Source organism: Hippocampus guttulatus, chromosome 17, assembly GCF_054856545.1.
Source record: "Hippocampus guttulatus isolate MCC_2025c chromosome 17, RoL_Hgut_1.0, whole genome shotgun sequence".
Taxonomy (NCBI): Eukaryota; Metazoa; Chordata; class Actinopteri; order Syngnathiformes; family Syngnathidae; genus Hippocampus; species Hippocampus guttulatus.
Genome location: NC_141277.1, coordinates 9,497,548 through 9,636,171, shown reverse-complemented (window position 1 = coordinate 9,636,171; position 138,624 = coordinate 9,497,548). Strand labels below are relative to the sequence as shown.

Here is a 138,624-nt window from a genome sequence, read left to right as displayed (position 1 = left end):
TCATCTCTGAGACCGTACACGGACGACTACTTCGTATGATGTCGATCAATGCGTACAGGTAGCGAGCTGTGTTTTACGTGTATGTACTGTATGCTTTTGAGTATGTTCCAGGGGATGTCCCACACGGTGTGGGAACATGTCTGAGGTCTGTACAGGAAAGACATTGGGAGCAGCGGGAGTGTTGTGACAGAGGGAGACAGATCGGGCGTAGGGTGGGGTTGTTGGGGGGGGGGGTCTTTCAGGGAAAGGAGGAAACCAAAGGAGAACACCCTCGACTTTTTCATTCTCCAAACAAAACCCCTCCCTCTGTCCCTTAGCCGCCCTCCTCCCCCTCCTCTCAGCCAAACAAGTGCAAAATGTCCCTCCACAACAATAAGTGCACTGCAGCGTAGCACACCAACAAATAGTGCGTCACTAACGAGTGACGACAAACATTCCTGCCTGTCTGTGTTTGCATGTGAGCCGCTCATTCCCGCCACTTTGTCTTCTTCAGATGACAGTTTGTTATGGCGGGGGGGGGGGGGGGGGGGGGTCCTGTTGAATGCCTTTGCAGATGCTTTTCCAGAATGTCATGTAACTGATCTCAAAGAAAGAAAGTAGACACATTTTGTGGTTAAGGGCCTCAAGTGGGTAACAAATATTTGATTTTTTTCTTCTTTTTTCCTCATTATGGTTGAGTCTCATGAAATGTTGCAATCCTGAAATGTTTTGTTGATTCTAACCACAGACTGGAATTTATTATCCATGTATCTAACTTGTTTTGAAAGTGTTTCATGGTATGGAAGATGACCTGAGTCCGGCTGACCGGGATGTGAATCCGTGGCGCTGGCTGCGACTGCGGAAACGCTGCTGCAGAGCGCGAGGGAAGACTCTGCTTGTTTTTAGAGTCAAGTGCCACTTCCCATTCTCTCAAGGGGGTGATTCATCCCTCAAGCAAAAGAGAGAATCACCACAAAGAGAGGAGAAAGACAGCAACGTATTTGCTGATGTGCAGTGCCACTTTTCAACAGGTATTCCTGAGCGGAAGCAACTTTGTATTATGCAAGAGCCCGAATGTGTTATTACTGGCTGCAACAACCCCCGGCAGTCTCCTGAGTAACACAGAAGTGAGACATTTTGTCGGCACAGCTAATTTGATGTTATGTACGATCTGCTTTCTTACAATGACTACACAATGGTAATTACATAAAAAGAAACCACTGCATCTGTTCCACCACCCGATGCTTTGTAATTAATGGAATGACAAATCAAACCACAATAGTGCCCTCTGTTGCTGGAATTATCATCTGTACAAAGTACTAACGATAGGTTTGAACCAAAATTACCCGCAGGCCGTCGAGCTGAAATGGTGGACAAACAGAACCGAAACATTCGGGAAACTTGACATTGAGTCAGCATTTATACAACAACAAATCACGTTAACCCTCCCGCGCACACAAATTTCTATTGATGTATGTTGTAGTACCACGACTGACCTGTGAGAGGCAGCACAGTGCCAAAGGTCATCCAGAAAATACAAAGAAGGAAGAGAAGTCACAAAAGAAATCGATGAAGCTAGGCTATCTGTTAGCTTATGCAGTGGCTACATTGGCAGGGCGTCATGGCAAACTTGTTGTCTTTTTAAAAAAAATTATTGCTGTAAATGACTCGTGGGAATCATTATATAAACACTCAACACAAGTACTTATTCTTCAGTTTGTGTCCATTGTGAGCTCATCTCAATGTTAACCACACACTTTAGGATTTGCAATCTGTCATGTTAGAATTTTTTTCAGTGTAGATCAGGGAGGAAAAAAGCACTCTTAAGATACTCCACATACTGGATAATTGCTCTGGACAGCCGCCAATTGGGACCATTTTGATGGAAAGCGGGGAATAGGAATTAAAATTGGTCAGATTTTTGGTATGTGTACCAGAGTTTAACAAAGGACAGGGTTAAAAAACAAAGTAATGTTCACTCTCCTAGCATCCATCCATCCATTATGCAATCTGCTTATCGTCATGAGGGTCCCAGGTGTTTCTATAGCCTTTTTTTCCCAAATCTTTTACTTTGCTTTTGCAAATGTGGTAATTAGGTGTAGTAAAAACAGGATCAGAACCTACCTTTCTGGATCAACTGGTCCTTGACAAACATCAAAGTTATACAGGAAACCACTTTGTCTTGCACGCCCCCGCAGTTCAATGCTTTTGTTTATATACTCCCATTTCTGAGGCTTTCCTGGCATGTCGACTTTTAGCTGACGTTTTCACTTGAATCAACTACAAGTTCCTCAGGCACAGTACATTGATGTATTTTTGTCATGTATAACTCCTTTAAATATTAATTTCTATTTCGTGAGGAGATCAATTGTCTCAGTGGTAAGACTATGTTGGGCAATAAGCTTCTTGCCCACCCTCTCCTATTCGATTCACCAGGAAATACATTATTTTACTTGTGTTTCTTGAAAAAGGTGAGCTGGGAGTTGTCGTTGATCGAAAGGCAGCCAACACTCACTCACATTCACAACCCTTGACAATTCTAGCTCTTCAAATAGTGTGGGAGGAAGCCACAGGATGAGCCTGAGCCGAGATTCAAACTTTGACCTGTCGAAGGTGAGGCAGTCGCTAACGTCCACGTCTTAATACTGCCTTACCACATTCGATGTAATTCCAAATGTTTCACTGGCTCCACAGAATCTAATCACAGTATGCTGTGCAATCCGTATGTCGGCAAATTGTGAAAGACGTGTTTTAGGAAGAATTAGCACATGTGATGCTGACACAGTTCCTGTGAATGAGAGCCGTACAAAACAACAGGACTCAGTTTGGATACCGACAATGGCTGATTCATATCCATTTACTTGATGACTAAAATAAAATCTCAACCCCTGACCCTGTTTATGTGTGTGTTTTCTTTCCTGAACCTGTGACCCCTAATTAGTTCAACAGTGGCTCTTTCTTAAATCCCCCCCTGGCCCCGTGTGTATTTGAAGGGGCGGCGTTTTAGAGGAAAAAAACTAGGGGATGGTCGTTAGCACTATATGGAATTGAATTCATATTGTAATCTAATGATGTTGCATAAAGTCACATCAAAATAATTCCTTCTCGAAGTGTGTTCATTTGAAATGATAGTTGATCTCAGGTTATTTCAAATGATGCTAAAGTGTTTCTGAGCAATAAAACATCCTAAATATCTTATTTGGGACATTTTCCAGGGAGTCTCCATTTAATGTGTTTTCCAGACCACCCCCCCCCCCCCCCCGCATGTCCTCTCAAATTAGCTGGAAGCGGTTTTGTCCCAGGAATACAAAAGAGCCACCCAGTCTATAAAAATAGCTTTTAGTGAGTGAATTGTACACTGGGAAAATTGTATCACCCTTCATAATCCACTTTGATGGTGCATGGGAAAAAAATCAGAAGAGGGCTTTTGCAACAGAAGCCTAGACATTTGCTTCTGTTAGACGACGTAATTTTTAACGCATTTCCGGTCATTAAATCTCAAACAAGTGGCTTTTTGGGCCAGGACAGAACAAATAACCTACTCAAACATCACTCTTTTTTGGATGGAAGAAACAGCCCAGTGGAAAAACTTGCCTAGTGTGAAAGTCAATGTGATGCCCCATGCATGTCCTTTCTGTTTTGTTCGCCAGAGCTCTTGTTGTGACTACAGACAGAAGCGATGATTCAGACAAAGTTTCAGTTGAAAGATGTTAACTAAAGCACCGAGCAGCGGGTCAGATGGTGTGAGGGTGAGTCAAACCAGCAGCTGGTCCCAAATGTTTTTAGGAACTGACCTCAGGGACGGAGAGGTGAGAGGCGTAGAAACCAGAGCATAACAATCCTCAAAGTCCTGAACGTTTGACGGGACTACGAGTAGGAGTCCGCATGGTTTGTATTGTGAATTTCATATGAAATATGACAGTATTTGCAAATCAGGGCTTGGGCTTTATATTGTTATTTTTTTTTCTACATACTCCCGCTTACTCCCACATTCCAAAGCATAGATGTTAGATTTAATGAAGACGCTAAATTGTCAGTAGGTGTGAATGTGAGTGTGAATTGTTGTTTGTTTATACACGCACCGTGAGTGACAGGTACCCAGTCCAAGGCGTACTCCGCCTCTAGCCCAAAGTCAAAAACCCCAAATGGATGCAGACAGAAACGATTACGCATTGACTTTGTGCTTATAACACTGAACTTGGAAACAGGTGTTGATCTTTATTCCCTGTAGAGGATCACAAGCAGCCATTGGTTGCATGTGAATGCATATTCTGAGCACAATGCAATCAAAAACCACCACCATTTTGGATTCAAAATATGGAGGACCCCCTGGCTTGTGTCTATACCCGCTTCCATTTCAGAGTCTTCAGATTGATTTATATATGATACATATAAGATGGTGGATCGGGATTTCGTACCGTGATGCACCTTGGTGTCACAAACAGAGTCAGGGGTGTGGGGGGAGCAATTATTTTAAAGAAAATGAATGCATTTTCACTCATGGAAGCAGCATTTCATATGTGTGTAAGTGGTGTAGTTGACACATCACGTCCACCCTCAAGATTTTAATTTTGCTAAGACAGTTTCACTGAGGAATAATGTATGTGCTGATGATGAGAAGCCAATGCCAATGTGTGCATCCAACAAAACTCAGTGAAGCTTTTGCCTGTAGCATTTCAGACAGTTAATCGCTTGAAAGTGGCTCTGAATATCCACCATCTCACCCAAGTCATGGGCAGACAAAAAAAAGAGAAAAACGGGTGAATGTGTGGTTTTTAAGTAAATGAGCTGAGTTGTGTTGTCACAATTTGGCAAAATTCAGAAAGGTCAGCTCAAAAACAAGATTTACTTGATTTATTTTCACACTTTATGAGTGGACGGGCACAATAGGGATAATGACGTATATACAGGACAAAGCACATTCCTTGTATATTCTTAGTGCGCAACTGCAAAAAAAAAAAAAAAAAGATAAATTCTGTACACATTCAGTAACCAAAGCTGAAAGTTTTCCTTCAGGTAAAAAATTCCAAGATGCTTCAAGCTTTATGTTGCAGGAGGGAAATATATCAAGTATCTGAGAAGTTCCCCCAAACATGACGCCTCACGCAGGCAAAAAAAAAAAAAAAACGCTGAACAAAGCGCACAGTGTAGGAATCTATCTGCTCACTCTCCTACCTCTTTCTGACCTCCTTCTGCTCTTTTTTCCCCCGTCTGAAATATAGGCCTTTTCTTTCTTTCCGCTCTTATGCAACCATTTCATAAATAGAAAATCGTTGTGTCACTCAATTACAGTATTTATGCTGGAAATGCTCTGGCCAAGGTTTACACAAGAGCCCACGCATGATTTCATCCATATTCCATGACGTTTTTAGTTTTTTTTTCTCTCTTTGCAGAGTGATTCATTCATTTCTTCTGCACAGGTGGGCTTTTTCTTGTTGTTGTTTATTTTTTCTTTAGCAGCTCAGCAAAAAATGTATGGAGGTTTTGTCAGAGGGGTCAATGCGTGGGCTTTTAAAGGTTTCGTCAGTCATCCATTTTCTATAGTCTTTTACCTTATTAGGGTCTGGTGTCCATCCCATGTGATTTTTGCCAAGACGTTTCCGATACTAGAGTGCTAGAAGGGGCCGGCGGACTCAGCTCACTTCAGAATAAACAGAGGTTTTGGCACATACAATTCTTCTTCGTCTTCAAAAAAAAAAAAAGGCTTCACGCTCTTTAATGCCACTCCCAGTACTCCCACTCACACTAAACGTAAAACAAAGAATTAGACTTTGTGTATTTGAAACAACCACCCAATTTGCTGTACGTCCACCAAGCATTAAAAGAACTACATATGTTTGTCTTAAGTCCCTCAAGCTGAATGCTAAAAAATAAAATTAAATTAAAAAAATAAAAACCCAAAACAATGCCAAACACCATCGACAGGCTAACAGTTAGCATGTATGTGGCAGCATTTCAGTGCATGATGCAATGGACATTTAAACAAAAAAAGGGCATTAACACATGTAGACAGACAATATCACAATAGTCATAGGCATATCTTCTTTATCCTCTTTGAGAAAAAAACAATATCATGTAGCTCAGTAGCTATGTTGCCCCGTTGCTAAAACATGCATTTTTGTTTTTAAATACACTATTGAGGATTGCTTTTTTCCTTGATTAAAATAATTGTTTTTTTTAAGGTGATGCTGGAACAGATTAATAGCATCTATGGTCATTTCAACAGGAAAATATTTTTTGAAACACAACTATTTTGAGTTACAATGCACGAAAATCGTATCTCAATGAGCCACTGTATTTCACATTCCCTTTTATGCACGTACGCAGGGTCCGTGCATTCACCCGCCGGTTTCACCATGTTTGGTGTGTTTGTTTGTCCCGGCTTTGGCGCTTCCTTGTTTTCATCACAGCTGCATGTCCCGCCCCCAAACACACTGTTACTTTGTGACTGGCCCAACCCCACCAGTGGTGCTGCTGGGAGAAAAATCAGCAGGTTCGGGACAAGATGGATTCTCTGGGTTTTTGTGAACTCACAAATACCGTGAGAATTCAGCTTGCAGGCAAGGTTACGGGTTACATGCTTGACTCTGCATTCAGTAGCGCAGCTACTCGAAACGGGGGTCCTTGAATGACCCCATCTTCAAAGATGAGGAAGGAAGGATGGCCAATGTAAAGAGGAAAGGAAGCGGCACATTATTTCTCCAAGAGGGCGGCAGACGACTGCCCCGTTCCTCGCAGCCAGGTCCACTTTGTATTTCGAGCACTTTAACAAGCAGCTTTGTCCTTCCAGCTGTGCATTGTTTTTTTGTTGGTTTAGCTGCTGCATTAAAATAGGCCTTGGTGCGTCATCCGCTTGGTCTCATCCTCAGCCTGGTGCTTCCTGTATTCGCTACAAGCTATGATTGTGTTTTTAGACGCAGCTGGCGCCAATGCACCAAAACATTTCAACATGCTGCTTGACGTTTAAGAGCAAACAATCAATCAGAATTCATGATAAGCAGAAATAAGTGCAAGTATCCATCTCTTTCTATCGAGAAAAGACCGACAGTGACTTTCCTCAAATTGGAAAACGCAAAGTTATGTTCGCCATTCAGGAAGTAATTGTCAGTCAGACAAAGTAACAAACCTTCAAAAAGCCAAATATTAGGACACGTCTGTTTAATCTCATAGCACTTAATAAAAACCCGACAACATGAGGCGGTTGCTCCTTTAAACACCTCTTAAAAGATTGTTCATTTATTTTTATTGCTAAAAAAGCAAAATGATTGCCATGCCGCTTCAGAATTCCCCTTCCAAATGGGTTTCCAATGCTGAGAAAAGGCTTATTCAGAAAAGGGGAAAATGGAAATGAAAAGCCATTGTTTTTAGTGTGTTGTCTTTGCAGCCTTTAAGGACAAGACGTTAATCCTCTCAGTGTGGGAGCCTCACTCATTAAAACACACTAGCGTGCCCGTCATCACACCGGCTGAACTGTGACCCATTTTGGGTGTGACCTCTCCGTTTAAGAAAGCAGGCGGCACACTCTATTATTCAACATCATGGGAACTCAAGCTGGAAGGTGGTGAAAAAAAAGCTCTCCTCTCATGCGCGAGCTGAGCGGAATGTGAAGAAGAAAAGTGTTCTTTCAGAGCTTTTAATGGGACATCCTCCTTCAAGCTCAAACTTAACATGTGTAGTTATAGGTCAGGTACTGGAGGACTCCCCTTTTCCACTTTCCCTTTATCAGCTACTGGCTATTGTGGTTTGTACAAATACTTTTGGTGCATTTCAATCCTCCAGCAAGTTCAGTATATTTTCCTCATGTCGGTTAGAGGCTGAACAAACGCTATTAGGTGACATGAAAAATGTTGCTTCTTTACAAACTCATTGCTTCCCAACCTTAACAAAAGTAAATACTTGCTCCATAATGCAATACTTTCACTCCTGATGATGCACCATTTGTGTCTAGTGTTGGAATGGGTGTAATCAGTCAGTTAGAGAACATATTATGGAAACTTTTTATTTTTTATTTTTTGTAAATGAACAGTTGGCTTTTTTGGAGTGCCTACCCGCAAATCAAGAGTGATCTTAAACAACTTTTGTTAAATTGTGAGTTTCACAATGTGTCTGGAAGCAAATTGCATGCAATAATTCAATGGGAATTTTTTGTCTGGTGTGCGTGCCTTCGTCAACAGGGGGCAATATAACACATACAGAAATACTACATGTTGATTTGACGAAACAGAACACTGTCACAAAGTGCAGTATAAGTTGTTAAAATAAAAAAATATAGGATAAAAAATATATATATTCCTGGGAGTATTATTATATTGGCTGTCTTCACGATAAGCGACTGTTTCTATTAGCCTGTCTATGGCATTTCACATTTTGTTAGCATTAGGCGAGTAAACTTTCATGAAGCAAAGTTAGGTTAAACACACCATCTGTACTTTATTTTGATGTTTACTTTTAAAGTGGCAAACCACCAACCACAACTACAAATGAAGTGCTTACCTGGCCTCTTTTTTTAAAGATTTGCTCTCTAGCTGCCAAACCGCTGCTTGTTGTCAAGCTCGCTGGCGCCATCTAGTGCTTGTGTCTCATACCATTGCTCGTCAAGAAAAGCAGAGGCAGATGGGTCGCTTGCAAATCGCGCTCCAACTGTGGCATTTGTGGTCGGGGAGGTGCGCATGTGCCGAATACACACGCGGTTGTTTATGATGTGCTGCCTTCCCAAGAGAAAATTCTCCAATCGTGTTGTCGTTGACTCTTTCATGCAACTACTTTCGGGTTGAGTGAACGCTGGCACGTTTTGGCTGCCGCTGCTCAACCCGTATTGTTTTTGTTTTTTGTTATTGTAAAGTGTCCTTGGGTGTCTTGAAAGGCGCTTATAAATAAAATCTATTATTATTATTATTATTATTATTATAAGGTAGCCAAAATATGAAACTCTCGGGATGATGCAGTGCACATCCACACCACAGAAATCTATAACTTCAATCATAAACCTTATTGTTCAATGAATAATACTCTGGTGGGCTCTTGTTAGATTTTGCGGGTGTACCTAATGTTGTGGCTGGTGTACAGAATTATTCAGTGTTTATTTTTACTCGCAGTTCTTTGGCAGAATGGCGAGGTGGTTGGAGGCTCTCCCAGTTATCAATGGGTGGGACTGATCCATTGAAGGCCAATTGCAGATTTGTATGCTTAATGTAAGTGTTGCTCATTTCCAGAAAAAGTCAGCAAACGGTAACATGTTTTTTTTAACGTTGTAGATTTGCAATATAAATTGAACTTTAAAAAAAATATCTATTAAGAAAAGAAAGCGTATCAGTCAATGTTGCACACATGGATGCTGGAATGCTTGGAAGTGTATAAAATCACCAATACCCTTGTTTTTCACGATTAATGTGGCCCAGAAGGTGAAAAGATGAAAACCGCGAGGTAGGACTCCTCCCCTCCCTCGTTTATGTGGGTACCAGCATGTTAAGACAAAGATTCCAACAGTACCCATATGTACTTATTTTTAATTCTAAAACCTCATACAGTACATCAACAGTGCCTTGTGAGAGAAGAGAAAAGTCTGTATTGGTGACGTAGAAGGCAGCTGAGTGACCATTGATGAAAAAAAGAAACCTTGGTCCTCTTTCAACTAATAAGACAAGATGATCTCTAGGTGTGAGTGTGCACGTGCATGGTTGTTCGTCTCTGTGTGCCCTGCGATTGGCTGGCAACTGGTTCAGGGTGTCCCCCGCCTCCTGCCCGAAGACGGCTGGGATAGGCTCCAGCACCCCCCGCGACCCTAGTGAGGATCAAGCGGTTCGGAAAATGAATGAAAAAATGAATGAAAAAAAAAGACAAGATGAATGTCAGAGTGCTACCCATCACTATCACCCCACGTGGTCATATGTGGCACTACATCTGCTGTCAGGAGGAGGATCTATGTGGCAGGGTGACACCCAGTCACAGGTAGTGGTTTTTTTTTCTCCCAGGCACTAATCCAAATCCATCAGACTGACAAGAGGCTGCCACTTGCTGTAAATAACATGCAAAGATATCAGTGATGGGCTGCACTACAAAGAAGGAATATGTTATTTTAAACTAAGTGGGAACAATGGGAAGGATCACGGCTCAGCTGCTTCTGCTCCTGCTAATTTCCACAGGACAAGTTTATGCAGGTAAGGTGTTAGGGAAGCGTCATGTCTGGCTGACCTTTACTAAGTTTTGGATTGTGAAAGTATGGAAAACATTGCATGTTTCTTGTATTTTTTGGCCTTTTGCAATTCACATTCCTATGATTCCAGTGCATCTACAACATCAAATGCCATTGTAATCCGAAACACGTCATGAACAAGTTGCCCTTGCTGCTTCCATTCATTTTACGACTGGGACCATAACCAAAACGTGGATGCACTGGAGTTGTGCGTGCGTGTGCATGGGTACATTCCTAATACGGTAATCCATATCATAAAAGCAGATTAGCCAGAGACAGACAGACAGGAGTTTTATCAGCTTTATGATAAGCACGCTTGTCTCTGTTATGCTCTCTGCATTACTGATTATCATTTTTATATCGTTATTTTTATTTGCTGATTGGCCTGGAGAAATCATGTTTTTCCATCCCAAAATGAAGAATGGAGGGTGCTTTTTCAACAGCACCCGGTTAGCATATTTGCATCACAGAAAATTGTGCCATGGCAACCAATTAGTTCATCATGCATCTTGTTCAAAGTCAGTTGAGAAAGGCTCCAGGTAACCCACAACCACAGTGAGGACGAGCAGTAGAGAATAAGGATGAATGGATGTCAAGTCAGCCATGGAAATATAAAAGTAAATATGTACTGAATGTGAATTTTATTTTCCAGAAGCAAGAGAAACATTTACCAAATTATTTTTGTCCTTCTTTCTGAGCTTCTCCACACATTTTTAATTGAATTTACAGTAATTTCAGCCAATTCTAAAGCCACTCACACTTCCCCGACCCGCGTTCACAATGTCTAATGGACAGCTCTGCGCTGATGATAACACTTTGGGTCAAAATCAATTTTATCCAAGACCGCATTAGGTTTTTTTTTTTTTTAACAAACGTGTTAATGTTAAACACATTGGCAAACCAAAATGAGTAAATATTTTAGTTGTTATGCTATTATGTGTTATGCTTTTATGGGATCCAAACATATCACTATCAACATTCTGTTTTATTCGGGTTGTACAATGCCGTGATGGAAAACGACACAGCATCAAACTGAGATGTTTCTAATATTTTGGTCAAGTCATGAAATAGCTGTCAGTATGATGGAGTACATTTCTACACTGCAAGTGCAAAAATGAACATATTGTTAGTGTACTGTATATAGTGTTCAAGTTAAGCTTCTCGGTTTCTCCATCTCATCTTTAAACCTATTAATGAGTCCAATTCAGGCCACAACCTCTGTCTGCTAATGGTCCAACCTCTCATTTGGGTCAACAGTGAAGTCTAATTAGCGTCAGAAAATATTTGGATGGCCCACACCAGAGTGCATTAGCTGCCATTATTGAATTTGGATTGCAGGTGCAAAGTGCAGAGTACACACAACATTGACAGGCCAGTCAATAGAGGATGGTGTCAGCAGTCGACACAGGCCATTAGCACAGTTTTTTGTTTTTTAATTACTTGGTACTCAAATAACTAACAATGGTGTGTTGGCCAGAGTCGTATTCATTTATGTATGTAACTGGAGCAGAAGTTTTGAAGAACTCTCGAGAACAGGGTTACAAGTTATCAGATAGTTATTCGCAGAGCACCTTCTTCATTACTGTACATTTACAAATGAATTCATTTCTGGTAAACTATATTGTAAGAGTTATGACCCCCCCCCAAAAAAAAACCCTGCAATGAATTCAAAATAAGTAACTGAACCCCCTGTCACATCATTCCAGTGTCTTTCTATGGCAACAGCTCCATCCGTCTGCAGACAGTGGAAACATCTTTTCAAACCTCGCTCCGCCTCCAGTTTAAAACATCTCATCAGCAAGGCCTGTTGTTTCTGGCAGCGGGGCCCAGTGACTTCTTGCTGTTGGAACTGACCTCTGGATGCCTCCAGGTGATTTACTGTGGTTCTGATTCGTCCACTCTGTGTTGACATTTACTATCCTGAAGCTATGCGAAGAGGTGAGCTGCGCTCGGCTTGGTGTCAGATTGCTGCTTCACTCACTTTTTTTTTTCGGGAGCATGATCGCTTATGAGCAACAGGGGTGGGGTGGGGGGGGGGGGGGGGGTAAAAAAACCCAAAATGTCAAATCTCGATTCATGCATGATTCAATGTGGCAAACAGTGTTGTTGAGTTCAATTCCCTCTGAGTGACAGACGAACATGGGTGTAATCAGTCTATCGCCCAAAGTCAGTTGGAACATTCTCCCGCTCCCTGTCGTCCTGAACAGGTTATGGGGCATTCTAAATGGATAGAGGCATGCATTCTTTTTCTTTCCAAGTACATAATTGGGAAAGGCATCAATGTCAACAAATGCGAGGAAAAAAAACTCCTCTCTGAAGAAAAATGTATTGAGTTCCTCCATGCATCATCCCACATCGAAATCATTCAATATATTTTTTGCATAAACCTTATAATGAATTGCGATGAAAACAGAACCTTTCCAGCATTACTGTAGTAAAAACAAACTCCCAGTACAGGATTTAAAGAAAAAAAAATCAAATTATGTAATTCTTAAATTATATCCACTACATTTTAATCTATGAAATCTCTGCCCTTGTAATGTACAGCTTTTTATGATAAGTGTACGGGCAGCGCCCTGGTGTTGTGGGTACCATGTCGACCTCACAGTAAAGAGGTTCTGGGTTCCAATTCAACTTAATGAGCGCTATAAATGTTTGATACAAAGTACGCGAGGTGCTAGGATGTGTTTAAACTCAATAACTCGTTGTCATATGATGTCCAGTCACACTGTATTTTTACTGTACATGTGTAAAGTGACATTATTTGTCTCGAGCCAAAATCAGTTTCGACAATGTCTCCTCTCTCCCTCTCACTGACAGTCCTTTTTCCCCACCACTGTTCCCTTAAGGTACGCGTGGACCTCGGCTCTGGTGAGCGAACCCTGCGCTCAGAAGGGGGCGCCAGCCTCAGTGATCTGATGTGGCACTCTGTCGACGTCACTCACAACCATCATCGTGTCTCAATGACCGTGGACAGAAGTTCTCACACGAGAGTCCAAATGCCAGGAACGGATGTGGAGCTCAATGTGGACACCCTTTTTGTCGGCGGCGCACTGGGACTCAATCATCCTCAAATTGTTAACGGCTCCAGTGGATTCAGAGGTTGCTTAGATGAAGCTGTTTTCAATGAACTCAATCTTCTGTCCAGTTTGAGGCCTTATGCCAACTACGAAAGCATCCATGAGGTGTCTCTGGGGTGCAGTCATCTGTTTTCTGCAACAGAACACGATGCCGTCCACTTTTTCAGCTCCAAAGCATTCATCGCTCTGCCACCATGGGAGTCCGAACAGGAAGTTGTGTTTGAATGTGAGCTGCACCCGTCTGGGAACGAAGATGACGGTTTAGTTCTGTATAGTGCTGCTCTTCAGGGAGGTGTTGTATTAGAGATAAGAGGTGGTCACCTGGTCGCAATAGTTGGAAGTGGAGAGGGGAGTAAGACCGAGTTGTACTCGGATATAAAACTCCACAGCAACCACACGTGGTATCCGATCCGACTGCACGTACTACCCCACGCCGTACAACTTAAGATAGGTGAAGAGTTTCTACAGGCCAGTCTAAGTCCAGCATTGCACCTCCTGCAACTCCGAGGGCCTCTCTTTCTGGGGGGATTAGAAGACCAAACCTGGAGTGACGCAAGTCGAGCTGGACTTGGAAAGCCGATTGGCCGCGGAGGTTCTTTTAGAGGCTGCCTCCGAGAAATTAAAGTCAACGCTCAAAGAACCGGCCTCCCTCATGTGATCATCTCCAGGGACATCACTGCGGGCTGTGCGATGGGCCAAACATCGGATGCCGTGTCCGACACCAGAGCAAGGCATTATGCTGAGTTAGATACTCTGAAGGCACGAGAGATAAGTGGTACAAATGACTCCAACGTCCTGTTGTTGAGAAGCCTCGAGGTAGCAGAAGGAAGCTGGGCACCGTTGGAACCCAAGCATATAAATGTACTTACCGGTAACTTTTTCTGCCTTTCACTAAGATATTAATCATATTATCATTCAGTAAAATAATCTGTCTAATCATCCAGGTGAATTTGGATTTCGCACAATTGGGCTTGCATCCATCTGAGTTCATGTTCCGTGTTGAGGAACAGGCAGTTCATGGCCACCTGCAGCTTGACCCCAGTCCTGAAGGTCTCAAAGGGGGAGCTGTCCCAGTCCAGGGAAAGGAGACAGACCTGATTTTTAGCATGCTTGACCTCTGGCTGGGCCGAGTGATATACGTTCACAGCGGCTCCGAGGTTCTGCATGACAACTTTTTGTTCTCCATCTTCTCAAGCCACAAGAAGGAACTTCCTGTGCATCTGCGGAAGCATCAACTCTACCAGTTTGACATCAGCATCAGTCCGGTTAATGATGCGCCCATGCTCAGCCTGCCGCAGGGAAATGTTTTTATTCTTCTTCAAAATACCACTAGGCAGGTAAGTTATGGATCAATTCCTGGACATTAAATACAATGTTGAAAAATTTCATTCCTGAAAGGACATGTTGATTTGATCAAACTCGAAAGACTGAAGTGTTCCTCGACAATGTCACCAGCTAACAAGAGACTTGCTGAACGTATCAGACCCTGATAGCAGTAAAGCTGACTTGGTCTTCAGCTCCATGGGAAACTTCGACGAGGCCGGACATCTTGAACACAAAGATCACCCCGGCAGGTTGGTTGGATGATTAGTGAGGCTTTTCATATCTGGATTGCCAGTCTAGCACAAAAATCGAGTAACATGATCGCATCATTCCTCCAGGGCTATTAAAGTCTTCTCCCTGCATGATCTGGAAGAGGGTAAGATTAGCTTTGTCCACACTGGGGTCTTGACCTCCAGAATGGCACTTAGGGTCAGCGATGGTCAGAAGGTAAGTGTTGTAATCACTACAAGACAACGAATCATTGAGATTGGATGCTTTTTCGAATTGATTATGCATCACGGTTGTTGTGTCTCTTTCCTTTTTCAGTTCAGCACTACGGTCGTTTTGAGGATTCTTGCCGTGGAGCTTGAGCACAAGCTAGTGAACAACACCGGACTGGAAATTAAGCAGGGCGAAGCGTCACTCATCACCATCAATCATCTTGCAGTGCAAGTTAATGTTGCTGATCAGCCTTTGGAAATTCTGTATAATATCACAGAGCTGCCTCAATATGGGGAGATCCAAAGTTTACACTCAAGTGGCGAATGGAAAACAACAACATCCTTCTCTCAGAAACTTCTAGAAAAAGAACAGATCAGGTACCTCAGTACTTACCGTGGCCTCCAGACACAGAATATCACGGACCAATTCCGATGCAAAGTCAGCATTGGTTCTTTGGCAACAGAGAAACTTGAGTTTGCCATTGTGATACGATGGATTCATTTTAAGGTCACAAGAAGCAAGATGGAAGTCAACGGTGTACTGAAAGCGGTTGTTACTCCCGAAGACTTTCATGTGATCACCAAGGGTGTCAAATTGAATGAGAGTGACGTCTATTTCAGACTTCTAACAGAACCCAAGAAAGGGCAGTTATTTCTCATTGATAAACTTCTAAAAAAGAATTCGACTTTCAGCCAGAAGAATATCACAGATGGCTTAGTGACGTATGAATTGTTCGCGAAGCTGCTCAATGACACGAGAGACATTTGTAGCTTTCAGGCATTTTCTACGCTGGCCAACTCACCAAGCCATGACTTCAGAATTCACATCAGAGCCGAGTCAACTGACTTCACCATCGTGAATAAAGGCCTTTCAGTCGTGGAAGGTGGAAGTAAAGTCATTACGAAAAGTATTCTCTTCATTAACACAGTGAGTAACCGCGAGGTCCACTACAGCATTACGGCGCATCCAAGGCACGGCCAGATAAGAAGGACCAACCTCTCCAACTTAACCTCCATCGACAACAAAATTCTAGCTTTCACCAATCAGGATATCATTGAGGAAAAGGTGATGTATGTTCATGATGACAGCGAGACCAAGCAGGATTCCTTCGCTTTTCAAATTGTGGTTTACAAACCAACCAGACTCAACGGCAGAAAGGAGGAAAGAAACACAGTGGAACACACCGTAAACGTCTCCATCCAACTCATCAATGATCAGCGACCCGTCAGGGTTGTTGATAAAGTTTTCCATGTGGCCCGAGATGGCCAGAGATTGGTGACTTTGAATGACCTTTGTTACCGGGACGATGACTCGGACTTTGAGGATGACTGGTTGGTGTACACTCGGAGGGGGATTCCGATGGGGGAGCTGGTCTTGGCCGGCGCACCCAATCACAAACTCTACGAGTTCACACAGCGAGATCTAAAGCAGGTTGTTTGAATATTGTTGATTACAGTATATGGATACTTACCAATGTAAAGATTTTCTAAACTGTGTGTGTGTGTGTGTGTGTATTTTAATGCTCACCTGTACCATTTTTTTTTCCGTTTCTTTTGATCCCACAGAAAAATGTGCTGTTTGTACACAGTGGAGTCAGCTTTGGTCGTTTTGTCTTTTTTGTGTCAGATGGGAAACATTATGTTTCTACCTTAATGGAGGTAAAGTGTTTTTATTTGTTTAAGCTCAAGACCCAAATCAGTCATATGAATCACCCGCTGTCCTGAATTTACCAACGTAAATATGCTGCCATAACATGAAGAACACGGTCCATATGAATTACAATGAAAAAGAATCAAGACCCCCTACCCCCCTCCCCCAAAAACATTTTTGCTGGTGATATAGATCAGTTAAATCACACATCATATTTTATTCTGATAGTTGCTGATCTATAAACCCCAAGTTAGGTATATTATTTATTTGTACAAAAAATATCCTTCCCTGCTGCAGGTGAAGGCGCAGGATCCTTACCTTGAAGTCCAGAACAACACAGGTCTCATGGTCCAGCAGGGTGGCAAAACAACTCTTACCTCATATAACCTCAGCGTTTCCAGCAACCTGGACATCCGAGATCCGCAGCAAATCACGTTTGAGGTCTTCCTTCCGCCCAAACATGGAGTCCTCCGTTTTAAGGATGGCGAAGCTGCAGCAGTGCCAGGTGCCGTTTCATCATTCAGCCAAGAAGATCTGGAGATTAAGTTCTTGGTATATCACCATGATGGCAGCCATGAGTCAGCCGATGGTTTTAATATCACTGCAAGAGCAAGGGAGAAAAGCGGAGATGGAAGGCCAGATGATTGGCGGAGGGAGGTCCATCTGGACATTGGAGTGCAGATAAAAATCTACCTCGAAAGTCATCAGAGGCCACCAAAAGTCCTCAACAATCATCCAGTGGTGGTTGCGGAGGGACAGGATGTTTCCTTAAACAAGGACAATTTAGAGGTAAACCAGTGGGTCTTGGAATGGCAAGAAAACTTATTTTTCAGATTAACTGTTTCCCTTCAGGTGTTTCATGAGGATAGCCGGCCTTCAGAGATAATCTTCACCATCCAAAATCCTCCAACCCTCGGCTTCATCGAAAGGTTTTCCCCTGAGAAAAAGCGTCGGGCAAAAAATGGTGGACGGCAGCATCTCTTCCAGGTGCGCATAATTATTAACCTTAACCTTAATCAAAGCTTGAGACAGAAGTGGAATAAAACCCTATAACAGCTCTACTCAACAGCTACTAACAAAACTTGTTTTAAATTTGACGCTCCGTAGGCGCTTAAAGTTTGACTTCACCATCTTCCGTCAGACAATGAGATTGGTGAGTTAAAGCTCTCTAATTTGACTTGTTCTCCTGGAAATCAGGCATTCAGATGGCAGCCAACAACCTCTTTCACCCAGGAGGACATCAACAAGGGTTTGGTTATCTACCGGCAGAGGGCTACGGGAAGCAGCAGCAATGACTCTGTTCTGTTGGAAGCCACCAATGGGCTAACCAAGGTTGGACCCATTAGACTGGAAATTGATATTATTCCCAGACTGCTGCCACTAAAGGTAACAGTTATACAAAATGGAAGATGCTTCAAGGCTTGGCCAAGCAAGGGCACAATACTCAAGTCATGGTCAATTCTGTAGGTGTCTGACCTGACCTTGGATGAGGGGTCGTCCCTGCCGCTGACGACTGACATCATCATGGTAGACAGTCATCACTTCTCAGTGATGAATTTCCTCTATCAGATTGTTGTTCCTCCACGACACGGTCACTTGGAGCACATTCGGATCCCAGGAATGCCCATCACTGCATTCACACAAACTGAGGTGCACGCAATTCTCCCTCTAAGTCGAACATTTACAATCCATCTCGTTTCATTTAAATGGGGCTTGTGCTTAATTGAAATTAAAAAATTTTCAGAGACTATCGATACTTGTGTTCTTACCACTCTCAGTGTGCTGCGCGTTGGTAGAAAATAGAAGTACAAGACGGAATTGAAGAAACTTGGTGTTGACTAGGCACATAAAGATTTATTGTAATTGTAGCAATCGCAAATATTGAACATATTCAACATTGACAATTGTTGGTAACTGTTTTATGAACAGATCAGGAAGGAGAAATAACTCTTAACGTAGCCTACACCACTGCCTAACTAATCAAGATAATCTTTTAGAGCAGTGGTTCTTAACCTTGTGAGAGGCACCCAACCCAACCGGCTCATATGCGCATCCACCGAAACCTTTGAGCCAGGTATGTCTTAACCTCCTTGGCAGAGGCTCCGTCGAACCCCTGAGATTGATTCACTGAACCCCTGGGGTTCGATCGAATCCAGGTTAAGAACCAATGTTTTAGCGGCATCCGATAATCGGGCCTTTTGTTCAAATGGAAGAGCGATCCTTCCATTCGGACAGATTATCCATGTAACCCGTTTTAGGGTTATTTTTGTCTAACATCACCGATTTGGATTTTCCAGGTGGAACGTGAGTACATTTCCTATATCCACGATGGCAGTGACACAGTGAGAGACAACTTCACCATCATGGCTAACCAGACAGGGAACCAGAAGCACAGTCTTCCCTGCGTTGTCCATATCAATGTCATGCCTGTTAATGATGAGACACCTGTTGTTACAAGGAACCAAGGTCTGAAGGTAGGATATACTGTAACAACCACAAAAGAATATCTACTTTTCAAGGAGTATGAGATCCTGCCCAATATACGTCCTTATGAACCCAAATTCTTTATGTGACTCCAACAAGAAACTTGCGCCCAGACACAATCGGGGTTTTTTTTTCTTTCTGTTCATACGCAATCACGAGTTCACCAAGGATAACCCAGTCCGAATCGGAATGTGGTCGAAGCGAGAATGGAAACAATTGAAAGCAGAACTGATCAAATGGGAACACCGAACAGGGTTCACGGTATTCCACCATACATCCCAAATGATTTCTCCTTGTAAATCCTCGTATTTTTCTTCTCAGGTTTGGGTGGGTTCTGTGACAGAAATCTCCGTGGACGATCTAAGCGCGGAGGATGCCGACACTCCGCCCAAGTTGCTCGAGTTCATCGTCACACCACCCAGTAATGGCTACTTCGCTCTCAGGAGTTTCCCCTCCAAACACATCCTGAACTTCACGCAGAGTCATATTGAAAATGGCCAGCTGGTCTTTGTGCACAGTGGTGAGACTCCCAAAAATTCAAGGGATGGCTCAACTAAATTTCTTGTCGTGATGCTGTGGCACTCTCTTTTCTTGCTGATTTTAGGTGCTTTGTCCGGAGGTTTCCACTTCCAAGTTAATGATGGAGTGAATTTTGCCCCTCGCCAGATCTTCAGCACTACGGCTCATTCTCTCGTGCTTACGCTAGAAAGGAACCACCCACTTGAGGTGTACCCAGGTATATCAACTCTTGATTACAATACAACATTTGAAATATCTTATGATGGGGGAAAGATGACTTGAGCCTGTTCGAGTGACAAAAGATGACATTTGGGAGATTCAACTCTTCATTGTATTTACAGATCGATGTAAAGTTCTCTGAATCATAGTCTACCCATCCATCCATCCATCAATCCATTTTCCGATCCGCATATCCTCATAAGGGTCACGGGGGGTGCTGGAGCCTATACAAGCCATCTTCGGGCAGTAGGCGGGGGACACCCTTAACCGGTTGCCAGCCAATCGTAGGGCACACAGAGACGAACAACCGTCCGCGCTCACACTCACACCTTGGGACAATTTAGAGTGTTCAATCAGCCCGACATGCATGTTTTTGGAATGTGGGAGGAAACCGGAGTACCCACAGAAAAGCTACGCAGGCCCGGGGAGAACATGCAAACTCCACACAGGGAGGCCAAACTTCTTCAGATTTTTCAACCTATTTTAAGTAACAACTCAATAGAAGAATTTGAGGCTGCTGAAGTCAAAGAATGAATTGATGTTAGTTATCGGTCTGCCTAGAGTGCTACATCCTATTGAATCATGTTTACATTTTCTTTATTACTTTTGTCTGAAACTCACTGCCTCTTATTTTTATTTTTTCATTTCACAGGTTCAGTGACCCCAATTTCTCAGCAAGAGCTGCAGGTAGTGACCAACGACTCGATTGACGTTGCAAAAAAACACACCGTGGAGTTTACAGTGACCGTTCCTCCGAAACATGGCCGCTTGCTCCGTCACATGCCTGACAACTCTACTCAGAACATTTCGAGATTCACACAGAGCATGGTGATCACCGTTCATGAGTTTGAATCCGGAACAAGGTTTCATTTTAATGTGTCAATCTGGTCAATTCAAGTTGTCATTTTATGCTTCAGGTGAATTCGGGGGTTATATTGTATGATCAGAACAAGCCAGATTCAGCGGGATGGTTGGCTGCGGACACATTTTCTTTCACTGTGTCTTCTCCTCCTGCCTCCCTCCCACCAACCACCTTCACAATCTTGATCTCCTACCAAGCAAACAACCGTCACAATCACCATGACACCAGACTCGCCAACAATGCAGGTAAGCGCTGTCTAAAATAGCCGCTAGTTACTCCGACCAACAACTTTATACTCAATTGCAAGTATACTTTTCTTATTTTCTTGTTTTTTTTGCGCTGATTCCTAATCTGCTCTCATTTTTTTCTTTCTTTTTTTTAATCTCGCACATTAGGTTTTCATAATAACAACAATAACAAGATGGATTTTTCTCTCAAACGTCATTGCTGTAAATTATAACGCATGGTCAAATCTGTTTGGCTCAAACATAAACAAAACCTGAAAATATCTCAAAAACCTGACACACTAGAAAAAAAAGGAAAGACATTTTTAAATAAGTGCAAAAATATGTTTAGGGACACATAAAGCCATCTCTGATTTTTTTTAAAAAAAGCCTTTGTCCAGCGTTACTGAATTCCTAATATAATTGTTTATTTACATTAATTTATATCACAAATATTTGTATGAAAACCACTTCTAAGCCATGAATATAAAAACAATCAAATTAAAAACCAGTATGATAGTAACACGATTGTAGCAAGCAGAATTGTAAATTTCATTTAAATGACTTTTAACTTTAACGTGTCTCTCAGGTGCTGTGGTGTCAGAGGGTGGCAGGGTTACAATTGACCAATCGAAACTGGATGCCTCTAATCTCCTGGAGAAAGTGCCCAAGCCCCTCCAGAAAAACCATCAGGTTGTTTACCGTGTTATTTCCTTGCCACAACACGGAGCTTTGTCAATCCAAGGACGCAACCTCACCAGGTTCCTTATTTCATTCCTTCTTCAGTTTGAAGGCATCTGTTTCATTTGTGTACCGTAATTCCGGTGTCTACATATTTTTTTCCTTTCAGAGACCAACCGGATTTCTCTCAGATCACTCTGAACAAGTCTGGCATCGCATACATCCACGATGACTCTGAGACCACGAGTGACAGCTTCACTTTTCAGGCCTGGGTGGCCCCTCTGGATGCTTCCTCGTCTTTATCTCCGTCTCACTTGTCCGCTTTTCCCTCGGATTCCTCCTCGTTGCCATTCTATTCGGCCTCGTCCTCCCTTTTGCCGGTCGACTTGCTGCCTCCTCACCACGTCAAGGACAGCCTGACTGTGATGGAGACTTTTAACATCACAGTGACGCCGGTCAATGACCGGCCGCCATTGCTTCGGAACGGATCCCCGAGTATGAAAGTTGTAGTTGGGGAAAGAGTAGTTCTTGGACCAGAGAGTTTGCAGGTGGGATCATTTTTGCGTTGTTTGATACAAAATAAAATGAGTTGCATTCGCTGTATATTTTTTTCTTCTTCAACAACAGGTTGAAGATCATGACACCCCTCCAGAGGAGCTGCATTACCTTGTGATCAGCGAGCCCAACAACGGCTACCTGACGCTGGGCGAAAGACCGGAACCTGTAACGTCTTTTACGCAGTATGATGTCAACCACGGCCGGCTGCATTTTATACAGCAGGTAAAAAAAAAAAGTCAACTTTCTGTCTTAAGTGCCCATATATGTGCTTTAGAAAGTCAATATTGTTTTCTTCAAAAACACGGTCTCCGGGTGTTTGGACAAATGTCTGTAAAATGCTTTTATCAAAATACCTCACTCTGAAAATGGCTCAAAGGCTTCACCGGGATTATCTTCCAAGTCGTGGGTTCAGAAACTCTGTGAAGGTGGGCAGTTATTTCGTAAGATAGACTCACACTGTTACGTAACACTTGGACAGAAGTGCAGAACGGCTTCCACATGAACACATTTTCAAAAAAAAAAGAGGAAAGTTGAATTTATTTCTGCTTGCGCATCCCTTTACAGCACAGGTGTCAAACTCAAGGCCCGGGGCCAGATCTGGCCCGCCACATCATTCTATGAGGCCCGCCGAAACAATTGATGTGCATCAAACGTCATGTTTCTTGCTAAATACCAACAATGTAAATGGTCTTCACTTACAATGCTTTCAATCCCTCTTTTAAAAGAAATTTTAAAACGAATTTAACATTATTACTGGTCCCTGATTTCAAAACTAGTCCTTCATTGAATTGTTGCGCGTTTGTAATCTGAGACAACCATACATTTATTTGACTTAACACTGAACTTCAGTCAGAATGGCCCTCCAAAGGAAACGCTAACTACAATGTGGCCCACGACAAAAATGAGTTTGACACCCCTGCTTTACAGTGATCTAACTTTTCGCATCCAAGCAAATTAAAAACTTCATTTTTCATTTGTCCTATTTAACGTAATGCTTCTATCCTTGCTTTTAATTGATTGTCTTCTGTCTTTCTTTTTTCTTTTTGGCTTGCTTTCACCAGGGTGAGCCATCAACTGGTGTTTTCTACTTTAACGTCACTGACGGACATCATCGTCCACTCTACAAACTGTTCAGTTTGGAGGTGATTAAGCCCTCCGTTTCCATCGTGAACAACACTGGCCTATCATTGGTTCAAGGCAGGACCGCAGTGATCCTGACGACCGACCAGCTGGCTGCACAAACAAACAGTCGCACCGAAGCCAACATCACTTATACGGTCACCACACACCCTCGTCACGGACGCATCGCAATCAACGACCAGGAAGTCATGACCTTCTTCCATGAGGATCTCCAATATGGCCGCGTTGTCTATCACATGACTGATCTTAGCGAGTCGGAGGACAGCTTTCAGATCTCCGTGTCGGCCTCGGCGACGGGTGTCGAGTATGGAAACGTGAGCGCCCAGACGGTGAGGGTAGTAGTGCGACCTCTCATCTATCTGCGAGAACCAGTGAGAGTCCCCAGTGGCATCGCCGTGAAACTGGGGAAATCCATGATGGATGCTTCCGAACTGGCGAGAATCAGCAGAGTCAATCCGGTCTTTGAGGTTCTGTCCCCACCGAAACATGGGAAACTAGTTAAGGTATGGCTTCTTCTGAGCATATTGTTGTCACTTTGCATACTTGCACCACTTAGTATTCATTCATTCATTCATTTTCCAATCCGCTTATCCTCACGAGGGCCGCGGGGGGTGCTAGAGCCTATCCCAGCTGTCTTTGGGCAGTCGGCGGAGGACACCCTGAACCATTTGCCAGCCAATCACAGGCCACACATAGACGAACAACCATCCGCACTCACGCTCACACCTAGGGACAATTTGGAGTGTTCAATCAGCCTACCACACATTCTTTGGAATGTGGGAGGAAACCAGAGTACCCGGAGAAAACCCACACAGGCCCGAGGAGAATATGCAAACTCCACACAAGGAGGCCGGAGCTGGAATTGAACCCGGTACCTCTGCACTGTGATGTCAACACGCTAACCACTGGACCACTGGGCCGCCCCAGATATTACATTTCTAATTTTGGTATAGATTTTGGCAAGGAACATTAATTAAATACCCAAGATTTGCACATAAAATAAGCCTGAGCTGGTCCCAGCCTGTAATAAAAGCCACTCTCTTTGCTGTGCCTCCATGTACGCAGATGTCATATGACCCCAACGGAGCCCCAGAAGTCCTAAAGTTGTTTACTTTCCGTGACGTGGTTCAAGGACGAGTTGCCATTGAGGAGACACTGAGCGACAACGACGGTTCACTCCCGAAGAACAAATCCGTGCTCGTGACGTCACGAGGCCACGCCCCTGCCACGCCTCTCAATGATTCGTTCGTCTTCATGTTGAAAGCGGGAAACGTCCAGCCAGCCAAAGGTGAGCTTCACTTCACCATTTTACCCCACCACCAAATGCGTCATGGCCTGCCTAGCTCGAAAAAAGCTGATGGTGTGAGTAGTGAACATAAGATGACGCGCCTGCCCACACGGAACAAGACCACAACAGCAGGGGGGATAGGAGGGGCGGGGAAGGGAGCCCCCACGTCCGGCAGGGCAGAAGGGGATTCACACCCTCACATACTGACACCCAAGAACCACAATAAGACACACCATAGACAGAGACTTCACCACCGCACAGCAAATCACAAGCGGGGTGGGACTCATGGCAGCCGGTCAGGGAGTGATGTGGATGAACCAATGTGGCGACGCGGATCCCCAGCGCAGACTCGCCCTCCCTCTGAGCCAGAACACGGTCCAGCAAAGCCTCCTGACACCCGTCCTGTTCACGTGGAGGTCCTCCCTCGACCCGCCTCAGACCCTCTGCTCATCATCCTGCCGCTGCTGGCCTGTTTGTTCCTCATCGTCATCCTCGTGGTGTTAATTCTGGTGTTTCGACACAGAAAGGAAAAGCTGGCCAGGATGCGTCTTCTTCAGGAGCTGGCCGCGTTGCACTTACCCACCGAGGGTAGCCCATACTTGGGCCGGCCGGAGCAAAGCGTGGCCGTGCCGTCCGTGGTGGTCACCCCGCTTGGTGCTGCCAGTTGTCCCGCCTCACCTCGGGTACCAGAAGGCCCCAGGAGGCGGAGTCTGGCCCCTGGCATGACCTTCTGGGGGCCATTTGATGCTGAAGCTACAAGCGGTGATGAGAATATGAGAGGTTGTGAAAGTAATGAAAGAGAGAGAGTTTTTGGCAGAAATTCATTACCGCTCATCTCTGTGGAATTCAAGACCTCTTGCAGATCTAAATCTCCCACTCCAATGCTGAAAGACGACCAGTATTGGGTTTGATTGAAGTATGGTGTTCCCTTGTGTACTTGCGATTGATATTCGCAAATTAACCTATTTGCTGAATTTGGCGAGGAATTTTTCCTCTTGAGCTTAAAAACTCACCTATTTGCTGTTTCTGCGGTCAGATCAAAGACTTGTCTAATATACAAGTACAGTACTACTTTGGCGCCATCATGACTTCTTGCTGCCAAAGAACTTTAAGTAAAGGGAGGAGCTTCATTGTCAGGCCATAGCACTGCTGAATAGAAAAGTAGTGATCCCCATCATCTTGTGGGCCCTATCAACAATTACAATCCTTTGTGGGAAAGTGTCAATTTACTATTCGTGGCAGTGCTCCATCCCCATCCCCCGTGGAAAATGAAGCAACAGGTTACTGGGAATCAAAACAAACTGTGCCTTCGAGGTGTACACTTTGCACTGTTGAATAAGACACATGTAATTTATGCATGTTTTCAAGATGTGTATCCATTCTGTTTGCTTTAAAAACATTCATTTTCCTCTCATGCCATGTAACCCAAATCTTACAAACAGCTCTTAGTATGATGTGGTGCAGTGATCTACAGTTGCACGCTACAACCGCAATAATAAACAAAATATTCATTTTGTATTTGTTCTTGAGCATATTTTAATTGTATATTGTATTTGTTTTGTTGTATTGGTTCATCCATCTGAACAGGTTATCCTATCGAGGGTCAGTTTAAAAATATCCATCCATCCATTTTCTAATCCGATTATCCTCACAACGGTCGACGAAGACGAACAACCAACCACACTCACACTCACACCTAGGGACAACTTCGAGTGTTCAATCAGCCTGCCATGCATGTTTTGGAACTTGGGAGGAAACCGGAGTACTCGGAGAAAACCCACGCAGGCATGAGGAGAACATGCAAACTCCACACAGGAAGGCCGGAGCCAACCCTGAACGTCTGTACTGTGAGGCCGACGTGCTAACCAGTCGCCCACTGTGCCACCCCAGTAGAAATATATCCAGATGAAATATATTCTCTACATTGCTTTTTTTTGCCATAATAGTCCTAATAAGATTTAGTGATGTAAATCCAAACTTATTTTTTGTCTCACCTAAATTTACTTTCTGCAGAAAAGCTTTTTGGTTGTACTTTATTGTTTGACAAGCTCTCATGTTGACCTCCCTTGCTAATTCAATGGGGTTTTCTTTTTTGTCAATGCACGTTGAAATGTTCACGTTCTTTCCTTATTTAATGCTCACGTCTGTTACCATACACTATAACAAATTTTTTTAAATAAAAATGGGCATGCTCATTTTATATCAAATGAGTCTACGCTCTTTTTTTTTCTTGAGCTGTTCAAAAAACATGACTATTTAGTCAGTGTCCATTCGACTCAATATATTTTGTAAAACCTGCAGAGCGTTTATCCTGCAGTGCTGGGCATGGCCCAAGTGGACGGCATTGCTGGGTGGCGATGTGCCTCACATTTTAAAATAATAAGAATAAAAAAATGCTCTGTGAAATGGTTTTCTGTTTTGTAACGCTTTGACTGGTGTTAGTATGGGGAAATTGCGCTCCCTTGTGGAGATACGTAACAGTGCTGCCGAGTGTTGTTGGAGGTCTTCGTAAATCATGATAAGTGTAAGTTAAGGGGAAATGGAGGGGCGGGGGTGTGTCATAGCCACCAGGTAGGCAATTTTAAAAGCAAACGAGAAGAAGAAAAGATCACAGGGTGCAGATGTGAAGACAACAGGGTCCCATTCAAGGTAGGACCGCTGAAAAAAGTGAATAAAATATCCACTCTTGAGATGGTGGCGGGCGTTATGCACACTGTAGCGATTGTTCACTTTAAAATGATATTCAAATGGGACGATGGAAAACTGTTTTTACTTGCTTGTGTCTCTGCAGCGTCTGCCCAATCAGGTGTGAAATTACTCAACTAAATCATTTTTTTGTGAGCTGACGATGCCAGGAAACGTGTCTGTTGGCAAGACATTTAAATTTTGGCCACGATGTGATGTCACAGGGGAGTGTTTGTGTTTGGCAATGTGTAAGCGCTACGAATTGACTAGTTTAATTTTAGCGTTTTGGTGATGAAGCACTGTCTCCACTAGTAAAAAATACGGTGGATGCTTTCCATCTCTTTATGGGAAGACGCACATTTGCTCTGGCACACTTGCATGAGCACACCCTGTAGTTGAGAGCAGGGCGGGGTGATCAGGGCAAATGTGATTTATTTCTTACACAAGGCAGCTCAATGTGCTTTACAGCGGTTGCTATTTGCATGAAAGGGGAGGTTAAAAAAGGATTGCTTTACAATAATGTGTTTGATGCACCCCCACTTGTCTAAGTACGGTATTGTTTGGGAATGTCACATGACCAAACTCAGAAAAAAGGTGAAGCGTGATTGGTCATTACTTGAGCACGGGGCAACTGTGATGTCATTTTCAGTCGACAGCAAGTGTCAAAATAGCCACCCACTGAGAAGGAAGGAAACTGATTTAGCATCTTAATTTATATTCCACGCTATTTCCATGATCTTGCTCGAAAATTGGAAGTTAACAGAAACGTTTTTTTCTGCGTATAAATACAGTTTTGTAATTTACCATTTACTAGGGCTGTCAAACAGCATTCATATGTTACAGATACATTTGACAAATTTATTTTTGTCCTGACAAGCCTCTGTTGGCTTGTGTAAATATTTTAAATTAGTCAGAAAAAAAACCCATCTCAGAAGCCAGACATTATAAATACCTACAGGAGGAAAAAAATAAAATAAAGAGCATCAGCAATAGCTTGATGAAAGAACGGTTTATTCTTCGGCGCAGGAAAATCAAAAGGAAGCACAGAGGCAGGGCGAAATTATAAAGGGTAACCTGACCGCCACACTTTGAATGCTGGTGTCACATATCAGCCACTGGAGACACAGTGTGAGATTTTTACTTTGAATTCAGAACACAGTTATAACTTATAACACCCCCCCCCCCCCCCCAAAAAAAATATTTTAGCGAGAAACAGAAAATGACGAGACAAAGACACAATTGAACTATGTCCTATATCCATTTATTTATGGAAATACTGTCCTGTTGTAATACAATGAACAAATATGCACCCCATGAACAATGACAATTGCCCTTTAACAAATATCACTGGGTTCATGAACAGGCACGGTAAAACAAACCTGAAATGTCAATACAGCGTTCAACGGAAAGAATGTCAGAGGCATCAACAATGGTATCAGTTATTTAGAAGAACACACTGAATGTTTGACTGGATGCTTGCAGTATAAAGTTGAAACAAAATGGCAGATGTGGTTTCAAACTTTCTTTAATACTCTTGCCACCCCGACCTTACTGGTGTGAGTAAAAGACAAATAGTATCATTCGACCTCAACCTCGCACAGTTTATCAGCTTTCTCAAACAAGCAGTCAGTCTTAGCATGCTTTGTTTCAGTCAAAGGAAGTCAAATGATATCACTGGCCAATGGCACATCTCCAAAATGTCTTTTTTTCTGGAAAACATGCCGAATGCATTTTTTTTCACTGAACAGCGATGTTACGCAACAGAGATTTGAATGATGGCAGATCACTTGACATGATTTCCATCCATCCATTTATTCTCACTAGCATTTATCCAGTTCAAGGTTGCGGGAAGCTGGAGGGGGAATTTAACCCAGACTTCCTGCGCAGAAGTCAAAACATGAAATCACAAGACCACTACAGCAGCGGGTATAGGTGATTTCCACCATAACATTTTTTTTTATCGTTCAAGAAGGATGGTATATGTGAAGCATCTTACCATTGCATAATGACTCAAACGTCAACAACGAAAAGATGCAAAAACAAAAATCATGGAGTGACACATTTATATTTCTCCATCTAAGTCGGGCTACTTATTGGTCCGTGGAAGCAGAAAATGTCTGCCTGGATAATCAACGTGCCATTTCCTCCACGTTTCATGGAAATGGCGTCCTGCAGTACGTTCACCTTTGCACTCCATATAAAGAAAAAAGATTTCGTCTTTTCATGCTTAAAGGGGAAGCCAAGCCCTAAATTTTCCTTACAATAATAAGTTACATCCAGATGAGTGGAAGTGCAGAGAACATACTACTGTGAATACAATTTTTGGGGTGGTTTTCCCTTTAAAATATCCAGTTTGAAGGATAATGCAGATAGCAGCCGAGCGCTTGCAGCCGCCACTGTAAAAACATTGCAAATCCCGCTGAGTTTTCAAATGCGTATGGATCATTCAAAAAAAATAAAAATCCTTGCCACGTTCTTGTTCCTCACATATCCACAGTCATATTTGTTTTTCATTACGGTCCAGGATTCATGATTTCAAGCCCTTACATGTATTTTGAGGATATGGACTCCAAAACTGAAACTTATCAGTCATTCGTCTGTTCGTCAGTCTATTACAACTTAAACGTTTTATTCCCCTTCCACTCCCAAATTCTTTTCATATCCTACTGCTCGCTGTCATACCTCTGGAGCGCGTCCTCCAGCTTGGATGTGATTTTCTGGAAGAAGCCAATCTGCTGCCTGAGGTGGTGCTGCATCTGCGCTCGGAAGTCTCGTACGCGCGTGCGGTGAAAGTGCTGGATCTCGGCCAGCGTGGCGCACGAGATGATGTTGCAGCGGTCGTGGAGCTCGCCCTCCTGCGCAGGACAGTCCTTCACTTTGGTCAGCGCACCTTAAGACAAGATGGAGAAGGGTGTTCCTTTTTATCCCTTGGTGCAACGGCCAGAAACTTTGATTTGGTTAAGACAATAATTGACGTCACTGTTTTCATGTGGACTGAATCTACGAGGAAATGAAAAAATATGTGCTTGGCTTTAAAAGAAGAGAGAGACGGAAGGATACATTTGAAGGAAAAACTCATAAACTGGCATTTCAAACAATAGTGGAAACATATGAATCAAACAGAATTATTTATTTCGAAATTAGCGGTTTCTGTTCAAGGAGCTAGCTTCACAACAGTTGGCCAAAAATTAAGTTTGCCCTGAAATATGTTCTGTCCAGAAGTTTGGCAACAGGAAAATAGGGAGCTAGCTTAGCGGGAGCTAGCTCAGCATAAGCTAGCCGTGAAGCAACTCAATCTGCTCAACCTTGTCTACCATCCAGTTTACAAGTCAACTTTTTTCGTCTGGAGGCGTAACAACTGGAAGACATTAAATATAGTAGCACTGTTACAAAAAGAAAAGACCTGTTCCCAGTCAATAGCTAGCAAGAGCTTTCAGTTCCGCATCGTAACACCAGCTAGCCAATAGCCATGAAGCAGCTCCACTCTAGCTAGAAACGAGCTGTTTTTACAACAGCACCAAAAAAAAAAAAAAGAAAAGAAAAGCAAAAGAGTTGCACCCTAGACGTACTTCCTTACCCTGTGCTGAGTAATGCCTTAAAGTGTCTAGTGACTCAATTCTTACGGGGGGGAAGTACAATATTTTTGGCAGACGTGAAGGATGGAAAACAGAAGAGGAACTGTGGAGCTGAGTGCGAACTAGAAGAAATCACAAGCGAGCTCATAGCTCAGTTTGCATGCTGACCTTTGTGACCTGGTGTTGTAAGTGGAAGAGCGGATGATCATTTTCCACACACGCAAACGATATCTATACAAGTAAATGGAAATAACTTGGACTTTGCACCCTTGGCTGCCACACCGATTACCAGCCGGTCAGCTGAACGGTGTTCTTTGTACCGTCGGCTGGTGGGAAAGGACTATCTCTTCGCTTTAAATTAGAGTAGCAGGAGGAAGAAGGAAAGAAGAGAGAAAAAAAGTGGGAGGAGGAGGAGGGGAAAACTAATCCAGAGACTCTTCTATTTTGCATTCCTGCAGTCCCAGGGCAACATTGGACAAGAGGCCCAGGAATCTGGCCTCATTCAAATCAGATGTTAGGCTTTGGACCTGTGGATTGATGTTACATTTAGGTCTATAAAGTTTGACATGCTGCATGTTGTGATGTATTCTCAATATTGCTCAGCAAGACCAGAGATCCTAATATCACAGATATGTTATTTGCAAAGCAAATATTTCATTCTTTTTTTTTTTTTTAATCATGATAAAACCCATCCGTCATTCGTTGGAACTCGGTGGTCGGAAAAAGTGAAGACTTTTCAGTTGTGTAGATGAGCTCATCAACGCTCCGCAGTGGATGTTGCTCAAAAACACCAAAAAGGAGAAATGTCTGATTTTCATCCAATTGCCACTTTTGGTCGATGAATCAACATGATGACATCAATTGTCTTTAAATGCAGCTTCCGAATTGGGACACCACTCTCGAAAGTTCTGAACCACAGCGGATGGCCTTAGATGCTTCTTCGCCTTTGAATGTCAACTAGTTTGTCGAGGCGATCACCACAACCCCACAAGACAGGACTGCAGCGTTATCAACCCCAACTTACAAACTGTTTTAATTTACAACCAAGCTTTCAAAGTTCAAAACAGTTGTTACACGGACAATACGCTGCTCCCTTAACTCAAGTCTGTATTATCTGCCGATTATTGTTTTACATTGGCAAACATCTGCGCTCTTCTGAGTAATCTTCCGTCTGAATTGTCGAGTTGGATAAACGTACGCTCGTTTGTCTACTTGGCAGCATAGACGGCAGGAATAACAAGAGTGCACATTCCTGGACTTAAATGAGGTCAACATCTGTAATCGGCTGTTGAACGTTTTAGGAGAAAGTATAAGAAAATGTGTTATCCGCCACAAAGGCTAGGAAGCATTATCAGTCGCAGGAGACTGCTGGCGTTCAGGGTGCAATTGTATCTAGCGGAGAGCGCTCAGTGCGCTATAGAAAGAGGGCCTCTAGGTTTGGCAAACGTCAGGACTTTGCATGCCAGTGGAGGCTCCCGCCTCCCATACGGCAGGGAACCGACAAGCTAACTCCTGTTTGTTGTGCTTGTCGTGTGTTTTCAAGAGACTCCCTTCAGGCTCTTTCAAGTATCCAGGATATATATACTTAAAGAAAAAAAAAACTTTTCTCAATGTGGGTATCAGTTTTCTCCTCACACTGACTTTGCAATTCCATCAAGTGAAAACAGATGACGCGCTTGGTTAGGGGTCGCAGGGTTTGTGAGTGTTGCGTATAAATTGTTTCATAGACGAATAATGAAGGTGAAGGGCCAGATGGCGCTCAGCTCATTACAGTACCATTCATTTCTATTTTGGTTCCGTTACAAGAGTCATTTGTACTGCGATTATTTTACAGACTCTTAGGATGAACAAGAATTTGGTCTGACCACTGGGGCCCCGAACAAATTTAGTTTCGGGTAACCATGTGATACAAATCGAGTGCCTAACATAGAGGACTTCATCTCAACAGATTTGCCAGAAAACATGAAGTTTCAATCTTGTCATCCCGGCATACTACAAGCACAAAAAAAGCACAAAACATTGGGAAAAAAATGTGGCAACAATGAAAGTCTAGCAAATATAATTTTTGGATTGATGTCAGATTGGAATTATGAAGATTTCCACCACTTGCGAGTTTAATCAACACCCAAAGTCCAAAAATTATTCTTGTGTTCACCGAGTCAATTTCAAAGGAGACGTATTTAATCATGCCGAGCACTGTTTGTTGACTTAAAGACTTGCAGGGCTTGTTTCAGTTGTTTTATATTACGGATTGCAAGGTCATATCATTTTCAAGACCGGACTGCTGAGTCTCGACAGCCACCTCCACGGGAAGAATACAATGTGATGTTTTGTGGGTTCACCAAAAGATCAGTGTGTGGTTAACATGAACAATAAAATAATATCAAAGAACGTCACCTTTAAAAAAAAAAAAAATTCGGGTAAACCGCATATCACACAGTCATATCAGTTCAATTGAATATGTCGTTATGTGGTAAGTAAATATCCGACCCGACCATCGCACTTTTTAGAACCCGTTCTTTGCGCTACCAGCCATATTAGAAGGAGCTTGTGGTTGACAAGAGAATGCGATATTCAAGAAGTGTCATTTAACAAACACGATGAGTCACAAAAAAGCGAGAAATGTCTTCAAAGCCGCCTGCCGCGCAGCCTTGTGCTGGAAGAGCAAGTGATGACCCGAGCTAAACTAGACCATCTGGGGGAACTTGGTGTGTTCTATTCAGAATCCAACATCGAAAATTGTTTTTTTTTCTAACCTTTCTGCACATGGATGATGTCAGGAAAGTTGGCCAGGTGTCCTCTGTAGAGATCCAGCAGATCGGAAATGGGGTCCAGGTCCTGGCGCGGTTGATCTGCAAAATAATCCCCTATGGCCTCGTAGGCGTCACCGGTATAAGAGATGGCTTTATTCAGACCGCCTGAGTAGGCCTGCTGGTCCAGCTCAAACGCCTGCGCGAGAAGTTTGAAGGATTGTCCGACCTTGTGGTATTCCTTCTTGAATCCTGACATCTGCTTGCGCGCAAAGTCATTGATGGTGGTGTTGACGACCACAATGTTCTCATCCATCCTTTTGGTGAAGGATTTGAAGCCTTCGATCTTGCTCTCCACTTCCTGAAGATCGAGCGGAACGGTGGGCGTGCTTGATGGGAAGAGAGCGATTTTGGTTTTAGGACTCGCGCTATATTCTTACTCGCATCTTTTGGACGCAGTATTGTCAGGAATTTGTTGTGAATTGCCAAAAGCAACATATAACTAAAGCAGATGCTAACACAAGAGTGCTATGTCAAGCTAGCAGCAAAGCTCTTCATACCTGATTGTGAGGAAGAAATTAGCCCCGACCAGCTCATCCCTCTCTGCCTTCCTCTTGCCCTGTTTCCAGGCCTTTTCGTCTGTCCCGCACGTGAGGAAATGCTGGAAGACGTCGCAGCGGGCCAGCACAGGGTGGCTGGTCATGTGGTTCATCCACCAAATAAGGCCTTTCCTTCGCTTGGAGATGAAGTCTTCCTCAAAGCGGCCGGTGGCCTGCTTCTCCGGCAGGTGTGGCACCGAGATGACCGGGAAACGCTCCACCAGCCGAGCGTACAGCCAGTCGAAGTGTTTGTACCTGTAAGGGAGGAGGAAAATGTCGGGTGTGAGTAATCATAAGGGCATAATGACAGATTTTTTTTTTTTTTTTTTTTACTCATCTCACTTTGGTCAAATACGTTTGAGCCATTGAGGTACTGTGCATAAAATGATTGTTAAACCAAAATGCTAAACGCTGTACAGTATTTTGAAATCATTATTTTAGCTCGAATGCGAGGCAGATGTGCTAACCACCCACGGTGACCGTCGTATTTCTATTCAAACTTCTGTCATTGTCTAAATAACATCGGGATCATTATGTAACATAATTTATTTAAACCGCTGACAATCTGACTGATAAATTCTGACTTTAAATTTTTTTTTTTTTTGCAAAGGACAGAGATTACCGGGGAATGTTTGTGACATATGCGTGTGGAGTTCCACCAAAATTCACTGGGAAAATCTGGCTGTGAATTCCTGGAAAAAAAAGTCCAGTTGCTATCTGATTACAGTTCACACAAGTGCCAGGTCTTTTTTGAGAAGTTTGTTAATGACCTTTATTCCACGCAGCCCTTTTGGGATATTAAAACAGTAAAATAGTAGGACATACAGTTCTAGCACAAGCCCTGCCACTTTGTTGAGGGATGACCCATTCGGCAAAGGAAGCGCCTTTCAAATTTTGGTGATGTTAAGATAAATAGCACCAGGAGTCTGGCTTCAAGGCAATCAGCGTAATAACACTTGTCAACAAGGAAGTACCCTGCAAACTGTCAGATCGACAATTTTTGACTAGCCCGACTTCGAAGTAAGAAAAATAGCAGGGAAGCTGGAAGAATAGTGATGTAAACCTGTCATAGATGAAGTCATGGTCACAAATGTAAAACCCCACGATAGACTGAAGCCGCAATAACCAAACCGCAAAGTAGCAAGGGAAGACTGTTAGTTCGGTGAAGAAAAAAAAAAGACAAAGAAACAATGGAGAAAAGTGCACTGGGGAATTTGAGAGGAAGCACGCTATTCCTGAGGCCACACTTGGCTCTGCCTTTGCCATTTGCTGGGAACAACAAGGGGACTAGGCCACAATAAACCACATAAACTTCATCGGTTAAATGGTGAGAGGAAGTGGAGAGAAAAAAAAAGAAGAGTTTCCTACCTGCGGTTGACTTGAACATTGGTGTGAGTTGGTGTCAAGCCATAGGACATGTAGCTCTTCATGCCTTTGAACTTAGTCTGCTTGGTTGGGTCATCAATGGTGCACGTAAAGGGGTACGGATCATCCTGCCATTCGGGTCCATGCTTGCCCATCACCACGCAGATCCTGTCCCCATCTTTGACAAAAGCAGCCGCCTCCCCGAGAAGGAAGGCCTCTCCTCCAGACTTAACGAAAGTGGAGAACCGGTTCAGGTTCCTCCCCACCGTGGCTGAGCTCTTGGCTTGAGGTTGCAGGGAGCTACTGCGCCTGGCCGGCAGCGTGGTGGTCACCGGGTACAAGGAAGCGGGTGAGGTGCCCAGACTCCTCGGGGCCTCGGTGGCCGGGGAACTGTCATCCCAGTCGTCGTCCCAGTCGTCATCGCTCCCCTGGCTGGTGTGGAAGCTGCCCCCACCGCTGCCAACACTCCCAGCCTCAGGTCCTCGCTGGGAATAGGAGGCATGGGTGGGGGTCCCAACTTTGGGGGGAGAGAACCCGTTGTTGTTGTTGGAGCTGATGCGGTCCCTGATGATCTCCACATAGGAGGCTGGGATGAGGCCGACGTCCCCTCTGCTGTTCTTGCCCTCCAACCAACCCTCCAGCTCCTCCTCGCTGAACAGACTCACCAGCTCGTTCTCGCTAATGGAGATCTCCCCTGGGTTCTCCGAATGGAAGTCGTACAACACCCTGGCCTTCAGCGCCATTCTTACACCAAGGTTCCTTCTCTATCTTTGAACTGCTCAACAACCACCGAACATTCCCAACAGCGGGATCTTGGGGGAAACCCGATTGAGTTTGCGACGCAGACAAAAACCTTTCTGTAATCCGTGCGTTGAACCGGGAAGGGGGGGGGGGGGGGAGAGTAGAGCAGAAACCTTATCAGATATCCGACAACTCCCTCGTAAGATCTAAGCAGCTCCTGCTTTAAAGATCATTCGCTTTCCACGCGCAACTTCATCCACACGACGAACGAAAAAAAAAACAGACTGACGTCCGATTGACGTCTTGAAAAACGCTGACAGACCCACGGTAGCTGTGAGGCTGCTTAATTTTACCGAACGACCCAAAAAAAAAAAGGGCTGAAGGGCTTCACTTTCTTCCCCCCCCTCCTCTCTCCGGGATGCTTGTAAGTTAAAGACACCAAGTCCCAACACGTAGAAGAACGGAGGGGGCGGAGCATGCTGCAAGTTTGGTCAAGCCACACAACTCACCGAGGCAAGGCAGCTTTCTTTACTTATTTAGCGCATTTCAAAAACAACAAATTACAACATTTAAAGGCTAAATAATGTAAAAATCGATATCTATCTGTCTGTCTAAAATGTATTTTGAGGCAATACCGTCAGTCAAACGTGCCAAGAATACGCCCATGATTACATTGTAATATTGTGTAAAGCAAAGTTACCCAACCGGGGGTACGCGTACCCCTTGGGGGGAAGTGAGCACATTGGAGGGGGGGCCTTTTAAGAATGGAAACATTTATTTCAAAGATCAATAACCTGTGGCACAGTCGTGCCAAAATCACAACAGCCGTGTGTCAGCTCAAGTGTCTCATTAAAGCTTTGATGACTGATGAAAAGAAAGTTTTTCGTTCCTGATATTTAAAGTTTAAATGCCTATTTAAAAGGGGACCTTCTCAAAAGAGCTCCATTTTTTGTGGAAAATGTTTGAAGAGTTATGCATAACAAAGGCAGTTATTTTATTTACTTTGATGCCTTTTCTAATTTATATTACTTATTTCCAAGGCAGATTTTTTACTTTTATGTTTCATCTGATTAAAAAGGGGGAACACCTAAAAATTAAATGGCCAAACCAGGAATCGAGCTAAAAAATAATTTTAAAAATCACTTGGTTTTTGTTCTTCTTTTCGAGATTCATCAACATGTTTGAGTGAGAGTTGTACTCATGGTTTGACGAAAACATTCAGGGGTGCACAAGCGTAAAAAAGTAGGGAACCACTGATGTACAGTATGGCACAGCACAGGAAATCACATTGCATATGTAATGACAAGGTCAGGAAGCTAGAGGCCAGCATCACATTACACACTCATTTAAAGAGGGCAACTGGGAGACATCTATCTATCTATCTATCTATCTAGATGGTGTGTGTGTGTGTGTGTGTGTGTTTTGAAGCAAGAGCAAGTACACTGCGGAAGTGGTCGTGAAAGGCAACGTCATGAACCGTTCTTCTAATTTACCAAGGGCACTTGAACGCACCAGTCTTGCGTACAGCGTTCCGCACCATCTGAGAAAATAGTGGTGGTAATTTGACTCGCGGGTCACTTCGGTAAAATGACTTTAAAATGGCAAGCTGCGAAGCTGAACCGAGTTTGTTAAAGTTTGGAGTTTCTAGTTCGAGCGAGAGGACCTTACTGCATACAGACTGAGCAGCGAAAAGGGACTTACCTGGGCGAGAGACAGCGGAAACCCCCCGCCGCGCACCTCTATTCACCTGCATTATGTCAAAACTCCCTGGCAACGCAGGTGTGCCGCTGCTCGGGGACAAGTCGCTGGACTTCTACCGGGACCCGGTGCTCTTCTGCCGGGAGAAGATGGAAAAACACGGCAGCCGGGTGTTTCAAAGCCGCCTGCTAAATCGACCCACCGCTTTCGTGTGCTCGGCGTGGGCCATGAAGGAGCTTCTGTGCGGTACGTGTACCTGTACCTGCGTGCCACTCTAATGCAAAAATAACACAATGCAGTAGTTTCGGAGTGTATTCAAGCTTTATTATTTATTTTTATTTTGTCACACACTTGCACCCATTTTTGGGTCTCCTATCTTGACGTTCTTAGATCAAAAGAGCACGAATACGCTTATTGCCATTCCTAATACTCTACACTCACAGATTAGCGTGATCCGTCATGGGAGAGACTCGTGATGGTGCCGCAGCTGATTCCATAGGAACTGTACTTCGCCTGTACATGTGTGCAATAATGATTTGTTGTTTGTTTCAGAGAAGTCCAACGTGTTTCTGAAGGATCCCACTGATGTGATGACCAATATGTACGGCGACACCATTGTTACCACTAATGGTAAAAATACTGTTTCTCCAGGCGCGCACAAACTAAGCCTAACCACAAACACTTGCACGCATGGAGCCACTCATCTTGCATCATCTAACAGCGCTCATAAGATGCCCACCTGTGCCTTGGAAGTTTGAATAAGTCACCATTCAATCAAATTAAGACTCTATGACATTGTTCTATGACTTGCGAAACAACAATTAACACATCAATATTTGCATCTTTGCAGGTGAGGAGGCTTGTCTTCTGCGTCTGTCTTTCACCAGCTTGTTTACAGGAGGTTGCTTAGAATCATCAAGTGGTTACATCACCAGGTCTGTAAAGACGTGTCACTCGACCCTAACAGCAGTTTTCAACTGATTGGTTTTAAAGTGTGGGAGAGCAGCTGATTTGGGGATAGGGGGGAAGAAAAACAAAGTGTAGATATTTGTCATTTATCTCTGGCAAAAATGAGCGCAGGACAGTTATAATGAGTGAAATTATGAATTCAGTCGGTAAAAAGAGTGCAATTTGCAACATGTGGCTTCCTCTTTTAGACTTTAGGGTGAACAGTAGACTTTAAAAACAGGAAGTCCACGTAATACAGTAAAGATACAGTTTCACTCAAAATGATCAGTAATATGCATTTCCAAAATATTGTAATTTGTAATGACTCAACAAAACTATTCAAACAGTACCACACAACACATTTTACGAGTGGTCACTTTCAAATGAACAATCTGCTCATGTCATTTATACGTTTTGCGTGCAAGTGTACCGTGGAAAAGTGATTTGAGTGTGTTTGAGACGGGCCTTTTCTTTCCCCTTTTTTTTCCAGTGTGTGTGAAAACCGTCTCGAGGATCTCGCCCACAGGTAATACATATTTCTGATTGAATGCATATCAAATGCAGCACAGCCAACCAGGGAATAAAAACGATTGATGGGGCTCACATAATACGGCTGACCCTCGTAGACCTGAACGGCGTCTGATTTGCGCACACACAGCAAATCAGCTTCCATCTTCTTGCCCTGATGTGCTCAGCTACAGTGTACAGATGTTTACTTTCACCTCGCCATGCTTGTGAAATTGAATTCATAAAAGCACAAGATGGAGGAGGAATCCTAAATTAAGGTTAGTTTGCGTGTCACAACATTGGTGGGTATTCTAAGATTGATTACAAGATCACAAAAGATGAAACAGCGTTGCTTATTTGAACTTCCTTCACTCACACTAGTGGTAAAATTCTTCCTCGGTCTTGACAAACTTTTTGTTGTTATAATTTCCAATATTCATGACTCAAACAATGCTTGATTTGTGCGTTTGTGTGCAGCGGTGGGCCACGTTGTGTGTACACTGCATTTAAGCAGCTGGGGACAGAGTTGGTTTTGGGTCTTTTTCTTAACGTACATGCGGACAAGGAGTCTGAACTTTTCCAGAAAATCGCACAGCTCTGCACTCAGCATTGGCATGGTAAGGATATTTCTACCCGGCTCGTTTTGACATACAGCACAGATGAAATTTCCTCTCTCTTAAACAGACAACAAGACAATAAGAGGAGCCGCTGCGGGTGCCCGCGCCACCATCAAAAGAACACTTAACATAAAATGACAAAATAATCGAATTGAGCCCGATTCTTAGTCAGCCTTTTCAAATTTCAATCAAGACAGTAGATAAAAAAATTGGGGGCGGGGGGGCATGTTTGAAGCAGTGGCGGTGTACAGGAAGAAACGAAAAACACCTTATCACGCGATGGTTACCATCATTTTTCTTTTTCGATTTACATGTAGGTTGTTTTGCATAATTGATGTGTCTAAATGAACTCCTCAAAATGATTTATTTAGTCATTTCCTAGTTACGTTTCTGACTTCCTGTTAGCTTTCCTTTTTCTGCTGTATGGCACAGCAGATCCAAAGTGCAGTTTACTGGATGTAACTTTTTTGCCGGGCACAATCCTTCCACCAAAACCGCGAAAATGAAAGAATTCCACAACGCTTCGCCTGTTAGCTAAAATGTGATTTGAGTTTTATATTGAATCACACAAATTTACTGCCAGTTTGATATATCGCATTTGGAAGAGAAACCAAATTTGAAAAATAACTCGGCACTGTAGTTGTCCTGCAGGTGAGCAGCCAAACGGGTGTGAGTTTTCCGCTATCCAGAAGACTAACTGTATAAAAATGTTATTTGCCTGTTGACTTTTACGCTAAATTGCTCCATCCACATAATCTTTCAAGTTGATTACAAAGAACTTTCAACTGACTCGACGTTTTGCTGCAGGCCTCATCTCTGCTCCAGTCAATGTAAAGGTGCCTTTGTGGTCATCTGGTTTTTCCGTGGCATCGGAGGCCAGAGACCAGCTGATGCAAATCATCAAAGAGAAACTGGAGAACGAAGCAGAGGGGTGTGTATGATGCGTCACAAACAAGTCAAGTCAATTTTGCCCGAATGTGGCCTGTCACAGTTGCTCTCACCCCTCCGTCTCCAGTTTCGTGGGCTCCCTGCGCTCTCTGCCACTGCCCGGTTCAAGCTGTGCTTCCCAGCATCTCCTGCTGTTCATCTCGGCCCTCATCCCCAAAGCTCTGGCGTCACTACTCACCTCGTTCACTGTGGCTCTAAGTGGGAGTCAAAAGGTACAGTACGTTGACAAAACAAAACAAAAAAAATGCCGGTGTGAGATGGAGAAAGTGGCCAAGTCTCCAAAAAGACTATCATGCAATTTGTCTTGATGTAGGTTTGTTTAGGAATTTTTGTACAGTATTATAAATGCTGGCGGCACTGTGGCTCGACTGGTTAACACGTCCGCCTTACAATGCAGAGGTTCGATTCCGGCTCCTGCTTTCCTGTGTGGAGTTTGCATGTTATTCCCATGCCTGCGTGGGTTTTCTCCATGTACTCCAGTTTCCTCCCACATTCCAAAAACATGCAAGGCAGGCTAATGGAACACTCTAAATCGTCCCTAGGTGTGAGTGTTAGCGCAGATGGTTGTTCGTCTATGTGTGCCTTGCGATTGGCTGGCAACCAGTTCAGGGTGTGCCCCGCCTACTAACCGAAGGCACCTGAACAGACTCCAGCACACCCGCGTCCCTCGTGAGGATAATTGGATTAAAAAGTGGATCGATGGATTAAAAATGCTATTATGAACCCTGATTCCACCAAGCAATACAGTTTGATTCAGTTACCGGTACTCAAAAGTTAGTGTTTCATTTTTGTCAAGGGTTAGACCATCTGATAAGTGCAGTTTCAGGGTGGAGCTGGACAGCCTACCGTGAGATGATAAGTCAACAGATAATGTTCTCTTGCAATGAAGGCAGGAAAGAGGAAGAAAAAAATACATGAACAGCCACATACCAAGAAGAACGAACATGTAATTTTGGATGTCGGCCATTGTTATTGATTGTTTAATGCAGGGGTGTCAAACTCATTTTTGTCGCGGGCCACATTGTAGTCACAGTTTCCCTTGGAGGGCCATTATCACTGTGATACCGTATAAATGTTTAATCACCTTCTCATATTATTAAATATACAGTACACAATTAATAGCTAACTATTTGGCATGCGTCATGAAAGTTTGCCCGGTTGATTTGCTTTCGTGGGCCTCATAAAATGATGTGACGGGCCAGATCTGGCCCCCGGGCCTTGTGTTTGACACTGTGGTTTAATGCATCACTCTTAAATTCATTGCACTGTGTTGCCGTGCTACAATGTCATGCCGTCAAGTCATTTTACCCGCGCATCCAACAGCGACACACAAACCTTAGCCAAATGCAAAATACTAATCCATGAACACTTTTTTTAAAAGCCTTCTTTCTAAACACGATCCAAAACCTTCACTTGTTCAGGAGGAAACTCGTCGACGAGCTTTAACGGATGCTGATTATCTGCAAGGAGTCCTACTGGAAGTTCAGAGACTCTGGCCTCCCTTCATTGGTGGACGCAGGATCGCAGAAAGGGTAAGAACCACATACAGACGCCTTGATGTTTGGATTAAGGGAATATTTTATAAAGTGGGGAAAGTAGGAGTTCCTCCTCTTTGCAAAACTCATTGGCTTATCTTTAAACTGCGCGTCCACGTCAAACAACACTAATATTTGCATGTCAAGGTTGGACACGTGGACACTGTTAGAACAAGTTGTTGGCAAACACGTCCGACAGAGCTCATCCGTCAAATTTTGTGTCGGTTATTTTACAGCGCAAAAATCATTTAATTCCAACATTGGTCCATGCTGCTGCTTTCCATGCAGATATGCCGCAATACCCAGCGCCGGTCACGTTACCATGCCCAGATTAATTGTTATTGCACACTTGAATGGCTGGAAGGCAGTCGACTAGGGTAGACAAGAAATGAAGAAAGCCATTTTGCTGCCCCTTTCATTATTTGTCCTCCTCGGTAGTCAGGTGGTGTGCTTCTCTGTATGTTGTGCTGCTTTCCTGCAGATGGCGACATACTGCAGTAAATGCAGGAGCTGTCACCTCTCAAGGAAATAACGAGATCTGCACACTGAAAGAGGAAGGAAGAATTGCTAAAAAATAATAATAATAATAATAAAAATGTCATTTTACAGTACATTTGAAACATTTTCACATCCATGTTTTGGGAATTAATAGACTGCTAGCGTGTTGGGCAAAATACAGAGGAAGGTTGCTTGGCGACTCTGACAAAATGTGGGAGGTTTGTTCTGTTCATATAGCCTATATTTTGGTCGCTATCCTATTTTGATATTTTTTTTATAAATGAGCATACATTATATTGCAATATTTCCTCTAAGGTCCAACTGGTGATTTGTTTGGATTTTGGAGCAATTTGAAATGGAAATCGAAATTATTATTTTTTTTTTATGGGGGGGGGTGGTAATATACTTACACATACACTACTTTAAGGCTCATACAAGTGTAAAAATAAATCAACTACTGCTGCTTATGTGACGATGGAATCACAATAAAAACGCTGAAATGACCTCAAATGCTGTAAATTGTCACAGAAGCAATACAATAACGGAACCATTGTCAAGTAAAGTACCGTATTGGCCCGAATATAAGACGTGTGTTTTTTGCATTGAAATAAGACTGAAAAAGTGGGGGTCGTCTTATGTTCGTGGTCGAGACATTATACCCATTCACGACGCTAGATGGCGCCAGATATCAATGAAGCGAATGCCACGAAAAATAAAAACAAAAATTGCAGTAGCACGAAGAAGAGAATATAGAATATAGAAAAAATAGCGGTAAGAAGGAAAAGAGAAGAAAATCATAGAAGAGATAACCGAAAATGGAGAAACGTAGCGACAATCTGGAGAAAAGTGGGTCGAAGATCGGCCAGGCTAACCGGCAGCTGAGGAGAAGTTATGATGTCATTTACATTTCAAAAACCAGAAGCCGTTCATTTATGAATGTGATTGCACTTTAGATTTGAATGAGGCAAAATAACATGCTTTTTCTCTCAAATATATTGCTATAATCATTACTTTCAGATGTACTGTAATTATTTTCTGTATAAAAAATTAATTTGGTGTTCAAAAAGTCTTTTTTCAAACTTGAGTCTTGAAAAAGAGAGGGTCGTCTTATAATCAGGGCCGTCTTATATTCGGGCCAATACAGTATAAAAGCATCTTAACACGCTACCTGTAATCAGTCGGCACGTGCGGTGACACTGGAGTCGTTTTAGAGTGGAATCCGTTGAATAATGTTATGCATGATGTGGTTGGAGCGCTTGCGGGGTTTTTTTGTGCTTTGGAGGCGCAGTCTTCTGGAAAATGCCGTTTTCATTTTGCAATCTAACCTGTGTCGTACTATGTTCTCTTAATGTGCAAGTACATTAGTACGTTCTATAAATGCTCCTTGACACCCGCACTCAGCCAACATAATCCAGTCTTTGAAGATCATTTCCATTTTAGTTAAGAGTCACGCAAGCATCACCTTGTCCGCATGCATATTTTTTATTTTGGCTACCTCATCGTGCGGGGTTTACGCAACAGTCCAATCCGAGGCATTGATCCATCCGTGTGATTGATCGGGTCCGCTCCCCACCGGATGGAAGTCAGACAGCTTGCTGGTGGGGCCGTGAAGCCGAGTGGAAAGTCATTTGTCACTTCTGGGAAATGCTTCGGTACACTTTGATTGCTGGCGACCTCTGTGGAACACAAACCCGTGACGTAAAAAGGGTTCGGGGATCTTTTTGGAGACGAGAAACACTCGCACAAGTATATACGATGTGTTCTAAAGCTTGTGGAAATCTTAACAAACCAATGAAACAAACACAGAATGAATTTGTTTTGCTGGAACCTAAAACAGACATAATTTGGGATGAATAAAACAGTTGAGTTTGTCCACATCCTTTGTATTTAGAAAATCTCAAAGCACTTCACATCTTTGCATACTGCAGTTTGCAATATCAAAAATGTAGTTAACACAGAGTAATATTTTAGGGCATAGGTGTCAAAGTCAAGGCCCGGGGGCCAGATCTGGCCCGCCACATCATATTATGTGGCCCGTGAAAGCAAATCAAGCATGTCAACTCCCATGATGCTTGCTCAAGTCTGAACCAAAATGTCAAATTGTCATATGTAATGCACAATAACAGTCCTTATTCTTCTGATTTTAGAAATGAGTTATTCATCAATTTGTTGTGTGCTGCGTATATGTGGAGGTGATTAAACATTTACTGTATATGGTTTTCCAAAATTCATAACGGCCCACCAACGGAAATCATTACTACAATGTGGCGCGCGACAAAAACGAGTTTGGCACCCCTGTTTTATGGGGTTGCGGATTGAATACCCTAAAAAAATAAAAAAATAAAATAAGCGCAAGACCGCTCAGTACCTCAAGGACATTTCTCAACAAGTAGAAACGCGTAAACGGGGTGAAATTAGGAGCTGGTGTCATGTGTGGGCACAGATGGCTAAACGACAGTTAGTATTCGCCGTCACGCGGAAAAAAAAAGTAGAAGCTCCGTCAGCTGGAACTAAAATATGTGAGGTTTTGCAAACTTTGAAAGAGTGCTTGTGTGTGTGGAGGGAGGGGGAGGGGGGGGGGTGAATGAATCCACAAGGGCAGTCACGTCACAGCGCGAACAAGGAGAACGAAAGAGATTTGGAGCAGATTTTCCACTCCAGCAGAGAGGCCGGCCGGGGTAGAAATGAGAAAGGGGCAATAAGAAAAAACAGTGATGATGTTGGGTGGCAGTCCATTAGTGAAGCGACTAATGGATGCCGTGAAAAGGCCAATTTAGAGGCCAACGCAACCGGGTGAGTAGACTTTTTGCCCCAAGGTGACTTTTTTTTTCCACTAGAGTCCAGTGGATAAAAAAAAAGGGCCTCCGGAAAAGCTTGTTGAAAATGGGAATTCAATTATCCAGCAAAGTCTCCCATTTCCGTCCTATCATTTGATGTCATGTTGTCAGGAGCCCCATCGGTGTGATCGTGTGTGTGCAGGACACGAGCCTTGCAGGTTTTCATGTCCCAAAGGGATACGGCGCGATCTATATCAGTCACGCTGTCCACAGGGACCCGCGGGTGTTTGAGCAGCCTGACAGCTTTGTGCCGGAAAGATGGAGCGCAAGGTTAGTCACACAGACCACATTCAACATATTTTTATGAAGAAAGTACATGCCAGCATTGAAGACGGGGGGCGGGGGGGGGGGGGGGGGCATCCATCTGAACTCTGATCTGGCCGGTTTATCCGTTCATTCTCGCCGGCTGCCGTGCCTCGTTTCATTCATTCATTAACACCCATTCACCTGTTCGGTTTCATTCATACTCCTTCATTCAGCCGCGGAAAGGGGGCAGGGGGGGGGGGGGCAAGAAGCTATGAATGTGTCTATGCCGGAAACTGTTGCCATGGTAGCGGGTCACCTGATGCTGTGTCTGCCAATAAGGTTGCCCCAGTCTGTGTGACTGCGCGCTCACGGGGTTGGGAGGGGCGGGGGGTGGATGAAGGGGGGGGGGGGGTCGATTTCTGGTTTCTCTCCCATAATGCCTTGTGGAATGGGATGGGATACAGAAAATGAGTCAGAGCAGATCCTATCTCATTTTTCTTCCTTTTGTGATCACGACTCGGCTCGCAAATGGGGTAATTCCTGTAAAACGTTCTCTATTAATGCGGGGTTTCCCCGCTTATCGGTTCATAAAGCTCCACTGAACAATCCAATTCGAATGTGAATGTTCAAGGGTGAAACCCGTTTGTGTGTTTGGACATTTCATCGGGATCTTGCGTAGGTTTGAAATGTAACGCGCTTAGATCGCGTTTAGAATGTATTCATTTCCGAGCAACGGCTTCTTCCGCAGGAAAAAAACCAAACAAATAATGAATACAGCTGCCATGGCAACGCATGCCACCTCAAGCCCGTTTTTTTTTACCAATGGGGATTTCCCCGTGCGTGTGAGTGTTTTATCCTCGAAGATGTATCCTTTCGCGTCATTTTTCTCAATGTGTCAAACCACCCGTGAGGACGGTGGATGATGTCTGGCGACGCTATGCATCACGTCATGCACTTCAAAGTCCGCTGAAAGCCACTTCGAGGCACCTACAGCCAACCAATTTTTTGAAAATATTTAGCGCTTCGTTTTGAGGGACACTGTCAGAGTCATTCACTCAAAACGGACCCCGACTGACGTATTTCTCCTTCCAACGGTCTTCCGGTCTAGTTTGCTCTCCTCCCACTGCGCTCCATCGCTGCTTGTCCATCTGTCAGTCGTCCTGGGGGACCGTGTTTTCCTTGTCTGCCCTCGATAGTTTCCAGGCTCCTTTTTCTTGTCACCTGCCCGTCGGCTTGAACGACTGCAGTCCTCTTGCATAACAGGCCCGCCCACTATCACGACAGTAGAAGCCAATCGGCGTTTTTGTGTGTTTCGTACCATGCGTGCGCGTATTGTGTGTCCTTGTAGGTATCATCCGCTCGCGTACGTGTGCTTTTCCACTCTGAAGCAAATAGTAGAGTCGGCGCATTATCGTCCTATCGGGTTGGACGCCCACACAGACTGTGGACAAAGATACACGCGAGTCGGAAATGCTGCCGCACGCAGATAAGGAAACCGAGCTACTGCGGCTCGTAATCTTCTTTCGATCTTGCGGCAGGAAGTTTCTTCTGCGCAAGTCGTGACATGCCTCGATTTAATTTGACCCTTTCAGGGACAGCGGTTGCTACAGTGGACAGCTCATCATGTTAGCGGGTTACAGGTCATCATTATTGGTGCATGTACAGCGGGATTCAAAAGTGAAAGAACTGCATTGATTATGGAACCTCATCGCCATACAAGATTCGACAAAGACGTGTTCCTTTTCAGCGCTCAACTCGCTCAAGGCAACCGAGCGTCTGGAGATTTTTTTTTTTCCTCTCTCAAAAGAAGGAATTGATGTGCCCCAAGGTTTTCAACGGCGCTCAATTTCCACCAAATTTATCCAAGGCTACCATTGTAGGCAAGTCAAGGAGTAGACGCGATGGAAAATGTCCGTCTCTCTTTCATTTCCTCCCGTTTCCTTTTCTTGGGAAAAAAAAAACGTACTCTTGTCTGAGAGTTGGCTAGCGCCCATCCCTGCTTCTTCGCGATCAACCTTCTGGTGCATTAAACTGTTCTTGAGGGCTGCCGCAATGAACACTTAGGCTGGCTCACACACAGGACCCGCTAATGCTTCCTGTTTGCCTTTAATCAGAGCTCAGGTTTCAGGATGCATTAGGAGTGATCGGGCTGCGGGGTGCGGTCTGGTATTAGCACGCTGCTGGCAAAGACGCTCTTGGCATCTGTTTAGTTCCAACGTAGTGTTCCAAAAGTGAACAGTCTAAAGTTGCACTTGAGAAGTGGGACCCGGTGTCACCATTTGACGGTTCTCGTTCAGCGCGCCCGCTGCTAGGACGTTGCTTTTAGGCGCATCGGATCACACGCGAGATGGCTGATCGTGGAGTGGAAACATCCTGTAAACAATTACTTGAGAAAAAATGTGAAACCTGATAACACGATAAGCCGTCCACTGTCGTAACCGCTGTCCCCGAAAGGGTTAAAGTCATACTTGAACCATCACAATTACTATGCGACGCAGTCTTCATTTTGTAACGAACAATCTCACAGCATAAAGTGATCGCTGTTCTACCCACGGTAATGAACACGATTCTGATGTGGGCACTCGTGTCGAGCAAAGCATTGAATTCCTTGTCCTCTCGGCACATATTTGACATTTTTGTGCAATCAAATTTTTGCATAGGAACGCAGAGCACAAGCACTTCCTTTGTACCTTCGGCAGTGGATCTCGAAACTGCATTGGCATGAAACTCACCGACTTCTTCCTCAAGGTGAGCAAGAACCCAAAATATACATTTGAATGTGTGAGGCAGAGTCTCGAGAACATTGAAAAGGGCCGAAAAACAAAATTGATGTTGAATTGCGAGCGTTCGGTTCATGTGAATGATGCGATGACATCATTGGGGAACGCAGTAGCATGGCTGAAATAGTCTAGCGGGGCAAGCTGCAAAGAATGAACTTGCAAAAGAATGATTGCCTTTTCATTACCCACGCCAGTGTAAGGGAGAAAACACTCAAATATTTTCGGTCAAAGTTCAACTAAGAAATGGGAGAGGGGGGGTTTGAATTGTATTGTTGGAGTATTGGTTGATAAATATGTTGCAATGCGCAATCACTATGAATTATTAAATAGTGGCCGAATATTGATTTTGAATATCTTGATTTTCCAAAGCAAAGAGACTGTTAATTAACTGTTCATTTCTTTTATTTGCACTCCCTGGTCATTTAAATTGTGGTTGAACACGTTTGATTTACAGTTGTCGACCCTGGCCGTAATCTGGGCAAATTAGGAGTGAAAAAAACAAAACACGGATCCGTCAGTGGGGCCTTTGCTGACTTTAATTCCAAGGGGGGATTTGCAAATTCGGCCTAATTATTGGGTTGTGTGAAACCCTCCTTTGTTTGTTTTTCATGAATTCAGCGCTTGTGTCTCACTGTTTGGTTGTGGCAATAGAACAGACAGAATCCTTCCATGCGCACACGCGAGGGCGTGACCAGTGTGAAAAGTAGACCGCGGGGATCTAGGTCATAGATGTGACTCATCGCCTTCCCCATCCTCCATTCCATCACTTCTTTCGCACCACCTCCCATTCGTCTTCCCCTGTTGTGTTCATCCTGCCCCTCCCCTCAATCGGGATAATCTTCATTCATAAATCAGAGGGTGGTTGGCCAACGGTCATGTGATGGGACCTTAACCAATAGGGAAGAGTGCCAATGATGTCAGCAGCCTTGATACTCAGCGTGCACGTTGTGCAAAGAATAAAACGGGATAAGGCGGGGGGAGGGGGCTCTTGTGACGTGGAGCAGAGAGCAACACTGTCAATTTATTGAATGAAAGTGTGACTGCTTGCAATCTTATTCAAATGACGTAAACGTAGAAAATAAATATGTGGAGAAAAAAAATGTCACATGTTCTGGTTTGTTGTGGTGCAGGAAGCATGCATGTACCTCTTAAAGCACTATGACTGGTGTCTGGACCCGCCATCACAACACCTGGACTACAAATGGCTGCCTGTGTCTCGGCCTGCCAATCCCCCAACTGTTTCCTTCACTCGTTTTGGAGGTGGCCAGAGCTGATGGGAACCCGCACCACGTAGAGACGTGCAAAATTTGTGTTAAGTGTGTGCAAAAGGCCGTTTTCTCTCTCTGTGACCATCCGTAGGATAACGCGGTGAAAGCATTGTTTACTGATACGTCGCATTATTGAACTGATTCACTCCCAAAGACGTTATTAAACGTCTTTTCAGACTTGGTCTAGAATTGGCTGGTACTGAATGAGTTAATAAGAAGGTTGCAAAAATAAAACTGGAGTTTGCCTCCTTGAGATTGTCACCTTTGTGGAATAGCGTGCCTTGTTCAATGTTTTTGCAGGGAGCGTATGTGTTCACAGAAAGCTCGCAAGCGCGCACACATTGAGGTAAGCCCTCAGATTCCATCAGTGACTGCAAAAGTGTCAACCCCCCCATGCTCCAACCCCTCCCAATATCTCTCTGTGCACCACCTAGCAACCAGCGCTGCTTAGCAACAGTTCGTCACTCCGACACTGACTTCCTTTTAGTATCCTCACACACACACACACACACACTCATCTGGTTATTTGCAGAAACGGATTATTTGTATCTCATGAATCAGCATTTCAGCGGGACCAGCTCTCATACTGACAGTTAGAAAATAATTGTTTGTGAACTAAGAATCCAGAATGAATGTTCTTTGTCCAATATTGTTTTGGTCATGTGACATGTCTTTCACCATGATGTGGACTTAATTTGTGTTGACACTTTTTTTTTTTTTTTTTTTTTTGGTATCGTGTTTGGTTATTTAAATATCACTCAAATTTCTCAATTGTGCTGGTCTTGTTTTTGGTTGGGAGAGTAGAATAGACTGCTTGAAATAAAAGACATATTTTTGTATTTAATGAGGTCAGTTTGGGAATGTCACATTGATCTGTGCCCGACAAATACGTTTTTGTCCCAACTGTCCTTCGCATGAACACACGCACGCCGTGCAGACGTGAATACTTGGCACACACGCACGCAAACACACACGCGTGCTTGCAGATGTCCGTCACACTGCATCTGGCACAGAATGAAGTTGTTGTCAAGAGGATGACTCACTGGCCTTCATCCACCAGCCACGTCTCCCGACAACAATTGACGACAACAGGCCGCAGCCACTCTTCTTCTTGCCTCTTGCTTTCCTTGGTGCTTTTTCCTTCATGTTCAATATTAAAACGGGGCGAGCGCAATGGCAGAAAAAGCATTCAGCGCGCCGCACCGTCATCAGAGGTGCTGCAAGTGTAACTTTGCCGAAATCCCCTCATGATGCCTTCAGTTAGATTTTGGCGTGTGGGGAATCGTGGATGGACACAATATTTGCAATTTGTTTGAAAAGTGCTGGAATTTTGGGATCACGTGGGAATGGTTAGTATTCCTGTCGCAAAAAAATAAAATACAAAATGTGCCAGAGTGATCATTTGCTTATTAAATATGAGATGTGCATGAATAGGGAAACAATTTGCAATTTCAAATTATTTGTAGTTATGATCTGCCCGCTTGGCCATCACTGGCTGGTTCATTGTGTGCACAATTTTAAAAAAAACGTATACTTTATACTTCTACTAATTGTGTTTACTTTTTTTTCTGTTTTTAATAAATGTTTGTAGAAAAATCTGATTTTTATTTTTCACTAATGAAGGCTTCGGTGAATGTGCAGATGAACTGGTTGGGTTTGAAACCTCTAACAAGATTAAGAACCACTGCATTATGGTGATGTTGAGTTGAGGAGTTTCATTGACTTTGTAGACAAAAAAAATGTGCTTTGCAGCAATCAAGTGGTACATGCAGGCATTTAGAAATCTTTTTGCAGGGGCATCAACTACTCACATACTTGATAAACATTTAACATTTTTATTTTCTGCTTTGCTGGGTTTTTTTGGGGCGGGGTTTGCCTTTTTGCTTTGTGTCACAAGCCGTCATTTGAGTAAAATCAGCAGGAAAGACATTAACTCCACCATTTACGACTGAGAAAGTGGAAAACTCAAACTAAATTTGTCATCCACACTTTCTCATGCCTCAGACCGTTTTGTCTATATAGCAACGGGAACCGTGAAACGGACTCTAATCCCCCGAGAAACACACACACACACACTCAGTGCTTACTTACTCGCAAGTGTGTTTGCGTGTCCTCAGACGGGGAGGAAGGAAACATCATTAGTCACTGAGGTGCCATCAAGTTGTGTTTAATTGTCTCATTTATCTTCCTGCGCCGCACAAGCAAACTCTCCTGCAACTGCTCTCGTCGGTTCCCTGCGCTTAGATCGCGACATTCATTTGACTGCCAAACAGGCTTCTCACCTTCATTTATTTACAAGCTAAAAATATATATATAGTTGTGATCATGTACATGCCTTATACATGACGATGACATCTCATTGATAACTCACATGGTGGAAATGAATGGAAAATGCAAATTAAGCCCTTCATAAAACACCAAAAAAACCCCACATTTTTTCATAAAAAAAGACAACAGCAAAATGTCCTCCAATTCTGGAATGGCCCAACGATCTACCTGGGACGATCTGTTGATATCCGATAAAAGAACGGCGCAAAGATTTTTGATGCTCAGTTTTAAATTCATCCAGCTCCGGCCTCCCTGTGTGGAGTTTGCATGTTCTCCCTGGGCCTGCGTGGGTTTTCTCCGAGTACTCCGGTTTCCTCCCACATTCCAAAAACATGCATGGCAGGCTGATTGAACACTCTAAATTGTCCTTAGGTGTGAGTGTGGGCGTGAATGGTTGTTCGTCTCTGTGTGCCCTGCGATTGGCTGGCAACCAATTCGGGGTGTCCCCCGCCTACTGCCCGAAGACAGCCGGGATAGGCTCCAGCACCCCCCGTGACCCTAATGAGGATGAAGCGGTTCGGAAGATGAATGAATGAATGAATGAGTTTTAAATTCACGGGTCTTCAAATACACTGAGATTTGACTTGCATGCTCTTTAAAGCTAATGCTTGTTGTGTGTCTCTTTCATCTCTCATAGGTCTCCTTTTCGTCAACAGTCCATGCTCCCCTTTCAACATCATGAAGACATTTTTGACCTTCCACACTGCCGGCTCATGCGTCTGTCATGGGAGGGCAACAGGGAAAGACAGATGGAGATGGCGAGGTAAGAATTATTCAAAGAAAGTCTCGGCCTGTATGTTAGCATTTTAGAATCTTCACTTAAATCGGTGCGATTATGTAAAACGTTGTTTTGAGCTATGTCTCCAGTGTTGTTTTTTTTTCCATGCTCAAAAAGTGTAATGGGCAGGTGAGCTTTTTTTAAATTATGACTCATGCATAGGGAGGTTGACCAGATGCAGTAAGAAAGAAAACTGGCAGTGTGTGAGTACTCGGAGCCATCTGATGTAAAACAGGGTTGAGGATGCCGCCTTTGAAATTAATGATGCTTTTAATACATTTTTTAAAAAAAAGTAATAAAACCGGATTAATTGAGATCTTCAAAGCAATTATATGTACCAGCCAACATTTACAAGTCAATTCACCATCACATACGCAGCAAACATTCCACCAAAGCTACCAAATGTATTTAATGTAAAAGTGACAAGGTTTTTTTTTTTTTTGCTTCTGACTTTTTATATCCTAATTGGAATCGGTGAAGGCAAATTCAGTTCACACTGTGCTGTGCATTTTTGGAGCGCACGGCACCACATGGTGAACCAGACCCCACACTTAAAGACAGAAATGCCAGCTAGGAGAGCCGCGAGGAGATCCGGTGACCCAGAGGGTCCGAAACCCTTCAAATCCGTATGGATGAGCTCCTGCCATAACCACAAGAAAGTAAGAAATTCGGGCTGTCAATGGTTTTTTTTTTTCCCTCCTCCTCACATTGGAATGTCTTGAGGATTTGAATATTCAGTTGCTGTAACCAGCATTATGTACTCCGAGTAGTTTTAGTTGGAAATCCGTCCGTTCGTCCGTCTGTCCATGCGGTATCTGTCAATGTCGCATGTATTTATTTATTTTTTAGTCGGTGGTCTCAGTCAGTCAGTCAGTGGTGGGCCCTTAAAAATGGCCATCACATTCCCCACCTCTTGGGGCACCCCTACCACAAAGTACATGCGAATGGACACAAATCAGCTTTGTTAGCATTAACTTTGCAGGTTTGCAATCTTCTGGGTGCTGCTCCAGTTTTTTTTTTTTTGGCAAGTTTTACTGGTGTAATTTTTGTGACAGGCTCTCGGAATAATTCATGCGAATGCTGAGGTCGAGCCCATAAACAGCAAGTGCTGGTTAGTAGGACGCATCTAATATAGATGATACTGGACTTTCAGTCCTACAAATGAGAATCCAACCCTGAAATGGCACATTGCCACTCTGCCTTTAATTTAACTCATTCACTCCCAAAGACGTTTTTAAACGTCTTTTCAGACTAGAATTGGCTGGTACTGAATGAGTTTTAATGGCCGTTCTGTCAGCACCTCAGTTTATTAATAAGGGAGTAAAAGTGTCTCAATCCCAGTCATCTTACTCACCGGTTCAACTCTAATGAGGATAAGCGGTACAGAAAATGGATGGACGGATATAGTGAGTGAAGTAGCTTTCTTTTTTTTTTTCCATTGCCTCATTTTCATTTTCGCTCCAGGGCGGCAATTCAGCATCATTTGAGATGACTTTATTTTTTGTACAGGTTTGAAAGAATAGCTTCTCTTTTTTTTTTTTGACACGTAAGCAGGAAGTGTGTGAGGAAGATGAACGTTGCGGCACATTTCATGATATCTCCGGAGAAGTGTTGAGGTTGCGGCGGAGTGTGATCGCTCTTCGGGGCTTGTGTTGTTGCTGTGCGCCTTGAAGCAAGCACACGGGAGGGTGGCGAGTGGGCGTGAGGAAGCGAGCACATTTTTCACTTGAGTGTTGTGTAAGTTCTTACTGCTTGTCGGGCTACTGGGCAATTGACTCATAGCGACACTTCACACAGAGGAAATCCAATCACTTCAATGTGACCGTGTCTCATTAACAAGGACACTCCACTTCCTCTTGTCCCCCTAGCCCGCCTTCATGCCCCTCCTCACCCACTTCATCAGTGTTCTTTGAATCATTGTTTTGTTTTTGTTTGGGTTTTTTTTTTTTTTTTCCTGAGGAGGAAGAACAGAAAAGAAAAGTCAGCATGAGTTCAAACCTGTTCACTGTTTTGTGTGTGTGCAGACGTGCTCGTGTTATGGGCGAAATTAGCTGTGAATGTTATGCGTTCGTATCCAGGTTAACCGTTTTGGGCAGTGTCAGACAGAATAAGTCAGAGTAGTGCTATCTGTGTGTGCATGTGGTCACCTTCGACTACACTAGAAGGGTATCAGTGGAATGACCTTTTATGTGTGTTTGCTGTGTGGCTCCATGGCTGACATGTTGTTGGGTTTATATTACTTATTAACCGGCACAACAGCGACAAACACAATATAGACCTTAGATTAAAAAAAAAAAAAACACGCTCAAGTCATCATTATGAACCCACCAGCATCTTCGGATGTTTCCATTGCGATGATCAAGCTTGAAGGTATTTACTGCTTCTTTTGTCTCTCTGATCACCAGGCCAAGTGACTGTTAAGCAACTTTTTTTTTTTTATTGCACTTGTTATTCTACCATGGAGTCACTGACCATGTCACAGAGAGACTATGGATCTGTTCCCGCGATGACTCTCTTTCATTTCCGCTACTCAATTTGCCCTCTCACTCGCCCTCTCCTTTACTCTCTTGCAACATTCCTTGACTCGTTGCTCTCACCGCATCTCTTCCTCTTACTATTCAGTGTAACGCAGATGCAGCATGCTATTACACGTTGACACGTGAACAACAGAAGCGCTGCGATTGCAGCAATACCCACTCAGGGTTTAATCATTGGGATTATGGGATTAGCAAGTATAGCACAGATTTAGTGTATATACATACATGCGCCATCATACAAATCTGTGTTCTTGTTGATGGGATGTGTTGTAGAGAACCCGAATAGAATCTGTCCACCTCCAACCTTTTGACGTATGATTAATGGACAATTTAAGAATCGAATCTAGGATAGGTTATTCACAAGGCTGTCGAACTTTCCAAAATTGTTCTGTTTTATATTTAGATTCTATTTTGGGATGCAAAATCTGTACTCAAAACATAGTGTTTAAACATGTGTTGTACATAAAAGAGAGAAACCTCTAACCTAAGCACAATCTATTTCAGGACACCGATTGATCCCAAAAAAATCTTCATTATTGTGACCAGCATTTTCACATGGAACATTTTGACATCCATATAAGTGAAAACGTTGATGTCGAGGTGGGCAATATGAGGAGAAAAAGTACAGTTTGTATTTGGAAGGTGACTCACATCCCGTAATGATTAAACACCGTACATCAGTGTACATTCCGTTCTATTATTGCAATAGTCTACTTAGTCATAATGCACTGAGCACCCAAGATAGAGGTACGCTTGCCACATTCATACATTCCAAAAGTTTCATATGTGGTTGAGGGTCATGTACATTTTTTTTCCTCGTTGCCCTCACTTGGATAAAAGGTGAGAAAATCGGTCATCCCGGAGGGGCTCAAGAGTTAAGCCGCTTCTCCTCCTCGTTGAAAGGAGCCAGATGAGGTGGCTCGGGCATCAGATTAGGCTGCCTCGTGGGCGCCTCCGTGGTGAGTCGTGACCCACCGGTACGACGCCCAGGGGATGACCCAGGACACGCCGGAGAGATTGTGTCTCCCGGCTAGCCCGAAAACACTTTGGGATCCCCCGGGGAGAGCTGGAAGAAGCGGCTGGGGAAAGGGAAACCTGGGTTTCCCTGCTAAAACTGTTGCCCTCGCGACCCGACCTCGGATAAATGGTAGAAAATAGATGGAAGATCATTACACTGCAATACTGCAATCCCAAAATGTATGACATTTTTGTGCAGTGTTCCACATGAAACAGTAAGTCAATTACAGTGCCGGGTCAATGTACAATTACAACTCATTACTGAGCGTCGATTGTAAATCGGCAAACAAAACGGCGGCGTGCATGATTTCATGACCTCTATGGTGTCTATTATTAGATCAAAACGGGATGAGGCCCATTATCATCTTTTCACGGCAAATCATCAACAAGCGATTCACTTGTAAAATGTGGGCTGTTGCCTGTCGAACAATATGGAGCATTATGTAACAATTACATAACAAAAAAAGTTGGCTGCATTCACAGTTATTTGTGAAAGAAAGCCCAGAGGCGGTCGAGTTTAATCAAAGGACTTGAGGAACATGACTGCGTGCTTAATTAAGCTCATATTTTTTTTCACTCTCTTATATGTCACTAAAGTATTAGAAAACAACTCTTTGGACAGAGTGATGCATGACAGTTCCTCACTGACCGTGACATTTCATCTGAGAATTATTATCATTGAGGAAGCAGACATTTTGAGAGGGCTTTTGGGTCGGGGATTGTGGGTATTGACATGTACAGATCCAAGTAGATACTCATTAAAAGTGTACGTAATTACTTACTCGGTGAAGGAATGCTGACTACAGAAGTGTCACGTTTCCGGGGGCTTGCATGCTCATCGCACATAAAAATGTGTCATGCGTAAGGTAAATATCTACCATGACTGCAATCATGACCTTTCAATACTCTTCATCATATCACAAGTTGCATATTTTGCTAGTGATTGTACTACCGCTCTCATTGTTGGTCAAATATTTTCCCGTGCTTGTAGCATTTGTCCAGCCATGTGCCCGTACTGCAGAAAGTCTTTTCGCACTGCACTTAGTAGGGTGTGCACGGCACGCCATCAACCGATCTCTTCATTGGAGTATATAAGTATATTATATATATATAAGAATATATTGCACTTTTATTGAACTGTGGACAGTTCTTTCTGAAACATTTATTTTGTGCAATGAAACACTTTGTTTTTTTTTCTTCCCCCCAATTTTGCTGCTGTAGACTGCAAATTTCCCCAGTGTGGGACAAATAAAGTTTATCTTATCTTATCTTATTGTGTATGCAGCCTGTCACGTTGCGAGGTGCAAAGTGTCTGTTTGCCGTCATGGCATAGCACCTTTAAATGTGTTATCTTAAAATATATATATATACACATTGTGGTGTTTTTTGTTGTTTTTCTTTTACAGTGTAGTCGACTCATCACCGAATCAGCTCAGTTCCATGGCCCAAGTAACTCAAATGGTTGCAACCGTCCACGTTTCATTAAAAAAATATTGTGTCGTTTTGCATCATCTGACAAATACGCTCAAAAGCAGTGCAGCATTCTTGTTCCTTGAATGTGGTATTTTTGTTTTTATTTTTTCTGTACAATCCGACTAACTATCAACGTCAGGCAGTTGTTTCCATGCTACGCAAAGATAGGTGCTCTGCCAAGCTAGTCCCGGTGGAAAAGCCTGGCGACGCTAGAAACACTCAATAACACAAGCTACCGGAACGTTGCATCACTGTGCTCGCATGTGACAATACAACGTGCAGTTGTAGAGCACAGAAAGAGAGAAAGGTTGAGGGAATGGAAAATAAATGTCCTAACAGTGACGTGTGCCGATATGAAACAACCCCCTCCCCAATTAAGAGGCTGTATTGACGGATGACGGCATGCGTGCGGGCTACGGACGTGAGGGGATGAATGGCTTGATGGGGGAGAGATGGGGGGGGGCAGGCAGAGGGAGGGGTGACATCGGCAAAGAATCTCCCCTGGACCAATGGGCACGAATCTGCCTTGCTGCTGTCTCCGCCCCCTCCCACCTCTCCCTTGTTGCTACGGCAGCTGCACCATCCCGCCTGTGTTTTGAGTCGGTAGTAATGCGGCGTGGTGCGTTGGTGTGTTAAAGCAAGCTCCAATCCAGCACACGTGATCGCCATTTACTATGCCGTCTGCCTGCCCTTCCCTGCTCTTCATCATCCTTTTCCCTTTTCCATAAACCGTAAACTGCATCTCCAGTTAATGCGCTATACAAGGTCAATCACAATCCAATTGGGCTGCATAAACAGGATTTCAGGGAGGGTTTATGGGCTATCACACTGACACGGCCTTGCAATTTCTCAGTACTTTAAAAGTGACTTATGCTCCCCTGACGTTAGCAATTCGCATCATCTCCAGGGTATTTGAAAGTGCCACAACAGTCAGTCATTTAGCATTGGTGGTGGAATTAAAAAGCTGGCCTCCCAAAATATAAAGCATCGTCAAAATGCTCAAAGAATCATGCGTGAACCTGACTAAAGAACATCTCCACCAAGGACATCTTACATTTATTTCACTGCAAATCTAAAACTATCTACAGTGAGAACTGATGTCAATTGGCCCTGACTTTGTTAAAAAAAAAAAAATAATAATAATAATAAATGCCTTCCGAGTTGAAACTGTTGCCATGCATAAGGACAACATGGAACCGTGGTTTTACACACAATGACAACTTAAAATGTTGTTTGTATAAATAGTTTTGATGCAATTGATTAATAAAGATAGTCGAAATAATATTTTCATTCAATTACTCAACATCCCACTTTGTCATATCTGGTTTAGCCTTTGCTGGGGAACCCCCCCCCCCCCCCCAAAAAAAAGCCGTTAGATGTTTTAAATAAAGAAGTATGACCGTATGGGTATTTGCATGAAAAAAAGTCCATTAATTTAAAAATGCAGCTTCCGATAACGATGTTTTCACTCATATATGTTGGAATTTCACTTGTGTGTGTGTGTGTGTGTGTGTGTGTGTGTGTGTGTGTGTGTCATCTGCTGCAGTATTTGGTCTTGTCACCATGGAAATGAGATCAACATGCAAATACCTGAGCACACTCAACGAAGATAGAAGATGCAAATTGCTTCTCTGCTTTTAGAACCACACACACACACACACACACACACACACACAAAAACGTGTCCATACACCAAAGCACTCCTGCCTTCTGTAGTGCGCACAACTACAATGCGATGTTGTGTAGCTGAATGGGAAATTGTAATGCTGGAGTATTATTTGTCAAGGTCTCGTGAGAACGATTGCACTTTTTTACCCCCCAAGGGATGGAAAGAAAATAAAATGGACAAATAAATTGGGACCTAATTTTGGAAGTTTCAGTGTGTTCATTTTTATGTTTGTAAACATTTTGCTACAATTGGCTGGCAACCAGTTCAGGGGTTTCCCCCGCCTACTCCCCAAAGACAGCTGGGATAGGCTCCAGCATGCCCACGAGACCTCGTGAGAATTAACGGATTAGAAAATGGATGAATGGAAAATGAACACACATGCAAGTCTTGTCCTACGCACTGAGAGATTAAATAAAAATTATTTGGAATTGTGAAAAATTAAAGTTTCGGGTCATTGTGCTTTTTAGACACGATTTGAATGACTGGCCCATCGATCACAGTCTGCAACAACTGATCACTTTGATGGGCTGTTAGCAGGCAAATCAGTGCATGAGATCGGAGTAGATTATGAGCAAATAAAATGCTATGATCCAGTAAATTAAACTCAGCAAAATGTTATTTTTTTCCTTTGACTTGTTCCTACCTAATAATGAGTGTGATCGGGTTTGTTCTGCAGATGTGTGAATCCTGACTGTGGATGGTATGACAGACAGAATGGTGCAAGCACGACCACCCCTGGCCACCCCTCACAAAAATCTTGGCCACGCCCCTGTTTCACGTTCGTGTGACGTTGCACGTTGGGTGTTATTGGTCTATGTGAATCTTTCGGTCACTCATTGCGAAAGTGAGCACTCCTTTTTTTTTTCCAAGTCAAGTGTTGTCCACATGACAAGCCGTCGAAGTGCAATTTTCCCCCATCGAGTGCGTTGTTGCTTTTTTGTGAATGGACAGCAGAGGAGGAAGGAGGCGCGAGACTACCTGGCCTGTGATTGGCCGAAACGGATGACGCCACCTCCGCCGTGACGCCATGCTCCTCATTCATAAAGGAAAAAAAAAGGGAAACAGTCGAAACAATCGTGAAGAGAAAGCCAGAGTGACAGGAAGAGGGGGTCGCGGTAACAATGAGCTCCACGGGAAGCGAGATGCGCGCTTAGAGGAGCAGCGCTGCGGTGCTGCGGGTGGGCGGCAATCCACGCGGGATTCCAAAGGCGAGCCGAGCCGAGCAGCCACAGCCAAGTCGGCAGACCAGCAAGCAGCGCAGCAGTCCCGAGAACACCCGACCCCGCAATGGAGGATCTTTGCGAGATGGACTGCCCGGTACTCAAGCGGCTTCTGAAGGAGGACGGCTCCCGGTGCCTGCTGCTCGACTGCCGGTCCTTCCTCGCCTACAGCGCGGGGCACATCCGCGGGGCCGTCAACGCCCGCTGCAACACCATCGTGCGCCGCAGGGCCAAGGGCTCCGTGCTGAGTCTGGATCAGGTACTGGCCGGGGACGACGAGGTACGGGCCCGCCTGCGCTCCGGGATGTACTCGGCCGTCGTGTTGTACGACGAGAGGACGCCCGACGTCGACGTGGTGAAGGAGGACAGCACAGTCAGCCTGGTGCTCCACGCGCTGTGCGGGGACTCCACGGCCACCCGCATTTACTTTCTCAAAGGTGAGAACAACTGCACCATTTTCGCTTCCCTCAAATCCGGTGTCAATCAAACACTCGAATTTTCTATCGCCATTGTTATTAATATATAAAGGACCATTATTATCCAACGATCACCAACGACCGATTGAAATGTGAACATTTGAATGGAACCATTTTGGTTGAGACGCAACATGAAAAGAAAGAGCTCTCCGTGGTGGAACGCAATTCACAAGCACCTTGTGAAACGAATACTAAGCGGGACTCAAAACTGAGCACGATTATTTTGAGGATACGATCGAGGTTCCAAATGAGCCTCCTGCTCGTTTTTGAATCGATACTGGCGATTTCAAACATCCCTCCGTCAGAGTTATATCTTTTTGAGTCAGCATTGTAATTTCTAAACGTAAAGGTGAATTGAATTTAAAAAAAAAATAGATGAACAAATACCTGTTTCCTGATTGCATTTGCTTTCAATCGCCACATTTTGAAATTGCGCCGTCTTGATGGGCCTGATTCGATCAATAATACAGTGTACGCTCTGATATCAGTCCCTTAAAATGAAAATGGAGGATTTTCCGTGAAGAATTGATCGACACAGACACGTGTGTCTGATTTGATACCTTCCCGAGTTTGATTTTCGTCAAATAACATTGTAAAATCTTCACATTCACCTTGAAGATAAGTCAATAATATGTGGTGTACCTCATTCACGTTGAAGCTACGATTGTGCCTCTGCTACTGGATTTCACTCTTTTTTTTTTTTTAAAGACACGCGCACACACACATACACACGAACATATAGCCACTTGACTACTCGCAGAGTGCATGAGGTCATGCTCTTGCATTGATGCTACACAAAGCCAGAACGACTTCCAGCGCACTCCCATGATCACTTCCGAGACAGGATGCTTCGGGTAAACGACAGAAGGGAAGCACCGACTTTGAAAATCGCCACTTGATTTAATGGAACTTAGTGTCCACCCAACACGGATGTTTAGACCGTGATGTCTTTGTGCGTGCGTGCGTGAGACACGGATGCCTTAGACCACGGGAGGAAACGATGCTCTCAATCCGTGCGTGGTTTGTAAAAATGACATTTCTTCCACCATTTTAGGTGGTTACGACCGGTTCTTCTCCGAGTACCCCGAGTTTTGTTTAAAGACAAAATCCCTGCCTCCAGTCACAAGCCAGTCCAGCGTCGACTCGTCCTGCGGGACGCCGCACAACGACCAGGTAAGAGCCCAAAAGACGATACTTTGCACTAGGCAACGGTCTAAATAATAACTGAAGGCTCAGCTTTCAGAATACATGTACTGTAACGACAACGGATAGGCCCAGGCAGCACAAATTAATTAATTTGCCACTTATTTGAGTTTCACCAACACAGCCGCAGTCATCGCTAAACCTTTATTGAATGGTCCAAACAGATAAATGCAAAATGGGAACACTCAGAAGCAACACTTGAAATGCTTGGCCGTGTTGCTCCCGAGGCCACGCCCCCTTTCAAGTCACCTCGTACAGGTACACAAATTGTTGTTGTGACGTACATTCATCTTTCCAATCTACAGTAATGACACTTCATAAAAGCTGCGCAAATATCTCCAATGTCTCCAAGAGCTACCAGAGATGACAATGTCCCGCATTTCGGCTTCCTTCGTTCCTATCGTTATTCATATAAATAAATGATATGTACGTGTTCAACTTTTGTGTGACGGCACCAACCAAAAAGTGCAAATTCTGGTTCAACCCGTTGTTCTGCTCTTTATCGCAGCATTCTAGAGGTGCAATGATTCATCAGCAATTCATCGATGATCAAATTAATCAAGAATTATCTTGACCATTGATTAATCGCGTTGCCACAGAGCTTGATGTCACGATGTCCAAATCCTCCGAATCTCGGCCTCTCAGCAGTACATATTGTCAGATTTCGGTCATCCTCCATGAAAGCAGACTGATGATCTTTGTGTTGAATCAAAATCAGGTATTTTCAGACATCCGCTTTTATTTTGGGAACACAACTATCAACATTTTTTGCACATTTTCTGTCATGATACGGCTCAAACCTGCAAGTGAATCGTAATTTATGTTTGTGCAATTGTCAATTTGGAACAAATGTCCTATTTTGGAAAAAGGGATGGAAATTAAACCTTTTTTTTTTGTAATCCAATTAGTTGATTCGTCGACAATGTAATCCAGAGATGAACTGAAGTGGTTCGTTGCAACCCTGAAGCTGTTTTGCTCGTTTCGTTTTTGTTCTGATGAGTCACTCGCCCCCGCCCCCCACCCCCATACCGGGAAAAAAATCACCCAAATAATTCATTTCGCCGCTGCCGTGTGACATTAAGGATTCCAAAAGACATTAATAGCACCGACCCGTCCTTCGACAAATAACCCATTTAAGTGGCAGTTGAATTCAAACACAACCGCAGATGTTGTCTATTTGACTTGCTCAAGGGCATCTCAACCGCTGTTTGCTTTCCCACATTCATTCCAAGAGAATTTGCCCATGCCGCGTCGCCACATCAAGTGCGCAGAGCCTCGGAGCTGTCGGAAGACGTCGTCAAGCGCCGAGGGCGTTTGTCTCATGACAGCACGGGCCCGGCTCCACTTCACCACTTATCCTCCTCGCCCCCCCCCGTCACTTCCTGTCAACCCGCTGGCCTTGTTTTGTTTGTCCGTGTCCATTTCATGCGCCTCTCGCAGTCACATGCGGGGCCCGGCTTCATTTCCCCCTGGAACACGAGCGGAGACAATTGGGCCTCTGTGCCGTTTTGAAGAAAAGAGATAGTCATGGCCGCGCTGTCAGGTGGGCACTGGAAGGCGTCTCGGAGCTTCCGGTGGCGGCGTACAAACAGGATGAGCTAGTTAAGCGTGCACCCCCCCCCCCCCTCCCACCCCCCTCCTACCTCCTCCTCGCATTACATCTCTTAGCAGTATTGATCACTTCCTGAATCTGACAGCGGTGACATAAACTAACACAAGCCTCGTCAATAGGAACCACTGATGCAATGATTAAGGGGTGGGGGCTCTTCCACTGCCACATAGTGGCGTTAAAATTGTAACCACGATTGCTATTGAATTTCTATGGAGACTAGGAAGACTGTACTCTACTGTATTTTTTTTAACCCTTTAATGCCTGACCCATCAAGGAATAGCCAGAAAAATCTGATTTTTGCCATATTATTTTGTTTTAGATATTTGTTGTATCGCATTTATAAGCATTATGTAGATTACATCACGAACTGAAATTTTGGGGAAAATCATATTTTAGACCTGCAGTATCAAATTTGATACAGATGATTTAATGTACTATAAAGAATGAGTTACATAATGAAACTGCATGTATCAAATATGATACGAATGGCATTATAGGGTTAAATAAATATGCTACTGCACACGTAAGGCAAGCCCAGTGATTCCTGACAAGAAGAGAACCTCAGGGGTGCCTCATGAAATGATCCAATTATACCTCACTCGTCCAAAATTATTAGTTATCACTTCCAAAGAAGTCTTTGTTATCAATCTATGCCAGTGACGACAGTGACAGAGTGAACAATGAAATGCTCCTCCAGATAGCCTCAACTTGTTATATGGCCGAAAGGTTCCATTTTTTTTTCCCCACAAGGTCAATTTAAAAAGGGAAACCCCTATGCTGGGTCTATTCATTAAAACTTATTCAGTACCAGCCAATTCTGGACCAAGCCTGAAAAGACGTTGAAAAACGTCTTTGGGAGTGAATGAGTTAAACACAAGGGGAAATACTTGTGTTATACTCACATTTGTTGCTAGGTTGAATCTGGGGTTTTGGGGAGCTGCATATAAAATTCCATTTAAAAATGAAATTAAAAAAATGTATGACTTTTTAAATGACTATGATTGCCTTTCTGAGCTGATGGGCTGGCAGAAATCACATAATTATGCCGTCTTATAGTGTGATGTATGGCGTCCTTTATGACTCATGCTGATGTTAACAAATGCGGTTCCTTGCCCTACAAAGTGCTACGGGCCGTATCGGACGTGAAGTAGGACACCCATTTAATCGAATGGGCATGCGCTGTATGTTTTAAGAGGAATGTTCTATTCTGTGTGCTTTCGCGGTGGAGCACGAGGGATTTTCATTCGATAAAAAACCCAGCAAAACCCCAAATAAGCGCTGTCATTGATTTAGACCTTTTCTTTTTTTAGATATATATTTTTAAATCCCAACTGAGTTTAACAGTTAACATTTCATTGAAGCGGCACGCACATCCATAATAAGCGGAAATGACTTTCACATGCTCCGACCATATGATTACACATTTTGCTCAATGCGTCATTGATAAGCCCCGTCGACATTTCCTCTCTGCTCCCTCACAGCAATCAATCACACACACACACCCAGTGACCCTTTACATGACTTGTCCAACTCCTGGCACTAATGCGATTATCCGAATACATAAGTGGAGTCACCCTTGCACTTGCAGTGACATCGCCAAAGTTCGACACAAGCGAATTCTTTGTATTCGGGCTCTTTTCCGCAATACGGGCGTGTTGCCTATGCTTTAGTTCGAGTTTAACCTTGAAAAAGAAACGAGCTTCAAATTCACTTGCATGCACTCATTTATAATGACAGGAGCTTCTCATTATCTTAATGCTATTTGCGTGATTTTGGTTGGCCAGCCAGGACATGTCACATGGTGTATTAGCGTTAGCAGCGGAGCTTGTGTTGCTGAGATTTCTTCAGTTTCTGCCCATGTTTTTTTTCTTTTGTTCTTTTTTTGAAACAAAAAAAATACAATCCAGCAAAACAAAACAAAAAAATCCAGCAAAAACATTGCTAAACGCTCGATATGCGTTTAATATGTAAAACAGCGGGCAAATGAAAAGTTGAGATCAGAGCATCCAGAGTACGCTCTTATCCCGACAACATGACGAAGCCATTTGACTGTTTTGTTGAATTAATCGTCTCGATCCTTTTGATTCCAGGGTGGACCCGTCGAGATCCTCCCGTTTCTCTATCTGGGCAGCGCTCTACACGCCTCCAAAAAGGAAGTCCTCGATGCAATCGGCATCTCGGCGCTGCTCAATGTGTCGTCTGACTGCCCCAACCATTTTGAGGGCGCGTACCAATATAAATGTATCCCTGTGGAGGACAACCATAAAGAGGACATCAGCTGCTGGTTTCTGGAGGCCATCGAGTTCATCGGTGAGTTTGTTTTTTGACAATCTTGCAGGGCACAAATACACAAATGACCATATATGTATATCCATCCATCCATTTTCTAATCCGCTCCTCCTCATGAGGGTTGCGGGGAGTGCCGAAGCCTATCCCAGCTGTCTTCACCCTGAACCGGTTGCCAGCCAATCACAGGGCACACAGAGATGAACAATCATCCGCGCTCACACTCACACCTAGGGACAATTTAGACTCGTGTTCAATCAGCCTGCCATGCACGTTTTTGGAATGTGGGATGAAACCGGAGTACCCGGAGAAAACCCACACAGGCACAAGGAGAATATGCAAACTCCACCCAGGCAGGCCAGAGCCAGGATTGAAACCTGCACCTCTGCACTGTGAGGCCGATGCACTAACCAGTTGACCACTGATCATCAGTATCCCAGTAATTTGGGATAGTAAAAGCCGTAGATAAAGTGTGCATATAGTGCGAGTAGGAGATGATGTCAGATCAGACGTTTACATGTGGCAAAGTGTCGCAGTCACGCTTCAGCAGCACCTCCCGCTTTCTTGCCCAAAATCCAAAACCAAATCAAAAGGCATGGTTAAAAAACAAAACAAAACATATGGTTGCATTGCTTTCATCCGATTGAGCTTCGCGCACATCTTCAACGTCGTGATGCTTTACAGATTTGCGCTCTGCGCTGTGCCGTGTGTGTAGGTGCTGGTATGTGTCATAGTTAGCTGCTGTGGGAGCAGATCGTGACTCATCCACACCGTTACCGGGTGAACAGACACTCTGTTACCTGACATCAGTGCATGAGTCGAAAGTGAACCATAACAAACAAACAAACAAATGTCTTCTCAGTGTTATGTCATTCAGAAAAAAGTCATAATAAATTGAGGAGAAGGCCTGAATGTGTCATATATTATGATAAAAATGTATTATTAGTATTAGTAATTCAATTTAGTCATTAGTAATGACCATTTATTTTTGTATTCATGCTTCTCCATTTGAATGTTACAAATAATTGGTGCACAAGTAATCAGCAGAGGGGAAATAAAGCAATTATTAAATTTGTCTTTTAATTTAGTGCAGGCAGTCTCACATGCTGCAGGATATTTACTTGAGCGTCCAAGCAGTGACGCCGTCGGGGGAAATGGAATTTTCTGCAAATATTTTAATCGGGCTAGTTAGCCAAATGAGGTTATTGGTGGCGACCAAGTGAGAGCGAGCGTGTGCGCAGAGGAGGAGAGACGAGGGAGGAAGTGGAAAGCACTCAAATGTCTCCGCTTACTCAATGTGTTTTTCGATTCCGGTTTGACCAATAAACAGCCACACCGAGTACTAATATAGCGGTGAAATAGAATCAAGCAGTTGTGTTATAATAAAATGTTAGTTTTGTGCTATTATAGGGAAAAAAACACATTTGCTACTTGCTATTTATTTATTTATTTACTTACTTGTGGGTGTTTGTTATTTGAAACCAAACATGTTTGATAGTCCTGAGTACTTGGCCACACTGTTGTAACTTTCATTTTGTCCCAGTGTGCTGTAATTGGACTTTTTAAAACCACTGGATTTATTTACCTTCTCTTGTATCATGTTTCAATTTAATCCAATGCTATTTTTCTTTGTGTGTGGTTTCAGACGCGGTGCGCGACTCGGGCGGTCGCGTCCTGGTCCACTGCCAGGCTGGCATCTCCCGTTCAGCCACCATCTGCCTGGCCTACCTGATGAAGAGGAAGCGTGTGCGTCTGGACGAGGCCTTTGAGTTCGTGCGAAGGCGCCGCTCCATCATCTCGCCCAACTTCAGCTTTATGGGCCAGCTGTTGCAATTCGAATCACAGCTGCTCGCCACCTCATGCGCCGCTGAGGCCGCCGCCACCGCCAGCCCGCTGCTAGCGCCCAAGACTTCGTCGGGAGTGGCCTCGGCCGCAGCCACACCCACCTCGCCCTTCATCTTCAACTTCCCCGTGTCGGTGGTGAACGCCACCTACCTGCACCACAGCCCCCTCACCACGTCGCCGGGCTGCTGATGGCCCGCCATGACGCTCCAAACGCTTCCTGGCTCACAAACCAGCTTCTTCCAATAAGTGACCCAAAAAATACAACTTGACTTTCAACCAGGTTCGTGTGTCGGACTTGAGGTGACACTCACACTATTGACACACACATTAACAATGAACTCATGACTAACAAGTGAACATGCTCGGCATGAAGGCAGGCTCTGTTGCCATTTGGGTTGCAAAGGGCTGGAAAATTTCTGGTAAATTTCCATGGGAAGTTAAACCAGGGAGTTTTGAAGACACGTTTCAAGACATTTCGCCTGGGATATAAGGGAATTGAGGGTAACTTAACATAAGCGTTTCATATTCAGGAATGCCATGGTTGGCAAGTATTTCTCCATGAAATGTTTGCCTTCCATGATCATACAAACATGTTCTGTTTCAAAGAAGAGGAAAACAAATAACTGATAAATGGTAGTCCAAATATGTTAAAATGACATCTCAATTCAACAACTTCAAATGATTACCTTGTGAAAGGGCAAACAGGGTGGGCTCTCAGATTGAGCCTTGAGGAATACCGCATATACTGTAGACAGACTAATAGGTCCCACAAGCATAGAAAAACCCCACAGTGAAGATGCAAAGACGGAATGGATGTTTATCTATGTGTGTCCCGTGATGAGATGGTGACCAGTCTATGGTGTAGACCAGGGGTGCCCATTACGTCGATTGTGATCGACCGGTAGATCGCGGACTGGTCCCAAGTCGATTGCGAGGGTTGTAGAGAAAGAAAACACAAGCAAACAACCATATGTGTGTCTTTGTGCATGTTAATAATATATTTTTTGTGTTAATGTACACTGCGCCCAAATCATTCTATCAGTCTCATTTTCACAAAAAGTATTTAAAAAATAAAATAAAATAAAATAAAGCAGATAAATCTTTAACCTACGGTGGCGCGTGAACTATGTCACCGGAAGTTCTTAGCGCTCAGTGGTCTGCAATTGCAGCTTGTGATCAGAGCTGTTCCGCTATATCTTTTATCATTTTCATTATTTTCATTCAGTTTGTTTCGTGGCAAAGAATAGACTCTTGAGGGCAGAGGGAAGGACTTTAAAATGGTACGTGTGAGCTACGATAGTTAACAGGCTGCAAAAGTGCGTTGCATGCCTCTGTGTCAGGCTGTTGTTCATCATGGCGTGCGTACGTCTGTGCGTGCGCGGTAACGGGGCGATCGTGGGAGGTTGCTTGATCGAAAAGTCGATCTTTGGTCCAAAAAGTTTGGGCACCCCTGGACTGTAGACTGACTAAGACCCTGTGAAAAGATTGAGCAAAAGGGCTGCTCAACATACAAATTTAAAAAAAAAAAGAAAAAAAATGTTTGGCATATTCATTTTCATCTTCGCTTCCATCAGTCAGCTCGTTTTAGTGAATCCTATGATCAAATACATTGATGTTGCCGACCTTCAATTTCCTAAATTCCCATGGAAAGTTTCCAACTTTCAGAATTCCCGGAGTTTTGCACCCCGAGTTGCCATGGAGACAACAGCTCTTGAAGCCGACGAGATGGATGCAGGAAGGAAGCAGGAATTTTAAGCACTCGCTCCTTCCTCCTTTGGCACTCCTCCTGCTGCCACACAAAAGACATGGACGTCTGTGCGTGTGTGTGTGTGGGGGGGTGGCGGGGGAGGGAGGATCCAAAGCAGGCACTCCTCAGTGGCAGGTGCTTGACCATAGTTTCCTGTCCATCCCCTCCTCACTCACACACTCACACACACACGCTTCCACAGGCCTTCCTCTCATCTCCTTTCATGTTCCTCCTCTTCTTCTCATCTTCACCGCCTCCTCCTCTCAGATGTTTGTCTCTTTCCCCTGACCGTGCGGCATGAGCAAAACCAAGAAAATAAGACACCGGTATTATACCAGGAACTCAATAGGAGCATAATAAGATCATGTGGTGTCACAAAAAAAATTGTTCTTCCAATTTTCCGCCATTTAACAGGGAGATAAACTCAGGTTAATTTGTTCTTTTATTCGTCCTTTTTCAACTGCCGTTGCTCCTTATGTGGAAGGCCTGTTGTTTTGACTTCACACACACACACACACACAAAGTGGCAATGTACAGTTTCCTGTTTTTCAGAGATTGCGACACCTATTTCTGTAGCACTTTGAAGTGATGCAATACCCTCTTTGTGATTGCTGATTGATCTGCTCATCACGGAGACAGTAGACGGGCTTTTTTGAGGGGTGGGAGTGGGTGGAGAGTGAGAACCAATCAGTCGAGAGGAAAAAAAAAACACGGCAATACTTTTGAGTTGATCTCTTTCTACGCTCTTGATGTCTGCCCAATGCACTTGAAGCATGACATGGCAAAAGAAGACCTAAACGTTTGTACAGAGAAGACAGTGAAAAGGACAAGAACTTCCCTTCAGTTATACTGTGTGGAATGAATGAACTGTGCATTTATTTATTACAGAACAACCACTGTTGAATAAAACTTGTTCTTAATTAAACTGTATATTTTCTTGAGCAAAAAAAAAGACCTAATTTGAAACCTAAGCCCAATTTAAAACCTTTGAAATCACAACCCTAGTTTTAAAATCCTATCTTGAGACCTGTTTAAAGCCCTACTTTGAAACACAAATTTTACTTGAACTCCCAGCCCCACTTTGAAACCCTAAACCTTGTTTGAAACAATAATTTGAAATCCTAAACCTACTTTACAGCCCTAACCTCAGGTTGTCACCCTTACTTGAATTCCAAACATCAATTTACAAGGCAGACCCTATATTCCAGCCCTACTTTGAAACCCTTATCCGATTGTGAAACCCTATCAGAACCGATCTTTACACTCCTGACATAACTTCCAAATTGGAGAACAGTCAAGTGTAAAAAAGACGACATAGTATAGTAAGGCGTTTTTAGCCCGAATAAAATGACAAAATATAGTAAGGCGTTTTTAGCCCGAAAAAAACGACATAGTATAGTAAGGCGTTTTTAGCCTGAAAAAAAGGACCATGAATAGTAAGGCGTTTTTAGCCCCAAAAAAAACGACCATGTATAGTAAGGCGTTTTTAGCCCGAAAAAAACGACCATGTATAGTAAGCCGTTTTTAGCTCGAAAAAAACGACATAGATATAGTAAGGCGTTTTCAGCCCGAAAAAAACGACATAGTATAGTAAGGTGTTTTTAGCCGAAAAAAACGACATAGTATTGTAAGGCGTTTTTAGGGCGAAAAAAACAACATAGTATAGTAAGGCGTTTTTAGCCCGAAAAAAAACGACCATGTAAAGTAAGGCGTTTTTAGCCCGAAAAAACGACAGTATAGTAAAGCGTTTTTAGCCCGAAACAAACGACATAGTATAGTAAGGCGTTTTTATCCGAAAAAAACGACATAGTAAAGGAAGGGGGTTTTTAGCCGAAAAAAACGACATAGTATAGTAAGGCGTTTTTAGCCCGAAAAAAATGACATAGCATAGTAAGGCGTTTTTAGGCCGAAAAAAACGACATAGTATAGTAAGGCGTTTTTAGCCCGAAAAAAACGACATAGTATAGTAAGGCATTTTTATGCCGAAAAAAATGACATAGTATAGTAAGGCGTTTTTAGCCCGAAAAAAACGACATAATATAGTAAGGCGTTTTTAGCCCGAAAAAAACTACATAGTATAGTAAGGCGTTTTAGCCCGAAAAAACGACATAGTATAGTAAGGCGTTTTTAGCTGAAAAAAACGACATAATATAGTAAGGCATTTTAGCCCGAAAAAAAAACATAGTATAGTAAGGTGTTTTTAGCCCGAAAAAAAAACGACCATGTGTAGTAAGGCGTTTTTAGCCGCAAAAAAACGACCATGTATAGTAAGGCGTTTTTAGCCCGAAAAAAACGACATAGTATAGTAAGTCGTTTTTAGCCCAAATGAAACGACATAATATTGTAAGGCGTTTTTAGCCCGAAAAAACCTACATAGTATAGTAAGGCGTTTTTAGCCGAAAAAAACGACAGTATAGTAAGGCGTTTTTAGCTAAAAAAAACGACATAATATAGTAAGGCGTTTTTAGCCTGAAAAAAACGACATAGTATAGTAAGGCGTTTTTAGCCGAAAAAAACGACATAGTATAGTAAGGTGTTTTTAGCCCGAAAAAAAAACGACCATGTGTAGTAAGGCGTTTTTAGCCGCAAAAAAACGACCATGTATAGTAAGGCGTTTTTAGCCCGAAAAAAACGACATAGTATAGTAAGTCGTTTTTAGCCCAAATGAAACGACATAATATTGTAAGGCGTTTTTAGCCCGAAAAAACCTACATAGTATAGTAAGGCGTTTTTAGCCGAAAAAAACGACAGTATAGTAAGGCGTTTTTAGCTAAAAAAAACGACATAATATAGTAAGGCGTTTTTAGCCTGAAAAAAACGACATAGTATAGTAAGGCGTTTTTAGCCGAAAAAAACGACATAGTATAATAAGGCGTTTTTAGCCCGAAAAAAGCGACATAGTATAGTAAGGCGTTTTTAGCCCGAAAAAAACAACATAGTTTAGTCAGGCGTTTTTAGCCGAGAAAAACGACATAGTGTAGTAAGGCGTTTTTAGCCCGAAAAAAACCCACCCTATATAGTAAGGCGTTTTTAGCCCGAAAAAAAACGACCATGGATAGTAAGGCGTTTTTAGCCGAAAAAAACGACATAGTATAGTAAGGCGTTTTTAGCCTGAAAAAAACGACATAGTATTGTAAAGCATGGTCGCTTTTTTTTTGGCCAAAAACACCTTACTACACATGGTCGTTTTTTTCAGCTCAAAAAGGCCTGACTATACATGGTTGTTTTTTTCGGCCCAAAACGCCTTACTATAAGAGGTCTTTTTTTTTTCGGCCCAAAACTCTGACGATACATGTTGGGGTTTTTTTTGAGTGAAAGCGCCTTCCTATAAATGGTCTTTTTTTTCCGGCTAAAAACGCCTTACTATACATGGCCTTTTTTTCGAGTGAAAATGCCTTACTATAAATGGTCATTTTTTTCGGCTAAAAACACCTTACTATACATGGTCGTTTTTTTGGGCCAGAAACGCCTTACTACACGTGGTCGTTTTTTTCGGCCCAAAACATCTTACTCGGCATGGTCGTTTTTTTTTGGCCCAAAACGCCTTATGATACATAGTCATTTATTTCGGCTAAAAACGCCTTACATTACATGGTCTTTTTTTTAGGCTCGCAATGGCTTACAAAACATGGTTGTTTTTTTCGGCCCAAAACGCCTTACTACACATTGTCGTTTTTTTCGGCCAAAAACTCCTTAGTATAACAGGTCGTTTTTTTTTATTTTGGCCAAGAACACCTTACTATACATGGTCGTTTTTTTCGGCCCAAAACGCCTTACAATACATGGTTGTTGTTTTTTTTTGGCCCAAAACGGCTGCCAAAATATACATGGTCGCTTTTTTTCAGCCCAAAACACCTTACTATACATGGTCTTTTTTTTCCGGCTAAAAACGCCTTACATTACATGGTCGTTTTTTTTCGGCCCAAAACGCCTGACGATACATGTTCGTTTTTTTTCGGCTAAAATCGCCTTACTATATATACATGGTCGTTTTTTTTTAGGCGAAAAATGCCTTCCTTTACATGATCGTTTTGTTTTGGCTAAAAACGCCTTACTATACATTGTCGTTTTTTTCTGCCAAAAACTCCTTAGTATAACAGGTCGTTTTTTTTTTTTGGCCAAGAACGCCTTACTATATATACATGGTTGTTTTTTTTCAGCCCAAAACGCCTTACTATACATGGTCATTTTTTTCGGCTAAAAACGCCTTACTAATTAATGTACATGGTCGGTTTTTTTAGGCTCAAAACGGCTGACTATACATGGTCGTTTTTTTTTCAGCTAAAAACGCTTGACTATACATGGTCGCTTTTTTTTGGCCAAAAACGCCTTCCTACACATGGTCGTTTTTTAGGCTCAAAACGGCTGACATACATGTTCGTTTTTTTCAGCTAAAAACGGCTTCCTATAAGTGGTCGTTTTTTTCGGCCCAAAACGCCTGACGATATATGTTCGTTTTTTTTGGGCTAAAAACGCCTTACATTACATGGTCGTTTTTTTTAGGCTCAAAACGGCTGACTATACATGTTCGTTTTTTTCAGCTAAAAACGCCTTACTATATATACATAGTCGTTTTTTTTCGAGTGAAAGCGCCTTGCTATAAATGGTCATTTTTTTCTGCACAAAACGCCGTACTATACATGGTCATTTTTTCGAGTGAAAACGCCTTACTATACATTATCGTTTTTTTCGGCCAAAAACTCCTTAGTCGTTTTTTTTTGGGCCAAGTACGCCTTACTATACATGGTCATTTTTTTCGGCCCAAAACGTCCTACTACACATGGTCTTTTTTTTCGGCTAAAAACGCCTTACTATCCATGGTCGTGTTTTTCGGCCCAAAACACCTGACGATACATGTTCGTTTTTTTTCGAGTGAAAGCGCCTTCCTATTAATGGTCTTTTTTTTCGGCTAAAAACGCCTTCGTATACATGGTTGTTTTTTTTGGCCCAAAACGCCTTACAAAATATACATGGTCGCTTTTTTTCAGCCCAAAACGCCTTACTATATATACATGGTTGTTTTTTTTGGCTAAAAACGCCTTACATTACATGGTCGTTTTTTTTCAGCTAAAAACGCCTGACTACACATGGTCGTTTTTTTCAGCCCAAAACGCCTTACTATATATACATGGTTGTTTTTTTTGGCTAAAAACGCCTTACATTACATGGTCGTTTTTTTCAGCTAAAAACGGCTGACTATACATGGTCGTTTTTTTGGGCCAAAAACACCTTACTACACATGATCGTTTTTTTCAGCCCAAAACGCCTTACTATACATGGTCGCTTTTTTTAGGCGAAAAATGCCTTCCTTTACATGATCGTTTTTTTTCGGCCCAAAACGCCTCATGATACATGGTCATTTATTTCGGCTAAAAACGCCTTACATTACATGGTCGTTTTTTTTAGGCTCAAAACGGCTTACAAAACATGGTCGTTTTTTTCGGCTAAAAACGCCTGACTATGCCTGGTCGTTTTTTTCAGCCAAAAACGCCTTACTACACATGGGCGTTTTTTTCGGCCATAAACCCCTTACTATAATAGGTCATTTGTTTTGGCCGAAAAAGCCTGACTATACATGGTCGTTTTTTTTGGGCTAAAAACGCCTTGCTATACATGGCCGTTTTTTTCGGCCCAAAACGCCTTACATGGTCATTTATCTTCGCAACTGTTTCACGCAATTTCAATACCCGCCCGGAATCACATTTGTACAAATAGTACTATAAGCGAATAACCGGTTTCGGTTTATAATAACAAAATTTCACATACAGTAATTCAACTCACTTTAACGTGTACTGTTCTATTTATGCATTCTGAGCGCCCTCCGGTGGAAACTTTGTGAATGACATCCATTCTTCACAAGGCACCGCTTCGACAACATCGTAAGGTCGTTGGCACATTTGAGCCTCAGTGATATCCTCTTTCAGGTCTGTGACAGCAAATGTTTTCTAGTCATAGGAAAAGAATAAATAAGTGAAATGCAATGAAAATTTTGAGGACTCGCAATCCAAAACCAAGTTGAGTTCTTTAATTCTGTTTTTTTCTGTACAACAACGTGTGTGGACAGAAGTGATGTACAACCAGTTGTACAACAGCAAGTAAAACAAACACTACCAATGAGGAAAACCACATTTTCACCATTTTTTTTCTCCGTTCAACAGTTCAAAATGGATAATACAAGTTTAACTCACAAACTATTTTCACTCCGTATGTCATTTGATATTTAGATGCATCCCTAAAATGGACATGCAGGTTTTTGTTGAATTGTGAGAGCATTTTCAAATATGCGACATTAAACTTCCATCACATTTCTACATTTTTGATTGATATGTCTGTGGCAGGGTTTCTGATAGCGGCCATTTTAATGATATGGCAAACTAATCTGCCGCGTTTGCATGATTAAAAAAAAATCCATAGGTGGCAGTTAGGGTGTGTAAAAGTGTGTGTGTTGAGTATACAACGTAAAAAAAGTATCAACATGAGGCACAAATATTTGTTAGATTTTTTTAGCTGCCTGTTTCACAAGAATTGTGGAAGTCTAACAATGAAAGTGCTAACCGTGTTGGCATTTTCCAACATGGCAAATTGTTTTAATTTACAGACATAAACTTTTCGTCTTTTATCTGCTTGCATGTCACTGGATTGACAAAAAGTACTAGTGCCACCTCTGGCTTATTAGTACGCCCTTATATGGAGTATCAAGGATATCAGACAAATGAGCTTTCCATCCAGAACGGGAAAACAATGGGGGGTGTGGGGGATAATCGAAACAAACTGGTCATATACAGTATTCTTAAATGCAAACAGCGTATCTTCAACTCCCGACAAGGTGAGGAAAAGAAGCAGCAGTTACAAATGCGCCACGAGAAAGCAATTGTAAACACCAACGTGGACCCACCAGTAGGGGGCGGGTGGCTCTCAGAAATAAGATAAGAAAATGACAAGAATGCAGCTTTTGTAACGACATGTAACAAAATTTTCGACGCTTATCAGCGCTTCACTGCTCACAAATTCACCTAATTGTGTTTTCCTATTTCTATCCTGAGCGATCTGGTGCTCCATTCACCCATGTGCGTGTGTGTTGTTTGTGCCCTTTCGAACAGGCCCAAAGAATGCCACAAGGTGGCGCCAAAGCTCTGGCTAAATAGAACTAGCACTTCATCCGTGCTGAAAAACGGCTGAAATCGCTGGAGCTACCTTTTTGAGCAGCTGTCTATATTATATCGCCCCCAGGCGGCCAAGGCACACCAGGAGAGCAAGCGCCACAAGGTGATGAAATGTAACCACAAAAAAAATCAAATGCGGTAAGAACGTTAATTCTTGTCATTTCGATAAGTTTTAAAAAGTACAATATGAGAGAGGACAATTGTTCTCATTGAAATTACATTCATTTTTGTTGGGTCTTTTGGGGGGAGGCTGGAACGGATTCATGGCATTTCCATTCGGTTCAATGGGGGAAACAATGATTAATGATACACATGTATGAGTTACAAACATGATGACAGAGCAAACTGAACTTGCATCACAAGGCAACACTTTTATGTTCAAGTAATACATCTTGGCAGAGAGACAATATGTGTGCATTGGGGAGGGAGCAAAATTTAACCTGGGTTGTTTGTGGCCGTATACGTGTGGACACGCACTTTCAGTGGATCACATCATTTGTCAGCCATTTCATGGGAAGCTGAATGATGAAAGATAAATCTGAAATGTTATTGAAGTACACTTACATTTTAAACTAATCACACAGGCCAAACACTTTTACTTGACTAAAATGAATCCTTAAAAGTATTTGCCTCAGGGCTCAAACCGCTATCGGCGAGGGATTGCTGCAGATGATGAGAGGGCCTTTCTCTTAACACGGACCTGGTGGCGCTGCTTTGAGTAATATCACATCCATCCATCCCCATATCTCTGTTTAGAAAGCAACAGGTGACTTGAGTTTGTTTAGCGTCCTGCTGTAAAACGTCTCATGGTCACGTCGGGAGAGTTTGTTAAAGTCTTGCACAGATGCTGCCAGCTCCAAATGTTCTGCTGTGAACAAAGCAATGCTCATTTTGTCTCCATGTAGTTCTTCTTCGGATGGGGACGAAGCAGCGCATGATGGTCCTCGCGATACGGTGTGTCATTCATCTGTAAAATAAAACGCTTCCTCGCTCTGTTCAGTAACAGAGTCCAAATCAAATGGCCACTTTGGGGTCAACACTTTGGGCAATGTCGCCTCGTGTCGCTGGGTGGCCCATGCCCATTGGTCCGATCGGCCACTCTGAGTTGGGCTGAGCGGCTTCCAAAAAAGGCTGCTCGCTCGCTGGGCATCCTCTCGACTTTGAGATCCTATTTGCAACGTGCAGCGTGCGTTAAGACTTCTGCTCGGCTGGGGCGCTGGGCGTGGCCACGCTTTCTGGTTTGACAATCTGGTACGTGATCAAGTATTCTGGGTAAGCCTGGACAACAACACAGACAAAATCAATTTTTTTTTTTGGTAGAGTCCAAGTCTTGAAATATATATACCTATGAGGACCAGCTATCTGATTTTGTGGATGATTACTTTTGCAGGTTAATTTGCATATTTGCAGTTTTTTTGTCTTATTGATGACCCATTATTCACTGCAAAGTGTTGCTCTGGTCCCAACTTGATACCAAGAAACTATGATGAAGTAAAAAGATGAGTTCAATTTAGTAAGGCCACAGCCTTGTTGGATTTCAGATCCAATGCACAGCGATGAGCTACTGCCATGCTAATTTCTGCCCTATAAGGTGCTTTGGAGTACAAGGCGCACCTTCAATGAATAGCCTATTTTATTCCTGTTTTCACATATGGGGCGCACCGCATGATAAGACGCATGGAATAGAAGCCACAACAGTGGCTGTGGTTCCGTTATGCATCCACTCGATGGAGCAACGCTAAAGGGAATACAATACAATACAGCTTCATTTATATAGAGCTTTCACAACCGCTGCAGTTGTAAGGAGACGCTTCACAGAACATTTCAAATACTATGTCCAAGAAATCTGAATAGTGATCCATATATAAGGCGCAATGGATTATATAATTTTTCTTTAGAGAAAATCGAATGCTTTTAGGTGTGCCTTATTGTGCGGGAAAATACGGTAGAATTTCCATGCTGGACAACCCTCAGCCAAATTGTGCTTCATAAGCCCCCCCAAAAATCTGAACAGTGTCACTTGAAGCATTACAAACCATTAAGCTGTGCATGTACACACCTGCTCTCCTCTGTAGATGACGTACTCCGCATAGGCCAGCCCATTGACACTGGGCCGCCCAATGACCGAGTGATGTCCGGGGGGCGCGTGGGCCATCTTCATGGCACTAAATTGAAGAAAGGACTTCCCCAGCGTCACTCTGCAGAACAACATCTGCCTGAAAGGCAACACACAGGCCAAGTGCGGTATTAGTACGCACAATAGAAAAGTCCACCTTGTCTTGTGGCAGAGGAAGGAGAGGGAGATTTTCTTTACCTGTGACAAATGTAGCAGGAGCGGTCTTTGTGGGTGGGACAACCCGTGCCTCCGCCTATCCCGTAAACGTACTGGTTGCTTTTGGAGGAGTTCTCTGCAAAGTAGATGCCGGCGCCGAACATGCCGCCGATGTAGGCGTGGCGCTCGTCAAAGCCTTTGTGGATGATGGCGTTGATGAAGGGAGAACCTGGCAGGGGCAAGGAAAAGGGCGAGATGACGCTGTGAGGATCCACCTGACGCCTGAAAGGCAATTCAACCAAGGACGGCACCACAGTTTACTCGTGGCGAGCGTGTCTGAGGCTTGGGGATTGAATTGCAGCTATGGGTCTCACTAATAATTATTCCGGCCATGTTGCTTATTGATTCCCCCCCCCCCCCCCACTTCGAAGTTGGGGAACAGTCCACTGGCCCCCACGCTTCGTACCTGTGTGATTACTAGGGTGCCAGAAATTGGCATGTTGCAGTTCATTTCATTCCTTTACCATGAAAAAGCATGCGCTCGTTGTGGTGGTTGTGATTTTCATCAACGATCTCCTTCTGTCTGTGCGAGTATCTCTCCCGTAACTTCTTGTTCACCACCTTCTGAATCTGCACGCACGAGCAGGAATGAGAGTGTTAGCGTGGATTTTCCTGGAAGGGCGCCGCGCTTTGAAGTTGTTAATTGCAGTCAGCTAATGAAGGCGTCACCTTGATGATGTTGTACTGGCTGAAGACGCCGCCGGCGTTGCCGCCATCACGGTGCTCTCTGATGGTGCTCTGCAGCTGAGGACACAATGAGGAGAAGACAATGAGAATGCTTTTTTTTTTTAACATATTAAAAAGGAGGATACATGGGGACAAAAAAAAACATGCTCATGAAATTAAGATATCCTTTATTTGTCCCATACTGGGGAAATTGACAGCCTACATCAGCAAGAATGTGGGTAGAAATGCAAACGCTTTTCTTTGTTTCTGAGCCCCCTTGTGTTTTCCTTTGGGGGACGGGCTGAAATGTCACTTGCATTTCGAATGAAAAGGCCAACACTGAACATTGAAGAGTTCCTTTCAAAAGACTGACAAGTGAAGGGGCTGGAGTCAATTGATAAAAACAAAAAGAAAAACTTATTGTACGCACGCACGCACGCACGCGCGCACACACACACTGTGCAAAAAACCCTGACGATTTTGGTTGCAATGTGGGAGTGGTGCGTTATCTTGCGAGCATTCTAGTATGACTGGGACCAAAGCAAGGTCCAAAATGGTTGAAAGACTTTGTATAACTCGTCTCCCGAGTTATTCGCCACAATAAAAATGACAAGAAGTTATTTGCAATTGCAATTTATCGTTGCCACAGAAGCTACAAATTAGCCTACCTTCTATTAGCATTACTACCGGTCTCTTTGTATTTTCTGGAGATTCTGCCCCCCCACAGGTCAGTCTTGGTATTACGGGAGACAGCGCATTTGGCAAAGAAAACTCACAATTGCTGATGAAGATACAGTGTCATCAGCTACTGAAAAAATGCGTAGTGTGAGGTTGAGCTGCATTCGTATGTTCCAAATTGTTGTCTGTGTGCTTACTTCTTCCTCCACCGACTGGAACTCCTTGTCGTCGGGGGCCAGGTCGACAAGCACGGTGCCTTGGCTGGAGCAGTGGAACGTCAGGTACGGGTTGGCACCTGCAAACGCGGCGTAGGGCCGTTTAAAATGCCTCCAGCTTTTGTAAATGCGAGATTTTTTTTTCTCCCAATTGTAATGTAATATTAAGTGGCTTATTGCATAATTGGAATCATTGTTTCGGGTTGTTTTGTTGTTCTTTCTTCAATCACCGACATCGAGTTGTACTGTATTTAATTCTGTTGCATTGTCGGCCTGATATTTGTTACACGTCTTAAGCGCCGACAGGCAAATGAGCACCTGAATGTTTTTTGTTGTTGGTTTTTTTTCCCCTCACCTTGCTGACCTCCCAGCAGCCGCTCGATGCCCTTGATGAGTTTGTGTCTGTGCCCGTAAGCGTTGATCCCGATCTCCTTTAGCTCCTCGTGGCCCATGTCTGCCAGCACGTCCAGCGAGATCTGCTCGGACAGCACAAAAGAAATCTTGAAATCCAACATGATTTGCACATGTAGAATGCTACACAGACACCCAAATAAGTATCAATGTATGGTAAAATGCCACAATGAAATTCAACAGTTTGAATATGGATACACAAATATTGCCTTTTTTTTTTTCAAAAACACATCCAGGAAAATTGTGCAAGAAGAATCCTTTATCTTCTTTATCTACTGTTTTTTCTTCTCATAATGACGACAATGAAGTCAGGTAGAATGAAAGGTATGATTGTATGACTTCAAGAAAACTCGGGAGATGTATTCTCTTGTCACTTTTATGCATTTTAATTTTTTTTAAACATATGCTGTACCCTTGTTTTATTTTATTTTTTTTTAAATATTCTGTACCCTTGTTAATGATAGGCTCCGAGCTATGATCCGACAAACATGTGGCTACGCAGCGGCAAGAACTCATCTACAAGCGAGTGGGTAGATCGGGCAATTGGGAGTCTGAATGCGGAGACAATGGCTGACGAATTTTCATGGGAGTCAGTTCAGCGCGGCGTGCGGGGAAGGTTAATGAATGCACGGCGCTCATGGAGCCAACGATCAAAGCCAGAGCGGTGAAGTTGGCAAGTTTGTTCAGCGGGAAGAGCAGCGGGCGGCGAGTGAACTCTCCAATTTAAATTGCAACCTTAATCTACTCTGATCGGGGTCGCTGTCATCGATGTTTGCCGGGGGGCGTGAAGCAGCTGAATGCACTGGAGAAAAACTGAAGAAGTCATTTGGATGCGGAGGCGGCAGACAGCAGTCTCAGGAAAATCTCTCTCTTTCTCCCTCCCTCCCTAAAATCCGACGCGCCTAATATAAAGTGACTGTAACGCTCTGTATATTCCCCATTGAGTTGTTTCCCTGTTAGTGTACCTATGCCATAGAGTGGTGATTATTCGCAGGAACCAATTGTAACCGAGAAGGGAGGTTGCCCAACACGAATTGACATGTGCATTCGCCTACTTCGTGAGCTCCGCGCAGTCATTACGAAACGAAGATAATACCAAAAGCATAGTCAACTGCTGACTAAACGAAGGAAGGAGGAGACGAGAATGACTTCGAAGGATATTTGATCGGCAAGCTCTGCAGAAGCCTGATATCGATCCTGTTCGTGTGAATCCGGTGTGTTGAAACAGGGAGAAATGGAAAACATGCAGGACAGTGGGACCACCGGGACCGGAGTTTGACACTTATGGTGTAAACAATTGATCTATTTTCCCCATGTCAATCAACGACGACAAGAATCAGTGTGATGTAAAAGCATATGAAACGATCAGATATACAGTGTGAGTGGTTGTTTATGCTGCAAAATATATATTTTTTCTCTCCAAACACAGACAACGCTCTCCTCCATCTCACCACTCAGAATACCAATGCAGACCTGCTGCCCTTCAGGGGAATTAGGAGAAATACAGAGGCTGCATATGGCATCCACTCCCAATTTTGGTGCTTGGACTTTAGCCAGCAGTCGCTTTCAATTCGTCTTTCTGCCTCACTCTCTTTTTTCTTCCTCAGTTTGTCTGCTTCCTTCTCACTCCTTCGTCTCCCTGCTTACCTTGTCTTCAAATTCTTACTATGGATCCGCTTTTCTCTTCGCTTTTGCACTCAATTCTGCCGACCGACTCTTCACATTATCTTTCGGGAAGCCAAGTTAGCTTTACCTGTTCTCGCTGGAAAACGTCTCTGAGGTGCTCCAGTCCCAAACTTTTTAAGAACTGGTTGATGGTCATATCCAGTAGAGCTGGAAAAGGTCGAGAGAGACGTCAGAAAGATGATGGATACATTCAAAAGCCCCCCCCCCCCCCAAACTTCGGCCCACGCGTGCTTCTGTATTCGTACTCTCTGCTTCCTTCCTGTCCGAGCCGCATGCGCCGTCCGCCGCCCCGGCGGCGCCACCCACCGCGATGTCCCCGAGGGGCGCCGTCAGGTTGTCCATGCTGCTGGCGGCCGATAGGCAAGAAGATGGTGACGGCGAGGGAGAGATGACCACGCCCCCTGTGGCGCCCGCCGTCACCACACTGGCGCTCACCTGGAGGTGGGAATCGCAGGATTTGGGTTGAGGAAATCCCAAAATGTGAAGTACGTTTTTCCCTTTTGAGAAGACAAAACTACGTGCCCTGTTTTCACCTCTTCTAAACGTGAAGAAAAACTACATTGAGTGCAACACACTCAATAGCACAGGTGGAAATCAGCTGACATTTGCGGGGGCTTCACGAGCTAACAAGATGTCAAGTACGAGTTACGTCATGAACCCTGGGCCGGAGATTCACAACGAACAGGGTTCTTGCTTTGTCAAAGTACAGTTTCCAGATCCTGGCGTGGAGTGTTGACAAGGAAAAAAAAAATGCACCGACAGATGTGATCTTTTGCCAATGGCTGCGTTCTGTCAAATGATAGTTCAAGATCAACATGGCTCTTGTTTTGTAAGTTGTCCATCCCCGATCAAAGATAACACTCACCACTGTGGCCTGTGGTTTCAGACAGCTGGGCAGCGCATCTGGAGGCATGGCATCGATCAGCAACGCTCTGATGTCATCGGCCTGTAACAGAAAGATTTAGTTGATGGTAAATTTACAATGAACAAACAGTTCATGACACATATACAGTATATACTGTGTGTGATATATATATATATATATATATATACACACACACACTGTATATATTTAAAAAAAAGATTTATTACTGCATTTTACAGTACTGGTAATAAAATACACAATATCTGTTTGGCCACCTTTCCATCCAGTCACACCGTTCCGCTTGTGCTTTATGGCTGATCGCATCTTGAGTTGTATGAATCGTGTGACGTCATTGCCCACCGAGCTCTGCGAGAGCTTTGTGCATCTTTTTTCATCTCTTTAATTTCTGCATTGCTTGTTTTCACGACGGGCGCGGGTGGGCTAGAACCTATCACAGATGACTTTGAACATAAAATTGTGATGATGACCGTTTTTCTTTTCCTTTTTACAATTTTACTTCCCTTCACTTTTGTTAATTTATTATTGTATTGTATATTTTATATGTTCAATAAACAAACAAACTTTGGGTGAGTGACAGACAATGCGTGTTCCCTTTTAATGTGGGCCAGGCGATCTAGCAGAACATCTTCAAAGAGATGCTGCGGCGTTCGTTTGCTTCATACAGTGCACGAGAAGAGGCGAAAGTTGGAATGGGACAACTCTCCACCGTTTGACAATGATGATGTGCTTGCTTGCTTTTGCCTTAAGCATCTGACAGTTGCTGGCCATGAACGATCATCATGCTGCAGCAATCTCCCTATTCACCCAACCAGGTTCTGTGTAATATTTTTCCCAATCTCACAGACGTCACCAAGGGGTCAGCTTTTGTAGATGAGGACGCCATCGAGATGGCTGTGACAACGGAGTTGCAAAAAGTCATGGAAGAACTCTTCCATGAAGATTGAGAAAGCCCTTTCGACTCCAGGAGATTTACTTCGAAGGACAAACCTTGAACCTTGATTTGAATTTCATCTTTTGTGACATCACTCCTTTCTGGCTCACCAACACGTATCACTAAAGTCAGTAAGCTGACAGAAGCGTGCCAAAAGATGGCACGGTATGGATCGCAAAATGGTACGGGGCTCAAGAAAGTTTCGTACTGTTGCCAAGTCCAGCGGCGTCTGTCCTTCTTGGTTCTTCATGGTGGGATCGGCTCCATGGGCCAAAAGCAGAGCGCAGAGTTGCGTCCGCCCCTTCTGCGCTGCCTCGTGGAGTGGCGTGAATGCCCATTTGTCGGTGGCGTTGACGCAGGTGTGGTACTTGATGAGAAGGGCGGCTATGTCCACATGCTAGATGTGATCCCGATGGAGAAGACAGAAAAGACAGATGTGGAATAGAAGCAGCCGATAGGGAGTGAAATAGATGGAAGTCGAAGGGAATACGCTGGTGCCTGGACCTACTCTCTTCATTCATTCCGCGACCCTGCACGTAACTAAGAAAAATATCGCCTCAAATCATCTTTCGCCAACTGCCAACTCATCTCGCTTGCTGGTGCCACTCTGCGCTCAGGAGTCTTGTTGCCAAATGCACAATGTAGCCTCCCGCTGAGAAAGCAGCAGGAGTTGCTAAATCGAGTGTTTGTGGGTCTCTTTGAGAACACACAGACATCCGACCGTTCATTCAACATGTGCTTCAAGACTCATTTTATCAGAACAATGGCGCTGAGGACTCCAGGAAGAAAAATGATGATAATTATTTTGTTCCCTTTCGACGCTTTGTGCTGTGAAGAATTGAAAAGACTTTGTGGGCACACGTGTTGTTGGAGCTCTTACCCCATATGAAGCGGCATTGTGCAAAGGTATCAGACCGCCTTTGTCCTGTGCATTCACGTCAGCTCCGTGCTCCAGCAGATACTCTGCCACCTCTAGGTTGTTGTAGCCAGCTAGACGGGGAAGTGGGAAGACAGAAAAAAAAGAAAAACGTCAGACGTTAACATGAAGTCAGCCATTCGGAAACAAGAGAAAACATGTCAGCTGCGCCACAGACACGTGAAGAGAAACAAACTAAAAGTGCAGCGGCTGTGAAATGCACTCTATCAACAAAGTTAGATGGTATCGTATTGATATAAATCTGCAAATTTAGCGCACAATCGGGCAAGCAGATTTTAGAACAATCCAGCCGGATTATTTGGAGAACAATCTGAAAAAGTACGCATTTCGATGTCTGACTCTGGCTACTCGTCATATGAGGCGTACATCTGTGACATCATGTCACTACATGACAGCTTGCAATAATAACAACAACAACAACAACAACAACTACGACAGGAAGTTGAGCTACACCCACACAGACCTCCACTATCTGGAACGTCATGGAAATGGGTGTTGAGAACACATTCAGAGAAAGATTCTCCAATCCCAGTAGGATCACATTTCATTTTACACACAGTATATGTTGCAGTTCGACCGCTGTAAATCACAATACACCAGCCGGCTCTGCATATATGGACTGCTTTACAGGTTTACGCGGGTCATCGTGAAAACCATCCTTTTCGTCACGACGGGAGCGTGCATGGCAAATGTTCTTGTGCCCATAAGACGCTGAAAAAAAGTGGCGTCTCTCAAGATAACTTGGAGATTCCGCATTGATTATCTATGTGCGTCCCTGAGAGCGTGCAGCCTTTCTGGTAATAGGTTTATGCGCGCCCAAAAGGACACCGCTATCACTCCCTTTGAGCACACTTACTAGCCACATTAGCCACAACCTGCAATGGTTTCCAATATGAGGGATGTGCCAGAAAATCTACCATGACAAAGAATAATATGAAATTTTGAGACCGCCATGCCAGTTTTTGATTCAGCTACCTCCCCTTTTCAGACTTCCGTTTGTACTTGGTCATACTGAGGTTGTTTTGAATATTTTAGTAACTTTTTGTCATGGCCAGAACATTATTGAAGAGATTTTAACCGTGGGAATGAGCAACTGTTCACAGATGAAAATCGATACTTTGAGCCATGCGAACTACACTCAACTCCTCATCTGGCCATCAACATTGTCAAAACACAGATTGGATTCAAGGCTGACTAAATTGATAGTTACCGGCAAGGTGCAGAGGAGTGGAGTTTCGTCCCTGCGTGTCCCGACAGTTGATGTTGTCTGGGCTGCATAGCTTCTGCACTCTAGCCAGGCAGCCCTTCTTGGCGGCATCCAGCAAGGCCGCATCGCCTCTCAGGAGGTCCTGGATGTCTGTGTCGCCGTCCTTCACCAGATCCAGGGGTGTGTTTCCATCTCGGTTCTTTTTGCTGGGGTCTGCGCCATGCTGTGGACAGAATACAAAAACTCAATGAAAAGAAAAATGGATGCCTACATTGGGCTAGGGATAACATGAGGGTTGAGAATTATCCACAAGAGACAGCAAACATTTCTTTCACTCAAATGTCTCTGCATGTGACGCTTTGAATGTACTATTTTTATGTACACTTTGAAATCTGCTCATTAAATCTGATGTTATAGGACTGCTCCCTTGGGGATGCGCGTCTGGCCGTAAAATGTTAGTATATGAATACATTTTTGTTTTTTTTAAAAATCTGTGTTACAATGTTTTCGCTCCACTTTCCGCGGTTGCTTTTATGCTAATTTAGCACTCACAGATATTGATTCTTGGTCCAGGGAATACAGGAAAAGGCGAATATAAAAAGCAGGGAAGCAATCATAGATGTAACGCTTGAGGGTGGCTGAGAAGAAAAACGTCCAAGATTCATTCTACAGAGGTTAAAAAAAAATAAGTAACCAGTTGTTTCGTGACGAGATGGCAACAAACGATTCGATAAATGGCTTAATATCATAATTCTGGAACCTTTCCAGGTTTTACACAACTGTGAGATGCCCTGAATGTATTTTGGCATTTTCCTTACAGAGTACTTGTGGTGATGCAAGCGAATGAAAGCGGCTTTATTTTGTTCACAACTTGTATACAAAAAAAGAATGGGCAAAATCATAACAAATGCTAGAGACAAGAGAAAACCTACTGCTGAACTCAGAGAGAGAACATCCAGAGTCAAGCGGATTAACATAGCAGCCTTGGTAGTGTGACTGTGTGTGCGCGCGCGTGTGTGTGTGTACTCTGGTGCTTAATGGAAATGAGGCAGCTGATGTCATTTAAAAAGTAGAATTCATGTGGTAAACTGCCACCACACTGGACCAGAAAGCGAACATAATCTTATCAGCATAAGTGAGGACTTGTCCCCTAAGAAAATACAAAAATGTGACATTTATCACTGAGACTCCTTTTAGAGATAATTTTTTTTCTTTTACTGGTTATTTGAATATCTTTTGTTATCCCTTTCAATCCCGTATTGAATGGCATTACATTAGATGCTTAAAGGCTATCGATGTTGCGGATCGTCTTTCTGTTCTGCTTGCTTTTCACCAAGCGCTTCAAGTTCAAGGACAAATGAAGTGTCCAAAACAACAAGTCTTGAGGCACAACATTTCCTGTTGTGACACGGAATGTATGCCCATGTAAGCCCCGCCTCCATCCCACTGCTTGAATTCCTTTGCTCTAATAGTTTGTGCAGCTCCATATGGCAGCATTGAAGCGGCGATGTACGCTTGTCTGGAGCTCATTCCGAAAGCAACAAAACAAAAAAAACATTCAAATGAGGAACTGTAACACTTGTTTGCATTACTCATTTAGACTGATGTGAGAGCCGGGGCATCACACAACCGACGAGGATCAGCGAGCAGAAGCAAAACAGTGTGCCATTTGAAATAACATTCTCATGATTCATATTCTTTTTAATTGATGAAATGTCAGAAAACGCACAAATCAACCCCCCGGCGGTGCAAAATAAACTGTGACGCGTCAAACTGCGTTTTCTTGTTTTGATTCACGACTTTGAAAGGTTTGAAAAGCACGACTCGAGGTTATCTTTTTGTAAAATGTGTTTGTTCTGCCAACACATAAGATAGAGCTGAGCCAGAAAGAGTGTTAATATAGGAATGGTCAGTTTGCTTTTAATGTACCTTGAGAAGCAGTTTACAGATCTCATATTTGCCCTTGGCAGCAGCTTCGTGCAGCGGCGAGAACTTCCACAGGTCGGCCACATTGACCGAGGCGCCGTGTCTGACCAGCAGCTCGGCTACCTCGTAGTGACCGTACGAGCAGGCGTTATGGAGGGGAACTAGACCGCTGGGGGGGGGGGGGAAGAGAGGCATTATTGAGCTCCTGCCTATTTGCAGCGATGATCTCATCGGTGGCAATGGCTGCAACGGTGTCAGCGATGTTTATATTTAGGATTTAGTGTCGAACCCTTTGTCCTTGGCGTGAACGTCGGCCCCGTGGTGTAACAGGTACTCCACCACCTGCACTCTGTTGTAGCCGGCCGCAAAATGAAGAGGTGTGGAGTGCCGCCCCTCCAGATCTCTGCAGTTCACATTCTGAGCCGTGCACAGTGACTGCAGGGAAAAAGGCAAGTGGGACATAGGTTGGGTTTTTTTTTTCCACCTGTGCAACAAATTATTATTATTTTTTCTTTTAAAACAAGGTTTTAAGAGCTGGATGGTTCAGTGCAGCACCCCCTGACTTCGGACACTGGGGACTGTTGGTTCAAAACCCGGTCTGCGTGGACAGTTGCAAGCAGTCGGGCAAGACTGACAATTTTGTGGCTGGGTTGCGTCAGGAAGGGCATGCAGTGTAAAAACTGTGCCAAACATATCATGCGAGTAACTCGCTGTGGTGACGGCTGACTAAAAGGACGAAGCCAAAAGTCAAACAGCAATTTGTCATGAACACAAGAAATGTTGATGGGATAATCACCCTAATCCTAATACCGAGGCGTACAACAGCAAATGAGACATTTTAAGATACCTAAGCAATCTAATTTTACATCAAAGTAAAGAGGACAAATTGAAAAAACGAATTAACTGAAGCAGACAAACGAAAACAAATCACTTTGTGCCACAGACAAGATGGAAATGGTTTCCATTGAATTCAATATTATGAGAAGGCATCAAAATTTTACACTCAGATTGAAGCATAAATTAAAGGACAGCGTCATCAAAAAGATGGGTGTCCCGCTGTTTACGGAAAGTAACTTTTTCACATCTGATTCTATCTGAAAAGAAAACGTCTTGCTGGCAATCTTCATCAATCCGACAACACTAACGCTCGCCGGCGGTGGTTTTCCAGCTGATAAGATGGAAAGACACAAATTGAAAATAAAGCCATGGAAATTTGATTCGACTGATATTTTGTTTGAGATGAAAATGATGGTCGGTCTTTGGCGAAAAATCAGCACTTCAGCCAAAATCATAACTTTGGGCTTTGACAGACCAAAATACATGCTAAGAAATTAAATGACAAAAAAAAGATCGGCAACGACACGACACACAAGCACATTACCTTGACGGTGTCCAGGTCTCCAGCTTTAGCAGCTTCTAGAAGTCTGTAGTCCACGTCTGAGTTTCTGACTGGCACGTTTTCTACAAAGATGAACAGAAGACAAATGATTTGCATACACTTGTAAACCTTGTGACAGAAGAATAACAAGTCATGGCCTTCCGGCTTTTCTCCTACTGGAATTGGGAATGGCAAGTCAACCAAAACACAATAATGGCAGCATACCATTGAGTATCTGTTGAACAGCCTCATTCCCCATCTGAGCAGCAGTGAAGCCCTGCAGCGACACCAGCGAGGCGTCTGCCCCGTATCCCAGCAACAGCCGGCAGGTCTGCAGATGGCCCGCCAGCGACGCACGGTGTAATGCTGTCTGACCCAGCGTGTCAAGAGCGTTCACCTGCCAAAAACCTCGGAGTTATGATTCTCGAGAAACCTTGATCAGCATACTAAAGAGCACTAAAACAACAAAATGTTTGTTGGATATTGTGTGCGCCGGTTACCAGGATTAGACATGAAATAGTCAACATAGCCAACACTTTCTAAGGGCCGTGCCTGAAACGGCCAACTCTGTAGTCTTGGTGAATGACAAAGCTAGCAGCCGCCCTTAAAGAATTCTCATGCTGCAGGCATGCAACCAAACAACAAAATAAACCCAATTCTAATATTAATTTTAAGTGGATTGAGATTTGCAAAAGTCAAAAGACCTTTACCAACTCTATAAAAGGTGCAAGTTAATGGAATACAAGTGTCACATGAACAGACCTTGGCGCCATGTTTCTGCAGCACCTCCATGATGTCATTATGAGCGCGCTCTGCAGCCACGTGGAGAGGTGTCATGAAACTACGAGAAAAGTAAGAGGGAGGGACAAAAATCAAAAATGGGTTTAATGCTGTTGTCGGAGCAATAATCATATTCAAATTGAAATGATCGGAGATGTATCCTGCCTTTCTTTCATTCCTCAAATAAAAAAAAAGAGCTCCCAAATACCTTAGTAGAATGACCTGTCCACGGATGAAGATTTGCACCACGATTAAGGTGCTTGAGGTTGTTCGAGCCACAGGTTCTAACGTACATTTCTGCCACTGCTTTGTGAGCTCATCCTATTTCCTCTACGCTCACAAACATATTCCAGTTGCAATGCCATTTGCATTCAGGTAGCTATTGGACACCACGGACCTGGTGGCTGACTCCTTACTTTTGGTTAAGTCTGTATTTTTGTTTTTCTTCTCAGCATCATCATCAACATCAAATAATTTGTGCAATTGTGCTGCACTTACTCTTTATTCTTCTCATTGACATTGGCTCCCTTTCTCAGCAACAACTCTGTCACCTGTTTCCTCTTGGGGTGTGGCGATGCTACTGCACAATGCTAAAAAAAATAAAATAATAAATAACACACACACACACGTGAACATCCCGGCAGTGCTATTAAGATCAGCGGGTGCAGTGCAATCGCTGCGGGTCTTACCAGCGCCGTCTCGTGTGTGTGAGGGTGTTTGAAGTTGATGATCTCCAGCGCCAGGCTCCTCTTCGCCTTGGCTATGTCGGCTTCCCGAGCGGCTTGAAGCAGTGAGTGGCCCTTAAACTCATCTACACAGAACACAGAAGATGTCAGCAGAAATAAAAACTGCGAAGGTAACTGCGAGCAACTAGTTTCTTGCGATGAACACTGCGCAGAGTGCTGCAAAATTGAGAAACGCCACATAATAAGCCTGTCATGGGCAGCATTTTTCACAGCCCCACTTTGTTCAGCGGTGCTGTTGAACGGTCTGCGGCTGGATGGATGTAAGGCTTGAGGAGCCGACGATGAGAAGAAAGGAGCGTTAGCGCGGAGCGCCGATGCGGATTTGGAACTTGGAGTTTGAAGCGGATTACGTGGGACAGGAGAAGTGAACTAATCTTTTTGTCAATGGACGCTACAGCTTCAATTTGCTTTCCTTACTTAGCTTGTAGCAGACGTGTGCACATTTTCAGCATGACGTCTCTGACCCACTGGTGAAAGGACACTTTGATCCTCTCCTCTTTCATCTATAACTGCTTCAGACAACAACGTGTATGCAGAAAAGTGGTGAAGATTGCACGACTGTCTGTGTCCTATGTGTTGTGTTATTTTTGTTATTTTGACTTCAAAATGGCGCCGCGAGAGTGGCTGCTTATCCAGCAGCTCCTATATTTTGGTGTTGTACTTCTTCCTTTCATAACTTTGCTGCTGTGAATTGGGGATTTCTCCATTGCGAGACTAATAAAGGTTTTTCGTAATAACAGAATATCTCGAGGTGGTGGTGGTTGTGGTGTGTGGGGTGGGTCGGTAAACAGAGCTCAAGCAAAGCTACAACACTGTATTTTTACATTGCAATGATCCTACACGGTATCAAGGTTTCACAAATATGAATTCCAAGTTTTGTGTGCCAGCCAGCAGCAAGAGCGGAAACAAGCAGTCATCCCCAAGGCTCCAAAAACATTACAACTTACTATTGAGCATAAAAATTCCATCAGAGTTAAGCTTAGATAAACCCACACAACCAATCAAAAAAAAAAGAAAGAAAGAAAACACATCACATTTTAAGGTGTCTCTGAGCTCTTGTATGTTGACCGAAAATGGCCAGAGCAGTCTCATAATTAAATCCTCGCCAGTACTCAGTCCTTATTGGTCAGAACAAATGCAAACAAAGTTGTCCACTCACATGAGAGCCTCTCCTTGAGCTCAGGGGTGGGTGCCATGTCCACGGAGCTCTTGCTGTGACAGTTGAGCAGGGTGGGGTCGGCACCGTGGCTCAGAAGCAGGGAGCAGACCTCAATGCGGTTTTTGGATGCCGCCTCGTGCAGCGGGGTGAACTGCCACAGGTCCATGGCGTTCACGCAGGCCCCGTGCTGCAAGGAAACAGACGGGTTTGAAGAATGCGACCTGTGAGTTTGTGTGAATCATGTCTAAGACTATAAATCGGGACGCCTTGGGAGCCTTCTCCATCGAATGAATGTTCATGTCACCTTCAGCAGCAGCTCGGTAACTTCATAGTGTCCATAGGAGCAGGCGTTATGAAGCGGCACGAGACCACTGAAACACATAAATGGAAAATACCGGATACTGTAATGTATTTATAATCTGATGACTCTGGAGAAGCGTGACAAAATCATGTGAGCAATAACACACCGATTCTGCCATACAATTTATTAAATGAAACGAACCGCTGAGACACGGTGTGTAAGTGATACGCGGACTTTCAAAATGTGTGTGACGAAATCACTCAGCCAAGTAAATAGCGCAATGGGCGACACATTTTGCGGAAAATCAGATGAATAATCAAAAGTAGCAGGGCTTATTTTTATTATGGGCTTTTCGGCTCCATGACTTGAAGCAGAGTTAACTAAATGTGTCTGCGGAATAACGCCAAGTCTTAAAATTAACGTTGTCTGACCATTAGCATTAAAGAGTTTGTGCAACGTTTGTGCAAGCTCTGAAGTCACACAAATACTGATACGAGTGCTTAACAACCCCCATGAGATGTGTCATGGATGGTCCAATAATAAAAAAAAAAACTAACAAACAGTAAAATCGAAGTTGCTATGAAAATGACAATCTATTCACTTTATTGCTAATAAAATAATAGAATATAAGCTAGTGTACCATGTGCATGACGTGGACAGTTTCAAGTATTTTTATTTTATTTATTTTGAATAATTTGTTGCTTTAAATAGATTTGGCATGCTGTGGCTCAAACAACAAACTTGGAGGAAGTAAAAAATGGAAAATGGCAAAAAACGTAATAATAATAAATAAATAAATACATCGGCTTAATTAATTATTTTTTGAGCGTTTCCTTCCATTTTAATATCATGAGTACATCTACACTGCTTTGTTGGATTTGTACAACATACCCCTTGTCCTTGGCGTGAACGTCTGCTCCGTGCTGTAGTAACAGCTGAACTATCCTCACCCTGTTGTATCCTGCTGCTAGGTGGAGTGGAGTGGACTGGGAGGGGGGGGGGGGGGGGGGGGGGGAGACACAAAGAGGGCAAAGGTGAGCGGGAGGAGGCTGCTTGAGACACGTAAGGATATAAAGAAGAGGCAAATGTTAACTGGCGCGTGACGGCTTAGGGTCCTGGTTTCAAGAGCGTTGCTCAGCCAGGTGTTTTCTCATGGCGAATGTCTGCAGTTGGGGAAGTTAGTGTTCCGTGCCCGAACCAGACTGCGGTGATAAAGAATAGACTTCCGCCATAAAAAAAATTATGAAAAGCTGGGCTAAGAAATGCTTTAAGAGGGCATACAGATGAGACACTTCACCTTGTTGTGCATTGTCTCACTAAAGGCCATTCTTGCCCAAAGCTGGACAATTACGGCAAAAAAAAAAAAAATCAAGGATTCATTCAAATTAAAAAGTGATGACATAAAAATACATTTCACAGCTGCGCTCAAACTAAGATCTTGAGTGACATGTCAATTATTCACTACACTTTGCTTCTGTGATGAAAAGTATGACTCTTATCTTGAAAACCCCACACAGATAAACTCATATCTCAAAGAACTATTGGATTTTTACTCACACATTGTCTAAAAATAAAGGTGCCATTAAAATGACTAGATGAGGGCTACGCACCAACACTGGATGGTAAATTCTGCCATTTTGGTTTTGTTTTGATAGAACCTGGTCCACTGCGATTGGCTGGCAACCGGTTCAGGGTGTCCCCCGCCTACTGCCAGAGGACAACTGGGATAGGCTCCAGCACCCCGCGACCCTTGTGAGGATAAGCGGATCGGAAAATGGATGGATGCAACCTGGTCCAAGTGGGCATTTGCATTTTAATGACAAATATTTATAGGAAATCTTGTAACCTGCATCTGTTTTGTATATGAAGCCCGTGAGGCAGAGTTGAGGCCAAGGCTTTTATGTACAAGATGTGACACAAGCATTCGTAAGGAGCAGGACATGTGAGTCATCATCCTCATTGTAAATGCAGCGTCATTTGCGTGCGTGCGAGTGCGCGCGTGGGTGGGTGCGTGCCTTCCTGCCCGTGTCCTTATTGGCACACTAAGCTCGTACAAATGTGTGTAAAGATTGAATCAGATTCGGAGTGGGTACATCTTTCCGTGTTATCTCCCAGTAACACGGATGTACTGTTGCATCACGGCAATGTCAGAATGAGGAGTTGAAGTCAATCTTGTCTTGCGCATGTTTTCAATGAATGTGGATGAGCTGCCTTGTAGTCCCGTAGTCTATATTTTGATTTTCTCCACAGCAACAAGCTTTTATACTTGTGCTTGGCAAAGGCAAATTGCAGAGCAGGATTGGGACTGTATGTGTGTGTTTCATTTATATATAAGCCAAACAAACATTTCAGCCACTACAACAATGAAGCTGGCAAGGTTAAGGTCAGCTCAAGCTGTTTACACATGATGAGACCGCATTATTTGCTCTCATCTTGCAATAACAGATGTAACATTCAGAGAGGGATTTGTGAAACACGTGGACAGAAAATAAAAGATGCCAGGAAAATCTGGAATAGGAGATGAGAGGAAGGAACCCTGTCTGAATGTCTATTAGGTTTGAACAGATATTTTGAATAGCGACAGATCACATTTCCCTACTGGCACTTTCTTTTTGGGCTTGCTATGTGGCGGGGAGAAAGGCTTCAAATGCAGACTGTGAACAAAGGCAATCAAAAGGACACCTTCTCTGGGCTGGTTTTAATCATCTAAAAGCTTTTGTGCAAGCAGTCATGGGTGGAGGAAGGCGAGCACATACCGTGAGAGAATTTACGGCAGCAGGGGAAACGACGTGAACGGTAAGCATCAGGCCAAGCGGAAAACACTCCTTTCTTTTTCAGCCTTTCTGTGTGAAACTATCAATTTCAAGTCCTTCTCAACAGAAACGTGCATGCAGACGTGATGACTCACACCAGCATTGAAAAAGAAGTTGAAGAATTCCAAGAGAGTGACTGAAAATGGCAGTTACCCAAAATATGAAAGACAAAACAGTGTCACTTCCTGCTTTGTTGTGCCACCGCATTGTTCTTCCTCTCCCTTGCCATTGGCTCTGTTAAATGCACCTGTCAACACGTTCTCAGGACAACAATGACTGCTTGCTTAGCTGTCAGCACTTGCCCAAACAATGCGATGTGATAATATCTTGGAGAGAGAATAATCGTTGGCTCACTTGGGTTCTTGCGTCGAAGTAGGATTACAATACATCATCGTGTGTGATGTCAAGCAACAATTCCAGGAGGTAAAACAAACCCATCTGATTATCCCCCCCCCCCCCCAAATGAATACTTGATATCCATTTTGTGAACCGCTTTATCCTCACAAGGGTCGCGGGGCGTGCTGGAGACATCCCAGCCATCTTCTGGCAGTAGACGGGGGACACCCTGAACCAGCCAATCGCAGGGCACAGAGAGACGAACAACCATCCGCGCTCACACTCACACCAAGGGGCAATTTTGAGTGTTCAATCAACCTGCCATGCATGTTTTTGGAATGTGGGAGGAAACCTGAGTACCTGGAGAAAACCCACGCAGGCCCAGGGAGAACATGCAAACTCCACACAGGGAGGCCGGAGCCAGGATCGAACCCACGACCTCTGCACTGTGAGGTCGACGTGCTAACCACTGGACCACCGGGCTGCCCACATGGGGAATATAACAATTTCGATGAACTACGGACAAGAACGGTTGCACCAACGCAGAGATTTAATTAAATTCACCCGGCGTGAAAACTAATAGGAAAAATAGTGAGATGTAAAGTGACAATTTAAAACATGTATTACTTAACTGATTACCGTGTAATATTTATGCCGGCGTTAATCAAGGAACTTTGTCTCATGCTCACTCCTTGTCTGCGGATGGCAAGAGCTGGACAACATGACAAAATAGGGGTTTGTCTGTTTTGAGGGAAATTCTTAATAAAGCAAGGCAAGTCCCGCTGCAATCTAATTGGCCGCTTGCAGAGATGAAGACGACCGCGAACAAAACGACCCGCGTCCTTGACGTTCATGACGACAATTCCGGTATCGTGACAACAATAGATTAGACCATGGGTGTCAAACTCATTTCACATTGTGGGCCACGTACTGACTCGGTAGATGTCAAGTGGGCCGCACCATTAACATTATACCATACTCTGCTATAAATAACCAAAATATAATGTCTTTCCTTTGTTTTGGTATAAAGAAGCATTGGCAGATTGATACCGTCTGATGTGTTGGGTCTGTCTCAGTGGCAGACTGAGACTGCTGTTTTCTTCTCTGATCAAAACAATGTTGTTTTCTACTCTGATCCAAACAGTGTGCCTCCTAGTGGATAATCAATGAATTGCATTTTATTAAAAATATTCATTCTGTGTCTTTAATGCATTTTTTCACTTTTAAATTATCCTGCCGGCCAGATTGAACCTCCTGGGGGGCCGGTTCCGGCCCGTGGGCCGTATGTTTGACACCCTTGGTTTAGACCAATCCGTGGTCCAATTCAATCTAAATATATGAAACGATTCATTCCTTTTTCTCTCGCTTCCAGCCATTCAACTTGAACATCCCCCATTTTCCAAACCCTTTCCCACAGAATGATTGACACGTAAAGCGCTTTTTCATGACAAACAAAGAACACTGTCAGTCGGCATGGCGCTCTTTGGAAGATAAGCGCTCGTAATAAGCATTTGAACATGTCTTCAAGCACAACGATCTTCGGTTACTTTTGTCTACCTGGCTGTCAATCCATCAAGACGCTTTCTGCGAAAACAAGACAAAGCTAATTCCCGACAGATATTTGACGTCATACGTGGGATGTGTTTGCTGAAAGATAATCTGCAAAGAAAGTCTGCCAGTCTTGAAGGGTTTAAGAAGGAAAACATATTGTGTGTGTCTTATTCAGCTGCGGGAATAATATCCTCCCGTATCGGCCCTCAATCACACGGGTACACACACAAATATTCATGTGTGCACAATATTGATGGCACAATAGCTCAACGCGGCTATAACTTTTCCGGAAAAGGGAGAAGACGCGTTACGACATGAACAGGAGCTTCCCAGACGGAATTGTGGTTCATTATGGCTCTTGATTTGTGTGTTTGTCAACATCATGGCGATGAATGCGTTTGGTTGAGCGCGACGGCGCTTTGGAGCCTCGGAACAAGTTCCCTCGTCATTTATAATGCCGGAAAAGCGTCACTGTGAGATCCGGATGTAAATTCTGGTTGTCTCTGATCTCTATGGTCTTTATATTTATTGCAGAATAAAGTCTGAATTTTGATTCATCTTCGCATACAGTCAAGGTCCATAAATATTGGAACGAGCAACACAATTCTCCATCTTTATGACTGAAAATGACGTCATTGATGTCACAGAATATGAGCCTACCTGTGTATCTACGTGCAGTATGAGCTGCGAGCACAGCTTGAGCCTGACAATGATAGGTGTCAGTCATCTTTCTTTGCACAATGTATCTATACACATTAAGGAGGATTTCCTCCGTAGTTCATGTTCGCCGCGGAAAGTAATCCTCCGTCAAGCCATTCATTTTTACCCCGAAGACTATAAGAAGGATAAAATTGCACCGGCGTGAAAATATAGATGCCATCTACTCTGCATGGTTGCTTTTAGTCAGAGCAATTTAAAGAGCAATGGAAATGCCGCACGAGGTCATTTGAGAAGAAGTTTGGACTGGATGGATAGCACGCTGGACCTTTGCAGTCATCTAATTCAGCCTCATTGAGCCTCGGCTTCCCTTAGTGAACCCTTGTCCTTGTGTTGTGGATTGTGGAGGCAATTTTATGAAGCTAATCGACCCACTTTCTGAAAGATAACGGCCAGAGATGATGACACACAATTACAGGTACGAACCTGCCCTAAATATGAGCAGCCTTGGCTCAATCGGTGTCATTTAGTCTGTGGGCTTCCTTATCCCTACGCCGGATTGTTTAAACCTGTTAGTAAGCCATTCAATGTGAACCAGAACTTCAATTTTGGACAACGCGTCCTTTCCTGTTCTGCTGCATGGATGAATTGACATCATGCGCGTTTGATTTTTTGGAGTGTATTTGGCATTTGGATTCGGGATTCTAACCGGCAAATGATTCTGTTGTTGCTGTTTCGGTTATTTTGATTTTGAAGCTACTTGATAATGCCACATTTCATTCATTCACCCTCCAAATTGCTTATCCTGATGAGGGTCGCGGACATGCGGTGGGGCACACCGCAGGGCTTCATGATTACATTTCAGTCAGCAAGGTGGCATATTCGGATATTTAAACTAGGGCTGGGCGAGATGGCTGAAAAGTGGGATCACGATATAAGTATTTCATATCAGTCGATATCAATAATTATTGATTTTTTTCCCCATAACCCGATAAAAATGAGAAAAGGTATTAGATGGGTTTAAGATAAACTATAGTAACTATCCACAACAACTATCCATCCCTTTCAAAAATGTCCAGTGATAAAACTAATTTTCAAGCAATGTGCATGTTTTTGTGTATTTTGTAATACAGCGTGATGTCGCCGAGTTTTCTTTGTGTGCGGCAAAGATTTGTTCTTACCTTGCGGCCGTCACTCGCGTGGCAGTTGACGTTGAGCGGTGTAAGCAGAGCCATTAGCTTCTCCTCGTTGCCGCTCCTGCCAACGTACATGCGCACACATTAAAGAGCATCCGCCACCGTGGAGGATTAGTGCTGTACCTCAGCGGGAGAGCATGGATTGGGGGCAGGTGGGGGATTGGGTTGGGGGACGATGACAATGAGATAAGAAGCCTGAAGGACTGAAGGGAAGAATTTTCATTTGTAGACTGGCAAGATTTGCGTGTGTGCGTGTGTTCGTTTTAGTGTGAAAATGGCAGCAGAAAGGCCGCTCCAGAAGACACGCCTGGAAGAATGAAGATAATGTTCATTTTTCTGATGGCTTTCTTGGTTTGTGGGCTTACTGCCCTGGCATTGCATAACCAGAGGGGAGAGTTGCCATAGCAGCAACCAATCAAACTAGGATTCCTAAAGAAAATTACTGTTGCCTCAATCTATTAACCATCATTTAAAAAAAAAATTTTTTTTGTCCAGACGCATCAGCCTTGTTATTGTTTCCAAGTTTCAATGCTCCTCTTCACCTCGACCTCTCCACATAGCAGCATCGCCTGCTGTAATTTTCAATCCATCTCCTCTCATCCTCACGAAACAAAAGCTATTCGCCAGCGTCTTCCTTCTTTGGCCAAGTTACAACATCCCATCACCCTCGCCACATGAGCTGTGATATTTATCTGAAACATCCGATTCATCATTTATTCTAAATTTATCTGATACGCCTGACCCTGCGTTATTTAATCACACAGCATATTTGCATTATTTTGGTGAAAATGAATGTAGCTACTTGATCAGGATTGTAACATTAGATTGTACCCCCGAAGGGATACTTTGTGTACCGAAACACACTACCTGGACATTGCAATGAATTAATGCAAAACTGTAAAGTTACATTCGCCAATGATCCGATCAAAATCCATACAGAGGAAGTTAGCCGAATCAGCCTGACTTGTCTGTGTCAGTTAATTTAAGTTGAACCATTTTATAAGCTGCCACTTCAACTTCCATGCCACTGTGCAGTGATGATACATGGGCCAAAAACAATAATAATAATAATAAGGCTAAGAAACAATATTATCCCACTAGCCGTGTGTGGGAGTTATGCTGCGAAGTAAAAAAAGTTCCTTTGAAAAACTGTGAGAAAAAATATTTGTGGGGTGAGTTTGTGGCTCAGCTGTTAGAACGACATGTTGAGACAACCTGCTGACCCCATATTACAGTGCTCATCCACCCGCACGATGCTCGAGAGAGAGACGGCAACCGAGCACAACAGTAAAAGCCAACTTTTTGTGCCCCGATGTGCATATCGCGACCGTGCTGGTCCCCTTCTTTTCGACAGTGTGGTTCACGGGGGTGTCGAAAGTGTTCAGCACCTCGTCTATGTTGTGGTTGGGCTGGATGTGTTTGTCGGCATTGTTTTCACGGCAGTAGATGCTGGAGGTTGGCCAGCTCGTAGTCCACCGGAAGTTGCTGCGCCACAGGTCCTTGGATAGTTGGCGCCGTTTCATAAAACGAAAGCACCAAGACGGAGCTCCTTGAAAATGTTCGATTTTCGTTTTTGCCCTCTGTGGAATGGTGACTGGAGAGACTCTTCTCCCGATTGTTCTTTAACTGTGAATCCATTGCATGCGTTGGTCTTCCAACTCGAACCACGGAAACTCAGCTTTGTCTTCTTGGCCAGGGTGAAACTCGTTCTCCTGCTTCCTCCGATTGCGAACCACGGATTTGTTTATCTTAAATACTCTCGCTGCTGCTTGATTGCTATGTTCCGCCACGTAACTGATCGCTTGAAGTTTGAACTTTATCGGCGTGTCGCTTCATAGGTGATGTTTTCCGGGGTCCAAAGTTGTTTTGCCCAATGCACATATCCACCGACTGGTGAGCGTGCCTTTAGTTTCCTCATCAACCAGTCAATGCATTTAAAACATATTGAATGATCTGACCCGATTAACACATGACAGGTCTTAGATTGAGACAAAAGCTGCTCATGTATAAAGTTACATTCGGGTCTAATTTTTCTCATTTACTTCTTTAAAGGAACTTTTTTTTTCCTGCAAGACTGCTTCAATCTCATACCATTTCAACTTCAGTTTTTCCACACAGTTGTACTTTTTCCATTCTTTTTCAGTGTGGCCTTAAAAATTCTTTGCATTACAGAAAGCATGCCACTTCATTGGGGGTAAGGTGTTAAATGAAGAGAATGGAACAGTGCAACAATAAAAAAAAGACACGGGGAAAGGTGGAGCAAGAGGCAATACGAAGGCGTAAAGAGGAAACCAGTCAAATGTTAACGCGCGATGGATAAGGAGAAAAGGGAGGATACAAGATGGGGGAGACACATGGGAGAATAGCGGGGAAGAAAGTACGACTCGGATGAAGGGTGGGCGTCAAAGAGAGGAGAGGACACATCATGCATGGGTGCCATAAAGTTGAAGGAAGCAGGAGGAAGCGGAGAGCAAGAAGAAGAGGAGGAGTAGAAACGAAAACAAAAGAGCATCTGGTACTCACCTCGCTGCCTCCAGCAGCTCATCCTTCTTGTATTCACCTAGATGGTTACAGAAGATCATGATGTCAGTCAACTGGTCGCGAACACACATGTGCACATGCAAAGAACACGCACACAAAGACATACACGTAGACACGGGAAGGATCTATCTATCGCTGGAGAGAAGGATCTCTCTCAATACCCCCCCCCCCCTTTGCTCTCTGCAACTTGCACATTCCCGCTCAGTGCGCACCCCTCAGGCTCCGGTTGCCGTGACGATGCGTTGCCGGCAGCGACCACCGCGCATTCATTGTTTCGGCGAGGAGCAGCCGACTGGCACACGCTCTGCCGCTGTTCGTCCGTGCATCCGTCCATCCATCCCTCGCATCCCCCCCACCCCCACCCCCTTCGTTGTTGGTATTGCTAACCGTCCTCCATCATCCCCCTTCTTGCACGCGCCGTCTCCCTGCTTTTGTCTCAAACCTTCCCCCGTAGGCTCCGGAGGCGCTGTTACCGTCAGGAAACACAACAGAAATAAACAAACCCCTCCCCCTACCTTAGGCTCCCTCCAGCTCGCACTCTCTGGTAGCCATGCACCCCCCTCCACCCATCCCCCACACCCCACCTTTCCCTTCTGACGGTCATAACATAATCGACATCCCATATGTGCTTTGTGCATGGGAATTTGCAGCATCACTTGCTTCCTTTGTGCGTGAACCAAACGGCTCTCCTGTTATGCTTGACTATTACATTATGCATTGCCAGCAATTAAATATGAACGGATACGACTGGTCTTGGGCGAGGGTGAGCACCATAATGCATCTCATAGCTCTCTAATGCGAGACAGTTTTGACTGAGCATGAAATGGAAATGTATACTTGGGAGGACTGAGCTAATTACAAGCCAGGATAAAAATAAAAAATAAATGGAATGGGCATAACAACAAAAATGGCAAATCGAGGAACAGGCTAAATATAAAGTAAGTGCAGCAAATGAATACAAATATAAGGCAGATTGTGAAAAAAAAAAACATTTCCGACCCACCTACGTACACGAAAAGGATTACATTTATCAAGGGGAAGAGCAAATCGTGGCGCAACACATTTGATTTTGGCAATACATATTTCAAGAGGCCATCTCTTGGAGAATGGTGACAAGACTATACCATTTTGGATTGTGGGGCTGGTGAAATGCTTCCAATGGTTTGTGGCTCAAACAACGAGGGAAAAAAAAATATCTCATTGATGTATTTTTAAAAACAATGACACACTCTATTTATTCATTTATTTAGCCGCACATGCTAGTCAGCATGCTAATGATGTAGGTTTAAAAAGCCCAAATTAGTACCTCCACGAAATGAATTTTCAACCAAGTGCGTTCTTGCTCGGCTCACATGCCACCCCTCCCACAGTTTCATCCTAACTTCAGAACCAAAATAGATTTTGCCTCAAGCCGCTGAGCGAAGGGTTGTCTTTTTGTCAGCGGTCGTTCAACAGGTGCAAAGACGTTTGCTTAGATGTTCCCAAACTGTTGTGAATAGTTGCAAACAGTTTTTCTTGCTGCTATGAAATTTTGAACATGGTTAAAATTTCTTTGCGGGGAAAAAAAACTGTGTTGAGACCATTAACATTTTTGGCGGAAACACACACACGCGCACACGCAAACACACACACACACACGCACACACACACAGAAAAGGCACCTTGTGAGGCAAATAAGATGGAGCGACATAAGAAGAGACTGAGCAGGATGAGCTTTATGTAGCAGACGGACGGGTGGGGTCGGGGGGAAAGCAGAGGCGCAAGGTTACAGAGAAGGGAAAGCGGAAGGTAGGAGGGGAACAAAGGATTTGCAGATGAAAGAGAGAAGAGATGATTAGGGATCTGGGAGCTGACATGCATGGATTTGACACATTATAATTCGTGTTAGCCGCGCGAGTGCGGAACAGTATGACAGGACAAAGGGGAAGCGAGAGAAGAAATTGAAAAGTATGAGTACAAAAAGGAAATGAACAGCGTGAGATCCCCCCCCCCCCCCCCCAAGAAAATTGATGGAATAGTTTGGAGGGTGGCCCGATGGTCCAGTGGTTAGCACATTGACCTCACAGTGCAGAAGTACCGGGTTCAATTCCAGCTCTGGCCTCCCTGTGTGGAGATTGCATGTTCTCCCGGGGCCTGCGTGGGTTTTCTCCGGGTACTTCGGTTTACTCCCACATTGCAAAAACATGCACGGCAGGCAGATTGAACACTCTAAATTGTCCCTCGGTGTGAGTGTGAGCGCGGATTGTTGTTCATCTCTGTGTGCCCTGCGATTGGCTGGCAACCGGTTCAGGGTGTCCCCCGCCTCCTGCCCAAAGACGGTTGGGATAGGCTCCAGCACCTCCCGCGACCCTTGTGAGGATAAGCGGATCAGAAAAATGGATGGATGGATGGATGGATGGAATAGTTCGGAAGTCATTTGAACAGTGAACATCCCGGCACCTGAGCGCAACTTGGTGTTTGGTCTTTCCTGTTGAACAGGCTTATGAGATTCCACACAATTCAACTTTAAGAAGTTTATGATTTTACTTTATTTGACATAAAGTGCAGTGGTTTCATGCACATGAAACGTCATCTGCGGATTTCACATTTGTATTTGTCACGTTCATCCAACTCAGTGTTTGCCAACCAGGACGACCCATTTTAAGCTTCAGTGTTAATTTACTCACAAATGTGTGGAGTATAGCGACCGCTGCCCCTTTCCCTGAACACCGCACGGGCGTACAGCAAACCAAACAGGCCTGCTACTTTGTGAAGCTTTTTTGCGATTTGAGAGCGTGCGCCTCAATCCATATGATCGGTAATGGAATGGGTATGAGTTGATCTCACTTACGCGTCATTGGTAACGAAATCGGCAGCATAAAACTCCGATCGGAACACCCGTAGTGACGATATCTAACAATCGCTTGAATTTTCAAATCCAGCCGTGACTCTCGGTAAGCAGTCAAAAACATCTCTGCTAGCGGAATAAGAGGAAATCGAGGACATCAAAGATACAAACGAGAATTGCTATAGTCTCTGTGGAGGGGAGGAAAGTGACTCGGTTATGTGGTTTAAAGTGTGCTGCTATGGGTAGGGTGAAGGCTTTTCACAAAAATATGACATTTTATGGAATAAGAGAAAGTCCTGTTTAGACATGCTTTGTCATCCTCCCCCTCCTGAAAAGTAACATCATCATGGGACCACAACATCGGCGATACACATTCAAGATGAAGGAGTTTGGAAGGAGAATGACTTGCTATGGGGCCTGTGTGGAAGACTTTGATTTGAAATGTTTCCTTTCCTGAGCCTCTTTAACGCCTAAAGCGGTGCATTCACCAAGGAAGTGGTGTTCAGAAACAGTGATGCTGCCATACAACAACAAAACAAAACAAAAAAATAATAATAAATCAGCTTGGGCATCCAGCAGTACAAAATAGAAAATGTTGACTGGGGATTAACAATCACAGCTAAAATAAGGATATGATGTTGGTGTCCTCGTTGAGTCGGGCTGACGAAACACAGAACCAAACATATGAAAGGAGCAACACTGGATTTACTTGCTAACTTCTTCTTTAGAGTTACTATGCCACCAGAGTGAAAAATATTCACCTTTTGGTCTGGAATCAAGCTCACCATGAAAAATACGACTTTCACATAGCGTATTTAGCCAATTATCAATTGCACGTTTGTTTCAGGACCGACTTCGATTTTCAATGGTTATTCAATCTGCTTTCACTTTTCCATTTTGATGTGCACGAAATTAGTCTGCGCATTTTCCCCTCCCGTTTTTGATTTAGTTCATTAATCAAATTCTGTCAGCCTACTGCAGAGTGGTCGCTTGCCTTCACTAACTGACGCGGTGTTGTGGAGCCGAGCACCCATGTGGAAAAGTAGGCAATTTCGGCTGCAGGAAATGGTGCTAAAATGGGGACGAGGCAACTTCGGAAGTGCTTCACATCCACACACAGATTTTTCCAGCCTGGCCTTCGCTGGTATTTCATCTTGTCTTCTATTAGAAAGCAACAAATCAGAATAATGCATTGATCCTGAGGTGTGAGCGCCGGAAAGAGTGTGAGCGGAAACAAGGTCCAAATCGTTCATCACGAGAGACTAATCGAATAGCAGTCACTATGGTAATCAATGAGCGCGTCAGTGATTAGGCCAAGAAGGATGCAGGAATTCACTTAGTCCGCTCCGCGCAGGTGAAAGCTTGTCTTTTTGCTATCTTTGCTGTTATCGCATGGACGTCTTCTCGATTTTTTTCCCACCTCTGCCTCTTTAGTACCTTAATCACATACCTTGAGTCTTAAGAATACATTTACATGACAACAACCAATTGCATTGATTTATTTCGATGACACCGACTGGAGACTCACTGACTTTCTTGTTTGCTGCTTTTCCACTGCAGAGTGAAGGTACAGATTTCAAATTAAATGCAGAATTTCACCTCGAGTAGAAAACAGGGATTTAGTTTCCAAAATGTAGGTGATGGTCCTTGGTCATATTTGCAGCAAAGAGCTAAAACTGTGCCTCGGTGCCCCATTGTTCAAAGTAGTCCTCTTGCAGTGAAAGGCTTTCAGTGTTAGATAATTGCTGCTTTAAAAATTAAAAATAAAAAAACGTAAAGCATCTCCATTCCAGTTCCTCTGCATCTGAATAATCCCAAAACTCTTCACTTCTTACCCCATAGTGCCCTACAGATGCTAATAGCATCCAAAGTCCTATTACTCTGCCTCATCAAGTATTCATTACAGCCCGTTAGTTCACAGAGCAAATAAAAAAATCAAGACCTGACCTTTCTAATGATGCCAGGCGAAAAATAAACGTTCACTTTTTCATCACAGTGAAAATGTGTGCAGAGCTCAGCGGCGACGACTGCTTTGGAGGGATAAATCAGTCACCGCATCCCAAATAAACTTGGTTATCCTTTCTGGTTCGAGATGTTTTCTGTCCAGCAAAAGCATTTGGAGTAACTCTGTGTTGCCGATATATTTTATTACGGCATGATGGAACAATAGTTGATTACGTAAGCCACGGCTTTAGCAACTTCACCTGAGACATTTGCGGTGTGGATTTAACTAGACTCATTTTAATTCGATGGTCTACCACTTTGACCATCAATAGGAATCCGTGACCTTTACTCTGCAGTCTATCAGCAGCAGAATGCTAAAAATGTCCCACAGTTACAGCCTTGCACTTTCTGACCCAAACTGAGCAAGATTCAAGAGAAAATGAATCAAGACATGCTGGAGAACATACGGGCCTGATAGTGGCCCATCCCTTAAAAAAAAAAAAGGGCCTTTCCGACTGAAATCCAAAGAAATCTAATTTCACTGTTAATCCCTCAATTTGGATTTATTTCAAGGACAAAAAGATTAACATAATACCAAGACATAAGATGCTTGTCTTGTAAAAATATTCACACAACAGCAAGGAGAGCAAAATTGGTGATGGCAGGCGTCTGGAGTGGCACGTTTTTTTTTTTTTTTTTTTTTTTTACAAAGATAAACACATCCGATAAGTACTGGTTTAATGGGCCACTTCATCGGAGACCAAATGGAGCCATGTGCAATTTGAAAGTGTACTTTCAAAAATAAAAGAAGGGGATACCGCAAATGAGATTATGAGACTCCCATTGTTTTCATACAGAGCTACCAGGGTGCCTAACGTGCAGGACAGCACTGAAAAACACAACTCCCGAACATTTTTCTGGAACCCTTTCATGCACCAATCACCATAACCCAGAATCTGATAACATGAGATGCTGTCCACGATAGTGACCGCTGTCCCTGAAAGGGTTAAATTCTTTCAAGGTGTAAAGTTTTCAAACGGTTTTGTTGCTTGACATAAAAGTGCAAAACCTCATCTTGATTTAAAAAAAAAAATAATAATGATAATCTGATCGAGGCCTTTGTGTAAATTTATGTTGATGCTGAAGAAGCTCTTCTACGAATAACAATCGGAGGTGATTAATACTGTATCGTTAACGGACTTGCTCTGCTTTGTCGGTTTGTGCGGTTTATCACTTTCACTGCAGGGCTTGTTTACAGAAAACTTTCATGGCTCTAAAATTGAAAATTGAACACCTAATCCACGTGATGGGGGATGGGCAGTCTTAAAAGCCTGGTCGGAACATCCGTACAAGAAACGGTGCCTTGTCGTCTCTGGTTTGCCATTGGAAAAGCAACTGATCGGCTATTTAACCCTTTGAGGGACAGCGATTACTCCAGTGGACAGCTTGTCATGTTATCAGGTTTCAGGGTGCATGAAAGGGTTAATAAAATCCCGCCGAAGATTGTGAGGATGAAAAGAGAACCTTTTTAACACTTATAATAAAAGCGATAAAAGGAAGCTTAAGGGGAAATTGGCGGAGATAATGCAACACTTCCAATAGTGTCACACTGCGATTTAAAGCGGATGATTGGGGACTTTTCGGTGAAGGGAAGGTGACAGAGGAAAATGGCAAAAATGGGTCACAGCAGGGGGGGCGGCATGAGGATAATGTGTTTGAAGACAGGTGAGTGACATAAAAGGGGCTTATGGTCGGGCTGGGAGCACTTGCGAGTTCGTAGTCAAGGGCGCGCACACACACGCACACACACACAACACGCACACACACAGACACACACACACACACACACACACACACACACACACAAACCCGGTCAAAGTGCACTAATAAGTGTGTTGCGACTGCGGCAGGATCAATGACCAATGACAGGAATCTCAGACAAGAGGGGCAAAAAAAATGCTTTTGTTCCACAAGGCAGCTCTACGGGGGATTATACGATACGAAAACCTTTATTGGTCTCGCAATGGAGAAATTCCCAAGTCACAGCAGCAAAGTTCACTCCACTAATGTGTTTCTTTCCATTATTTCTCTGCAGTCTTCTTATGACAAACCTCTGCCACTAAATCAATCCCCCCCCCCATATTGTCTTTAATTACTGGTCCATGTGTGACCATTTTCCCTTGCGTTGCCTTTTGATTCCGGTTTTTACCACTGGTGGAAATGTGGCTTAAAAAACTGAACCGCATGCCGGTACCTTGGAAAAGGTTATCAAGGATTACACATAAGAAGGGGATTACATGCGCTGCTGGAACGGGATCTTTATCTTTCAATCAAACAATCCTTGTTTAAAGCTGATGACTTTGCATCAAGACTGGATTCAGATTTTGCGTCCGGTCTGTTTGAAGGTGTCTGAAAATGTATTTTCCAACTTTTTGACATCTCAAGTCAAGTTAGGAACCATTTCAAAATTGCAATTATAGTTAGCGTCTCTGAAAAAAAGAGCTTGTTAGCTTCTCCTATCAGTCTGTGCCTCAACAGCAAACAACGGAGGAAGATAAATTCCATAGCAGAAGACGACGAGGACGACAACATAAAAGTGCTGCGAAAAAACATGACGGAAGGCAGCCCGTGTGAATGCAATATTTTTTCCCCCCAACTGTAATAAAGACCAGGGCGGGAAATTGTGTTTTTTGTAGATGATTTTTTTTACATTTTCAACATCTTTATTGCCTCCTTGGTGCTGCTCTTTTGTTCATCCTGTTGTTGTTTTTTTTCCATATATTATTAATATGAATGCCTATGTGGGAATAATGTAGCTTGGATAACTTGAGTTCCCTCACATCATTTTTAAGTATATCTACCTATCTATATAAACCTCACACTATTCAGAGTTATACTGTGGATGTTTTATGCTGAAGATGCATAAAAGACAGATCATTCTCTTTTTTTTAAGTCCTGCTACCTGCAAACCCAAAAGACTATTTGCAGAAGAAATTGAACTTGAAACAAATAAATAAATGCGGGCACATAAAAACACATTTCAAAGCAATATAGACTTGTTTGACTGAACTGCACAGGGAAGACTTCAATTCTAAGTTCAATGCATCGGTAATAAGCTTTGCTAGCCAAATGTTTATATATTCTCAGTTGATTTGTCAAAGGGAGCTCTGCCTCAAGGTTGTTTCGAACTTTTTGTAACAAAAACTGGTCAAGTATTCCTGACAAATGGTGCATGCTAGTTTGAATTCAGAGATGCTGGGAATGGCACGTCCTCACGAAAGCCGCTTCGATTATTTTCTATAAAGCATTCACGGACACTCCCGTCAAAACGTTGCATGCGTGAGTGTGTCCCTGGTGTGGCATGGAGAATGAGATCTCATGAATAACTGAAGCAGGATTCCGTATTATTTATTTCTTCACCTGCACCTTTTCGAAAAATGCTCCAAAATGTCTGGTCTTTGTTTTTCTCTTCTCCAGCTAACAAAGAACAGAGTCGATGATTTCTCAAAGCCGTTTGGATGTGACAGAGCAAGAGAGCTAATTTATGGGTCAATATAAGCACGACAGAAAGCTGTGCTAGCCTGCGGCAGAAATGAAGACTGGGAGCAGAACCACTAAATCACAGCGGCAGAACATACTGGACAGGTGGGGGCGGGGTGGGGGGGGGGGGGGATCCTGTGCAGGTTGTCACCGTAGAAACGTATATGGCGGTGACAAATATTGTATATATGTTCAGTGCATGTAAAAAGTCTTCACAGCCCGGGTCAAAAACGAGACCAAGAAAAAGAATCTAAATTTTTTAAAAAAATTTTAAAACTGTTTCCATCTGACCTATAACATCTCAATGAAAAAAAACATAAGAATTTAAATATGCAGACCCTCAAACGAAAACTTTGATAATAAGAGGGTATCGATGCAAATATTCCACTTTTATCCGACTTCTTCAAATGTAACCAACATACCAGTAGTACAGCAGAACATAGATTTACATTAAGAAAGTAAAAGGGTCCATCGGTCCAACATATGAAAAGAAGGAAATGAGCTCAGATGGTCGGAACTATTCCAAGAACAACTCGAGCACTGGCCACACAAGAAGCGGAAGCCGTTGGGAGCACAGCCTGAACTCAACATCACCAACTGAGGATTCCAAGGCTGACACCTTCAGGTTTGACCGAGGTCTGCAGCTGAGCAAATGGACCAAGCCATGTTTACGAATGCTCAGTTGGAACGTATGCTGGCTTCTTTCGCCACAATCACCAGTACCAACTGTTTAGCGCGCAGGTGGTAGCATCAAGCTGTGCGGCTGAGCCGGGTGCCAGTAGAACTGGTACATGATGTAACGACAATGAAATAGTGATCAAGGACTACATTTGTAATTCTCCGGCGTTGTCTAGAATCTGTTGTACTGTACCTTTTTTTATTTTATTTAGGTCTTCTTGAAGCCACAACTGCGCATGTGAAACGGTCGATCATTCTTTGAGTGGAATTTCACCCTAAGCGATGAAACCCGGATTGAATTTTGGCTATGGTGGCGTAAATGAATCTAGGCTCGACAAGCAGCATCGCCGCGTAAACAGTTTGAATCCACCTTGCTGTCATGACTTCAGTGCTTGGCATAGCATGTGTGTTCAAAATAAGATAATAGCAATGTGCGGATCGTGGTTGGAGGAAAAAGGTGCGACAGGAGGTGAGTCGCTTTCATAACTTGAGTTTACAAGCGCAAAATGAAGCGCAACTCGATTTCTGCCGGTTTCTCGCCGTGTCTGTCCGATCTGTCCTTTTATGCCGCGGTCACATCGCTGTCACTTGATCCGTGGAGTGTAAATCTAGCCTCGAACAACTAAAACGTGGTTCCCAAAAACGAAAATAAGCACATACATTATCTTCAGGTTGTGCTTAAAATCTTGGCATGCTGCGTGAATGAATCTAATGGTTTTAAATCTGTGCGATCAAATTGTGCTCGGGGTTCTGCTGATGATTTTATACATTTTTAATCAACCACATAACATCGAGCTGGAAGAAATAATGAGAGTGAAAGCAGACAATCGCCTTACGAACATTCTGTTTTACAATTCATAGTATTTGCAGCAGGCAAAATAAACGCGGGGGAGTAAGTCGTAGGTGCAATTAAATCTTTATTCTGGGAATGGTGTGATAATGTATGGCGGTCCTGTGACAAAGTCCTCATTAAGAATATTAATGACAGCGCAGAAGTTAAACGGTCCACCCTGAAAATCATCCATTTCAGCCCCCCCCCCCTTTTATGTTAATGAACATACATAATCCCTTTTCACAGTATAGGGGTTAGGATTCAGCCATTATGGGGTCTGACATCTGCTTCAGATGTATTTTTCCATTTTTAAAAGGAACCACGGTTCAACGGGTCATTGATGAGCTGCGACCTTTGCCTCACTGTCAGGCAGAAAACTCATAAATAAATGCAAAGTGTGAAAGCAGCGGATGTGTGCAGAATCTAATTTTCGGTGGAGTCTCGCCGCAAAGAGTCAAACAAGAATCAGGCCAGAGAAACATGCTTATAAATGTTGCAGCCTTCTTCCACTGACTAAAATTCACTGAATTCATGTCTGGCATTTGGAAAGTGTGTCTGCTGCAGTGAAATTCCCCTCGGGGTTTGAACACAATGCCACTGCTCGCCATGTATCAAAGTTTATCTTATTAGCCGCCGAGCCTGACGAGGGGAATTGATGATGTAAGCCGGTGTTAATATTGAGGTGGGGGGAGCCAAAAGTGATTGAAGTGAGGAAGTGAACAGAGGAGAGAATTTAAGAGGAACACATCTGTGCAGATTTTCTGTCATCCAGGTCATGCAAGTTCAATTCAGAACTAAGAGAGAGAGACTTTCGGGTTAAAAGTGAAATCTCTTCGAAAACCGAGGAGTCTGGTTGCTTCTCTTTAACTTTTGCAGTTTCTTTTTTTTTTCATGCATGACATTGAGTCCAATTCGCTGATGTTTTTCGAAGACGTCATGGTCCCCTAACAGTCGAAAAGGGCTGGACGCAATCGGTGTTTTGCTCATAAATGGCACGATACAGTCGCGTAAATTGACAAAACGGCATGGAATTGGTTATCCGCAGATGGCAATCAAGCCTCTTCCAAACGTGGATAAAAATTGAATGGATCCGCCAATGCAGGTGCGGTATAAACAAACAGATCAAGTCTACTCTTTCAATGTGAGCTTGATACATGCCAGAGGCTACCGAAACAACACATACAATAATAATTCATGAACCACAGTTAATTAATACGAACATGGTCTAAAAACGCAAAATTAGAGGTTTGCTGATCCTCATAGCAAAAATATAAATAAATTGCCGACTGCGGTAAGAAGAGTAATGCTGAGGTTTATCGTCATTCAAATCAATGGGGGGGGGGGGGGGGTTATCAAGTCAGCTCATTAGTATGAACAATTTAAAATGTATATATGAATCTTTGTTACTTGCATGTTCTCAGTGCCGGATGTTGAAGCTTGTGCAGTTTTTTAAAATTGAAAGTTGGGCATAGTTGTTTCATGTGTTCATCATATAGCACATCACTCCATGTGGACCTGCAGCATCCATTCAGAGCTAAGTGTCACTCTACATCAGAGAACTCACAAGACACTGAAGCATCTGCAAGGATTATTTAGTTCTGTATCAGAGTGTATAAAGCCACGTTTGGCAGGGTCCGTGAAGAAAAGAAATTGTCCTCAACTTTGGACGGCCAGCGCTGGCTGTTGCGGTCAGACAATCATGACAGGCGCAGCCCTAGAATAACACGACGAAACGCGGCGCGTAAAGTCACACCGACGGTAGAGCGTGTGGCGTTTTAACAGACCGAAAGGAATGTGGCACTGACCTGTGAGGACAGCCTTGGCGGAGGGTTCAGCCAGGTCCAAGGCAGACTTTCCGTCAGTGTTGCGGATGTTGGGGTCGGCTCCATGCTGCAGTAGAACTGTGCAACAACAGGGCAGACAAAGACAGTAGCTCAGTTCCTGGACTGACATGCAAACTCCTTGACACACGCTGCGACCCAGTCCTCCCGCTGAACCATATCCTGTTCCGAGCACCGCTCTCCCTGGACCACCCCATTGCTCCTGAACTATCGCTGCTGCCTCGCATCGCTCTCCTGCTCTCGCTGGTCCTCCTCTGTTGCTAGCACTGCTCCCTCGCCTGCCCCTGGCTGCCCCCGTCCTGTGAGCCATGCTGTCGATGTAAACAGACATGCCACCGCAAGAGCAGCGAAGGCACGGCAACGAAACCCTGCCACGCAAACGACGGACCCGGCAAAGCGGCTACGTGAACACCACCAGAACACATTGCACTCATGTGCACTCGCAGGAGGAAGGAAACTAACACACACAAAAAAAACAAACGAGGACGGCGGAAGAAAAGCTCAAAGCTACAACTAATCGAGGGGCCAGCGGTGATGAGGCAGACAGGCAGGCAGTGTGAGTGGAGAGAATCTGGCTCTCGCTGCCTGTGTGAGAGCTGCAGCTACAAGATGAAAGAGGTTGGAGGGGGGGGGGGGGGGGGTTGAGGGCTGCGAGTCAGCGAGGATAGGCGAAAAGGGCGAGAAGACAGGAGAGAGAGCAAAACAAGCAGAAGAGCTGTTTGGGTAATAAAAAGAAAATGTACATCAAGTATGATTTTATGAGCAGAGATGATAAACCAGAATGAAATTATAAATGGAATCAATATGATTGCATTGTACAAATGGGAAAATTAAATGCAGATAAAACTTCATTGTGTCCATCGTGGTAACTCAAGAGTTTTATAAGAGGTGCTTAACATGTAATGCTGAGCTGTAATGGGGCCGAAGTGTATAACTAAACATGTCTAAACGTGACATACTGTTCCTGTTAGGTCTGCCTAGCAACAAGTGGCCTCACAACCGTGATGCAAGCGGGGAAATTCTAAGATCATAAAATGGATCTGGAGAGTTCTTCTTACTCAACAAGTCACAAAATCCTGAAACATGACTGGGGCTGAAACGGGTCCTCGAGTAATCTGAGTACCTCGCTTCCCAAAAATGCTCGCGTCATTTTTTTTTCCACCGAGTACCCGCTTATTCCTGTGTACACTGTCACAAGGTATTATTCAAGCTCATCACGGCAACAATTGCTCGCGCTATACATGACAGTGACATGCCAACAACGCGCTAAAGACGGACAACTTCAAAATGAACCTTACATGACCAAATAATTTAATTTAATTTGGTCATTTTAATTTTTAAGTTGTTCCCAGCAGCATGTGGTGGCATATTAGGGGTCTCGCCACTGGTATTGGTATGGAACTTTATCCTTGACTCACAAGTCACATTGTTATTATGCTTATTAATTCGTAAAATGTAACGGCACAGAAATCGCGTGCTTTTGGAAGTTGCCAGCTCGGCTACAAACCACAGTAGCTGCTACAGTATGTAATGCGTGGCATTCGTCTTCAGATCAGCTGCTTTCACATCACTTATTATTCACAGCAGAACGCTAAAGATAAACAAGAAGGCTGCGAGAAGTGGCGATGAAAGCTCTCAACATCCTTCTCATTGTTTGTCTGTGTTTCTGCCGCGCTGTTTGCTCCGAGTCAGTTTAGCGCATCGTTAAATGTGGCGGGGTTTTAAATTGTATGTTCAGCACGTCGCCGTAATTAACGTCTTGCTAAATGTTCTTCGGCGGCGTGCTGCCATAATCGAGGGGTTGCAAAATATTCTACGGCTGCTTCCCTTGTGCACACAAAAGGAATGGGTGATTAGTGAATTCGTCTGCAACAATAGGACGATTGATGTTTTAGTCATTTTGGACGGTCGCGCTGTCAGACGACCAGATAAATGTCATTCTGTGTCTTAGGCAGGGTGACATGTCACACTATAAGTCCGTCACCGACTAGACCCCGCCCAATCGTTGCGTGTTTTCGTCAAGATTCAGTCCATGGGAGCAGGTCCGTTGGGGAGGCGGGACAAGCAGTTGTCAAAGGCATGTCAGCGGAGGCATTATGTGCACATGTGCTTGTTTTCTGCTCAGAAAAGGAAAAAAAAATTGAAAAAAAAAAGGGGAGGGGGGAATAAAGAGACTATGGACCCGTTCCTGGATGGTGGAGTGACGGCTGTAAGGACTGTCTCTTCTCCAGCTTGAGGTAACAAATTTGTTAAATGACACCACGTTTGCTAATCAGCTACTAGCTCTGCAGTTACAAAATGTAGCAGAGTTGAAATGCTGCGTATACTTTCCAATATTTCCCCTTTTCTGTCATTTCTGTCATTTTTGTGCAGGCCGCATCCAGTCTCTGGTAAAACGTAGGAGGTGCAAGAAAAACAATAATATGTCACACTATACGGGCTACAACACGTCAAAGCAACTCAACATCGGCTACAGCAGGTCTGTCGGCTCAAAATCAGGCTACATTTGTGCCATCTGATGTCGGTATAAGAGATACAGATGCAAAGATGGTGTCACCACTGAAGGGGACATATTATGGAAATTTGACATTTTCTTGCTAAAGGTACTTCAGACTCCAAGTGCCTGACTGAAAACAATCAACAGTAACGGAATCCATAATCACGATGGTCCCAGTCGCAATTATCCAAAAGCCTACATAGCATGTGTTGCACTCTAAAAACAAAAAGACACGTCTCCGTTCTCCGTTCTGACATTTTTACTTTCCGGCGCTGTTGGACTTTACGTGAAGCATTTAACTTCAAACAGAGATTCACTCAGTAGGTATAGTTTTTTTTTTCGGGCATCTTCGTCATGGCCTCGCCGATTCTCGTCCTTTTTCATGACGGTCATGACCCACTTGAGCTCGGAACGTCGGGTTCCTAACAAAACTAGTGTAATTACAGAAAATGTGTAAATGTGTTTGCCAGAGCGCTTCTTATTTGCTTCGGTCATGCTGTTGTGGATATCCCAAAAGTGAAAGTGAAGTAGCGACCTGTTAGTTAAGCCTCACAATGAACTGCATTATTGACAGGTGCGAAGACTCCTTGTGAATTATTTGAGGAAATACAGCACCTGCATATCAATCCACGTTCACCGGATTGCTTAGTAAATGAGGTACCAAATCTTAAAGAGTTGAGCTTCGTGTTTTGCCAAAGTGTTAAAAGTCGATACTGCAAATGCTTTTGCTTCAGTCGCTTCCCGCTGTTGTGGCTGCCGAGATGCTCCCAAAGCGTGCACAGCTTTGACAAGTGTGCAAGCCAAACAAGTGTACACGCCAACCTATCAAGCTCTGCTGCAGCAGAAAAGCTGCGAGGTGTGTGTGTGCGTGTGTGTGTGTGTGTGTGTGTGTGCGCGCACACGTTCGTCTCAGCTCAGGCACTGACGCATCCCTTCCATCACCCACTCACCTCTCAACATAAATATAATTTTGGGTTAGCAAAGATCCCACTCAAACAGACACTGATACCCACAGAAAAACATCCCGTACAGCCGTAGTGATGCATCAATCATAAAGTCCTCGATAGATTTACGGGTGAATTTCCCCCCAGAAAATTGGTAGAAAATGGCCTGTAAGGAAGGTTAACGAAGAAAAAAATAAAGAAATTTAAATCATTGAAGGTACGGTTGGTATAAATTTTAAATACATATAATCAAACCTAATAAAAACTCCTTGACTCATATTTTTATCCGGGACTATTGATGCAATGTCGTTAGGCTTCCTCTATATTCAACTCAGCCCTGCTGCTGCTGCTGCTCAGACAGTCAAGGCCAGACAGTCTGCCGATGCTCCTGCCCCCTGTTTTGGCAAGTTATCAATAATAGGCCGGTGAAGGATATTGTCATTTTTCAACAAGCACACACCATAGGTTGACGTTGTTGTTTGATAGGACTAGACTATAAAAAAACCACACAGTTTTCGAGGTAGATTAGAACGTCACACTTAACTCATTCAGCACCACCCAATACTGGACCAAGTCTGGAAAGACGTTTAAAAACGTATTTGGGAGTGAATGAGTTAACATATAATCTGACACACTACCTATCGCTGCATTATACTGTACATACTGACATGTTTCCTCCTGAGGTGGTGCTGCTAGACAATTATTCACATGATACATCGTTTGGTCATATTGAAGATTCAGTGTCTGCTTCCAATGTATTCATGGAACTTTGCTTGTATTCTGTTCTTGATGTCATCTTGCAAATAGAAACTTCATCTTTCAGTCAAACTATTCAAAACACGTGACTGTTCTTACCTATACAGACGTCAATCTTGCCTTTGATTGCCGCCTCGTGTAAAGGCGTGTAGTTCCAGTTATCTCTGGCATTCGGCTCAGCGCCCTGACACAGCAGCAAGGACACCACCTGAAGGCAACAGAGGAGTATTCTTTAATCCCGATTATAAAATAAGATAAGAAAACCTTTATTAGTCTCGCAATGGAGAAATTCCCAATTCACAGTAGCAAAGTTATCAAAGGGCTTTAACTATTTCAGCTATGCTCTGGTATTCCAAGCACATTATCAAACTATAGACAGGAAATACAGAAAAAGCAGCTCCAAAAACTGTTTTCAGGCACTCTAGAGGACACACGGAGTATTACAAGACACCACTGTGGACGCAGTCCAGGGTGTATTCCGCCATACTAATGCTTCAAGTCATAGATATGATCCAGCTCACCTGCGACTCTGAGAATAAGTGCAAGTGAAAATGGATGCATGGACGTCTATTTGTCTTGTATGTATGTATGTATTAAATAATTACTGCATACAAGCTACTGGTGAGAAACAATCCATTCATCGATCATTCTTCATTGATGGGACTGTGTGGAATTTGTAAATAAATCGCACCTTGAAGCAAATAACGCAAAATATTTGGCTACCAGCAACAAAGGCAGTGGCTAAATATAATTTCTTCATTTGCATCCTCATCAATTCTTGGTCTTGCCTGTTTACATGTTAGCAACTCCCACCAGAGATGCCATTGATGAGTCAAGGAGAACAACTGAGTGAGGAGCGAGGGACAAATGTTTCAAGAAATGAGAAATTTGCTGCTTGATGTCCCCATTTTATAAAGCCATCACTTAAAAAAAAAAAGATCATGTCAAGTTATTGGCATGTGACTCCGCCTACTGCCCAAAGACGGCTGGAATTGGACGCAGCACGCCCGCGACCCTTTTGAGGATAAGTGGATTAGAAAATGGGTGGATGGATGCGACATAAACTTCTTCCTTATAACAGTGTAGCATTTTGAGCCCTGAGATTCCTGGTGTCTGATATTGAATTTCAGTCATATTATTTTTCAGAAATTGACAAATCCACCTTGAACAAAGATAGCGTGTCCATTCTCACCTCCGAGTGGCCAAAGGAGCATGCATTGTGCAGTGGTATCAGTCCACCGTCATCCCTTGCGTGGACATTGGCGCCGATCTGAAGTAGGTGGTCAACCACATCTTTACGCCCGAAACCTGACAAGACAGGCGAAAGAATGGCAAAATGAAATTAGAGCAGGAAACAATTTTGTGTTTTGTATTTCTAAACACATGTTTATCACAATTGCAAGCATTCATGTCATTATCAAGTATTGGCACTGGAAAATGGTGTGCCCTCAAATTAAAGTAGTTCTACTCAATCTGAAAAAAAAAATTATAGCGGGGCATCCTGAGTTGTGGGACCGTGGCCATTTATGGCACAGGTGTCAAACTCAAGGGCTGGAGGCCAGATGTGGCCCGCCACATCATTTTAAGTGGCCAGCGAAAGCAAATCAAAGATGACAACTTCCATGATACTTGCTAAAATGTGTACCAAAATTTCAAATTTTCACATGTAATAAATCAGTGGCATATTGAAAGCATTTTCTTGTTACCAAACCCCTCATTACAGTTACTTAAACAATAATTTAATAAAACGTTATTCTTGCCTTCTTTATATAGTTTCAGTCATCAAGGCAAGGGAAACGGTCATTATAATGTGGCCCCGACAAAAATGAGTTTGACACCCATGATTTCCAGGTACGGCCGGCGAATCGCGAAAATGCTCAGAATTAAAGATGATTAGAATAGCATTGAGTGGGGCTTGGAAAACGTTTTCCACAAAAGACGGGCGATGTTTTTTTTAATATTATTATTATGGCGACCAACACATTTAAGGTCGTGTCACTGTGACGACGATGTGTCAGTGTCATTTATTTTCGCAAGCATTTGCCCCAAAACAATTTAGAAACAGTTTACAAACAGTCCACTTTCTGAGTAAGTCTCCTGGTGTCGACATTCAGCAAAGTGAAAGGGTCTAGATTTGTTTTCCGCCAAAGACGGACGATCTTTTTATATATACTGTACTGTATTATTATTTTAGCAAGCAAGACCGATAAGCTATTGTCACTGTGATGACAACGTCTTAATGTTATTTCTTTTCACTAGCGTTTGACAAAAAACAGTTTAAAAACAGCCCAATTTGTGAGTAAATGTCATGGTATTTACCTGCGGCAAAGTGTAAGGGTGTAGATTTGCGTCCAGCCATATCTTTAGCGTTCACATTCGCTGTGTCTGCCAGCTTTTTCACTCTCAAAACATCTCCATTCCGACAGGCTTCGAACAGCTCCCTGAACGCCCCGTTCGTACCGCTGAAGCCACAGGCACCGTTGCCGCTGCCCGTGTTACCGTCACCCGTATCGGGCGTCGATGCTTCGCTCGTCCCGCTGCCCTCCGTGGTGGTCGGGGAGCTAGCGATGCTGCTCAGGGCCAAAACCGGGATGCTGCTGGTTGCCGTGGGAGAGGCCGGGGAAACTTCACCGTCCGCGGCTGCTTCGCGAGGGAGAAGCGCGGCATCGTCAGACGGGGTCAGAGGCGAGCCCGACTGGATGACGGGGAGCGAGGAGGTTCGGGGTGGGGAGGAGAGAAACTGAGGGGAGCGACGAGGCGTCGCCATTTTCACAACACAACAATCCCCAGTAGCAACAAACGCCGCTGACAACTTCCTGTTAAGTCAACCCAAACTTCCGGCTAGTCTTTTTCATGAATTTATTTTTGTCTTCTTCTTTTTATTCTTTTTATTAATTAAAGAAAATACAGACGTAGTTCTGCTATTTCCTGTCACATTAGGACATTTTTAACTTTTTTTATTTATAAGGGGCCAAAAGCGACATAGTAAACCAAATACTCCTTCAGTAATTTATTAGACACATACAAGACAAATTACAACAAAAATTAAATAATACTGTCCTCTCGTGGTCGTCATGAGGATTGTTACAAAATGAAGTAAAATACTTGACTGGCTTTCTGGTAAACATAATGAGAATGGCTGTTCAGTGCCATATCATGTACGTTATTACCTTAAAAACATTGTCTTGTTATTTTAAGAGCACAGACATGATTTTTTTTTTACGATTTTCGATGATTTTTGTTTTGTTATTCAAATTCAAATTTGACAAGTTTGTTAATAATCTCTTTTCTGTGATGTGCCAAATGTATAATACATATTTATTTTTATTTTGCAGGTACTTGAATATATTCCTTCTGATTTTATTTGGTCTTGTATTAGATATTTATTTGGACAGAATGATGTTTCAGCGGACAGAGAGAGCAGCAAAATAAAAAAAAAAAGAAAGATTCTGACTGCTATAGTGTCCCGACAAGTGAAAAAGTGGATAGAACAGGACCTCTCCCCAGGCAGTGCTACCCGTGTGTGGTCCAATTGGTTTTGTATGCAGTGTCCATGAGCTGAAGGAGTCATGTTTTACCAAGAAATTAAATACACAAACTTAAACCGGTCACACAGTGACTGTCAGTAATGTCACCAATCAAGAAGCCACTTCAGGACTTTGGCATTTTAAGAGATCAGCAAAGAACAACATAGCTATACACCTAGATATATGATGTTCTTAAGACAAAAATAAGTGATAAATATTTAATGACACAACTTGTTAAATGAAAAGTCGGCATAACTGCTTCTGTTACACTGTAGACAAGAAGTGATGAATACAAGTTGACCGGGTCGAGATGCCCAATCATGTCTGGTTGGTTGACATAATTGTCATATTTGTGTTTAAACAGCTCTCTTTTGTGTGTCACTTCAAATGACAACAAAACGTTGTGAGCGGGGACCAGTTCAAACAAAAACAAATACTGTAAATCACAACCATGCAGACTGGCGAGCAACACAATGAGACACAATGCACGAGTTATTGTTTAGTATTGTGCACCACAATAAAAGTAGGGGAACCTCAGTACAATTTTGAACTCGACACATTGTTAGAAAGATGAAGCACACTACAACGGTGGCGATGTATGAGGTGACACGAGATGATTGCCTTTGTTTTGTTCCAAATGTTGTGCCAGTGGACCTCAGAAGATCTGAACAAGAAATCAAATGTGGACCATTTTTCGACTCATAACATAAAATGTGGAACAGGCTTTGTCTGTGTGAGTTTCACCATGCAGCCGTACTCAGACCGTTTCTCTCAGAGGCTGATGACGTTGATGACCGTATAACAAAAGAGTGAAAGTGTACCCCCCTGTGCCCCCCAAACCTGATTGCATGCAGATCCCACAAGGGTTGTAAATCTCCTCAATTACTCTAATGCAATGAGTGGATTTTCAAAAGCAGATTTGAACACAAACAAAAAGCTTTGAGGAGGAGTCATTCGGCATGCGTTTTTGATCAGAACTTTCCGGCAGGACAGCATTCTTAAGAGCCTTTCCCCAAGTGTGATTCACATTTAGATTCTCACAAGTCCCTCGTCGTTACTAATGTACTTGGAAGCGTTGTGTTCCAAGAGTGGACTTTTGTTAACCTGAAAAATATATATACGCATATACAGGTGTGTTTGAAAAATATTAAACATAGGAGAAAATACTTGACAGAAGGTCGGTTCCTCCCCAATCTCTGTGCTAATAATTAATAGAATTATTTCTTATTTAATATTGGTTCTCCTTGAGGGTTGGTGAGTTTGTGGTTTCCATTAACTGCAATGGTCAAAATTCTGAACAACTTAATGTAATTCTCATTACATTTTATGTGTATTAGTTTTGAATATTCCTTATGATCAGAAATGAATGTCCACTTGGTCTTATTTATCTTAAGTGATATTATCTATCATATTGATTGAGAAAATTTTACTTAAACCACTGACAATGCTTTTTTTTTAAGGCCTTATTTCTTTCTGACGGAGATGGCGATTCGCGTGAAAACTGTGTCAAGCTGCTACAGGATATGTACAGTAGCACCAATGGCTGGAGAGGCGGACTTACTTTATGTCAGATTATCTTTTTTTTTTTCTCTCTCTAGGTATCAGTGGCTGGTATCAGCAGGTTCCACCAGTATGATACCTTAAAATTAGGCATGCAGTTATCTGAAACAATACCGATACCTGCTCGCCTGTCCATAACTATTACAAAATGAACTCACAAAGAGCAGACACTAACAGTGAACTCAATATGTGACTGTAGCTTCTGATGTCACGTGCCCGGCCACACCCCTTAAAGGCACCCAACTCAAATATTACAGTTCACTTTTAAATTCAACACATATCATCTTAAAGAACGATTTGTTTTTCAATCTCTACCTCAACGCAATTTACATTTGCATTTTTGTTTTGAAACATTTATTTTGGTCACATTTCAAGTGAACTATCATGTGCAATACATTTTAGCCCGCCACTGGATTTTAATTTTTGGTCTTACTGGTGATACTGTATGGGGTATTTTTTTAGGGGGTAAAAAGTTGAACCACTGCAAAGTGAAACTGATCTTTCCACTTCAAAAAGAGCACCTGGCAAGCAAGGCCCACGCCACGTACGTCCACGCCCACAGCTGCCAGGTATCGCTCACAAATCGACTTGATAAGCACTTGCAGCGAGCTTCTCGACTCAGTCGCTGCACTCCTTCGTGTAAAATACACACGCACCCATTCGCCGAGACCGACTTTCAAAATGCCGAGCCGAAACTCGCAGGAGTGGATGCGCCTGTCCCTCCGCACGCCGGGAATCTTCATCTTCGGCTTGGTCATGGCGCCCTGCGGCTGGGTGCTCAATCTGACCGCCACGGTGGCCCCCAACTGGAGGACCCTGGAGGAGTTGCCCGAAAGGCCGAGCAACGAATTCATCGAGCAGGGCATCTGGGACATCTGTCGCTCCGTCACCACGTCCACGTCGTCCACGTGCGGCCTGGAGGACAGCACGTATTTCGGTAACGAGATCATCAATGTGGCCCAAGGGCTCATGGTGGCCTCGCTGGTGGTCACCCTAGCGGGCCTGGCCGTGGCCATCCCCGGGATCCGCTGCTGGAAGGAGAGGCCCAACTGGGTGGTGGCCGGTCTTGGGGGGTTGTTAATCTTCATCTCGGGGGTGTTTGTCCTCATCCCCATCTCTTGGTACACCCACATCCTGGAAGACATCAGCACGGTGACGCCCAGGGAGACCGTGCGCGTGGGCTACTGCATCGTGCTGGGTTTCATCGGCGGCATTTTCGAGATCCTGGGCGGCTTCGTCATGTTCATCGGTATCTGTCGCTGCTGCGGCGGAAAGAACCGCGGCGAGGTGCGGGTGCAGGAGACCGGGCGCACCCGCTTCAGCGCGCGCCCGCAATCGGAGCCGAGACGCGTGGACGTGCCCTCGCTCAGCCGGGACCGGAGTCCTGCGCCCAGTAGCGTGCCCTACATCCGGGACTCCCTGGACGACGACGTCTCCTTCCCGCGGGCCAAGAGCGCCGGGCCCCGATCCGTCGACACCTCGTTCACGGGGAGGCCCTACGATGCGGATTTGTGAGGGGGGGCCACCGTTGCACGCACGCGGATACACACTCACACGCCGAGAAAGTTGATTAATTGCCGTGTTTCCCAACCATCGCTAAACCAAGATACATATTTGAACTTGTTGGTTCTTTTTACCTTTTTTTTAGGTTATTTACATGACATGTTTCACATGATGAACATCCGCTGATAGACGAGTCACCAATCATCACGTGACACTGAAGAGGGCGGAAGACTTCCGCCGAATTATGCCAGGTAAATAACCTTTTAAAAAAAAAACTTGGTCTGAAAAAAATAACCAACAAGTTCAATTATAAATAAAAGACAGAATCAACTTTATTCGGCTATCAAGCCACATATTTTCCATGAGAAAAATCCAGTGGTGGCAAATAAACTGCTCCGTTACTGTACTGTATTTGTATATCTTATGCCAATTCGACTTGAATATTTGTTTTCTGACAACTTTTTACTTCAACTCCGTGAAAGCTGAACTTTTTAAATTGTTACTTTGGCAAAATCATATCCTCCTAGGAAGTTACTAAGTACAAATACTTCCTTACTGTACTGCGAAGTCGGTTTTTGAAGTATCTGCACTCTACTCGAGTATTTTTACTTCCTACTTCCTACACACACTTGGTTTCTGTACTTAAGTAGGGTTTACTGGTAGCACTGCGCTAGTATTTCTGACTACTTTTTATTTTAACACTGAGGGTTGACCTAAATGACTCAACAAATCTACACATACTTAAAACATTTTTGGTTTGGGGTACAAGTTTAAGTCAAATGTAATGTTGTGGCAGTCAATTACTTTGTAAACGTGACTTAAGCATTTCAGGGGGTTTTCTTTTTGGTTTTGACAGATAAAAAACACAAATGGGGGGGGGGGGGGGTGACAGCATTAACGCCAATGACTCAGCAGATTCTGTGTCGCAAGATGCTGCATTCCCCATCCATTGCCTTGAGGACTTGAATCCACACTTGTACTTTTACCAGAATATTCTTTCACGCAAGTATCTCTACTTCTACTTAAGTACAGCGTATGAGTACGTTTGCCACCTCTGGAGAAATCTCATGGTACAGCATTGAACAAAAACGTCAGAAAAAGTATGCATCAATGTACTCACAAATGAAGTTACATAGAGCTACTATTATGTTTTATCATTGGCATCGGGTCTGTTGCACCGAGTGGAGGAGCATTCGATTGTTCTGTTTGTGATAGATGAACAAAGACATGTTCGCCCTCTCTGATAATCTTTCAAAGCACAGTGGTTGGGAATCAGTCATTTTGTTGGACATTCATGGTGATCGCCACATGACATTCTGCATTTGGACGAAGGCTTAAAAAAAGAAAACAAAAACAAAGTAACATCCAATCCTTTTTAACATCATCACTGTAGACTGAGACTGCCCTGTTTTATTTTTGCAAGCTAATTGAAGGTTCAAGTGGCGAAGAGAGATCAAATAAGTTCATATTGTTGAAGCCAAAGCTGTTGGAGTATTATTGTAATGTTGTACCATGCCATGAAGGAGTCATTTTTAATTGCTCTTGATTGTCGTTTTGGGGTTTGTGGAGCTATTTGTGCCTAAAAAGCAACGCAATCAAACATTTTATTGAAGGGGAATCGAGTTTTTATGCGAAGAAAATCAACCACATTAAGTTTGTCTTGTATGTTCATTTGTACATACGTATCATATTTTTCTCGAACTAAGACAACGAACAAGCCTCTCTTCTGTTTTCATGTAAATATTCCTATATGCACTTTACGTTGATGACACGGAGTAACGTGATCAAGAATGTTTTCACTGTTGTGCAAGTGCTTTATTAAACTATACTCTGTGGCTAAAAGGTGAATCAAAACTTTTTTCCCCCTTGTCATCGCGTGGCTGCTTTCTCAGCTTGTGTTCAGTAAAAGAGCCAGCAGAGCTGCTGTTGCTACTCATATATCGGCCCCTTGAGAGGAGACGCCAGTCCATAGAAGTTTGTGCATGTCACTCCTGATTTACAGAGCAGACAACTCAAAGAAAAACAACGGTTTGGCTTCATTGACATTTACCAGTGTAGGCCACCCTGTTGGTTCACTTCGAAGAGGCTAAGTATACAGACAATGTCACCTGACCGGTCTGCGTGGCTTCTTTGCCGGCGCAGCTCGTCTGGCAACATGGGTTTGTCTGTTTAAACGTTCACAAATCAGACAAGGCAACGCAATGGTGAACAATCGGTCCTCTGTAGTTCCACAGAGTTCTTTATAGAACGACACGTTTTCACGTGTCGATATATGTGAAAACACTTCAGCACTTGATGTTTCAGGCTGGATATACTTTGTGGGTTTTAGGTGACAGAATTCAGAATTTTTTTTGCCCTCTAGTGGCGCACTTCAGATCTGCAGCAAGGCAAAGTAAAAACAAATTTTTAAGGGGGGGAATTACAACACACTTAAAGTCCCAGGAAAGTGAAAATGTCTTGTAAATTTGACACACAACAGAGAAGAACATATTCATCAAAAAAACAAGAAGTCCACAAACGGTCCGCAAGAAGCAGCGAAAGTCAGCAAAACAGAGTCACATAGAACAACATATGCAGTGCTACATGTATATGTTTACTGTATTTTGTTATTCATACACAAACCTAACTTATACATGTTTAAATCTATTAGTATACAGCATTAAGTAATGTTAATTTCCCCAGTGTGGGACAAATAAAGGATACCTGGGTTTGAGAACATTAGTGGCTGCACTTAAAGCCTAGCATCCCTAAGATATAAGATATAAGATACCTCTAAGATATCTTCTTATCTTAATTACTACAAAATTTATTTCTACATGCACATATACCATTAAATTTGGCCTTATAATTTTTTTATACTCATTTACATGTACCTATAAGGGGGGGGGGGGTCGCCACTTCGCAGATTTTCATTTATCGCGGGTGGTTTTGGTCCCCATTAACCGTGATAAACAAGGGATTACTGTATACAAAATGAGGCTTCAAAATCATCCAATGATTGTCAATTCGGTCCACCCCTCACCAATCCTTTTCCCCTTCCTGGTGGTTCCGCCTTTCTCACAGTGACATGCTTGCACTCATGGGTGACAAGGAGCCAGCCTGAAACTCTGTCCACATGTCAGAAAACAAACAAAAAAATCCTTTCTTACTCCTCCACTGCTTGTTGCGTGACACTTGCACTGATGGCTGACAACGAGGCACTCTAACGCCCTGCCAGCGGACCATCCAAAGGAAAGATGCATTTTTTTGGCATGTGGGCACAGCCAGCTAGCTGACTGCATGTAGCAATTGTGCTGGATAACTGCGGATGAGAACACAGGTGCTCAAGTTCTTATATTGTGGGGGCGGTCGGAAAAGCTAGCATCCAGAGAGGTGCTAGGCTTTAAGTGCAGCCACTAATGTTCTCAAACCCAGGGTTTTATGTACCGGTACTCAAATAGATCATATCGGTAATGTTGTAGTCCTGGTATCTTTGCAATAAAAAAGGGCTGTCCAAAAGTGATGCACCTCTAAATATTATTGTATAAATTTGCAGCTGTGACAGGCTTGACCTTGGTACGCAATTTCATATTTTCCCCTCTGGTGCACCACTTATAACGCAGGTGTCAAACTCAAGGCCCGGGGGCCAGATCTGGCCCACCACATCATTTGATGTGGCCCACGAAAGCGAATCAAACATGTCAACCTCTGCCATGATTGCTAAAATCCGGACCAAATTTCAACTCCTCATATGTAATAAATACAAGCTATTGTAAGCATTTTCTTGTTACCAAACCCCTCATTACAGTAACTTCTTGAAATGCTTTCACAGTCATAACGGCCCTCAAAGGAACACGGTCACTTCAATGTGGCCCGCGACAAAAATAAGTTTGACACCCCTGACTTACAGTATCTGCACCTTGGTTTAACTTCCATTTTCAAGCATTTGTTTTCATTTGTGTCGCAGGTGAGTCCACACCTGGCGGAGTACTGATCTGCCTTACATGCCTTTAGTGACAAAATGGAATACACCGAATCAAATGAACAACTCCCCCCCCCCCCCCCACCCAAATTTGAAAGCCCAATTAGTCCCTCCAAGATATGAAGACAATGTTCAACCCTGGTGTGGATTCAGATCAGAATTGCAAATCCAGAACCATTTTTGCCACCCTTGTGTACAGTAAGCCTGGCAAAGATCTAGGCTTGTTCAAACAGGTTGAGTAATTAATGTAGTAATCTGCGTGCACACAGCTGCATTTATGGATTGAGGTCATGACAGTTCTGGCTCAACTTCGTTGTTTCTTGGCAATTATTTCGGGCACTGCCTCGATTAGAGCCCTGAGTGCTAACCACCGTGTCGTGACACATTGGTATGCTGTGAACAATCGACAGGCGTGTCATCGGAAATTATCCAATTTCAAGTCAAAGCTCAGAAAAAAAAAATTGTTCAGCCATCTATGCCAATGACTTATCGTAATTGACAGAACAATGAAATGTTCTTCCACTAGATGGGAGGGGGAACATATTAATTTTTTGTGATATTTCTATTGATGCAACCAGATTTTTTTTTCTTCTGTATGTGTTTCTGGGATCAAAGGTCGGGGAAACCGTATGAGAGACATCTCTTATTTGACTGACCGCATACTTTTACACACCGTGTTCCCTCTTGGGCTCGGTTGACATCACTTTAAGTCACAAAGAAAGACTCCATTAAAAAAAAAAAAAAAGAATTGCAGAAAACCAGTCGAAGAAAGTACGGCAAATACAAAATACAAGACACATCTGAATTGGGTCAAAGTTTTATTATTTGAAAACATCAAAAGTGCAAAATGACTGAAATAAATCTAACCCATAGAGTTCATGAAAAAAAAAATCTACCTCTGGTGCATCATTTGAAATTGTTTACCTCATTTTGCTAAAAATGAACAAGCTGTATAAAAAGCACTTCAGTAAAAAGTATTTAAAAAGAGGCACTAGCGTTGTGTGGTGCACCTGTACATTGACTAGTTGAAACCGTCTGTGCCATTTCACACTGCACAGTCAAACCGCAAATGAGCACACTTTGCATGAAGCGACCGTTTGTCTGGCACTCGAGTGCAGTTTCTTTGCCTTGCTTGAAGCAACAGTTGAAGAAAACCATTACATAATTTTCTTAATCATGTCTAGAGGCTTGTAGGTAATCGGATTACTCGTGTAAATAATGACAAAACGGAAAAACGGACGGTGCTTCACGACTTTACTTATCGCCTTGAGCGGGGAAAAAAAAAAGGTGCGAACAAGAAATAAAGCAGACTGGTATTCTACTAAAACTGTCAGTGTTTATAGTTCCTAATAAATATTGTTTCTTCTCAAATAATTTAAGCCATGAGGGAATATGTTTCCATCTGTGTAAAGTAGAAAAGTAAATTAGTGGGTGGGAACAAAAACACTCCCTTCAATGAGTGTTCGGGCTGCACAACTTGTTGGTTGACAAAAGGCAACATCGCACCACATTGTCAGCACAGTTCGATACTTAAACTGCGTTCCTGTTCTTTCAATGGCGAGGAGGCTTTTTTTTTTTTTTTTTGAACGGGGGCGGGTGTGACTTGAAGCTGCTGTTGGCCACAAACAGAGGAGGAAAAATAAAAAGGGAAAAGTTTGCATCCTGATAAACTCGTAGGCAAATTATTATTTTTGGTTAATTATCACGTCTCTCGGGTCAGACATTGCTAAGGTTGGGAGCCCGAAACTCTGTACCAGTTCTTTTGCATCAGATACTTTGCCTTTCAATACGCCCGAAAGGTTTGCAGGACTGGCGCTTGTAGCAGGCCTGCAGAGTCACTTTATCTCAGGGTGCAAGCTCCGTAAAGGACGCAATCATCAAAATAAAAAAAAAAATAAGATGGCTGACTGATGCTGAATTGCGACTGTTTGGTTATATTTTTTACACATACAGGTAGATTTTTTTTTAAAAGTGGGTTACCGTACCAAAGCTGCTTGCAATTTCAAACCGTGTGCGCCTAGGCATGATTTCACGATTATATTGTGACGGATTTTTGTTAGATCATAAAGTGCACTTCAAGTCCAACTGTAAATTTATTAAAAGGGATTGCACCCGCAGTGGTCATTTCCCTTGGCATAAATCTGCAATTGTTGAGATTAGGTTGTGTGTGGTGTTGGTGTGCTGTGTGGGCAATTTCAGGAACATGACACACTAGTCATTTTTCCCCCCTCATCGCGTTCCTTCCCTTACAAAAAAATAAAGTAAAATAAAATAAATCAGGACCACTTAAAATGAGACATTTCAATTACCACAAAGGTTTGCTAAAATATGTTATATAAATATCACCTGCCCCACATATGAGCACAAACATTCACCAAGTAAAACAAACTAAGGGAATAAATATAACAGCATGCTTCACTTTCATCATGTGACAGTGTCGTTTCATCAGAAATGGTTAGACGGCCAAATCAATCACAGTAAAGCTTAATTCAGCATTTGGGTTTGGGGGGTGGGGGGGGTCAGCCCTTCAAGGAGCAAAGGTCCATGCTGGTCCATCTTAACGCTTGGATAAAATGAGTGAGGAGGTTGCAGGAGAACGTTTGAAGAGGGGTCTCTTTAACTTGCCTGAATGAGAAGGACAATTTTTTTTTTTTTTAAGGAACGCTGCTACTCCTTTCAAAAGTGGGAAAATTGTGAATACTCATAAAATGAAAGGAAGAAGATAGAATACACTGGAATCTAACATCGTAGGACAGGATTAAGCACATAAAGTGGTACCACCAAAGTTCACTGAAATATGACTAACAGTCCGTCTTCTGGTCATAACTCAATTTGAAGGTCAGGCCATCATCATGCGTGACAGCAAATAACGTCAGTTCCGTGACGAGCTGTCGGACTGACTCTTGAACTAGATCTTATTTTGACATGCAAAAGTATCGAGTGGTGAAGTAAAATATGAAAATTATTTCCAGTTGCAGCTACACTCGGGAACAGTTTTGCTCCATCTCCGCTATGTTTCCGTCAGACATCTCCGAAAGGGCGAGGACTTTTACTTTTAGATTGATGATACAGGGATTATTTTATTTTTACACTTACAGTAGATGACGGGGATCTTATTTCGGCCAGTTGCCTGATGAGTTAAAAGGTCTTAGGATGACATTCATTTGCTTGACACAATTTTTTTTTTCTATGTCAAAAAAGTGGAAGTTAACCAACGTCAGGAAACCTTGTGCACAACTTTGGAGGTTCCTTTGCATTTTTGCTGCATTTCCAAAGCAGTTAAGTTAGGATGAAGAAAGACGCCTCAAAAAGTGATAGTACTTTTTAAACCCTTTCATGCACCCTGTAACCTGATAAACTGCCCACTGTCGTAACCGCTGTCCCTGAAAGGGTTGAAGTAAAATCCAACAAAAGCAGACTCAACTTTCTCACGCGGAAGGTAATTCAACCGGTTTCCCTCAATAGGGCACTTTAGGTAAGAGATCGGCACCAGACCGTGCTTATCAGAATAAAAGTATCTTCTTTTATTTTTATTTTGTATGTTAATTTGCATGCCTTATGCTGAAATATTTCATTAGCAATATCAAACACATACCTCTGGTGTTAAGGTGATGGACCCGCTTCGCAAAGGACTTGTTTGACCATACTTTTCTCCCTGACGACGAAAGAGAGCACATGAAAAGCTTGTCATGTACAGAAAAGATTCTTAGTTTTGTATCGATATATGTATATGTACATAGAGCAAGATAAACCATTTCCCCAAAAAACTTTCCATGATGAATGTGACTGACAACTTGTACAATTGGAGGATGAAAAACTGGTTTCATCAGATCGCAACTTTTCTTTTTTTTCACATCACATGCACTGATTTAAAGTGTGTTTTGACGTCATTTTTGAACTCACGTCAGTCAACAACATTACCTCTTCCTCCGTCTTTGCTTCTGCCGCAACTTGGCGAAGATGTAAGCCAGAGTCACCACACCGATAAGGACGGCCACCACACCCAAGGTCAGCGGGAGGCTTAGGGAGCCGTTAAATGTTAACTGGCAGGATTCGCCCCGGTATCCCAGGTCACACTCGCACGCGAAGCCAGCACCCCCGCCTGGGGGGATCACACAAAAACCGTGTCCGCTGCACTTGCTCTCTCCGCAGGTGGGCAGGTCGTAGTCGATGCCTCTCGGTCGGTGATGGGATGGAGCGCTTGTCATCGTAGTCTGGAACGTGGAGCGCGAGGATAAGGAACGAAGGAATTGATGAAAAGGATGAAGAATGAGATAGGATGGGATTAAGAGGGACAATTAACTCATTCACTCCCAAAGACGTTTTTAAACGTCTTTTCAGACTTGGTCTGGAATTGGCTGGTACTGAATGAGTTTAAAAAACCCCAGCATATCCGTTAAAATAAGCGGCAGTGGTGCTCTCATAGTCGAGTCTAAATTGATCTGTATTTCTTTTTTTTCTTCAACCCTTTCATGCACCCTGTAACCTGATAACATAAGCTGTCCACAGTAGTAATCGCTGTCCCTGAAAGGGTTAACGTTAAGGACACGATGTTATGCAGAGCTGTAAACCGACGCCCATACGTTGGCTGTCGAGTCGGACTTTAAAAACGAAATCAGTCGAGCTTTTCCGGCTTTCTCCGCTACATAATTTGCACACACGGCTGACAACATGGCACGTGTATTTTCAGGGTGTGAGGATAGCTAGATAGCTGCACGTAGCGCAATGGTTAGGGCGCGATTCTGGGCCCCTTTTTAGACACACCCAGCCCACCTATTAAAGAAAAAAAAAATCTGGAAAATTGTAATGGTGAAAACACTTGAGCAATACATATCAAATCATCTGAATTCACACTATACGGCCTTTAATACATGGCATACTTTAAAAAAAAATTAAAAAGTAAGAAAAGTAGCTTTGTATCCATTCCTCAGTGAACACACTTTCCAGTGTTGATTACAACTCAACTGTGGTTTCTTACAAAGATTTTGATTTGAGCAAAATAATTTTGCCACATTTGTATGTGCACACTGACGAATCTTATTTGCAAATAACTGTCCCACATCTGTGGGAGTATCTTGCTGTACAGCATTGCCAATGAAAATATCGATTGTGAAAAGAATCGAATAATTCCATTTGGCATATACTCAGTCATTTACGTTGTCAATGTGTCAAGTGCCTAAAAAACTGCTCCTTAGTTGGTACATCTTCAATAAGATGCCTCAGATGTTACCTCATCAAGTGACGCAAAAATATTGAGTTGTTTTCCATTGGACCACCACAAGATTTCATCTGTGAGTGGAATAAAGGGATACAGTATAACAACCAATCACATTGTGGATTTTAAAAATATTTAAATTACCACAATTTGTACTTTTTTTTCCGGCTCTTGTACATTTTAACGACTCAGAATATATTAGAAAACCTACAAGACTTCAAAACTAGGGATGATTGACATACCAATCCCCCCCCCCCCTGAAATAAACCAGTCATTTAAAGGAATAATTAAGTCAATTCAAGTCAATCAAGACGAGACTTCTTGATGGAAAGCTATTCCTTACTGAAAACGACAACAGCAAAAAGAAAAAATATGACAACAAACCTTGAGTTCCTTCACCTGCAAAGAACGCCAACCCGTCCAGTCATAAAAAGTAGATTTGTTTTTCTCGTTAGGTTGGCCTGGCGTCCGCCTGGAATTAAAACTAAATGTCGAGTTCCGCTTTCAGTGCGGGAATCTCCAACAAAAGAGGGAAGGGGAGGAAAGCAGAAACCTGTGAATACCTGTCGCTTTTACTTCTCCAACACACAGACGCATATGCCACGCCTTCCGGCTCATCTTAGTCACACACGCTCAGTCATACCTGGTGTCCATGCAACAATTTTACAAAGAAATTTGAGTAATCATTCACCTAATTGCTGATTAAATTAATAAAAACAATGTCAGATTGGAAACGCACACGGAAATAATAGAAAAAAAAATCCCAGAAAATTTGGCTGAAAAACAGTTAACTATTTGGGACACACACACACACACTAACCACCACACCACACACCAACCACACACCTTTGGGCTATAATGGAAGATGAGAGGGAGGGCGGCGATAGTGAAAGAAGCTGCAAGTTGGAACAAGACCCGTGTTGAATGACATGACGTTTGTGGATGGTGGAGTCCTTACATGCCAGTTGAAACCCATGAAAGGAAAGACGTCATGCATGACTTCAGCAAGTTGGCTCAATCCAAATGGGCTGCATACATTTGACAATAAAATAAGAAAAGATAAGAAATGTTTGTCTCGCAATGGAGAAATTCCCGATTCACAGCAGCAAAGTTATGAAAGGAAGAAGTAGAACAACAAAATATAGGAGCTGCTGGAAAGGCAGCCACTCTCGCGGCGCCATTTTGAAGTTAAAATAAAAATAACACAACACAACACATAGGACACAGTCGTGCAATCTTCACCACTTTTCTGCATACATTTTGTTGTCTGAAGCAGTTATAGATGAAAGAGGAGAGGATCAAAGTGTCCTTTCACCAGTGGGTCAGAGACGTCATGCTGAAAATCAGGCACTCATTGAATTTCCTACCTCAAAGCAAAGTAAAAAACAAAAACAAGGGTACAAAATAGCGTACTGTTACAGGGGGGGGGGGGGGACTGACAACCCCCCCCCCATGAAACTCATGTAAAAACGTTAAACTTATGTAAAAAAATAAATCAAAAAAAGGAAAACTTAAGTAAAAACAAATCGTTTGAAAATGTGAACATGGTGTAAAAATGTTTCACGTAAAAAGGTGAAACGTTCAAAATGTGAATAAGTTCAACTTTTGTTGCAACCTGGGTCCCGTAGTGCAGCAGGGCACAGAGGCACGTTTCCCTACTTTGTCCGAATGCAATGGCACTAAATCTAAAATGTTGCTATGTCTCAACCCATGCTTGAAGAACAACTTAAAAAGTTTAAGTGAGCCACATTATCCATTCTGTTTCAACGTGACAGTTTTTTTTTTTTTTTTTTTTACATGATCACGTTTTTACATTTGGTTTCACGGTTCTCCATGATACGTTTAAATATTTTCATCGTGTAGCAGCAATACCCTTCCGCACTTCCGTGTACTGGAGAAGTTCACAAAGGCAAACATTTCCCCACAGTGCAAGCACACATTTTCTTCAGGGCACATTCGGATCTGGTGACTTGGACAGAGAGGTGGGGTACAACAACAGATTCTTGTTTAAAAGAAAACGACTGGTAAAAGTACCGATTGCACTGCACTTAATTTTACAGGGAAAAAAAGAGGTACACTTTTTAGCGTCAATTACATACAACGCCCACTCTGATCCCTCTTTTTAAATGTTACGTGTTGTGTTTATTATTTATGTGTTGTGTTTATTATTTTACTTTGTTAACTGTTTTGTTAAGCGCTTTGTTACAGCTGCCGCTGTTGTGAAAGCGCTATATAAATCTGCATGTATTGTATTGTTTTGTAAAGTCCATATAGTGTTTGCACCGAGAGGGAGGGGGAGGGGAAAAAAAATCACTGCACATGCTATCAAAACATGTTCCCATAGTTTTGCTCATGTGACTGGCTAACAAAAAAAAAAATGAGTTAGCTAATGAGAACAGTTGAATAAAAGTAAAAATAACCATGCTGCCGACAATGAATACAAAGGTGGATTAAAAAAAACTTACGTTCGAAAATGCTGCTGTGTGTCAATACAAAATATCACCATCCAGTGTGGATTCTCACCCAAAATTCAACATCTTTTGAATAGTAAAATATACATACAAAGGGAAATGACCACCTTGACAGAGGTCGAACTTACCCAAGTTTCTTGGCGGAGGTAAACAGTTCCCCAGCTTCAGCATTTTCCCATTCTGTCCCCTTCAGCGAGGGTGCAGCCCAGCTATAAGAGAGCCTTTGAGAGCAAGTCAACCAGATGATGTTTGAAAGACTGATTAGTTTTGATTCCAGCCCACAAAAGTTCAGAAAGTCAACTCCAAGGACTTTAGAACAGAGGATCCCTGCAAATGCGAGGGTGTGAAAATTGAACCGTGGCTGCAGAATGTGACACGGGGCAAGCATTTAGGTGCAATGCCGCTGCCGCACCGTCAACCATATGGTCTCAATCTGGATTTACCGTTCTGACCCAAATCAGGATGGACCGGGAGGTTGTCGACAATAAATGATTCAAATCGAAATATCCCCTCATTCATAGAAAGCGACAATGAAAAATTTCACCAGATCATTTCGCAAGCTAGCTGCCATTTGTCAATAACTGGCTTGAAGCAGTGATGAAACGGCATGAATCATTACTGTATTTTACGAGATTGACGTTGCAACAAGTCTGGGCGGCTGCACTGTGTGGGTTTTAATTTTAAGCTTGCATTGCGCAAGTCTTGCGTCAATTCTTTGTCGTCAACTTTGGGTCAGTGGTGTCGAAAGCTAACCGGTCTCATCATTCTTACGGTAATCATGGCACCGTTACTGTTGTTGTGCCCATTTTTCCTTTCGTCCCGCAACCCCTCTATGCAGGTTTCTCGGGGGGTGGGGGGGTGTCCATCTTCAAATGCAAAGTCCGTCTTTTTGGACCTTCTCAATGTGTGCCTGGAAATAATTTCCGTTGGAAATTAGCACGATTTAGTCATTTGACTTGAGATGCATCCAGAAAAGCAGGTATTAAGTATAACAGGTAACCACAACTTTCACAGCCAGGTCCTGGCAAGGAAAAAAAACAAAGGTTATTTATGCCCACTTAGTTTTTTTTTTCACGCATTTCATACGAGAGTGCACATTCTCTCACCAAACTGTTCATTAGCCGCCTAGTACCGGTACATTGCAGAAAATTCCGCTTCCTCTTCTTCATGCCAATGGGCCATTTGTCTTTTCGGTAATAACCGCAGGACTTCCGTTTTGTTAATTAAGTCTTCTTCAAACAATTCCTGTGTTCATCAGGATATTTCTACCCACAAATCGCTCCGTGGCTTTCATTATCTAACAAGTAAAAATCTGAAACTGTGCGTGCGACACACCTGGGCGACAGAACACAGCCAAACACTAATTTGACTCTCATGTAACTATGGATTCAACCTCGAGGCACCATCTGAGTTGAGTGTCGCATCAGGTAGAGCTAATAGAAATAAAAGCTGACGTGTTGAGGTCTCGCTCATTTTTTTTTCCCCCCAGCTGTCTTTGGGCAGTAGGCGGGGGACACCCTGAACTGGTTACCAGCCAATCACAGGGCACACAGACGAACCGCCAATCGCATTCACACCTGGGGATAATTTAGAGTGTTCAAACA

General features: G+C 43.3%; 6 protein-coding genes across 11 annotated transcripts; 4 read left to right on the top strand and 2 right to left on the bottom strand.

Moving 5' to 3' along the window:
• Positions 1-10,057: 10,057 nt before the first annotated feature.
• Positions 10,058-26,847, top strand: LOC147192064 (chondroitin sulfate proteoglycan 4-like). Of its 3 annotated transcripts, XM_086135664.1 has the most exons (22): positions 10,058-10,136; positions 11,878-12,041; positions 13,021-14,112; positions 14,196-14,588; positions 14,707-14,825; positions 14,913-15,021; positions 15,121-16,446; positions 16,581-16,673; positions 16,963-17,454; positions 17,518-17,652; positions 17,863-18,051; positions 18,133-18,315; positions 18,963-19,139; positions 19,471-19,669; positions 19,754-19,885; positions 20,540-20,715; positions 20,805-20,994; positions 21,563-21,734; positions 21,824-22,202; positions 22,282-22,434; positions 23,274-23,855; positions 24,418-26,847. In XM_086135664.1, exons 1-22 carry the CDS (start codon positions 10,073-10,075, stop codon positions 25,549-25,551), a joined length of 7,653 nt encoding a protein of 2,550 aa, XP_085991790.1. In that variant the 5' UTR covers positions 10,058-10,072; the 3' UTR covers positions 25,552-26,847. The 3 variants fall into 3 exon arrangements, with proteins under 3 accessions (XP_085991790.1, XP_085991788.1, XP_085991787.1); XM_086135662.1 differs by having other exon boundaries at positions 16,963-17,652; XM_086135661.1 differs by having other exon boundaries at positions 14,913-16,446.
• Positions 26,848-28,570: 1,723 nt separating this feature from the next.
• On the bottom strand, positions 28,571-36,357 carry LOC147192063 (sorting nexin-18-like). The gene is made up of 4 exons (XM_086135437.1): positions 35,618-36,357; positions 34,211-34,504; positions 33,657-34,039; positions 28,571-30,215 (listed from the first exon to the last, which is right to left on the bottom strand). Exons 1-4 carry the CDS (start codon positions 36,355-36,357, stop codon positions 29,989-29,991), a joined length of 1,644 nt encoding a protein of 547 aa, XP_085991563.1. The 3' UTR covers positions 28,571-29,988.
• On the top strand, positions 34,301-51,085 carry LOC147192062 (uncharacterized). 3 transcript variants are annotated; one of them, XM_086135440.1, is made up of 12 exons: positions 34,301-34,437; positions 38,135-38,299; positions 38,606-38,683; positions 38,904-38,988; positions 39,492-39,527; positions 39,986-40,125; positions 40,933-41,056; positions 41,141-41,285; positions 42,495-42,605; positions 46,086-46,213; positions 48,850-48,937; positions 50,100-51,085. In XM_086135440.1, exons 2-12 carry the CDS (start codon positions 38,203-38,205, stop codon positions 50,241-50,243), a joined length of 1,176 nt encoding a protein of 391 aa, XP_085991566.1. In that variant the 5' UTR covers positions 34,301-34,437; positions 38,135-38,202; the 3' UTR covers positions 50,244-51,085. The 3 variants fall into 3 exon arrangements, with proteins under 3 accessions (XP_085991566.1, XP_085991565.1, XP_085991564.1); XM_086135439.1 differs by lacking the exon at positions 34,301-34,437 and adding an exon at positions 36,261-36,369; XM_086135438.1 differs by lacking the exon at positions 34,301-34,437 and having other exon boundaries at positions 36,903-38,299.
• A 9,635-nt stretch (positions 51,086-60,720) lies between these two features.
• dusp4 (dual specificity phosphatase 4) lies at positions 60,721-71,353 on the top strand. The gene is made up of 4 exons (XM_086135441.1): positions 60,721-61,696; positions 62,790-62,908; positions 66,641-66,860; positions 68,482-71,353. Exons 1-4 carry the CDS (start codon positions 61,327-61,329, stop codon positions 68,868-68,870), a joined length of 1,098 nt encoding a protein of 365 aa, XP_085991567.1. The 5' UTR covers positions 60,721-61,326; the 3' UTR covers positions 68,871-71,353.
• Positions 71,354-76,438: 5,085 nt separating this feature from the next.
• Positions 76,439-121,565, bottom strand: LOC147192060 (poly [ADP-ribose] polymerase tankyrase-1). 2 transcript variants are annotated; one of them, XM_086134529.1, is made up of 29 exons: positions 121,103-121,565; positions 119,976-120,091; positions 118,883-118,991; positions 114,551-114,646; positions 102,907-102,943; positions 100,369-100,444; positions 94,722-94,816; positions 93,834-93,900; positions 93,530-93,716; positions 92,314-92,435; positions 92,123-92,214; positions 91,607-91,685; positions 91,070-91,241; positions 90,848-90,927; positions 89,756-89,901; positions 89,470-89,635; positions 87,544-87,763; positions 86,277-86,386; positions 85,605-85,793; positions 84,445-84,525; positions 83,825-84,014; positions 83,647-83,726; positions 81,838-81,958; positions 81,465-81,562; positions 80,593-80,667; positions 80,388-80,493; positions 79,906-80,092; positions 79,651-79,807; positions 76,439-78,869 (listed from the first exon to the last, which is right to left on the bottom strand). In XM_086134529.1, exons 1-29 carry the CDS (start codon positions 121,548-121,550, stop codon positions 78,783-78,785), a joined length of 3,789 nt encoding a protein of 1,262 aa, XP_085990655.1. In that variant the 5' UTR covers positions 121,551-121,565; the 3' UTR covers positions 76,439-78,782. The 2 variants fall into 2 exon arrangements, with proteins under 2 accessions (XP_085990655.1, XP_085990656.1); XM_086134530.1 differs by lacking the exons at positions 114,551-114,646; positions 118,883-118,991; positions 119,976-120,091; positions 121,103-121,565 and adding an exon at positions 103,137-103,375.
• Positions 121,566-124,450: 2,885 nt separating this feature from the next.
• On the top strand, positions 124,451-127,215 carry LOC147192059 (claudin-23-like). Its single transcript, XM_086135460.1, has one exon. The coding sequence runs from the start codon at positions 124,552-124,554 to the stop codon at positions 125,383-125,385; it is 834 nt and encodes a 277-aa protein (XP_085991586.1). The 5' UTR covers positions 124,451-124,551; the 3' UTR covers positions 125,386-127,215.
• Positions 127,216-138,624: the final 11,409 nt, after the last annotated feature.

Bases quoted from the DNA above. Each gene is read 5' to 3' on its own strand.
- LOC147192062 (XM_086135438.1), top strand. From the start codon at position 38,110: ATGTCAAAACTCCCTGGCAACGCAGGTGTGCCGCTGCTCGGGGACAAG. The intron at 41,286-42,494 runs GTACAGTACGTT...TCACTTGTTCAG, and splicing joins CTCTAAGTGGGAGTCAAAAG to GAGGAAACTCGTCGACGAGC. The intron at 42,606-46,085 runs GTAAGAACCACA...GTGTGTGTGCAG, and splicing joins GACGCAGGATCGCAGAAAGG to GACACGAGCCTTGCAGGTTT.
- LOC147192059 (XM_086135460.1), top strand. From the start codon at position 124,552: ATGCCGAGCCGAAACTCGCAGGAGTGGATGCGCCTGTCCCTCCGCACG.
- LOC147192064 (XM_086135661.1), top strand. From the start codon at position 10,073: ATGGGAAGGATCACGGCTCAGCTGCTTCTGCTCCTGCTAATTTCCACA. The intron at 10,137-11,877 runs GTAAGGTGTTAG...ACATCATTCCAG, and splicing joins CACAGGACAAGTTTATGCAG to TGTCTTTCTATGGCAACAGC. The intron at 18,052-18,132 runs GTAACAGTTATA...TCAATTCTGTAG, and splicing joins CCAGACTGCTGCCACTAAAG to GTGTCTGACCTGACCTTGGA.
- LOC147192063 (XM_086135437.1), bottom strand. From the start codon at position 36,357: ATGGCGCTGAAGGCCAGGGTGTTGTACGACTTCCATTCGGAGAACCCA. The intron at 34,505-35,617 runs GTAGGAAACTCT...CCTCCCTTACAG, and splicing joins AATGTTCAAGTCAACCGCAG to GTACAAACACTTCGACTGGC. The intron at 34,040-34,210 runs GTATGAAGAGCT...CTTCCCATCAAG, and splicing joins AATTTCTTCCTCACAATCAG to CACGCCCACCGTTCCGCTCG.
- dusp4 (XM_086135441.1), top strand. From the start codon at position 61,327: ATGGAGGATCTTTGCGAGATGGACTGCCCGGTACTCAAGCGGCTTCTG. The intron at 61,697-62,789 runs GTGAGAACAACT...CCACCATTTTAG, and splicing joins CCGCATTTACTTTCTCAAAG to GTGGTTACGACCGGTTCTTC. The intron at 62,909-66,640 runs GTAAGAGCCCAA...TTTTGATTCCAG, and splicing joins GGACGCCGCACAACGACCAG to GGTGGACCCGTCGAGATCCT.
- LOC147192060 (XM_086134529.1), bottom strand. From the start codon at position 121,550: ATGGCGACGCCTCGTCGCTCCCCTCAGTTTCTCTCCTCCCCACCCCGA. The intron at 92,436-93,529 runs GTGAGTGGACAA...TGTTCTGTGTAG, and splicing joins GCTCAAGGAGAGGCTCTCAT to ATGAGTTTAAGGGCCACTCA. The intron at 83,727-83,824 runs GTACGAATACAG...GACCTTTTCCAG, and splicing joins GGACAGGAAGGAAGCAGAGA to CTCTACTGGATATGACCATC.